Source organism: Patella vulgata, chromosome 9 (genome assembly GCF_932274485.2).
Source record: "Patella vulgata chromosome 9, xgPatVulg1.2, whole genome shotgun sequence".
In the NCBI taxonomy this organism is placed as follows: domain Eukaryota; kingdom Metazoa; phylum Mollusca; class Gastropoda; family Patellidae; genus Patella; species Patella vulgata.
The window spans coordinates 2,458,994-2,603,172 of NC_065887.2; the positions used below are offsets into that span (position 1 = coordinate 2,458,994).

The 144,179-nt window shown below is 35.9% G+C and overlaps 2 protein-coding genes and 2 long non-coding RNA genes across 5 annotated transcripts; 3 read left to right on the forward strand and 1 right to left on the reverse strand.

The window, feature by feature from the left end:
- Nucleotides 1-5,287: 5,287 nt before the first annotated feature.
- LOC126832493 (polypeptide N-acetylgalactosaminyltransferase 1) lies at nt 5,288-89,927 on the forward strand. Its single transcript, XM_056103359.1, has 12 exons — nt 5,288-5,442; nt 29,828-30,675; nt 44,785-44,945; nt 67,292-67,393; nt 76,156-76,265; nt 77,445-77,605; nt 79,571-79,688; nt 83,913-84,089; nt 84,932-85,075; nt 85,659-85,748; nt 86,351-86,479; nt 87,208-89,927. The coding sequence occupies exons 2-12, from the start codon at nt 29,999-30,001 to the stop codon at nt 87,352-87,354; spliced, it is 2,016 nt and encodes a 671-aa protein (XP_055959334.1). The 5' UTR covers nt 5,288-5,442; nt 29,828-29,998; the 3' UTR covers nt 87,355-89,927.
- Nucleotides 49,240-52,455, reverse strand: LOC126832183 (uncharacterized). Of its 2 annotated transcripts, XM_050562891.2 has the most exons (3): nt 51,832-52,455; nt 51,070-51,588; nt 49,240-50,862 (listed from the first exon to the last, which is right to left on the reverse strand). In XM_050562891.2, exons 1-3 carry the CDS (start codon nt 52,094-52,096, stop codon nt 49,856-49,858), a joined length of 1,791 nt encoding a protein of 596 aa, XP_050418848.1. In that variant the 5' UTR covers nt 52,097-52,455; the 3' UTR covers nt 49,240-49,855. The 2 variants fall into 2 exon arrangements, with proteins under 2 accessions (XP_050418848.1, XP_050418849.1); XM_050562892.2 differs by having other exon boundaries at nt 51,070-52,455.
- Nucleotides 89,928-104,713: 14,786 nt separating the features above from the next.
- LOC130014384 (uncharacterized) lies at nt 104,714-111,293 on the forward strand. Its single transcript, XR_008789382.1, has 5 exons — nt 104,714-105,268; nt 106,110-106,253; nt 107,012-107,101; nt 107,736-107,864; nt 108,567-111,293. It is a non-coding gene; the product is annotated as an uncharacterized LOC130014384 (long non-coding RNA).
- Nucleotides 111,294-123,263: 11,970 nt separating this feature from the next.
- On the forward strand, nt 123,264-127,547 carry LOC130014342 (uncharacterized). The gene is made up of 5 exons (XR_008789303.1): nt 123,264-124,202; nt 125,044-125,187; nt 125,946-126,035; nt 126,670-126,798; nt 127,500-127,547. It is a non-coding gene; the product is annotated as an uncharacterized LOC130014342 (long non-coding RNA).
- The last annotated feature ends 16,632 nt before the right edge of the window (nt 127,548-144,179 follow it).

Consider the following 144,179-nt stretch of genomic DNA (forward strand, 5'->3'; position numbering starts at 1 on the left):
ACACATAGTCATATTATCCGCCCTTGACAATTGTGCTGTTTTTATCGACCAATCAAAAAAATCCATAAAAAGAAAGCGAGTGGGCGAAGGGAAATAACTCGCATTTTGTTGAAACTGAGATCGCCGAATTGTTGTTGTAAACTTTGTTAAAATACTTTAGGACATCTTTTTGTGCGCATGCCACTGCTTTGATATTAAATTCCACGCGAACTTTCTCATAATCGAACGTACAAGCTGCTGTAATCTGTTTTTGATTGGTTCGTGGAAACAACCTACGTGGCCAATGAAATCATCAAGGGTAGATAATTTGTGAATACCCCATGAATGAGAATGGTTTTAGTTGGTCTGGAAATATTGAATAGGAGACGACGGTGCGACACCTAAGAATATCAAGAGTTATGCCCCCTTACATAACTATCCCGCTGTAATAAACTAAACCATTCCCCCTGTCTGTAGATGTAAATCGAACAAGCCTGTCTGGAAACGTGATGGATGTTCGCGGAAATGACCCGACCTAACGGGGTCTATCCCAGAAGCAATAGGGGATGGAACATTGCTCGGCTGGTCAGGTCGCGGTTGGATTAAGCGACAGGCCGGCGGCGGTGACTCGGCCGAAGTTTCCAAAATCACATATCTCTGTAGATGAGGTTGAGAGAACTTTCCTGACACGTGAGAACCAGTGTTGACGACGAAAATCACCTGGGATGTTCCAGCGCGTCCCGTTGTCTGTGGTGGTGGACCGGGTCTGCAGTTCGGTAGATAACACATCTCATCTCTCAACCCTCCGTGTTTCGAGATGAGAATTGTTCCTATTATCTTCAACGTAGCACCTCCCGGAGTGATTCACTCCCGCTAGTTTTAAACAAAATTGACAATATTTTTCATCAAAACAACGATTGATTATTGTTATTTATAATATTTCTACAACACCCAACTACAATTAAGCATATAATCCTACCTGAAACTGGTATAAATCGTCGTATTTAAAATCGAGGCGTTGAGCCGTTACTAAGGCCGCCATCTTTTTAAACAGCAGACGTTTAACGCTGTCATCATGAAGGCGGGGCTAAATAGAAGGCTTTTATAACAGCCAATCAAAAAGGCAATCGAAAGTGGAGAACATGTCAACACACAAAATGACATCCACATGTTATATCCGCGAATCATTTCAGAAAATAAAATTAAATTACGGCGATAATGTTGAATTAAAACCCGAACAAGAAATTAGTTTGGACCTGATAATAAATGGCAAGAAGGATGTTTTTGCTTTATTACCGACAGGATTTGGCAAATCATTGAATTATATATTAATTCCATTGATTTTAAATGAAGTAAAAGGGGCGTGTAGTGTCGGCGCATGTCTAAAGCACTCTAACTATGAATGGATTTAAATGGCGGTGTATGTTAGACAAAAACAACGCATCATTAATTCAAACGCGAATATTTGGAGTTAGGCGATAGTTGTGCCACTACATTGGCCTCTGTAAGTTTAATTAATCATAATAGCATAAACTTATCTTATTTTAAAGATGTTACATGCATTAATAAAGAAATTGAGTTTGCCACTTGGAACTAAAGGCATCCAATCGTAGCTAAAAACAAACACATCAGTATATCTCAACGTTTTTAGCTACATTCTCGTAGCTAGTAGTTCAAATGATACTAAAAACCGCGGTACCGTTAGACGATCTTGTTGACAAAACTAGAAATTCCAGTGTAAATCTGTAGTTATCTCCCTTTTATTAATAGCCATTGACAACAAGTATGTGATTTTATCATTGGAGATGCACGGGGGGCGGGGGGGGGGGTGACGTCCACTCGACACAAACTAGGTCATTTCGGGACTAAAACATGGTTCAATTTTATTTCAATAATTCGTAACGCGTAGGGGTCTTTAGCAGTGGGAGGAAACCGGAGGTTCGACAGGCGACTTTGTAACGTACAACCGGGAAATCGAAACCCAGTTGGCTCAATGACAGACAATATGGTAGAATTCGCATTATATTTTCCAGTGAATGAGAAGGTGAATTTTATTTATTTTATTAACAAATATATAGGCCTATCACTAGGCATTCTCGATCAGTTCGGTAATTGTCGGCGTATTTATAATATATTGATTCGCGATGGGTGCGTTGAGACAATATTGGGTGACATTTGGCCACAGATCACTATTAATTTCACCACTGACTTTAGCCCTAATCTTAATTCGTTTCTTTCACCACACCCCTCGCAGTATTTCATTTGATTAGACTTGATCCCACTCAAAGCGGGATTTCTAGGGCCATTGCTTCAGAAATATGCTCTATGTCAGGCTCTAACTTTTTCCCAAATCTTCGTGTAGTTGAACGCACCCGTCCGCCCTACATTTCAGCGGAACCAACCCCTTAACTCTCTTATCCTTCCGCCACAAAATCATGACAATTAACCAAAATCTAGCCGAAAATGTATTCAACCCTTTTTCCCTCAATTCCACGCCAAACAATCGCCATACAAAAGGGAGAAAAGGGAACAGAGTCTAGTCATTCGATTGGGCCAAAAACCGAGGCTCGTGAACACGTTGTTGGAATTCTTCACAATTGGAATTTGAAGTACAAGAAAGTCGTAGCACCACTGTATATGGACAAAAGACCCCCATGACATTGTATGACGTATATCCTTCGCCATTAGCCAAGTCGGAGAGAAAAGTAGGACGTTAAACTCCATTTCATTTCATTTCATTTCTTACTATGGGGTTGACTACGTTCCCGTATCGTGCAATTTAAATCAATTTACAGTGTAATGATTTTATTCACATTTCTCACCAGGAAACCCCCGGGATATTTTTATTCCCGACAAATCAAATATCAGATTTCAACAGTGTGAAATATATCCAGCATTCTAGTTATTTTCAGTCTCTATCGAATTATAATCGATTTTCTTAAACCTGCCTTCAGGGGTTTCTCGGCAGATTTAGTTGGTTGGATAAATGAAATTGATAGACTGTTTTATACACGTATACGAAATGAAATGAAATGAAATGGGGTTTAACGTCCTACTGTTTTGCTCCGAACTGGGCTAATGAAGACGGGCATACGCCATACAGTGTGCTATGAGGGAAATTTTGCCCGGACAGCGGCACTACGGCCTACTCTTATATCGAATTCCAACTGTCAAGGGATCTTTTACGTGCACGCCAATGTGTACATGGGACCTCGGTTTTTCGTCTCATCCGAATGACTAGACAGCTGTCCTTGTCAGGCCCTCCGTCCTGCATCACTGACAAGGGGGAAATATACACGTATACATGTTTTCGTTCAGAATAAATGGAAATGGGTTTAACGTCCTATTTTTCGTGGGGGCGAGTGGCGAATCTTTAGCGCTTGCACGTTGGATCATAAGGTTTATCTTGAGTCAACTGGCGTGGTTTCGATTCCCCGGTTGTACGTGACAATGAGTAGGGTCCTCTGTCCAACCTTATGGGTTTTCTCAGGGTCCTCCGGTTTCCTCCCACTGCTAAAGGCAACTACGCGCAAGCGAATTGTTGAAATATAATTGACCATATGTTAGTCCCGAAATGACCTAGTTGGTGTCGAATGGCCATTAAACCCCATTTCTCTCCCAATTTATCTGTATCAATCGGCCTACTTAAGACGGGTATGAAATGACTGGGCTAATGAAGACGAACATACATCATACAGTGTGTTATGAGAGAATTTTTTCCCGGCGTGACGGTCTACTCGATGTTCAACTGTTAGGGGATCTTTAAAGTACTGTAAACAGGACTTTGGTAGACACGGTTGATAGTTATAGGTTGTATCTGGACTCGGTAACATCCACCCCTTTGGTAACCCCCTCACACCCTATGTACTGACTAATGTTTGATATATGTGTTGATGTTTTGGGGTTTTGTAATCGGAGGCGTATGTCTGTCTTCATTGGGCCACTTATTTCAAGAAAAGCTAGACGTTTTTAAAACTCTATTTAATTATTTTTATTTGAAGTTTAATCCAGTGAAATTAATGGAACAGTAACAATACAGCCCCTAGCAAATTGAAAAAACGCATACCCAACAACATCATCATGACTGTCCCGACGTCATTGGCGTGGTGCATGTCATCTATACAATGATGATGATATGACATGGCACCAACTGGGAATACGCCATGCAGTGCTCTATTCGGGGACATTTTGTTTCCGCCTACTCAGTGGGTAAGACGCTTTCTCTATAGCTTGGAGGTCGCGTGTTCGATCCCTACATTGACCGAAAAGTTCATCGGAATTCTCTGACTTGGTTTCCCCTTGTCAGTGGTGCAGTACAAAGGGCCTCACGAGGACCGCTGTCTAGTCGTACGGATGGGACGAAAAATTGAGGACCCGTGTAGACTTTGGCGTGCACGTAAAAGATCCATTGGCAGTTGGAATTCGATATCAGAGGAAGCCATACTGCAGCTGCCCAAGCAAAATGTCTCTCATATGGCGTTTGCCCGTCTTCATTAGCTCAGTCGGAGCAGAACAGTCGGACGTTAAACCCCATTTCATTCCATATTCCAAGAGTACTGTTACGTGCACGTCAATGGGACCTCGGTTTTTCATCCCATCCAAACGACTGGACGCTGTCCCTAGCCCCGCCCGCCATCTTGAACCGCCGAAAAAGGGGAAACCACGTCGGAAATTCTAAAACGATACCTGTTTCAGATTGGAATTGGCTTGTTGGGAGCAGGGCTCTCACAAGCCTATGTGGCGCCCCAGGGCAAAAGTTTCAGCAACGCCCCATCCTTGCATACTGTAACTACTTTGTTCAGTGCCTGCACTGAGTTGACTTTTTATGACTTTAAAAAGACATTTTAAAAAATTCAATTTTTTATAAAGAATATTCTTTACAAAATGAATATTTCTGGTACGCTGTTAAATAATTTTACGTCCCTCAAGAAGTGTCGCCCCCAGGCATATGCCACCACCAGCCCCCATGTTGGGAGAACACTCTACTGTCATGACAAAATCTTATAATATAGTCGATTTTTGACCATTGAATAAAATCTAATTATTTTGTATAATTCCAATATATGGCTGACGGAGGCTGAATATTACAAATATTCAGATTCATATTTCACCTAAGATAAAATAGCCCTTGAATATAAAACCATATTCATTAAAATTAGAGACTCGTGTAATATTACCGATTAACCAGTCGCTTATTGATGAATTGATTTCTTGTAAATAGACAGAGTTGCAGTTGTAGTAGTCTAGGGTAACCAGACAGACTAGTTAACCGAATGAAGTAATTAACACCGAGTCATGAAACTGACTGTGTGTGAGAGTAGTTTAGCGCGAGCCGTCCACGAGATAACAGTGTGCGAGATAAAGATCTAACACGTTTACGGTTACTACTGAATCTGTTACCCTATGAATAACGGTACGTGATTTATATTCCACTAGGATTATACCAGTATACCACAGTTACAGGTAAGTGTATTACGTAATATTTACCTATATTCACGTGATTGATCTATAGAACTGAAAGGTGTGTGAGTCTTTGATGATGACAGCTCACCGCCAATTGAACACATATCAATATTTTTATATAAAGTGTTTTCTCAGTAGTTTTCATGTATTTGCATTATGACAGTCCAGTTTAAGACGGTTTATAAATTATTGTCCGATTTTTTAGTAGGCTTACAATATCTCATTTGATTAATTCGATTATAATTTTCCGATAATAAAATAACCATTTAAGACTAAGGTTTTTTAAAAAACTAACGTTTCTTGTTAAAGAACTCCAAACGAATCAACGATGACAGAAATGTTTAGGCTAAAACGGGATAGCCAACACACTTTGTACCGACAATGATGACAATGTGATGGGACTATTCAATTTCTCAAATATTATGTTATAAATAGCCAACTTAATTGTCTAGGATCAACTTGGCGATCGCAACTCTGGGATACATTTACCTGTATTCGGAACAATTGTGGCACAAAATTTGATTCCAATATTGTTATATTGTTGTTCAGTATTATTTTGTTGATCCCCGGGCGTACATCGCCTATTGATTCCTTTTAGTTTTATGAATAAATCAACAAACATGCCCGTCTTGGGTCGATCTGTCGTTCTATTTTTATAAAGGATTTACAGGAATGTTTGTGCACGTGTGTTAATTAGGTGTTAATTATGAAATGGACGTGTATGTGCATATCAAGTTGATTGATATCAGTGCTAGAAGACTAATGGAATGGTACCAGTAGTTAGTTATTAGCGGTGTGTTTGTTTATCGACTGGGATGTGATTGACATTGTATTACAGTGAGTGACATTTGTCTGACTTGGTTATAGTTTTACATGCTATAGTTAATGATACATTAAGGTGTAGTACATTATTATATTTTTGTAACAGTTATACATGCTACCTTGACATAATAAATCTGTCCAAATTGGTTCTAATTGTTTTTAAGGTAAAGAATTTGTTCAAGTGTAAAATGCCAATTCAATTTTAAAATATTAAAACACAATTTACATGGAAGACAATCACCAAGTTTATTTATTTCGCATTACGTTTCAACAAGTTCCTTTTATACTTCTCTGACCACCTGATATCACTTGTCAGTTATATCAGTCACTCATTGAATGATATATGAAGTTTTATTTTGGTATTTGAACAGTTCTACATGCTGTAATTAATGATATATGAAGTAAATACATTGTTTTATTTTGTAACAGTTCTACATGACATAGTTCATGATCAGGGGCGGATTGGCCGGTCGGACAAAAAATGAAAAAAATAATTTTGTCCAATTCGTCTAAAAAGCCTTTTTCTGCTGAACATTATGGGGGGGAGGATATTTAACCATGGAGCGATGATGATCATGTTGTATGTGGCCGGTGGTTTTAACGGGCTGCCACACCATCATTGGAATCTAGAATGGGCTGGTATAATAGAATTTCTGGGTCGGGTGTGCTGGGTGTGGGCCGGAATTCGGAATCCTGCAATGGGGATTCCGAATTTCATCCGAAAATTTCATCGGATTCACCTGACACTGTCGCCCGCAAATTTAATAACTATTAAGTCACCTGCACCCTGTTTGTGGGGATACGCTAGAAACGTCTGCCGGTGGTTCGTAACTCCCCAAAAAATTCAATTTTAAGGCCTCAGCAAAATTTGATGATAGCTGGTCTGTTGGCTGAATATGAGTGCGAAACGATTTCCTGAGGCTGGTGTTAAACATTCCTTGACATTTTTATTAACTCGTTATTTTGACCTAAATTAATCGATTTATGAGCTATATTATTTGACAGAGATTATAATCAGATATGCCACCAAATCGCATATTTGGGTTAATTTTTCCCGGGGGGAAAGTCCCCGGACCCCCCTTCCAGGCTCCACGGTGAGTAAAAGGGGCCGCTCCGACGCGGGAGCCCGGGCCGGTTCCTGGCCCCAATCCGCCCCTGTTCATGATACACATAGTTGCAGTACTTTGATAATATTTTGTAACAGTTCTACATGCTACCTGCACGCACAATAAATCTAAATTTATTCCTAATGCTTTTAATTTCATAATTATATACGGAAAAAAAAATGTAGGTAAAGAATTTGTTCAAATATAAGAATTTCAAGTTGATTTCAAGGCAAGCTTTTCTTACTCTTCTCAGACCACCTGGTACCACTTGTCAGTTATAGCAGTCACTCATTGAAATCCTTATTGAAATGAAATGGGATTTAACATCCTACTTTTTTTTACACTAACCCGGTCAGGCTATAATGAAGATAATCATGCATCTCGAACTGTGTGCTTTCAGCGAAATTTTCCTTGGGCAAGGGATCTTTTATGTGCACTCCATCGTGTACTAGAGACCTCAGTTTTTCCTGACCCTATGTTTTGTACAAGGGTTTTATTGAAATAATGTATATAGTTAATAATGGTACATGTATTTAAATTAAGGTTAGATAATAAAATAATTTAATGTTGATAAATTATTAGAGAATATACATTAATTACACGGTTTATTGTAAGGCCACACAATACAATGGTTAATCAATAGGATATTATTATCTATTGTTGATGATGGTCAGGGAGTATTGGCTGTTACATCTGTTGATGATGATGGTGGTCAGAGAGCATTGAGTGATGATGGTCAGAGAGCATTGACTGTTACATCCCAGGTAAAGATGAGTAGAGGATTTTAAAGCCAGAATGTAGATGACACAGCAAACACCTGTAACAAAATTATCTAGTTGGTTGGGGGAGATAGAAAACTGTCTAGTTGGTTGGGTGATATAGAAAACTGTCTAGTTGGTTGGGTCATGGGTGATATAGAAAACTGTCCAGTTAGCTTTCTGAAGTAGATTATAAGTTGATTTGGGTATGTGTTATCAATAATTAATAACACGTTTTAATGTGCAAAACAGGGTATGATTGCTCTCTGTAGCACACCTAAAAACACTTATCATATCTTTAACAAATTCACATACATGTAAATAACCATTTCTGTTGTACTTTCAAAATTTCTTTTCCTGTCTCAGTATAGTTCTCCAAAATCTAATGAACAAAATTGTGTCTTGCGTTGAACACTATTTGTTTGCCTCAATCCAAGAAACATCTAAAACATCTTGATATAGTGTAAAATATCATTCTTGATGAGCATTATAAATCAACAATAATTAACATACATGTACATACACCTATTAATCATATTGGGCTAAATTAGAGCCTCCATTTATGCCAAACGCATCTGACGCTAGAATCCACAACATAGGATGACTAGCCCAATGTTGATTGATGCACTTAAAATTTCTCTTCCCATAACATCATATACCATACCGATCTTTTAGACAGTATTTCTTTCTTCAGAGGGGATGACGGTGGCTAAGTTGGTAAGACACTGGCTCGCTAGCCTGGAGGTCGGGTGTTTGATCCCTGTATTGGCCGAGAGAGTTCATCCAGATTTTCCGGCGTGGTTCTCCCTTGTCAGTGATGCTGAACGGAGAGCCTGACAAGGACAACTGTCTAGTCGTTCGGATGGAACGAAAAACCGAGGCCCTGTGTACACATTGGCATGCAAGTAAAAGATCCCTTGACAGTTGGAATTCGATATAAGAGTAGGCTGTAGTACCGCTGTCTGGGCAAAATTTTCCTCATAGCACACTGTATAGCGTATGCCCATCTTCATTAGTCCAGTTCAGAGCAAAACAGTAGGACGTTAAACCCCATTTTATTTCATTTTCATTTCACTTCCTTTCTTCAGAGACTTTCGCATTAAAAGATGGAATAGCATATTTCCTGAAATTTCAGACATAATGCATCTTCTGCAGGAAGCCATCATCATAGTTGAATGATTTCATTTTAATTAGCGCTAATTATCTTACGATGTAATTATGGTAATAAAATACGAGACAGCAACGTGTTATTATACGCATAAAAATTGACACAAAGGATTCCAACTTTATCGAAATTAAAAATTATATCGTGAAGCGTGAAGTCAAGATAATATGTGTTAATAATATTCCTCGGATAAAATAATTCTTAAAAACGGTAATGCAGTAATTAAATAAAGTAAGATGCGATGGATTCTGTGAGCTTGTAATTTTAATTATTGAAGAATGAATCATCTGTTTATTTCATTCTCTCTTTAATTAGCGAGTTCAAGTCATTACTTCATTAATTACACTTGTTTTAGATATAATAAAATTATCTATTAATTATTGTAACCAATTAAACACAGTGTAAAATTTATCATATAAATACACAAAATATAACAAGTTGTACATGTACACACAGCAGGAGGTTGTACATTTACACATGCCAGGAGGTTGTACATTTACATACACCAGGAGGTTGTATATTTACATAAACCAAGTTGAACATTTACACTCGCCAGGAATTTGAAGTGCAAATATATCAAGTGAAAAATGTATTACTTATAAACAGTGTAATATTAGGCCTACATAAAAAAGAAACAATATACATGTATTGTGATATATGATCACTGTATGGTGATATAAGAACAATGTATGGTGATATATGAACAATGTATTGTGGTATATGAACAATGTATTGTGAAATATGAACAATGTATTGTGGTATATGCACAATGTATTGTGATATATGAACAATGTATTGTGATATATAAACAATATATTGTGATATATGAACAATGTATTGTGATATAAGAACAATGTATTGTAATATAAGAACAATGTGTTGTGAAATATGAACAATGTATTGTGATATATGAACAATGTATTGTGATATATGAACAATGTATTGTGATATAAGAACAATGTGTTGTGATATAAGAACAATGTGTTGTGATATAAGAACAATGTATTGTGATATATGAACAATGTAGGGTATGGAATGAGTTTATCTTTCAATAACATTGCTGATCCTTCTTAATGTTTTGCGTTATTTTTTTGTGGTTTTACAAACTGTATATTGTCTGGTATGAAACCTCTGTAAAATTATCTCCCACTTCCCTGTTAAAATAATAACCCATGACAAATTTCTTAAATATCCTTTTAATGTTTCTAGTTTACATGTTGAATAAAAAAAAAATTGAGAAAGAAAGAAAAGTGAGAGTTTTAAAAATAATTGAGGTTTAATTATATCAGGCTGCTAAACAAATAACAATAAAACATGATAAATTGCACAGAAAGATTTTCCCAGATTCGAATAAACGTAGGAAACAGATGATCACTGATAAAGAGTTTAACTTGGATGGCAGTAAATTACCCAGGGAATATGGAAATTTGTTATAATATTGTTATAATGGCCAAGACAAACAATAAATAATGGATTCAGTTGTCCGTCGTTCACTGAAACAATAAACTAAAAGTTGAACAGGATGATTTTTACTGGAATTATCAGACTGGTTAATACGATATGCAGAAGTGATGTCACAGGCAAATATATACATATGCATTTTGTATTATTATTATTATTATGTATCGAATTTCTATAGCGTTGCATTTATAACTGTGAGTTATTTCTAAATGGTTAACAAATATAGGTTTAACACATGTAGTTCTTATACTTTTATGAAGGGTCTTTTAACCCCAAATCTTATGAAGGATGAATAAACCTTCTCTTATATCAACGTAAAGTCTGTTTTTGTACTGCTGTTGAGCGGTGATTTTTAAATATCTATTAATGCCTACTCTATCTGTCGACATCATCGTTTGATCCAGCACAATCTGATTAAAATACAGATCTATATTTCGTTTTGTTTTCTTATACTTTCGATGTCCTCTACTACATGAAAATCTGACCAGTTGTAGTGGGAGGTTGCGTCAGAGGTTATACGAGCGGCTTTTAACCCTATGTTAGACATTTGATTAATCAATCAGAGTTGATGTTTCTAGTGGGTTACACACAGTTCCGTGCAGCTCTCACCAAAACCTCGACTTAACAGGCCGTTTTATTGGCTATCCCCTCACATCAATAAGAACGTGAGTTATATAACAACTTTTCCAGATCCTAGTGTAGTAAAGACAAGTAAAACAAAATTTTGAACTATAAAAAACGAAACGAAATAGGATCTGTGTTTTAACCAGATTTGATCCAACAGTTACACAGATCGACCAGCCTGTCGATGATCCAGCCCCTGCTACTCTTTTAAGGGATTGTATCTGGGGTATTTCCAGATCAATTACTTAATGCCATTAAAACAATTTTTCTGAAATCTAGATAAATTTACATCAGTATCAGCAAACATAGATGATTTAAGATGTATTATGTAAGAGCTAAATCTGCCTATTGCAGGGCGTTCATTTGACTTCATATCTTATATACACTATTAATTAGATATTTATTCACATGATCAACTCTCTAGAACATCTGATGATTGTGATTTTGAACAGATTGAAACACAATCACCATTTAATTATATTATTTGAAAGTGGATAATCAAGACTTTGTTTTTTATCGGTAGCAATAAAAATCAAGACTACAAATTGTATTTCGGTTAAGAATTTCTTGGTAACAAGTGTCTCTAAAATTTGTTTATCATGTATTCTATTCTTCTAACAGTGATGACTTTGCTGAGAATAAAGTAATTTGAATGATATTTTAGATATATTTATTACTGATTATCTATTTTTAAACTATTATAGCAATAACGGTCAGCTCTTTTTATCTAATTCTTACATTATGTTAAGCAGATTATAAAACTTCAGTTTCTAATCTTTTACACAAATAACAGATAAATTTGTTGAATTGTTGAATAACATTCTGTTATTCTGTTGACATTAATTGATAATGAAACAGATCTGTTAAAAATCTGTCCGTCTATATTGCAGTAACTCGGATAACCAATGTTGATTTTCATTTCTACTTGTTGATGTGGTTTCATTTGCCAAGTTAAAAGATAAAATCTTATAAAAATATTTTGATTTCCCCAGATTTTAGTTTCTAAGTTAAAAGATAAAATCTTGTAAATATATTTTGATGTCTCAGATTTTATGTTTTAAAATAAGCGAAATGAGCGAAAGATTTTTACACCTTGGTGAAAACATTTACCTGTCTGTTTAATCAGAGGTTTATAAATAATCCTAGTTACAGGGGTACATGTGGTGTATTTAAAGGAACTAAACCTCAAACTCAATATTTTCCATAATATTCAAAATTAAAAACACAATTAGAATTCAGTATTGGTTGTGTATGGTTTCGAGTGCCATGTGAACGAAGAAAAACATTTCCTACAAGACAATGGCATAATTATTAATGGCTGATTCATAAATGAAAATTAAAAATGATAATAAAAAAATCATAGAACGGACTAAGCAGGTAAAAAGGTTCAATTTCACCAAATATTATTGATTAGAAATGAAAATATTTTTTTTAAAAATAGAATATAAATCACTTTATATTATACATTCATGTTACATTAATATATGATTTTAGACCCATTGTTGTATTTACAGTAAATATCTTTCTTTACCTGACTGGGTTTTATATCTTACATCAGGTGAAAACATTAATTTTATGTTTAAATATCATTCTCAATTAAAGTCGCTGTTCAGACAATATCTAATCTTATCCACATTTTAAAACTTTAAAAAGTTTCGACCTGTTGTAAGTTTGGTACATTGTTTTTTATAATCCCTGCTAAAGTGTACATTTGAGAACTTTTAACATTTTTGATCCATTTGAAGTTTACATTGGTTTCTATTGTTTACATGCCACCACTAAAATTAAATAAATATTTAAAAAATAACAGAAATAAAAATGTTTGACAGAATGAACTACTTTACACAAATAAATTATCCCCCAGAAAGTAACAGGTATTATCCCCCAGAAAGCAACACATCTCAGGAATGAATGAAGGAAATGGGTTTTAACATCCTGATTGTCTGCAAAGGTCTCCTGTAACCCTCTCTCTCTCTCTCTCTCTCTCTCTCTCTGTGTCTCTCTCTGTGTCTCTCTCTCCTTCTCTCTCTCCTTCTCTCTCTCTCTCTCTCTCTCTCTCTGTGTGTCTCTCTGTCTCTCTCTCTGTCTCTCTCTGTGTCTGTCTCTCTCTCTCCTTCTCTCTCTCTCTCTCTGTGTCTCTCTCTCTGTCTCTCTCTCTGTCTCTCTCCCTGTCTCTCTGTCTCTCTCTCTGTCTCTCTCTCTCTCTCTCCTTCTCTGTCTCTCTCATACTTTATATAAAACTTCTCAGTACAATAACTGAAGATGAGAACAACCAAAACCAAAGTTTCATACCAGAAGAAAAACTCGAGAAATCTGCTGCGTACATATTTACATGTTTTTTGGTGAATTGTGTTGAAACACTTAGCTGATATTTTTGTGAATATGATCTGGTAGAATAAATGGTTATCTTAGCCAGAAGAAGTGAAACTCATTAACGTTTTTTTTATTTTCTTGTATCGAGTTCGAGAGACCGACCTTCTGAGAAAATGATGCTTTTAACAAAAACTGAGGTTGAAATAGCGATCAATGTTTCTGCTTTGTTTGCGGATTGTATTTTGAGAAGAAAAATATCGAAAATAATGTGCCTGTCATATTTAAGTGCGAGGAAGCGCTAATAAAAGAAAAACAACCAATTTTGATTTAAACCAATTTTTACACTCTTACAAAAATATTAGCCAAGTAAAATGTTGCATGTAATTGTATTGCATAGAACTGAGACGTGTATGTTCCAGTTCAATACTAATGTCATTGAAACAACTTATGTTAAATTTGATTGGATGAAAAATTGTGTTTAAAGTTTTACTGTTCTGCTCCGGCTGGGCTAATTAAGACTGGCATACACCATGCAGTGTGCTACATGTATAAGGGAAATTTTGCCCAGACAGTGGCGCTATGGCCTCCTACTTTTATATATCAAATTCCAACTTCTCTACCAATGTAAGCTAATGATAATGGCACTGTCAAATGAAATACATGTAAATTATTATTATTCAATAATGGTTAGCGTGCGCGCCCTGTATCATAAAGTCTGTCATTGAGTTGACTGGTGTGGTTTCGAATCCCCGGTTGTACGTGACAAGGAGTAGGGTCGCTTGTGCAACATCGTGGTTTTTCTCCGGGTCCTCCGGTTTCCTCCCACCGCTAAAGACCCCTACGCGCAAGCGAATTATTGAAATGACCTAGTTTGTGTCGAGTGGACGTTAAACCCCATTTCTCTCTCTCTCTATTATTCAAACCAAAGATCAATAAAAGTTTCTGTAATAATAACTTTCTACTCTTGATAGAATAGAATATATTTAATTCTGATTGACGATACACGTAAATGATGTTAAGGGAATTCTGATTTATAGATACATGTACGCGTAGATGTGAATATAAACAGTTATTTCACAGTGTTTAAACAAGCTGTCAACTGTTCTGCAAAATTCTCCCCTGAGGCAAGATCAATTCATTATTGAACTAAAGAAATAAGTTTAAATAAGTCGTCCTTCTCGTTTTTCGCCTCAATCATTAAATTGAAAACGAACCCCGATGCGTCTCCATTCATACCCTCTAAATAGATACATTCATGCAAATAGTTCACGAAGGAACGACAAAGGAAAAAAAACTCCAATCCTTGGTTAAAAACGTGAAAATACTTTCCCTTTGTTGCCTCGGTTACAGATTTGTTGTAAGTCGTTGAAGCACGATAAAAAGGGTTTATATGGCCCTGCACTTCTTCTGTGTTTGGGAAATATTGAAAATCGTTGATGCGTGAAATAGAGTGATTGTTCGGGAGTAAATAATTGTTTAGCACGTAGCATAATGGCCGTATTATCCTCTCACACCTGTCAGAGAAAATGCTACGGCTGTCGAGGACAAATGTTCTGTCTGCAGGCCGTCACATAAATGTCGAAATACGGAAACAAAGAAGGAAATTTTATGTCTAGATATTGCGTGCGAATGTTTCAATTTTTAATGATGGTTTGAATCGTATTTGGATAATAATTGCTGGTGATTTGGTGCAAGACCTTTTCACAAGGTTTGCCTCATCACATAAATGTTAAAATCGTCTTAGAGTCGAATAATTTGTCACAAAGGTCGAATGCAAATTTTTTTCAATCAATGATTTATTAATTTGCTTCAGAACAAATAGAATATTTATAAAAATTTGACGAGTATGAACAGATGTCATGTACAATAACATCAAATGATTTAAATATAAAAATTTTATGACACAAAATCATGGAAGAGCCTAAATACTCTCTCTCTCTCTCTCTCTCTCTCTCTCTCTCTCTCTCTCCCTTCTCTCTCCCTGTGTGTCTCTCTCTGGATGGTTATAATAAAGATTGGAATTGTACATGGTGAATTGATGACATCCCAGGTGGACCCAAATATGATGTACCATCCATTTTTCAAGCAATGTATTTTCATTTTCTCGGGCACAAACATCAGAAACCATATATCATAGAAACGTATATGTATAATTGTCAAAAATAAACAGCTTTGGGAAAACTCATTTTAGTTAATGTTCATGATTGATTCATTCTGAAAATTCAGGTGACAAAGAATATGTTCAGGTAAATAGCTTAAGCCCCACCCCCTGCCCCACCCCCTGCCCCACCCCCCTATTGTGTTCTCTTCATGTTCTACAATATCTTGTAGTTTTTTCAGACAAGTAATGTTACTGAGTACAATAAGGTTTTATAGTAGAACCATCCTGTTAATAATTTATGTTATTGTATAAAACAGCAGGATGAATGATGAACATCAGTCATTGTTCAAAACATTTAATTGATTCAAATTTCTATTCACATATTACTTTTAATATGATTTTTATCAAACAGAATTTCAGATTTTTTTTGTTTCCTATAGCAATAAGTCTCAATTCTATTTATGGGAGAGATACATGGGGAAGGGTGGGGTGGGGAGGTTATTGGTGTTCCTTGCCTTAAACCTTAACCATAAGACTATAGGACTCTTAACCATAACATTGGTCTCTTTGTATGTGCTATAAATCTGTTAAAACATATAGGACCCAGGGAACATTAGACCCTGACCCTTAGAAACTATAGGACGCTGAAAATACAGCAATATCATCAATTATTTCCAATATTTCAGATTTAATACTGTAAAAAAAAATTTTTTTTTTCAATAAATGTCTATAATTAAAAAGAAGCCAACTAGAATTGAAAAAAAAACAAAAAACATTATTGGTTTCAGTATTAATTCAGAATTTATCTAAAATAAATCTGTTAAATCTCCACTAACAAGCTGGAAAAGTTACTCGAAGTTAGGTTACAGATAGATCTCTACTGCTGTCGATGTAATCGGGATGCTGTTGACAGACTCTGTTACTGTGGTCATTATTATATAACACATAGTCATGCACCATTATTAAAATCACACCTTTTAACTCTTGTAAACAAAAAGGTGCCGGGGAGGGAGGGGGTGTCATTAAGTCAACTGGCATGGTTTCGATTCCCCGGTTGTATGTGACAAGGAGTAGGGTCGCCTGCCCAACCTCGTGGCTTTTCTCCTGGTCCTCCGGTTTCCTCCCACTGCTAAAGACCCCTACATGCAAGCGAATTTTTGAAATAAAATTGAACTATATGTTAGTCCCAAAATGACCTAGTTTGTGTCAAGTGGATGTTAAACCACATCTCTCTCTCTCTCTCTCTCTCTCTCTCTCTCTCACACTCTCTCTCTCTCAGTAAACAAAAGTGGGAGAAATGTATTTAAATATCTTAGTTAAATTGGTTGTTTAACAGTAATTATAAATGACTGTTGATGACAGTCCACAATCAACACCAGATAGTCGTAATCTGAAAAAGAAGGACCCTACATGTAAATTAAACCCCATCTCATTTCAATTCATTTCCTTATCTGAGTGGATTTTGCTCAAATCTGTTTTGTGTGCAGGATTGAGCAGAGAGTTTTTAATAGAAGGGAAATTTGTCGAGAAGATTAATAATGAAAGGGTGTCGTTTTTCACAGGGATAAAGTTTAAAGGGGTGAGAGACAAGGGCTTGTCAGAATCCAGATCGTACACAGATAGTCAAATAAATTGAACCAGACGACAATGGAAAGGATTTTTTAAGAGGCTCTGTGTCGCTTCCATTTTGTGTTCACAATAAAGAAATATTAGGGGTCATGTTTTTAAGGGGTTCAACTTTGACCCTAGTTGTCAGATTGATACAAGTCAGTTTAGTCAAGTATGTGTTGTATCAGCTGGTGTACATTTAAATGAAGAGTTTCGCAAGTCCGACAGATGGATGGAGGTACATGTATTATCATTAACGTAAATTTTAAATGGATGGATTTATTATCATTAACAGAAATTTTAAATGGATGGATTTATTATCATTAACGTAAATTTTAAATGGATGGATTTATTATCATTAACGGAAATTTTAAATGAATGGATTTATTATCATTAACGGAAATTTTAAATGAACTGTTGTTTTTGAGTGCTAAGGTGAGTTTAGAATACTTCCTTGGCTGTCTGTTAATCCAATCCTACACGATCAAAGTTTTGGTAAAAGTCAGAAGTATTATCTAATCAACTAGGTTTGAAAGGCTGTGTACCGGTACCTTTTATTTTCTCATATAAAAATCACTGCATGTTGTTTTTTTTAAACAATATTTACTCACAGAAACTGGATTGGAGAACAGGCAGAAGCATCTGCATTCCTGAGACAATTTCTAATTTTTATGATTTAATTTTAGGTAGAATACAGTCTACTCAAATTGATTATTTAAAGTAGCTAAGTCTCTAACTTAATATCATCCAAAGTCTTACAAGTTGAAAACACGAATTAATTGTCAATTCTAATCAACATTGATGATGTGATCTTACCAGGAAAAGGTAGGCTTCTGATATCCAATATTTAAGACAAAATAAACATTTTACCATTTTAAATTAAGAGTCAAAACGGAAACAATTGAATGTAAATCAGTTTATATACAATCAGATTACATTATTATATGCGCTGCGACCGATTTGGGTCAATTTCTAGGTCCCAAATATTAGCGATTTAGCTCCTTTAACATTCAACATCAATAGTAGATAATCTTCCATTTGGGATTAAATCAGATTTACAAGAGGCCCATCAAAATATTTTATCCAAAACTTATGGGTGGCACTGGCTTGTTAATATATATATTGTGTTCATGGGGCACCGAACCAGCTTGGATTTAAATTGATTTAAAAAGAAGTAGGGTCGCTTGTTCAACCGTGTGGGTTTTCTCCAGGTCCTCCGGTTTCCTCCCACTGTTAAAGACTCCTACGCGCAAGTGAATTATTGAAATAAAATTGAACTATATGTTAGTCTTGAAATGACCTGGTTAGTGTCAAGTGGATGTTAAAGCCTATTTCTCCGACAAAATAATAATAAAAAAAACTACATTAATTAAGAGTTTAATAAAGAGTTGGTCATTCTTGCTATAATAATTCAAAAATAGATGATAAAAAAAGAAAATATTGAAAATTTCAGCCAAATTACTTCATTCTGAGTCAAATTATCACTTTTTATTGTTTTGACAAGATGTGTGCATAGTGGAATTAGCGCACTGGTATATTTGGGACTTAGCCTCACTTTCCCATTTTTAGATTAAATTTTGAAATGGCAAACTGTTCTAATCTAGTTAATATTGCGAGTATCCGATGCCATCGAGAGTTGATTGTGATCTTGTTTTGTTAATAAATATGTAATTAATAGTTTAAATAACATTTCAGGCCTAAAAAAAAGACCTGCAATAGGCAGATTTAGCTCTTGCATAATGTATGTTTAAATTAATATGTGCTTTTTAGACCTATTTTTGTATATTTTGAAGATTTTTAAGAATAGAGCCGTACCCTCTTTAAAACATGTGCGACAGTTTTATACAAATGAAGCAATATTCCTGAAATAGAACATAATACAAATTATCAAATTCTTGATTTGTAAGCTTTTTATCAGGAAACGCAGAGGAAGGTGTTTTTCTTTTTTGAAAAAAAACCCAACTTCCTAGATATTTTAATAATAGCATATGTTAAACATTTAATTCGAGTTTTCACATGTGTAGAAATTATTTTGTTAGAACTACCATGTTTTCCTTCCGTATTACTTCCGCACGTGTTTCAAACGGTCAATTCTTCTGGAATAACTACCTCTCGCCCTTCGTATATAAACGTACCGCATGTGGTAACGCTTAAATTACGCCACATTTATATAATAACGTCTTTCCTCTAATTATTAAATAATAATTGGAAGAAAATGTCATTTTACCGAACATGAAATGTTTCTAGTTTCCAGACTTCCACTTTTATCTGCATTTGTTACAATTTATCAATTTATTTTCCACTTTTTATCAAAGGCTGAAATTTGATCAAAATGTCGAAAATAATTTCGAGAAAAATTGAAACAGATGTATATTTTTTTTTTCTGTTGATATTTACGAAGTTAAATTTAACTGATACTCGTGAATAACATTCTGTCGTGTCTACACCCAGCGTAAATTAAAAAAATATGTGACCCTGAAAATTTGTTTGTTGAATTGTTATCCGTGACATAAATTTGGTTATGGAAGCAGGTAAAATTTTAAAACCTGATAAATGAAATGAAATGAAATGGGGTTTAATGTCCTACTGTTCTGCTCCAACTTGGCTAACGAAGGGGGCATATGCTATACCGTATGCTATGAAGGAAATTTTGCCCGGGCAGCGGCACTATGGCCAACTCTTATATCGAATTCCAACTGCCAAGGGATCTTTTACATGCACGCCAATGTATACACATGTCCTCGTTTTTTTGTCCCATCTGAATGACTAGACAGATAAAGATATAGATGTACATGTATGTAGGAACTAAACAAATTTCAGGTTTTTGATATGACAGTTTTAATTAAAAGATCTGTTTGTGATGCCATAAGTTTTAAAATGGAAATGATGTGGGGTTTAACAGCCTACTTTTCTAGAATATTAAAGACACCCATGCCAGAAATTTTAGCCTGACCACCAATTCTTCGTCGATTCCAACTTTCAAGCCTCCTTTATGTGTACGTTAAACCCCAATTTTTAATCCCCTTCAAACAACTAGATACTATTACTTGTTGGGCTCTCTGACCTGCATCACTAACAAGGTCAACCAGAGGTACTTTCTCAATCTATATCAGGATCGAACCTGGTACCTTCTGGTAATTAGCGGAACCAGCACCTTATCCACTGAGCCATCGTGGCCCCTAATTTTAAAATATGTATATAAGTGTATTGGCTACAAAAGTTGTGAAAAAAAAAGACAGCGCCTTATATACATGTACTCACCGAGAAAAGCGATGCCTATGTTTTAAATATTTATTGAATGTATTGGCTACAAAAGTCGAGGAAAAAGGCCAGCATCTTACTCGCTGAGAAAAGTGGCTCCTAAGTTTTAGATATTTTTTTAAATCTTGGCTACAAAAGTCAAGCAAAAAAAAAGCCAGCACTTAATAATTACTCTCTGAAAAAATCGACTTCTAATTTTATTAATATTTATTAAAATGTATTGGCCACCAAAAAGTTGAGTAAAAAAAATCCAGTGCATTACTCACTGAGAAAAGTGGCTTTAATTTTAAATATTTATATAAAATGTATTGACTACAAAAGTCGAGAAAAAGAAAGATTTGTGATGTATAAATTACAGGAGAATGTTGATAAGTACGACCATTTGACAATAATGGCATAGATAAATAATGTTTTTATTTGTGAAAACTTTCTAATCAACTTCATGACATGTTGATTTATCAAGTTTTTTTCCGCATGGAGGTTATCACGTGGAAGCTGGGTTAGATTTTAATGAGGTATATTGCCGTGATATTTTACAGCACATCTGGTCTATTAAAGATTTGTAATTTATTTCGGGTGGAATTTAATTGATGTATATTAGCTGATAGAATGTTGGTACATGGTTAAAATAAAATGAAGGGTTTAACACCCAACTGATCAGCTCTGACTGGGATAATGAAGGCAGGCATACGCCATACAGTGTGCTATGAGGAATATTGTCCCCAGACAGCCTACTCTTATATCAAATTCCAACTGCCAAGGGATCTTTTACTTGCACGCTAATGTGTACATGGGATCTCAGTTTTTCATCTCATCCAAATGACTATACATCGTCCCTTGCCAGCCCCTCTATCCTGTATGGAAACTAAAACGTTAAACCCCATCCAAGCCTTATCAAGTAAACTTTGTTAAATGGCCAGCGAATATTTTTGTTCCAGTTTTAAATCTGAAAGCTTTTACAGAATTCTACTGTAGTATTTTAGTATAGAAGACCTTGAAACCAGATGTTTTTATCGTTAAGCCTGGAGAAGAGAAGGAGGAGGGGGGTAACACACAACTATAAATTCTGTTTCTCGTTACAAGAATTAATGATGATGATGTTTGTCTAATTAGTATTTTAAGGTGTTCCACATGTCGACTTCACACCCCTGGTAATACTCAGTCTGCTATCATCATTTATTTTATATCATTGCCAGTCTGCTTCCCCTTTAACCAGTTTAAATTCCATTAACACCTTCCTGTATACCTATAAGAGAGAGATAGAGAGAGAGAGTGGGGGAAAGAGAAAGTAAGAGAGAGAGAGAGAGAGGGGGAGAGAGAAAGAAAGGGAGGGGGAAAGAGAAAGAAAGGGAGGGAGAGAGAGAGAGAGGGGGGAGAGAGAAAGAAAGGGAGGGAGAGAGAGAGAGGGGTTCTAAGTCCATTCCACTGGACGCAAACTAGGTCAGAGAAAACCCACATGATTAAGTGGTTAGCGCTAAATGATAAGGTCAGCTCTATTTTTCTTCATAGGTCACGAGATGTAAACAGAGCTAGCCCTAATAGCAACCCTAACCCTAACTATGGACTTAGCCCAATGCTTACCCTAACCCTAACCTACAATCTCGCCAACAATCACGTGCCCTAACCTTATTTACAACTCCGCGACCATGACAAAAATTGAGCTGACCTTAACAAATAGATTTAGCCATGATTAGACAGTTGACCCTACTTCTTGTCATGTATGGGTGTGGAATCGAAACCCATTGCACTTGATTTAACGACGGATCGTATAATGTAAAGCATAGGCGATAAACCATTTGGACATACACCGCTCCTTTAAATTCGTTAATTGTCTAGTTTGAAACAAAAAACGTGTATTATTAATCATTTGACCAGTCAGACAGCTCTTACAAGAGATGATATATTACAGTTCGTTAGACGATGTATGTGTTGATGCAGGTACATGTTATTAATTATAGAGTGTGTGTGTGTGTGCATGCGTCTGTTTTATTTTAACCACAAACTCTGACCATAACACATGTCTGTTGACTTGTGAACTCACTAATGATATTAGCAGCTAATTTATTAACGGGTTGTAATGATGAATGGCCGCTAACTTCAGCCACAACCCCATTCACTTTACGCTTCATTTATCATTAACACTTCTGCTTCCAATTAATCATTAACGTCTGCTTTCATAACTACCTCCCCTTAAAAATACAGGTAACGGAAGTTTACTGAAATAATAAGGAGGTATTTGGAGGAGGAGCAGGGTAAATTAACTGACGATAATTGGGAATTCTCGTAAAAAAATCCACCAGATATATGTAACAGATGTGCAATAAAAGCAAGAGAGGGAAGGGGTTTCACATCTCATCAACACAAACTAGGTTATTTTGGGACTGACATATGGTAACTTGGAGATCGAGAGCATGCCTTGCCACTTGACTCAGTGACAGACCTTAAGATATATTAATACATGTAGCTACACTGACAAACTGTTGACGCCTGAATGACCGGCAAAAATTGGAAAGTGACAGATTTTAAAATTGCCAACCCCACACAGAAGACCAGCGGGACGTCACAGAGCAGTTCTGTGGTTGTGGAACTTGGGTACCGGTCATCAAATGAAAAAGATAAGGCTGTGGTTTTCAGTGGATGAAAACATTTTGATTATCAGAATTATATAAATTTACAATGTATGTATTTTCCAACCTTTCCTTTAAATGTTCAGAATACCTGAATGATCATCACATACTATTATGACACATTTTGATTGTAGACGACATGATTGCAATATAACATATTCTGTATGGTTTAGAAACTTTATTTCGTGTTACAATAACATGTATAAATAAAAGAGGGAGATGGACCGGTAATTAATCAATTAGTTAATCAATTAGTTAATCAATTAGTTAATTATCCACCATTAGACTTGTTTTCCTGTTTATAGTAATTTGATCTACTAGATGTATCAAACGTTATTTACATTCAATACAAACACAGCAATATAACTTGTCTTAATCTCATCTCATCTTCTCTTTCTATCAGACAATTTAATAAAATGGTTAATTTGCCTTCCAGACACCAGAGACCAGCATATGACTAATGTCTCATCAGCACAATACTTTGGTTACTTTGAGACTAACATATGGTTAATGTATCATCAACACAATACTGTGGTTATTTTGACCAGCTTCAATCCCCCTCCCTCCACCACTCCAACCTTTACCTCACATACCCATCCCACCACTACTTCCACTCCCACAATTGCGATCTCAACCATCTCCATCCCCCCCACCACCACCAGCCCCCTCATCCGTCTCCACCACCTTCCCACCGTCCCTTACTCCATCTACCACCCCAATGTTCCTACCTCCCCCACCCCGTTTACCAACCTTCCTCCACCCCCATCTGTCATCTCCATCTCCATCTCCACCCTATCCCACACCTCTTCCCCCCACCTCCATCTCCACCTCCCCCCCCCCCCCGCACCAACATCCCCCACAAAACCCACAACCACAACCAACACAACACAACCTCAACCTTTCTACACCAATATCATGTAACATCGCTACAGGAAGTAAACAACTTCACTGACTGAGTGATCGAATACAATATTCAAAACCACCAGAATAAAATTTCACAATAATCCTGTTTTTTTTATGAATTCCATTGGTGTGGATTACTAAGTATGTTCCGAGCGAATATATCTGAATATTGATGGGATGGAGAGATGCTTGGTTTCAATCCATCATATTAGACATGTAATTTGTTAAACATGAAGCTAGGAGAAAAACACACCAACATGTTGTATGTGGTCTTCACATCAATAATAAAATTTGATTCCTGCGATTCTCCTGCGATTCCAATCGCGATTCTATCTCTCATCTTAAAAGGAGAAAATGGATTTAATGTTCACTTAGAGCATCTATGACATCTTTGCAATTACTGTCCTGCGATTCCACACCGATTTTTATCTCTCTTCTTAAAAGGAGGAAAATGGGTTTAATGTTGATTTAGAGCATCCAGGACATTAAAACAGGATACATCTAGATAAATACACTTATAATTGGCTCTAATCTATGGCTTATATCAGTGAGAATTTTATTCTCTATTGTCATAAGGTATGTCATTGAGTCAACTGGCATGGTTTCAATTCCCCGGTTGTACATGTATGTGACAAGGAGTAGTGTTACCTGTCAAACCTTGTGGGTTTTCTCTGGGTCCTCTCACTGCTAAAGACCCCTACGTGCAAGCAAATTATTGAAATAAAATTTAACCATTTGTTAGTCCCAAAATGACCTAGTTTGTGTCAAGTGGAGGACCCAGAGAAAACTGACAGGTGACCCGACTCTTTGTCACATACAACACAACCGGGGAATCAAAATCACACCAGTTGATTCAATGACAGACCTTATGATACTGCACACACTTGCTATCCAACGGCCCCCCAAACAATTTAGAAGCAGCTATTTGTACTGCTGTAACACACTATAAGTTGAGTAGAACAAAACATCCATAAATTAAACATTTAAAACACTAAAAAGGTTTTGGACCACAGCAGCAGCTTTTTGTACTGATGTAATACAAGATAAGTTGAGTTCTGTTTTGTTTTTTGTTTTCTTGACAAGTTGAAGACTGAACAAGGTAATATGATATTTTGTAGATTTAAAGATAAAATCATCTCAGGTAAACAACTCGTTAGTTCAGTTGAGTGATGCTAATTAAAGGTGTTGATACTACGCTTATTTTACCTGCTGAAATATGAAAAAGAAATGAAAATAGAATATGGGGTTGACAAGTAAGATAAACTACTGCCTTTTTAAACTACAGTATTTTTATAAACCTTGAACCAGACAGCAAGACCTTGTTACTGTATAGGCTTACTATCATGTTTGAAACCAATTCTCTTTCACTCTTTTCTTTTGTCGGAAGGAAATATGTGGTGTCCTGTGTATTGATTGTATATCTGGGACACCAAGATTGTTCTCCCCTGTGGTGTCTGGAGTTTATATATACTTCCTAGCTACTGACAAGGGGGTGGGGGGGGAATTCCCTTTGACTTTCTTGGTATGAGTATATGAATTCCTGTCACACTTACAACTAATTAATGCCACTGATTGTCTTCTACAATTTTTTACAATATTCCATTGATCCACACTAAGTTGTACTCAGATTGATTATTTAACAAAACCAAACTGAAATATCAATACCGGTAATAGATAATCTCCCAGTTTGGTTTCAGTCGGATTAAAAAGGGAGTCTCATAAAAATTTACCTAACATTGATATTTTATTTTGCTCGATTGCTTTGTTTTCATCCTCTTTGTTTAAATCTTGAATAAAATTGAACCAGTTTTACTGATATTCGTTTTGGATATTAAACTTCTACATTATTGTAGTTTTACCAGGGATTTAAAATCCCCCAAATGACAATCAGTTCATTTAATTTTTTTTAATAGTAAAATACAAGGCATATAATTGGTAAAATACAAAGGGTAAAATACAAAGACGGTACTATTGGTAAAATAGAAAGGGTAAAATACAACAAGGGTATTATTGGTAAAATACAAGGGGTACTCTTGGTAAAATACAACAAGGGTACTATTGGTGAAATACAGAGGGGGTACTATTGGTAAAATAGAAAGGGTAAAATACAAGGGTATTATTGGTAAAATACAAGGGGTACTATTGGTGTATTACAGAGAGGGTACTATTGGTGAAATACAGAAGGGGTACTATTGGTAAAATAGAAAGGGGTAGTATTGGTAAAATAGAATGGGTAAATACAGTGGGGTATATACTATTGGTAAAATTATAAAGTGTACCATCACATGTACATAACCTGCAATATAAATTATATACCATGCTATAGTTATAGATACATTACTATAGACTATAAAGTGAAAGTTGGCATGTAAACTGTTTATAATTCTATCAACACTAACAGGTATTACAGCTGATCAGGATCACTGGTATAGGATTAGATATACTTTATACAGGTTTATGTCTGGCCACTAGTATAGGATTTAACAGGTATTAAATGATTTATAACACAGTGATGATGTAATTGCCAGGATTTAAACAGGTAAAGGTGTGTAGTATAAACTGTTACTGATGTAGTATGTAAGAGCTCAATCTGTCAATTGCAGGTCTTTCTTTTGGCTTCAAATGTTATATAAATTATTAATTAGACATTAATTAACTTATCCAGACCATAATCAACTCTCGATGCCATCTGATGGGTCTGATTTTCATTAGATTTGAACTATTATTTAGACATTTAGTGGTACTGACATGACAAGAACATAATCAACTGGATTACTTAGATATGGAGTTGATTAGACAATGTCCGCCATTTTTTTTAAATGTTAAAATCCTCGTAATATAAAACAAACAGTGCCTACAAAAAGATTTATAATTTGTAGGTAAATCTGTAGGGGTTGGGATAGCCTATAGTGGTCTTAAGAGTCACGCTTAGATCTCTAGCTGGCAGATCTCTAGCTTGTGAAGACAAGTAAAACGAAATTTTGAACTATAAAAAACAAAACAAAATAGGATCTGTGTTTTAATCAGATTTAAAATACAGATGTGACGTCATCCTTTGATGCTGGATTACCATTATTTCAAATAATCATACGGGCAATGTGTGCCAAGTGTAACTAGTTAAAATATTGAACCTGAGTGACGTACATGTATTTCATTGCAAAGCATGTGAAAGTGTCTGTATTTTAAGTTGTTTAATGGCCTCGATCTTAAGACATTGCGTAATATTTTGTAAAAACACTCGGGCCTCATGGCCCTCTTGTTGTTACAATATATTACTTGATGTCTTGCTCTTGACCATTAAGCAATACTGAACCTACATCTATCTGCGTAAAACTTGTACAGAAACAATGAAGGAAGCTTGAATTAACGTGCCTTGTTCAAATTTGATTTGTGTTTAATTCTCAACCGTTAGAATCTTGGATATCTATGTGCTATGAAGGAAATTTTGCCCGGACAGCGGCACTATGGCCTACTCTTATATCAAATTCCAACTCTCAAGGGATCTTTTACGTGTACATATGTACACGTAAAAGATCCCTTGGCAGTTGTACACGTAAAAGATCCCTTGGCAGTTGTACACATAAAAGATCCCTTGGCAGTTGGAATTCGATATAAGAGTAGGCCATAGTGCCACTGCCCGGGCAAAATTTCCCTCATAGGACATTGTATGGTGTATGCCCGTCTTTATTAATCCAGTTCGGTGCAGAACAGTAGGATGTTACACCCCCCCCCCCCCCACATTTCATTTCATTTCTTTTTCATTTCTGTTTTCTATGTCTTTTATGAAAAATTTGCAATTGAAACTACGAGTAAAATGTGTTTTTTTACGTTGGATTAAGACGTAAACCAGGTTTAATGAAGTAAATCAGTGTAATACGATTGTGTGAAATGACGCGTAAACGGTCGGATAAATTCGTTCAACTGTTTGATTTGATTTACATGCCTGGATGATCAAAGATATATTAGTATTAGTTCAGACTAGGTCTTCAGATCTTTTTTTACAATTTCTATTTTTGAAGGCGCTCTAAATCAAAAACTTGGTCGGCCTTTTATATCTTTTTCCAGGTATCTCAGTACAGTCATATTAAAATAACTATAGACTACTGTCAATTGATGGGGGGTTGGATGGCCGCGCGCGCTGTATCATACAGCCTGTCATTGAGTCACACTCAACTGGCGTGGTTTCGAATCCCTGGCTGTACGTGACAAGGAGTAGGGTCGCCTGTCCAACCTCGTGGGGTTTCTCCGGGTCCCCAGGTTTCCTCCCACTGCTAAAGACCCCTACGCGCAAGCGAATTATTGAAATAAAATTAAACCATATGTTAGTCCCGAAATGACCTAGTTTGTGTCGAGTGGAGGTTAAAACCCATTTTTTTCTCTCTCTCTCTCTCTCTCTCTCTCACTGTAATTGATGTAAAAACTGATTTGTTGTTGATTTCATTGGATTTTTTTAAGGCTTTATTTGATTGTGAGTTATATGATGATATGCATATTCCTGAAGCAATGACCCGAGAAATCCCTGTCTGGCCATTACTGGATTGGCTTCTGATACTTGAGCTTTTGCGGGAGTGTGTCTATTCTTCCCATTCAATCAAATCTATCCCAAGTACATCAATGTGACAGCCCTTCATTTAATCTGGGGTCTTCCCTAAAACTTTGGACAGTGATTTAAGGTATAAAAAACGGCGAAATTATTGTTCGTCTCCAAACAATATTGTTTACATTGTAACTGTTGATAGTCTCGTTTGTCATGCAATTAGTTTTTCTGCAATATTCTGCTATGCACTGGTTAATTGTGCATAATAAAATCGTGAGTCATGACGTAACATTGTGTAAACATATTTGGTCCAATTTGGAGTTCTGTTTTAAGTGTAATGCTTTTGTAGCGCAGTTAGCTACATGTACATGTATTGGTTGTTAATCAGACCATTGACCAGTCATAATTTGGAACAGAAATTTGCTTTGGTTAAAGCTGTGTTTAGTGGGATTAACTCTAATCAAACGAAACACTACGAGGTGTATGGATGATCTTGTGGTTTTGTTGTTCCACTGTTGACACATGTCAGCTAACAAATTAGTAAACAAGCCAACTTAATTATGTTTCTTTTGAGACACAATTTTATACATACAAAGCCCTGTCCCGTCACTTGTCAAAATAACAGATCATCCCAAATTTAATGCTTTATTTTCTGAAATCAAAGAGTTTTTAAATCCTTTCATAAATGTTTATTATATAATAATGCTCCAATGTTCAGATATATTTTTTATATTTTAGATTAATTTCCCTAGTCTACAATACTTGACATTTTATTATAATCACAGCTTTATTTCAAGAATTTGCTTGAATGTAGGGGTCTTCAGCAGTAGGGGAGGAAACCAGAAGACCCAGAGAAAACACTAAGTTTGGACAGACGACCCTATTCCTTGTTACATACAACCGGGACTTGAAACCCTGCCAGTTGACTCAATGACAGACTTTACGATCGAACACTCATGCATTAACCATTCAGCCACCCGACCCCCCTCACATGAACCCAGACACAATCAAATTGACTATGTTTTATTCATAGAGATATCTTGGGCTAAGATTATTCTGTAACATTTTTTAATTGAAATTCCCTTTTTTTTTCTTCCAGATTTTAAATAGAAGATGAAGATGACAAATAGAGACGGGTAAATATCGCACAGGAGGAGAAAAATATTAAGTCATTTATGAAATCGCTCAAGTCTACTTCTATGATTCTATGAAAATATTTGTGTCTGGATAATAATTATAGGCTACATGTAGTCTCTATCGATCAAGTTTGATGCCTAATCAATTCATACCATGGAGTTACAGCGTTTTACGGACGTTACGCAAACGAAGATATTTTCTTGCGTTGTTCAGCGTTTTTGTGGTCATGATCCAGTTACTTGATGTTGCGCCCCCTAGTGGAGAAAACTTTTACTTAACGCCAAACGGCAAAACTCAACGAGATTCGAAAGCAGCTTATTTGTATACATTCCCGTCCTGGTTGGATAATAAAGATTCAGCCAATCACCACAGTCGACACATTCAGGGATTTTACCGAGGAATTCTGGGAAAATTTGAATCTTACCTACCAGATAAAATGGAGTCTGTGAAAATAAATTTGAAACATAAAACAAATAAATTGTGCACAATGAATAATTGTATGGAGCATCATCAACTTTCAACCAATCACAAAACAGAAATAGATTTAAACGTAGCCAGTCAGATTGGTTCTGATAATTCTGTGTCTGAGGTAACTCCGCCTTCTGTGTATATTCCGTCACAGTTTTCACTAGTTCAAGATGGCGCCGCGGGCGGTGCTAGTTTCTACGAACGTTATTATCAGAATCACGCGAAATCCAAGACAGAGTTGAAACTGCTAGAGAATCATGGATTTTTACAGTTCTCGTACAATGTTACGGCCAGTGATCTCATCCCTATCAACAGACGTGTTGAAGATTCACGACCACACAGGTATGATTATTTTACGTTTTTATAGTCTCTGATCGCTATTCCAGTTTTTCGAACAATATTTAACTTTGCAGAGCTTATAATCCATTATATTTAAACATACATTATGCAAGAGCTAAATCTGCCAGTTGCAGGTCTTTCTTTAGGCCTGAAATGTTATCTAAACTAGACATTAATTAACTTATCCAGACCATAATCAACTCTCGATTTTAAGTACATGTAGATTAGAACAGTTTGGCCATTTAATGATTTAATTTAATTTAAAAATAGAGAAGCGAGGCAAAGACTCAAATGACCAGTACGTTCGTGGTGGAGTGTCATGTACATGTAGGCATGGCTGTTAGCAAAAGGGATATGTTAGGGTTGGGGTTAGGTATGGCTGTGGAACAGGGATATGCTAGGGTTGGAGTTTGGTATAGCTGTGAGAAAAAGGGATATGTTAGGGTTAGGGTTGGTTATAGTAGTCAACTTATGTTAAAGTTAGATATGGCTGTGGCTGTTAGAAAAAATAATGAAATCGGGAGACAGATTCTGAAATCATTCAAGAAAAAAATCTTTAGTGTTGTCCCATATTTTTATTTAATTAAAATAATTAATCATAAAAATGAAGTGCCTTTAAGCAAATAAAATAATTCTTTCTTTCTTTTTAGAAGTTCTACTTCAAATAAAATAATTCTTGATTTCTTTTTAGAAAAGCTACTTCAAATAAAAATTGTCTCAATCTGAAAACGGCAACATCTTGGTTCGGGTATTGACTGTCAATCAGTGGTGTGTGTTTATTCATGACTTATCAAAAATATCCCCACGATTCCATTCTTTATAGACGTATTATATTTTAAAAGCTGTTGAGGACTGTGTTGTCGTCTGAAGAAAGCGTTCTGTCAATCTTTCGTCATCGTAATACGCTCCAAGTCATTAGAAATTGATTTTCATTCTCGCACAAAGTAGCGAATTATATTTTGAGGAGATTTATTCTTGTCTTTTCGAACAGATGTCGGCTGTTCTGATAAAAATTGAAAAATTGATAATGCCATCAGAATTTCTTTGTCTGCAGCGTTATAAAGGAATAAAAAAAGAGGGAGATTATTTGAATACACGATCGGGTAATTGTATCGACCAATCGAATTGTGTAACACTTGTGTTTATTTAGGTGCTGTGTCTGTGGAATAATTATGCGATGAATAAAATTAATATTGATCAATACGAGTCAATTTCTTTCGCAATAGTTTTTTTTTTTTCATTGTTCCAGAATTGTCATGATAAGGCCGACAAGTTGTTGTGACGTTTTCATCCTTAGTTTTTATGGTCTTCTTGTATTTCAAGAATTTGTGACGTTACTAGCGATGTTTAGTTAATTTAATGATTTTCAGAAATTATTCCTTCAATAAAGCAACTGTTTTATTATTCAACTTTTAAATTCCTGTCTTGGATTTGAAAAAAGTTCATTGTAATTGTTGGAACTTTGTAACTACAAAAATTGTAAAATGGGGTTTAACGTCCTACTTTTATGCTCCAACTGGGTTAATAAAGACGGGCATACGCCATACAGTGTTCTATGAGGGACATTTTGCCCGGACAGCAGCATTTCAGCCTTCTCTTTATCAAATTTAAACTGCGAATTGTTTTTTTATGCTCAATAAAACTGAATCACTTTTAGAGACTGATATTTTTTTTTAGAGATCCAACTTCCAATATTACATGTATATTTTGCAAAGGATACAAATTCCTTCAGGTGATGATCAGCTGCTTTAACTCTGACTGCGTCTGCCAAGTGTTCTTTTATACTGAACAGACAGATATTCCTTTAAACATACATTATGCAAGAGCTAAATATGCCTATTACAGGTCTTTCTTTAGGCCTGAAATGTTATATAAACTATTAATTAGACATTTATTAACATGACAAGACCATAATCAACTCTTAATGCCATCTGATGGCTCCGATTTTAAGTAAATTAGAACGGTTTGGCCATTTAATGATTTAATTGAATTTAAAAATAGAGAAACGAGGCTAAGACTCAATTGACCAGTACGGTGGTTACAATCAATGCACACATCTTGTCAAATCTACAGCCACTGATAACTTCATTCAAAATAAAGTAATCTAAGTGAAATTTTCCATATATTCATTTTGCTTTATCGGATTTTGAAATATTATAGCGAGAAAAGCCTGCTCTTTATCTAAATCTTCTATAAAATAGTTAAACTTCTTGATATTATATTTTGCAAGAGTTTACCAATCTCTCAAATGATTATATCCGAGGCTGTAACGGTGGCCCTGAAAAAAAATTATAAAGAATAAATTTAGTACAGTATTGATTGATTTAGATCTGTGCCTTTTATCCCTTTCACTATTGAAAGCGACTTATGATTCATACGATTCATAGCCCCCCAACTCCTCACATCAAATATTACTATAGTCCTACTTGAATCATAAAGAAACAACGACGCAACACGGTTTACGCCACACATTATAACATAGTATCAATACCGTCCAATGAAATCGACAGTAATCTTGTAAAGATTAATACGCGTCAGTGATTGGTATTATATTAATCGTGCATCATGCGTTACTTGTATTGACGATGTGTACGGTATAAAAGGGTATTAAAGGTGTTTAGTTCATTCTTTCACAGTATTTTTTTATTGATTTTTATGACTCAAAGTAATTTATATTGTTGTAGATAGGAATATGATGGTATGTGTTTGAATGTGGTTGTGGTGTATATACATGTGTTGTACTGGACACAGCGGGAGAGGGGATATATACATGTGTTGTACTGGACACAGCAGGGAGGGGGAGGGGGGATATATACATGTGTTGTACTGGACACAGCGGGAAGGGGGAGGGGGGATATATACATGTGTTGTACTGGATACAGCGGGAAGGGGGAGGGGAGGGGGGATATATACATGTATATACATGTGTTGTACTGGACACAGCAGGGAGGGGGAGGGGGGATATATACATGTGTTGTACTGGACACAGCGGGAAGGGGGAGGGGGGATATATACATGTGTTGTACTGGATACAGCGAGAAGGGGGAGGGGGATATATACATGTATATACATGTGTTGTACTGGACACAGCGGGAAGGGGGAGGGGAGGGGGGATATATACATGTATATACATGTGTTGTACTGGACACAGCAGGGAGGGGGAGGGGGGATATATACATGTGTTGTACTGGACACAGCGGGAAGGGGGAGGGGGGATATATACATGTGTTGTACTGGATACAGCGGGAAGGGGGAGGGGAGGGGGGATATATACATGTATATACATGTGTTGTACTGGACACAGCGGGAAGGGGGAGGGGGGATATATACATGTGTTGTACTGGACACAGCGGGAAGGGGTAGGGGGGATATATACATGTGTTGTACTGGATACAGCGGGAAGGGGGAGGGGGATATATACATGTATATACATGTGTTGTACTGGACACAGCGGGAAGGGGGAGGGGAGGGGGGATATATATACATGTACATGTGTTGTACTGGATACAGAGGGAAGGGGGATATATACATGTATATACATGTGTTTTACAGGGGGGAGGGGGAGGGGGAATTATTACACTAATATTACATGTAAATGAGTTGTTATATTTCGTTTACAACTACATATACATATTACTCATGTATAAACACAGGAGCGGCAAAACAATTACACAAAGTTAAAAAGTTATAAATTTATAATAATCTGTTATAATTATGTACCTGATACATGTGTACATGTACATAGTAAGGGGGTGGGGGGGGAAGGGTAATAACACTTGTTATATTGTAAATTAAAATAAACTCCTATAAATATGTAATTGATACTCATATTGCTCACTCTGATTTCCATGTCTTTTCTGCCAGCTTTTCTGTTAATTTTGAACCAGGAATCGTTTCCATACACTAAATCATCACCTTGTTCTACTTGCCCTTGTGGCAATGCTCGTCATCAAAACATTAGAGCTTCTTCGATTTGAGAAAGATCGACATGAAAAATAAAACTTTAAGGAGCTAAATCGTTAAGAGAGAGAGAAATGGGGTTTAACGTCCACTCGACACAAACTAGGTCATTTCGGGACTAACATATGGTTTAATTTTATTTCAATAATTCGCTTGCGCGTAGGGGTCTTTAGCAGTGGGAGGAAACCGGAGGACCCGGAGAAAACCCACGAGGTTGGACAGGCGACCCTACTCCTTGCCACGTACAACCGGGGATTCGAAACCACGCCAGTTGACTCAATGACAGACTTTATGGTACAGCGCGCGCACGCTAACCATTCAGCCATCCAACCCCCAGCTAAATCGTTAATATTTGGAACCTAGAAATTGACACAAGTGAGTCGCAACACATATAATAATGTAATATGAATGCATATAAACTGATTTACATTCAATCGTTTCCGTTTTTACTCTAATTACTTATCAAACGAATGGCAAACCTCTTTCAAAATGGCTAGTTGGTCAAGAAAGTTCCTTCTGATTTTTCCAGCAAAGTTTCCCAGGCCCGGCAAGGCACAGTGTCTAGCCATTTGGGTGATATGAAAAACTCCTGGCTTGTATATTCAATCGTTAGCTGACTCTGACTTGGTTTTATTTTTAGCAGAGGATGTCGAAGGTTGTGAAATGTTTGAGTTCGATTCACCATATCTCTGAACGTATTTAAAGGTTTTGTGGTTTGATATTCCTTTTATTTTATTTTGTAAGGGATTTCTCACTCCCTGAAATGAAAATTAGATAATTTAATTAATTGATGTTGATTTTGATTTCTCAAATTATGAGCAATTCTTAAACATGTGAGTATAATCAAAAAAATTTTAATCTTTCCTCAAGCCTACAAAAAACCAATGAATTGTTATTAACAAAACTGCATCACAACATTCCTATCCTTTTGTTTGTGATGTGAATTCATTTGAATCATTATTTGACATTTCAAATTCATCATTGAGTTATGCGATTATGCGTCATGCAATTAAGAGATACTCCAGTTTCTAATTAGTCTAAGATAAATGCATTTATTCGATGTCACTGTCGTTCAAATTCAGATAAATTTGAAGATTTTCCTTAATAGAATATTAACCGTGGAAATAAATTATTAATGAAAGAGAATTAATTATCTTTTATCTGGTAGCAATGATGGAGAGAGGTAGATTTTTTTCCACTTGATTACAGTGAAATTGAAATTTATGGGTTTTTTAGGAAGCCAATTCAGAACATGAATTTGCGTGAAATTTAACGATAATATAATAAATGTTTGGCTGCCTATAAACAATGTTGAAACAGATGATTGTGAATCATGCCGATATCCCGTCAGTTTTTTGTATCGGCTAATTTTTAGAATGATCTATTTTTTTTTGTTATCTCTGTTTTCTGTGAATTAGCTCTGGTCTCTCACAATATGAACTTGATGTCAGAATAGGAATTTATTATTTCTAATGAATTTATATCATGTATTATGGGTGGGGTGGGGTGGGGGGTGATGGTTAGCACATGCGTGTTGTATCATAAGGTCTGTGATTGAGTCAACTGGTGTGGTTTCGATTCCCCAGTTGTACTTGACAAGGAGTAGGGTTCTCAGGATTCCTCCAACTGTTAAAGACCCCTATGCGCGCAAGCGAATTATTGAAATAAAATTCAACCATATGTTAGTCTCAAAATGACCTAGTTTGTGTCAAGTAGACGTTAAACCCTCTCTCTCTCTCTGTTTGGAATGACCGGGTTATGAAGGACTGTAACAGTACAATCTACCTGTACATGTACCTGTTGAACCAAGGTCATTAATCGTGATTATTGATAATTTCTCTTCACTTAATAATGATATATTTTAAACACGATAACACAATCTGATTCAACTTCTATTGATTATGTTTTTTTGTTAATGAACAGTTAAATCAACAAGTACTTGTAAATTATTTAATATTAATACATGAATATTTTATTATTTATTTGATCAACTCACCTGCAGAAAAACACCTGAATTAATCATAAAAAACAAAGGAAAGGAGTTTAATGTATCAATTTTAACTGTTGTTGCTAAGGAGAAGAATTTCTGCCTTCTCTGCATCAAATTCCAACTGTCAAGGATATAGGTGGACCTCAGTTCTTCGTATCATCTGAAAGATATTCCTTTATTGCACACACTGTTATCTGTGCATTGTGTACCGATAATTAGGGTCATTTAGGGATTACAAGATGATGCAGTTTACTGCCAAGCACACCTGGAAATAATGTCCAGTACAAATACACTGGTATCCCAGATACTCTGGTATCCCAAATACTCGTCAACACATTAAACTACTTCTCTGTATAAACTTCAATAATGTGTCAGAAACAACAACAACAAACAATAACCAACAAATAACAACCAACAACAACAATAACAACAATAAACAGCAACTAACAACAACAAACAACAACAATAACAACAAACAACAATAACCAACAAACAACAATAAACAACAGCAACTAACAACTCATGGTGCTCATACCACATTAAGATACGGTAATGATTATTGCCAGGCCTACTGCCAAGCTAGTTTCAACTTATTTTACTCTTAACTATCTGTGTTAAGAAATACCTTCATTCAATCTTGCGAGTTCATTAATTGAGATTTTTACAATTTTCCATTTGGTTAGTTTTTTCGATGGAATGACTTGAGGCAAGTGGACGCTTAGAATTTCTTCCAGTTGACCGAGCAGCAGCCGGTAATTAATGAATCAAATGGTGGCAGGCAGACGGTAATGGCAGATGTCTCGCTGATGATCTTTCAAGTTCCTGCTCATTAATCCAGGTTTAGGATAAAAAAAAGATGGCTACTCCCTATCACTCATTTCAGAGAGAAGAGAGAGAAAAAGAGAGATCCACTCAGGGCTAACCAGGTGATTTGGAACTGATGGTATATGTTTTCAATAAATCAATTGCATGCGGTAGTTTTTAGCAGTGGGAGGAAGCTGGAGAAAATCGAGGTTAAAATTATGTCACATATAAACACTGAATCAAAAGGTTTTACTGATCTACTCGTGCGAGCATTAGACCATTCAGGCATGTGAAAACTTGAGCCAAACCTATTAGTGTGCTTTAGACCACAAAGTTTGAGATTGAATCAATTATTTGGGGGTTAACCCTTCACTAAAAAAGATCTCTTTGCACAAGTGAATTATTGAAAAAAAGGTATATTGTGTGTTAGATCAGAGTGGATGCTAAACTCCATTTGTCCTCTATCTCTCTCTCTCAATAAGGGGGTTGGAACTCCGATTGGTTAGCATGTGCGCGATTGGTGCGCATGTGCATGCTGTATCATAAGGTCTGTCATTGAGTCAACTGGCGTGGTTTCGATTCCCCGGTTGTACATGGCAAGGATCAGGATCGCCTGTCCATCCTCGTGAGTGTCCCCCGGATTCCTCCCACTGCTAAAGACCCCTACGCGCAAGCAAATTATTGACATAAAATTATACCATATGTTAGCCCTGAAATGACCTGGTTTTTGTGTCCAGTGGACCTTAACACCCCTCTCTCTCTCTCTCTCTCTCTCTCTCTCGGGGCTTCCTGTTTAGTGAATCACCGCGACTCTCGATACTAAGAAAAATTATGTTGTAATTTTGTAGTATACCCTACTCCCTTTAACTACGATTCCCATATGCTCCAGTGCTGTTATTTCCGCTTAATTTAATTCTAGCACAATTTGTTCATTATAATAAAAAATCTCTCTCTCTCTCTCTCTCTCAATAAGAAGTTGAGACTAAAAATAGACAACTGATTGATTCATCAACTTAGCCCAAAAATTAAAAAATGAAACATTAATAGACCAATCGAAACCTCAAGTTAAAAGCTGATTCTCTGTTTACTTGTTTTGAAACTAAATCAGAAAATAAATTCTCTCATCATTAAGAAGCAGGGCAGATAGATTTGTATCTGAATCAAACATGGCATTAAGAACGGCCTACAGCTATTTAGATAAGGCGTTCTCTTCCCTGGGTTTCTTTTGGGATCCGTCTGCTCGAGGCCCTTCACTGAAACACGATAATTGTAACCTTGATAGAAAAATCATTCTTTCCTCTGTTTAGCTGTGGCAGTTTTATCTAATAATCATGGTTTAATTTTATCGAATAAACTTAAAACTAAAACACCCCAAGTCAACAAAGACTTCAGTTGATTTAATGAGTCATAGTAAAAGAGACTGGATGATTAGGGACTATAGATTGGATTAACATGTAATGAGAGATATAATTAGAGACGAGTGGGTTTGTATAGTAAAAGAGACTGGATCATTAGGGACTATAGATTGGATTAACATGTAACGAGATATATAATTAGAGACAATTGGGTTTGTATAGTAAAAGAGACTGGATCATTAGGGACTATAGATTGGATTAACATGTAACGAGATATATAATTAGAGACAATTGGGTTTGTATAGTAAAAGAGACTGGATCATCAGAGACTATAGATTGGATTAATATATAATGAGAGATATGATTAAGGACATGGGTTGGTATTGATGTTATTATTAATTACATCAGGTCAAGGAGAAACACCAGTTATTTCTACTGAAACTAAATTAATGACACAATGCCATCACCCGAGACAATTACAAAAGACAAGTGACGCTTGGTTGAACTTTTTAGCTTTCACATAATACACAACACAGGTCCTTTGGAACGAAATTAATATTCGAAGGGGTTCCAGGCAATGACATAAGGAACAAACAGCAGCAAATAAGTGGAGGGACTGATCAAAGTACCCCCACTCCGATCCCCCCCATTTCCCCCCCTTCACTTATAAAGATTGTATGCGCAAGCAGATTATTGAAATGTTAGTCCCTAAATGATGTAGTTTGAGTTTAGTCTCTCTCTCTCTCTCCCCCCTCTCGACTCTCTGTTGATTTTGTAACATGATATCTCCATGGAGATTTATATCACATGATTTTATTGGTTCTGAACATCAAGTGATTCTGATTCCTCTTGAGCTTGTCACTAATTCATTTTAAATGATGATTATTTAATTAGGTAATTTACGTAAAATAACTCCCTTGTTGATACGAACAATTCATCTGGGTCCATTCCAACCTTAATAACATGTTATTTAGGCCTTACAAAAAAATTACATTCAATTTATTTTTTTGAGTATTTTTTTGGGGGGCAGTATTCGATGATTAGAAAGCCATTTCCCTTGTTGGTTCACGTCAATATCTTGTCTTCTATCAAGTTTAATTTATTTTACAATTTGACAAAGTTACTACATTGTGCTTCCAGTTTGATTGATTTGCTATCAAACATAATTTTGATTCTTCATGGAAGTTGAACTTAGTTAGTTTCTGTTCAAATCTCCTATCATCATTTGGGGGATTTTGATTCCCTTATTGTGAAAGTTGCAGAATCTCTAAAACGAATTTTGGTTTGATCTTAAATGGTTCAATCCCATTCTGTATTTATATAGATAGAGAGAGAGAGAGAGAGAGAGAGAGAGAGAGAGAGAGATGTGGTTTAACATCCACTGGACACAAATTATTTCAATAATCCACTTGTGTGAAGGGGTCTTAAGAAGTGTGAGGAAACCAGAGGACCCGGAAAAAATCCATGAGGTTGGACAGGCGACCCTACTCCTTGTCACGTACTCGCGGGGAATCGAAACCACGCCACTTGATATATCAACCGGCACGCGTTAACCATTTGGCCATCCCCCCCCCCCCATCCACCAAAGACAATAATTAAATTGATAATGAAATGTTAAATAACGAATTTGATGTATTTAAACACCAGACAAAAGAATCAAGGTTTAACAAACAAACACTTGCAAACCATATTTGCATTGCTGCTATACATATACATTGCTGCTACATATATATACATTGCTGCTACAGGGGGTTGGATGGCCAAATGGTTATAAGCGTGTATCATAAGGCCTGTCATTGAGTCAACTGGTGTGGTTTCGATTCCCCAGTTGTACGTGACAAGGAGTAGAGTCGCCTAGTCCTCCGGTTTCCTCCCACTGCTAAAGACCCCTACGTGTAAGCAAATTATTGAAATAAAATTGAACCATATTAGTCCTGAAATCACCTTGTTTGTGTCAAGTGGAAATTAAACCCCATTTCTCTCTCTCTCTCTCTCCACTATACTACACATATAAATTAGAAAGAGAATTGTCAGATCGAAAGGAAATGGATCTGATTGAACACACACACCCCCCCCACCTTCCTTTACTTCCACAAATAATCGTGCTGTCAAAGTTTAATTAGAAGGCAAAATTAGATAAAGTAGAGTCGATTCTATTTTTAACATTCATTTTAAAAACATGTGTTGCGACCAGAATGTTTGTAATCTTGAGCGTTGTCGATGATAGCGTCTGATAAGGTTACCTGTTCAAGATAGAGTCTGATAAGGTTACCTGTTCAACATGTTTTAACGCTGATTGCATTTTTTAAAAAGGTAAATTTAGAAAACAAAATGCAGGTTTGAGAATTGTGTGAGGTTATTTAAGATAAGCGGTAGAAATGTTGTACGTTTCAGTTCGTTATTTCTTATCTTAATTCTCATCAACTGCGATAAATCCTCCTCCAATTTAGATAAAATCACGAGATATAGGTGCACTGGTTGCCGAGAATTTTTTAAACTGAGTTTACAAGTAGATTGTGTTTTCATCTGTCAACTTTAGTTTAAAGTTTCATGTTTAACTCGGGAGGGATGTAACATAATCTAACAGATGTTTGTAGTTTAACGGAACTACCTTAGAGTTTTACCTGTCACCGGTCTAGTTTCCTTAAATACTGGCCAGGTTTCCTCGTGTCAGTGTGAGAGAGAGAGAGAGAGAGATAGATAGAGAGAGAGAAATGGGGTTTAACATCCACTTGACACAAACTAGGTCATTTCGGGACTAACATATGGTTTAATTTTATTTCAATAATTCGCTTGCGCGTAGGGGTCTTTAGCAGTGGGAGGAAATCGAAGGACCCAGAGTAAACCCACGAGGTTGGACTCGTGTCAGTGATGTAGGAGTGAGGGCCTGGGTACAGTAAACTCTGGAGGGATGTGACGTAATCTAACAGATGTTTGTAGTTTAACGAAACTACCTTAGAATTTTACCGGTCACTGGTTTAGTTTCTTAAAATACTGGCCTGGTTTCCCCGTGTCAGTGGTGCAGGAGGAAGGACCTGGGTATGGTAAAGTGTCTAGTTGTTGCAATTGGACATAAAAACCTAAGGTCTCTTGTTTACTATTGGCACATTGTTAAAGATTACTTGATATTGGAATTGAGGTCTAGTGTCTGTGGGTTCACAGGTTTCCGCCTACATCATTCTACCATATGTTAGTTCCAAAATGACCTAGTTTGTGTTGAGTACATGTTACACTCTCTCTCTCTCTCTCTCTCTCCTTCCCTCTCTTTCCCAAGCAAATTATTGAAAAAATACATATCAGTCCCAAATGATCTGGTTAGTGTGGAATGGATGTTAGACCCCATTCCCCCTACATTTTGAGGTCTGTATGTTGCATGTTTGACCCCCCTCCCACCCAACCACATCAAATATGTCTGCCTTGTGGAATCTCAGATGGCACCTTTGAGATTAATCATCCCTATAACACATAGAAAACAACAATCACATATATTTTTCTTAAAACACAAAACGAGTTTCAAGGACAATTTCTCATCAGTAAAATGAAACCAATAATAGGAAGAATAAAAAACATCAACACGAATCTGTTCCTAAAACTCCTAATGTTTTAATTATCAATTTCTGTGGCCATTCACGATCAAATTAACCAAAGATTGAATTCTTAGCAAATCGTTTTTTTTTTTACGATTTTAATTAACTTTTAACACACAGAAGTGGAGAAGATAGGGAATGCGTGAAAGAAAAAAAATCTCTATTAATTAAAAATGGAGTCTTGAGCTCATTAATGGTTTATTTAGATTGCTCCATGGAGGGTTTGTCCGACTATGAGGCAAGTCTCAGAGCCGTCTGCTCCATTAATAACTCGTAGTTAAGTACTAAAACTATAAAGGCCGTGGTCTGGTCCTATAACTAATCTGGCGCATCGTAAGGCAAACACCTTCCACAGATAATAACACGCCTCAACGCATTGACACATCGACACCAGACCTCGGTTACCAGATCAAGTTTAACCAATGATTTAAACAGATTTGGAGCAAGATGGCTAACCAGGACTGCCAGATCTTATAGCAAGAAGGTGAACCAGAGCTGCCAGATTTATATTTTTTGTATCCTTGATAATTTGTTTAACAGGAAGTAGATCTGATGAACGTTTGGACCCTGGCAGACGACCGTGTAATGTTTTTTTTTAGTGGCTGACCAGACGAAAAGAGTTCTTGTTACAAGATACCAGATTGCTAGATATATGTTAATCTTGTTATAAAACTCCTCCATGCTGTTTCTTGAGTGAACAAAAAAATGAAATAAGCATGGATATTAATTTGATGAAGTCATCAACCAATATATAAAATCTCAAGCCTTCATATTCAACCAATTAATTATTTTAGTTTACAAATGATTTTAAGTTGCTGATCCCACTGATACATTTTTCGGACAACATACAATTTTTCACAATTTGATCCAAGGTAGGCCGAATGGTTAGCGTGCGCGCGCTGTATAATAAGGTCTGTCATTGAGTCAACTGGTGTGGTTTCAATTACCCTGTTGTACGTGACAAGGAGTAGGGTCTTCTGCCCAATTAACGTTGTGGGTTTTCTCCAGGTCCGCCGGTTTCCCCCCACTGCTAAAGACCTCTACGCACAAGCAAATTATTGAAATAAAATTGAAAAATATGTTAGTCCCAAAAAGACCTAGTTTATGTCGAGTGGACCTGTCTCTCTCTCTCTCTCATAGAAAAAAAAACAAATGTTACCTGTGTTAACCAATGAAAAGGCTGCATTCTTAAAATATTTAATTGAAGTTTTAAGTTTTCAGAATAAATTTCCAGGTATGGAACAGCTTTAGAAAAACTAGTGGAGAGACTGAGAAATCTCCCCCAATTCTGGCATCTTGCTGGTTAATATATATATATATATTTTAATACATTTGATAAAGTTTTAATATGATGCATATATACCCTATAACTTGTAATATCAATTTCATCTTTACGAAATTACATCGTGTAGTTTTCATATAGATTGTGAAATCATATTATAAACCAAACCCCACAACATATTAGTATTTAAAACTGATGAGTAATGGAGGAGCCATCTTTTTTATTTAACGACAAAAATGTAATATATCGGTTAATGAGTACTATAACCATGCGTTGTGGTTCTCACGCTGTCCGACCACAGGACTCTTGATTAGAAATGTCTTGGATTTGAATCCCAGAGAATCCAAGTCTTGTCATTTGGATGGGGACTAACTCTAACTAAGGTTCACTCATGTGTATATTATGATCGAACTCTTGCCAGTTGGAAATCCACTACAGACCAAAAGGAAATGCTGACATCTATGTAAAATTCTCCGGCCCCGTATTGCCAAACTATTTGTAATAACGAGACGTTGAACTCAATTCCTTTATTAATAGAACCAAAGAAAATAAAAATACCTTGTGTTTGTTTCAAGATGACCAAGACTTCATCCTTTAGGTAAAATGAAATGAAATAGGGTTTACAATACTATTTTTCTAAACCAAAATGAAATGAAATAGGGTTTAACGTCCTACTGTTCTGCTCCGACTGGGCTAATAAAGACATACAGTTTTGAATGAGGGAAATTTTACTTGGACAGCGGCACTTCGGTCTACTTTTATATCGAATCCCAACAGTCGAAAGGGCTCCCCAGTTCTTCAGGTGACTACAGTACTAAAAAACTTCTTTCCTAAATACAGTTATCACTGAAATACCCAGACAAAATATAATTATCACTGAAATACCCAGACAAAATGATGGAAATAGATGTCGATGATTTTAACATTTTGAACACAAGCACGGTAATAGTTTCCAGGTTTGACATTGTTTTAAACACCATAAGAGTAGCAGGTTCTCCGGAAGTGACATTCACTTGATTTCATCCAGACATTTTTAATGTTGGATATGTTCTCAAAATAATTAGTTAATTCTTTGACTTTTAAGTTGAATTTTTAAACCAAAAAAGTTGAAATTTTATTATTTTTATTTTTCAGTTGTCCGACCATTGATTCATCGACTCCATTTAATGACACGGTCAGTGTGGTGATAACAGTCCATAATGAGGCTAGATCCGTCCTGATTCGAACTTTGACCTCTATTCTACGACAAACTGATCTCAATTTACTCCGTCAAATTATAGTCGTCTTTGACAACGGTAAGTTTCATAATACAATTTTTGTTTGTGCCCATTGCCCCAAGGAAGTGAAAACGAAATCAAATGGGGTTTAGAGTCCTACATCTTCTGTACCAACCAGTCTAATGCCTTTATGTGGGAAATTTTTTCTCTTACGATTGTTATTTCATGTGCATGTCAACGTCTTCACAGGTTATGAAGTTTTTCATCCCATCTGAATGACTAGATGGTGTTCCTTCCTTGCTGTTTTCCCCTTGTCAGTGTTGCAGTACAGATGCCATTCATCGACACAGAAGTAGAAATTTACCTCGTAACACCATGCACGTCTTCATTAGAATGGGGGGTTGGGTGGTTTAAAACGTGCGCATAAAATCATAAGGTCTGTCATTGAGTCAAATGGCGTGGTTTCGATTCCCTGCTTGTACGTGACAAGCAGTGGGGACGCCTGTCCAAACTTGTGGGTTTTCTCAGGGTCTTCTGGTTTCCTCCCACTACTAAAAGACCACTAAGCACAAGCAAATTAAGGAAAATACATTAAACCATATGTTAGTCCTGAAATGACCTAGTTTGTGTTGAGTGGTCGTTAAACCCAATTTCTCTCTGTAATGGTTCAGTAAAGTCGGATGTTGAACATCATTTCATTTCATGTAAATGAAACACTTGACAGTTGGAATTCGAATAAGACTAGACACAAATGCTGCTTCCGGGCAAAATTCTCTCCCTTGCATTCTACACATAACCGTAGAACTAAAAACAACCATATGTTAGTCCCAAAAGGTATCATGTTGATGGACATTAACCATATGTTAGTCTCATAATAACCAAGGTATTGTGTTGATGAGACATTAACCATATGTTAGTCCCAAAATAACCAAAGGTATCATGTTGATGAGACATTAACTATATGTTAGGTATTGTCTTGGTGAGACATTATACCCCATTCCATTTTATATCCGAAAAGGAATGTATGAATATTTTACTAGGAGAAAACCTGTCAACGAACACTTCACAGAAACCTCATCACACCATCTCATCTCAACACATGTTAAATATTCATACACTTCACAGAAACCTCATCAATCATAGGCGCTTCCTGTAGATATATAATCTGGCAGGTGATCACCTTGACGACCACAGAAATCACCTCCTACAACAAATTTCAACTTGGATGGTTTTAATTTTCTAATCAAATATTTGTGTAATAGTAATTTTTGATAGCGATATTCGAGGGTTTCACAATTTCCTGTCTGTTTATTCTGTAAATCTGAAATAACTCTTTCTCAGTAGTCAATTGCCTGTATGGCTTCCAGGATTCATTATAAATACACTATATTTACCCTTCAATATTATCACTACGGCATGGACTGGGTGGGGGTATGGCCTAATGGTCTAGCGTGTCATGCTTCCATCTCTAGTTGGTTGGTCACTTCTGGCTTACGTTCGTGGTTTCGATCCCTGGTGTGAGCGTAAGGTGGCTTGGAGATAAGGGCACCTTCTCAGCCTTGTGGGTTTACTCCAGTTTCCTCCCACAGAAAAGACCCAAGCATGTGCACTACAATAATAAAAATAAAAATTAAGACAACATGTCTGCGATATCGCCGTCGGTAGAAGCAGACGTTAAACACCAAGATGGGAAGAGTGAATAACTTTTTCCTCAAGTCCAAACCCACACACAAATGACTCACCCCCCAAAAATATCCTGATTCATGCTTGTGGGAAGAGCGAATGACTCTTTTCCGACGCAATGCACAGGATGCAAGCTGATGTAACAGAAAGCCTTAATTCAGTAAAACCAGGAACAACTTTATAAATCTGAATATGATTTACTTTCACATCAACAACATTAAAATAATCCAACAACTAAAATGGCAAAAAAATACAATTTGGATTTTATGTTAAAATAAATATTCTAACATAATAAAACTTTAGCCTAATTATCAATTGGTTGTTTAAGACATTAATCGCCAAGAGTGCTGAAATGCAACACTAAAGATACAATAAAAGTTTTAAAAGGTTAAGGGCCGGTCACACAGGCTTCCGCGAGTTGATCACGAGTGTATCGCGAGGAAGAACTGTCAAACGCGAAGTAAGCGCGGTCACAAGTGAATGACACGTGAATGAAACGTGGTGGACTCGCGAATAACAAGTGCGCACACGCGCGAAAAATTTTACACGCGCACGGAGTCCGATTTTATTTTTGAGCAGCACAAAAATTAGGCGCAACGGCCACCGCGTGTCGCACACGTGGTGTAAACGCTGTACAAACGCGGGCCAAACGCGATAACACGTGGTACACTCGCGGATCACAAGTGGACGACAAGTGGTCACTCGCGGGCAAACGCAAAATTTCTTCGTGTGACTGCGTGTGTAGCACTTGTCATCCACTTGTGATCCGCGTGTCTACAGCGTTCCTACCACCTGTGATAGCGTGTGCTCCACGTGTAAAAGGCTTCCTCAGGGATTGTGTCACGAGTCATCCGCGGGCCATTCGCGTGTTTTCGCGTTGAATCGCGATTGAACCACGACTGATTCGCGTGTCGTCCACGACCCAATCTCGTTTGTACCACTAGTTATTTCTGCTATAAAAAGATCGCGTGTGGGCCATTTTTCATCAGTTGTGATCAAGACGTTGAAGAGGCAACATGGATCCGGCGCATCGTAATGCTTTGGTTATGCTGTTCCAGCAACATCAGAACCAGCTACTTCAGGTTCAGCAAGCCCTGGATGTCAGAAGAAGAGTGAGGAGAAGACAAAGAAGAGTCAGAGCCATATGGGTGCGCCAATGGATCAACCGCAGGCCACAGCTGGGGCTGTATGACAGGCTGATGGTGGAGCTGAGGAACGAGGACCCCCGTGCCTTCAAGAACTTTATGAGAATGCCTCCGGTGATGTATGATGAACTGGTGGAAAGGCTGACACCAACACTGACGAAGGAGACAACCAATTGGCGAGCTCCCTTGGACCCAGGCTTAAAGGTGGCCATCACCTTGAGGCACCTTGCATCAGGCTCGAAATACAGGGAGATGCAGTATGGCTGGCGTGTCCCACACAACACCATAAGCCTCATTGTTCGTGAAGTTTGTGAGGCAATCGTGCATGTATATCGTGAGGAGATGCTGTCACCTCCAGAAACCCCCGAACAGTGGCAACAAATTACAGACGATTGGCTGAACAGGTGGAATTTCCCTCACGTGATTGGAGCTATAGACGGCAAACACATAGCATGCAAGGCCCCTCCCAACTCTGGCTCTGAATTCTACAATTACAAGGGTTTTTTCAGCATTATTCTCTTGGCTGTGGTGACCAGTGATTACAAGTTCTTATGGGTGGACGTGAGTGGCAAGGGGGCCTCATCAGACGCGCATATCTACAATGCCAGTGAGTTTAAAGAAGGCTTACAGAACGGTGACATTCTTGGATTCCCTCAGCCTACTCCCCTCCCAGGGGACACAGAAGATCTACCTTACTTCCTGGTGGGTGACGATGCATTTGGATTGAGAAGCTTTATGATGAAGCCCTTTGGGAACAGACAGCTATCAAGAAAACAAAGAATCTTCAACTACAGATTGTCAAGAGCAAGACGGGTGGTGGAAAATGCCTTTGGCATTCTTGCCAACAGATTCCAGGTGTTACTAACAACAATGATGCACCAACCAGACACGGTTAGGCTCATTGTCAAGGCATGTGTGGTCCTCCACAACCTGATGCGCACGAGGTATCCTGTCATGCAAAACAGACTTGTTGACATTGAACGCCCTGATGGAGCCCTGGTGCCTGGTGAATGGCGTCGAGGAAAGAATCTGGATGACACAAGACCTGAGAACCTACCAGGAACCAACAGAGACTACAAATTGGCCAAGGCTCAGAGGAATCTCATAATGGAATGGTGTTCATCCCCTGCTGGGAGTGTTGCATGGCAAGACAACATGCTCCTTGACTAGTTCTTGTGGAAGTGACAGTGTGGACAAATGATAGTGTTTGGGGGCATTGTGGCAGTATGTGTTTGGGGGGGGGGGGGGCAGCATTTGTGGCAATAAAACTTTGATAAAACTATTATATAATAAAATAAATGAAAAAAATCCTGCAATAAAATAAAGTACATTTCAAATTTGAAAAAAATAAAAGTAAGCTTAGGACCTTTAGTCCTAAACTCACTTTTATTTCTTTTCATTTGAGATGTAATTTTATTTTATTGCAATAATTTTAAAATTTATTATTTTCAATGTATTGTTACATTTGTTGCCATTCAATAATATGGTTATAAAATAAAAATGAAAGATTATTGGAATAAAAATATTTGAAATGACAAAGAAAAGAAGTTACATAAAGTATTTATTCAACTTTTATTTTTGACATTTGAAATACATTTTTGTTGCAATATTCTCCCACTTTCATTTTATTATAATTACAACTTCTAAGTCACATGGTGCAAATACTATTTTCTGATTGACTGAGATGCAACATACAATCCAAGTTCATTGGGCGATGAACAAGGTTTTGCAAACGGACTACTTTTCTACGGAGTAATTTTACTAGTTTTGTTCGCTATAAATCGATAAAATCAAATGAAATTTGTTGAGTTGTAATTACAAGAAATGAAATTAAATTTGTCGAGTTTACGGCGTGCGTTATACAAATAAGTGCACTTTTCCCCGACGTTCATCACGCCGTAAACTCGACAAATTTTAATTTCATTTCTTAAACCATTTCACAAAGTTCAATTTATTCACGAAAAACAATTAGTAACAGTTCAACAATTTTATTATCACGTATCACGTGTATAACAAGTGAAATAAAAGAAAGTCACTGCTAGCAATCCATGCTATGGCAAAAACAAAATACAAAATACATCAGTTCAAGGAATGTCACTGTAGCACCATGCACCACATCCCAACACAACAAAATACAACTGTCAGTGTAACATGAAACCTTCATGCATCCTCATCCTCACTGTAACTGTCACGAGTTCCCTGAGTAGCCACAGACTGAGTGTCACTCTCAACTGCTGTTGGTTCCACGGCTGGTGGTGTTGACAAGGATGGTGGTGCACCCAAAGCTGCAGATGCCAGAATGGGAGGTCGGTGAGTTGCTGGTGACACTGTCGAGAATGGTGGGGTGTTCATACTGTCTTGTGAAACACGGCCGAAGTTGCTCTGCTCCATGTTGAACGACCAATCCCCACCTAGGGCAGTGCTCTGTGCTCTGGACATCGATTCTGAAGATGCTGTGTGTTGACGAGGAGTACTGAGGTTGGGTTGTTGAAGCTCTTGCTGCCCAGGGTACTGCTGCTGCTGTTGGTATCCTCCCCCTCCTCCCCCTACACCATGCTGCCAGGCATAATAGTTGGGCTGTGTCTGGAAGTACTGCTGATGCTGAGGGTACTGTTGATGGTACTGATGATACTGCCCAAAGGAGGCGGCTGTGCAAGTTGGAGGAGCCGAAGTGGAAGCTGAGGGTCTTTCAGATTGAGCCTTTATCTGTTTCAGTATATCCGATATGAGCTCTTTGACATTGTTGAAGTCTTGAAGACTGCAAGACCTGAGAGTCTGGGTGACATAGCTTATGAAGGGTTCACGCTGGCTCTTCTCCCTCTCCTTGTCCTCGAGCATTTTTTCCATCAGCTTTGCAAGGAGTGTTTGGTTGGTCTGAAGATTTTTACGAAGTTCGGGCATCCAGCTCTCCGCCTCGTCCTCCTTCCTCCTCCTCTTCCTGTGCTGGAAACTAGAGTTGACTGATCCGAGCTCTGCTGCCTCCCTCTCGAGGTCTTCGAGCACATTGCCTGACTGTCTCTCCGTCTCAGCTGGGTCATCCAAGGATAGCAGAGGGGGTCTTGCTGTGGACGTGGAGGCAGAACCAGCGGCAGAACCAGTAGTAGAGCCAGCAGCAGCAGTACGTCGGATCTGCATGACAGTGTCAGATTCTTCATCAGGTATGGCAGCTGAAAGAAGGTAAACGTTTGTTAAGTGTTTTGCATTCAAATTTTTCTGAACAATATTAAAGGACTGTTATTAGGGACAAGTGAATTTCTGAATAATCATTACACTAAATCGTAGTAATTATTATGTTTTAAATTTTAAAATTAAATGTACAAAAATGCTTTTGAAAAATGGAAATGTTTGAAATAATTATCAACATATGTACTGACCTTTGTAGAAGGAAATATTATTCAGCACCCACTTGTCCCTGTCGGTGAGAAGCTTGCGCTCCTGGCCACTGGCAACCTTGATCAGCCTGACGTACCAGTCCTTCAAGTTCTCCCACCAGTGCCCGAGGTAGTCAGTCGAGATACCAATTTCTTTTGCTTTAGCTTCCCAGGCTTCTGTCTTTTTCTTGTAGTCACGTTGACTGCGCATCCACAAGTAACTTCTGTCTCGCATCCACTCAACCAGATCCTGTTCTGTGTCAGGTGGCAACTTCCACTCCTTCTTGGGACCTCTTGGCTTTCTCGGCTTCTTGCCCTTGCCCTTGGCATGACCATCAGCCTCTTTCTGCTCCTCCACAGGCTCCTCTCGCACCAGAACTTCGGGTGTGGGGTCATGTGACGCAGGTGACGAAGGTGAGGCAGGGTTCTCCAGTGGCACAAGCTGTGGCTCAGCCTGAGTGGCGACGGGCATAGTGGCAGTGCTCTTAGAAGGACCACTCGTGCTGACTGGAGTGTTTGCAACTGTTGTACAAAATGAAAAGAGAAAATAAAGGTATTTTTAATAAATAGTAAGGAATGTTGAAAAACATACATATCAAATGAACACTTCAGCATAAATAAAATTGAAATAAATAAATTTGAATACTTTCTGACAGCCACGTAAACGAATATTTAAATAAAATAAATTTTGAACACGTCACGTTATACTAGTAACGAGTATTTCCAAATAAAAAATCAAAAACATGTTACATAAATTGTACTTACCATCAGGAAGAAGCTCGTCCTCTTCTCCACTGCCATTGGAACCAGGGACACCAGCAGCGGCAGCAGCAGCATGTACACGAGCCGTCACCTTTATGCCCATCTTCTTGGACTGCCTGTTCTTGCTGCCCTGGGGGGGCTCGGGGGTGCTGCTCTCCACCTCCTCGGTAGCAGTTTCAGGCTCCGAGACTTTTGCCTTCGGCCTGGGCCTTGCTTGCCTCTTCATCTTCTTGGGCGTGGAGTTGCCCTTCTTTGATTTCGGTGCCATGATTTTGATCTTTACTCTACGGAATATTGATCGATACTGATCCAGAACACCGGACGCGGCGGCTTTTATACACGCGGGCGGCAAGCGGAGCACAAGTGATCGGCACGTGATTCACACGCGGAGCACATGTGGAGCACAAGTGATACACACGCGCTGCGTGTGACCCCATTTTCTGACCACAAGCGCTCACACACGGAGGACTCGTGGTGGACACGCGATGCACACGCGCGCGTGTGGTCCACTTGTCATTCGCGTGTCCAGCATGTCTGAGACAAATTGGTTGATTTTCACCGCGTGTAGAAAAAATTTGCAAAATTTATAGCAAAATTACACGTGATCAACTCGCGGAAGCCTGTGTGACCGGCCCATAAAATACAATTTATAACACAGGAGAATATCAAAAATTATTTATTAAGAGGGCAATATGGGAGATTAGATAAAGAGTTGACAGTTCTTGCTATAATACCAGTAGTTTAAAAAAAATAACTGAATATGCTGAAAAATTCAGACAAATTACTGCACTCTGAACTGAGATATTAGCGATTGAATTTTAGGCATAGCCTCGATCATCATTACTAAAGTTGGTAGAATAAAAAACATAGTCTCAATTATCTCTTTTTACATTTAATTATCCTTCACAAAGCGATAGCATCAAGAGTTGATTATAGTCTGGATAAGTTAATTAATGTCTAATTAATAATTTAATAACATTTCAGGCCTAAAGAAAGATCTGCAATTGGCAGATTTAGCTCTTGAATAATGTATGTATGTTTAATAAAATATTACATGAAAACACATCCAACAAACAGAATATTGAAATGTTTGGTTTTACCAGTATATTATTGTTCCTCCCACTTTCTTCTCATGTGGAAATGGAAATCTATGTTGAGTATCGGAAGCCGATATCATTAATTAAATGTCTGAAATCAATCAGTAATTAAAATATTACTAATTAAACTCATCAATTATTTCGTCACTAATTAAATAAACCTGTCTTTAATATGCTTCTCATATTTTATGCTTTTGAAATTCGAGCTGAAATGTACGGAGGTAAACGTCATCTTTTTTTGACGAGACAGTAATTAGTTCAATTATTTTAAATTTATTCTCGAGTCACAACAACCTGGTAACTACAAGGTCCTGGGTCCAATCAAGATATTGGCAGAGAAAGTTTCTTAGTTTCTTTCGGCATTGTTTCCCACTAGTCAGTGGTGCAGTATGGCAAGGAATATAGTTGTTCGGGTAGGATGATAAACTGAGGTCCCTAAAAGGTACATAAAACACCTTTGACAGGTTGAAAAGCTTGTGTTGTCTACAGCCTGATTTGAGTAGACAAATAGGATGTTCAACTTCATTTCATTTCCTCTCGAAACATTAAATATGTTTAGTAGCGTTGATAAATTTAAAACTAGGAGGGAAAATATGACTAGACAGGAAGTTTACCAGGGGAACGTTTTATAGGGTCGAATATCTCCAGGGGGAACTTTTTCTGTGGGAGTCTGGAAGGGGAGGTGAACATTCCTGTCACTCCTGCTGACATGTTATAATCCCTGTGATTGTAGTAATTAACAATATCATTGGTTACACTAGATGTAATCGTGGCAACTTATATCAATTATAAACATTGTACATTGTATATCATGACCTTGTGTATATCAATTATAAACCTTTAATAATAATACAGATTATAATATTTCATGACATTGTATATCAATTATATATCGTGTCTCATGCTCTTATGATTCAAGTGTGGTTAATTGGACAATAAACCCGCTCTAAATACGAAACCGGAAGTGTTTATCTCCTAATTATGACATATCAATTATAAACCGTTAATACAGACTATGACATATTATGACATTAGTATATAGATTATAAACTGTTAATACAGACTATGTCATATTGTGACATTGTATATAGATTATAAACCATTAATACAGACTGTAATATTTCTGTAAGTACGTTAGTTTTTAGATTCACTAAAAGAGAAAATATCATAAAAGAAATATGATCTAAAGGATGATGGGATAAGTGCCGATTTTAAGTGCTTGCCAGAAAGCGTAAAATAGTAACATATTCTGTTTGTCATAATTTGTTATTGTTGAACGATATCCAATCCTGGTAGAAAAACAGTGTATGATATAGGTAATGGTTTACAGCATATAACGGAGATATGATAAACAATAAACAACTCAGGCTGCATGTTACAAATCTCATCTTTTTCATGTCTAGGTAGAAAATAAAACAAACTCTAGATGAGCTGCAGTTTGTTGGAAATATTATAACTGATATAAAATGTTGTTTAACGTCCTACTGTTCTTCATGAGTATATGCCATACAGTGTGCTATGATAGAATTTTACACGGACAAACTGTAACCCAGGTATCATTTAATCTTGTGTATCTAGCACTAATTTCTTTCACATAAGTTTGATATCAAATCTTTGTTTAAAAATTCATAAAAATTATTTAAAATCACCCAAAATCATCTAATTTGTACTTGTGTCCAGTTTAAAGCTGACTGATTAATTTTGATAATGAGAGTCCAATTTAAAAGTATTTAATTTTCTGACCACTGTTCAAAAATTAATCATTATACATCAATAATCAGTTGGGTTGTTTATTTTTGAACAGTGATCGAGAAATTAAATACTTTTAAATTTGACTCTCATTATCAAAATTAATCAGTCAGCTTTAAACTGGACACAAGTACAAATTAGATGATTTTGGGTGATTTGAAATGATTTTTACATATTTTTAAACAAAGATTTGATATTAAATGAATGTGAAAGAAATTAGTGCTAAATACACAAGATTAAATGATACCTAGGTTACAGTTATAGCTTACTTATATTTTGAATTCAAAATAAGCAAGATCTCAAGTATTTAGTCCCGGTTAGTGCGACAGCGCCACTTTAACTTCTGAAAGACTGTAAACACCTCTTTACCTTTAATTAGATTTACCTTTAAACATCCGATCAGACACTTTTTACCTGTAGACATTAAATTTAATTAATGGAAAATAAATATTTGTTAAACATGAAATAGAAAGCTCTACAAAAAAAAAACCCAGCTTCAAAATAAAACATAAGATTAAAACATGTCTGAAAATACTCACCTGAAAATTTTAAAATTAATTAATGAAAAATAAAATATTTGTTAAACAAAACTTCAAAATAAAACAAATATTTACTTTGAAAACCAAAATAGTAATTTCACAAAATAAGACTTGAATAAGAACAACCTTTGAAAGATAAATACAAACTCTTATTACGCTTTCAATAAATAACATCCTTTATTTTCAAGTTTTCCAATTTCTTTCACAATAAATATTTTTCTGTTCAAACTGTCAGCAAATTTTTTTTTGCTAAACAGAAGAAAAAAATAAACTAAATAAATTGGATGAAAAACAAAATATTTAGATAAAGGTGGAGGCAAGGATAAAGTCTCTCTAATTGGATTCAGGAAAATATCCCTGCGATGCTAAGATGTAGCAATTTATTTACAAGTAAATGTTTAGACTAGGTATACACCCCAGGATGCGTAACGTTAGACGTGTCACGCGTATATATACTTATGTACAGGTATGCCAACCCCCGTTCACTTTATAAACAAAACCCATCTTGAAATTAGAATTTTTAATGGAAATTTTTTTTAAGATGTCAGAAATTTTGTGTAATTCTTTTATGATAGAAAATGTTTTGGTAAATAGATAGTTTGAAAGAAATGAAATGGAATTGATTTAATGTTATACTTTTCTTTACCGACTGGGCTTAAGGAAGGCGATAGTTTTAAAAAAATATATAGGTAATTGAGATAGTTTTTTAAGGTGTACACAGGTAATTAGTGACATCATACAGGTGGGGAATTAAATCAAACATATACCTGTAATTAAATGAGCTAAACCTCTAACCCAATATTATCTATGATATAAAAAATTAAAGACACAATTTAGAATTCAATATGACCCATTTCCATCCAAATTGATGTTGTTATGTTGCCTTGAGAATAAGGGATCCTAATATCCAATATTTAAGACACAATGAACAAACAATTCATTTATTCTATGGTTTCAGGCGTCATTTGTAATGAGCGCAGGAAAAACATTTTATACAAGTCAATGCGAAAGTGATTAGTAATGGCTGATTCACAAACAACAAAATAATAATAATGTGCATAGGGTATGCATACAGGATCACTTTTTAGAACATTTTGAACCAATTTTTAAAAAGTTAAGATAATCTTTCAATTTGATGTTCTTTATTTTTTATGAATCTGATATTTTTTCATTCTCTTTTCTCGAACAACTTTTTTTGATTATTATGTAAAGTTTTTGTGGTATTTTTGCCTGGTTTCCTGTGGTTTTAATGTGTTCGGTTTAAATCCATTTTGTGTATAAATGGTAATTGTTTTACATTTCTCAGAAGAAGAAATTTCTACAACTTTTTGCCTTAAAATATTTAAAGAATTTCAACTGTTGATGAATACACATGTGCATGTGAAGAGATGTTTTCCTGTATGCGATGATCGCCACACCATTTTTTGGGAGAAAACCAGACAGTTTTAAACAACATGTGTTGAAACTAGAATTGTGGATCAATCTAGTAGAAATAGCCATATCACACAATAGTTATAGGATTTACATTGGCTTCCAGTGAAAAGCAGAATTAAATTCAAACGTCTGTGCTATCTGTGTGTAACTTACAAATGTCAGAAAGGTGAAGCACTGGCCTACCGGTACTCAAGGCTTGTTTCACAGAATTCATTGGTTCCAAAATGATGTATATTATGCCTTTGGATTCCCAGTTTCTCATAGACTGTACCAAATCTATGGAATTCATTACCCTTGAGCATAAATAATTCACAATCTCATGGCTGTTTCAAGAAGCAGTTAAAGACTAGTCTATTTTCGACTACTTATTAAAGTTGCTAATTCAATATCATCAAAAATCTTCAAAATTAAAAACACGAATTATTTGTCAATTCAAATCAACATTGGTCTTGTGATCTTACAGGGAAAAGATGAGCTTCTGATATCCAATATTTAAAACAAAATAAACATTTTACCATTGGTACATGAATTGTGTACCATAATGCGTTTCAGCGCCATTTGGAACAAGGGACTCAAAGAACTGGGCTAGACATATTCCAGAAGTCATGTCAAATGGTGATGCTATATTCTTATCTGGAGAAAATGCGCAATAAATACCATCGGTGTAGACTGGAAAAACCAGACGCTAAAGATTGCCATTCACATGAGACTTCTGGCGTATTTTGCCGAACATAACTGATTAGAAATTACAGTAAAAACAGAAACGATTGAATGTAAATCAGTTTATATACATTCATGTTACGTTATTATATGTGTTGCGACCCATTTTTGTCAATTTCTAGGTCCCAAATATTAGCGATTTAGCTCCTTTAACATAAACTGTGTTTTTATCTTGTGATTAGTGGCAAACTAAATTTCCCTAATTATTAATGACCAAACGATTAAATTAATAATCATTTGAATTTAGAAAATATTTTATTTGTGCTTTGCTTTTACGGATAAATATTATTATACGATACAAGAATGGATCCAGGAATTTCGGGACCGTTGTTAAATTTTTGGTCCAAACCGAAAAAAAAACCTCCAAATCTTAAATCTTATATTAAACAATAAAAAAAACATGACAAAAACTCCATTTACCCAATCTGACAGGTGTTTATTCAATAGTGTGTTATATTTAAATTGATTTATTTTTAAATGTATCCAATGTAGATGATTGTTATTTTATCTGATCACTGCCTTTTAATCAATCAGTTCACATTTGTAGAAATAAAACCCCTTTTTTTAAAATAGAAATTTGAATTTTCCTATCCTTAAGTTCCTAAAAAATATTCTCTGCACTTTTCAACAGCAACTCCTTAAGTTTCTGTAGATTTAAGTGAGTTTGGGAGAAAAAAAAAATGAAAAGCTGCTGAAAAATGCATGCACATGTAGGATTTGGAACAGACACTGGTCGCATGCTACCAGACGTCATTGACAGATGGCGCTGTCTTCAATTAGTAGTCGTCACCTGTAATAATAAAGGGTTCTATTACTGTCGAGGATTTTAAACATCAAAAATTCAGAACTAACAGTGATTCCAACCTTTCGGTGTTTGGTTTAACGTGAGGTGACTTAAAAACACTCCATGATTTGTCGAAAAATATTTTGAATGATTTTTTTTCGTTTTGGTGAATGTAAACAGCTGTCTCATTGGTTGAGTAATTTATGGGAAATTTTCAGTCCGTTATTGCATTTTGTGTCATTTGGTTTTTGGATTTTAAGTATCAGTATAAATTACTTTAATATAAAAATTGTATATTATTTAGGACGTTGCCTTGGTTATAATTTCTTACATCATAGGTAGCTATTTTATTTTATTAACGGTGTGGTACCCCCTTATTGGTGGTGCAGGACTGAGGACCTGACAAGAGACAATGTATAGTCGTTTGGATGGGACAAAAACTAAGGTCACCTGTACACATTGCCATGGACGTAAAAGAACCCTTGACAGAATACGATATGAGAGTAGGCTATAGTGCCGCTGTCCAGGCAAAATCACCCTCATAGCACACTTCATATCGTACATGTATGCCCGTCCTCATAAGCCCAGTCAGAGCAGAACAGTAGGACGTTAAACCACATTTCTTTTCATTTTATTTATTATCACGTGATGAAGGAAATTAAGGTGAGGGACATCATGTGGCAGTGAGTTCCATTGATTTGAAAATTTCGCAGCATTTGGTATCTCCTACAAACCGTATAAGTGCTGTGTACACTATTTTGATAGGCCTCTTTTAATCCAATTGAATTGCAAGCCGCAAGATTTTTTTTTTGTTGATTTTTTTAATGAAATGTAAAATGACGAATTTTAGTTGACCAAACTATGAAAGAAATTAAGACATTGTCCCAAACCCAAAAATATGCAGTCGAACTCCTTGACTTTAAAGGCTTAAAACTTGTCAAACCCCATTTCATTTCATTATCATTTATAATTTGTCAAACCCTATTTCATTTTACAACTTTAAAGGGTTCAAACTTGTCAAACCCCTTTTCATTTTGCAACTTGTCAAACACCTTTTCATTCTGCAACTTTAAAGGCTTAAAACTTGTCAAACCCCTTTTCATTTTACAATTTTAAAGGGTTAAAACTTGTCAAACCCAATTTCATTTTACAACTTTAAAGGGTTTAAAACTTGTCAAACCACAATTCATTTTACAACATAAAGGGTTAAGACTTGTCAAAGGGGAGATAAGCAAAATAAGATAATGGTTAAATATTGTCAAACATGGAACCAAATAAATAAATAATTTAAACCTGAAAAGATGTTTTATATTAAATGAGACGACATCTGTGTAAAATATGAAACGGATATTCTTATCATCTCATCCTAGTCAACGTTAATTTGACGAAAGTACTATTACAGATAAACACCAGATGAAGACGAGTTACTGCCGTATGTTCGCAACAAAAAACACACACACACCCTATCAAAGTCGTATCATCGTTAAAGTTAATTTGATGATGGTACAAAGCGCCCTCTAGAGGAGGAGTTTTGTTACGTTAGGAACCGATCTGTTTGGACAGGTGGGTATGATGGGATAGGTCACATGGTTTTTTGTTTTTTTATGTAATTAGATCTGGTTGGTTAATTTATGCTAGGGCTATGATGATTGTTTTGGAATGGCAGATGGAGAGTGAAAAACATAGAATCGGAGGAAGTTGTGCAGATGCGATAGAGAGGGGTAGATGAATGAATCAGGAAAAATAAGATGAATGTAGGATAGAGAGAATGGTGGGGGAATGAATAAAATTATAAATGAAATTGACACAGGATAGAGAGAAGAGAGAGGGATGAGATAAGATATAAAGGAGAAATGGATGTTAGATAGAGAAAAAGATAAATGAATATAAGAATATGATAGAATAGAATAGAGAAAAGAGTAGATGAATTAAAAGGAAAAATGAAATGTAGGATAGAGAGAGAAAGGTGGGTGAATTGAAGGAGAAATAAAATGGAATATCATGTTTTCAACAGGAAGAGCCAGTTGTACATATACAAGCTCTCAGGAATGAAATTAAATGTCCTTTAACTTACTACAGAGTGCTATATGATGAGGGCAATTTTGTCCTGGACAGTGGCATTATAGCCTACAACTATATCAAATTCCAACTGCCAACTAAACTTATCTTAATATGAAGTCATGTTTACTAAAACACTTATATGCCATGGTCATTCAGATTATTCCTTTATCAAAATCATTTTTTCATTCGTTGCACCTGTTCGTGATTAATAGCAACATGTCAAATAACAGATGAAATATTATTTTGAAAATATTTATAAATAATTTCATCAGATTACCTCAAGTTTTTCTAAGGAGAACTTTCTTTTTACTCAACAACTGGAAATGGATATACCAATACCGTGTTTACTCAGTTGTTTGGATGGGACAAAAATAAATGAGGTCCACATAAAATTGATAATAGACATAATTCGGTTAACAATGATAAGACAGAAACACTGCTGTCCAAATAAAATTCATACATGTGTACTCCTGCAAATTGTACAAAATATCCACACATGTTAGTCTAAAAATGACAAAGATAATTTGTTCATACACCAGTAAAAGAAAAATATGAACGATTTATATGTTTGTCAGTAAGCTGCTTTATTTCCCATGTCTATAAAAATCAATTTAAAATAGAAATGATGAACGGCCATGTTGTAATGAGTGTAAAATAAATAGAGTTAAAACATTAATCAATACAAGTTATAGATTGATTGATTGATTGATTGATTATATAACATAATGGTTGATCAATCAATTTACTTGTTTAAACACTGATTAACATCTAATTCCTTAATTATACAGACAGAGAGAGAAAGGGAGAGAGAGAAAGAGAGAGAGAGAAAGAGAGAGAGAGGTAGAGAGGTTGTATTCCTTTCTTGATTTTAGGTCTCAAGGCCCGATTTATACTCTGCTAAAGGACAAACCTGAGATTTTTTATTTCCAGGTTGGGTTGTAAGATTTTCTGTGTAGGATAAAACACCAGGGGAAAGACAGACTGAAGAAAATAACCCAAGAATAAAAGAAAAACCGAGGTCAGCAGGCCAAGGTTTTTCTTTCAAGGGTTTTTTTCTGAAGTCTTTCTTCCCCAAACATAACCAAAGTCGAGGACTTTATCTTGCTTATAAACCATCTATGTTTACATGTACGTAAAATGAGAATATCCCAGAATTCCAGTAAGAAAAACCTTATGTCATGCTTTCTTATAGAAAAAAAAACCCTACCCTGGAAGAATAACCCAGAACAGGTTTAAAAAAAAACTTTCAGACGAAAACCCCCAAATTCCCATGTATCTATTCAAAGCCGCTCCAGACTTTCAGGACACAAGTTATTCCGGGCATAGAATATACCCCAAAGATCAAAGAGATTTAGCATTATAGGTCTATAAGTAAAAATAAAATCAACTCGATATTTGAGACGGTGAAAAGTTTTTCAGATGATAGTTATCACATCAAATGCAGATGGGGGGGTTGGATGGCTGAATGGTTAGCGTGAGCGCGCTGTATCATAAAGTCTGTCATTGAGTCGACTGGCGTGGTTTCAAATCCACGGTTGTACGTGACAAGGGGTAGGGTCGCCTGTCCAACCTCGTGGGTTTTCTCCGGGTCCTCCGGTTTCCTCCCACTGCTAAAAACCCCTATGCGCAAGCGAATTATTGAAATAAAATCAAACCATATGGTAGTCCCGAAATGACCTAGTTTGTGTCGAGTGGACTTAAACCCCATTTCTCTCTCTCTCTCAAATGCAGATTTTCTCACAAATTCGATCCTTCAATGTGTTACAAAAAAGATATTAATTCCAGCTTAAATTAAATTTGTGAAGCAGAATTATGGCAAAACTAAACTGTTAATGATCTAAGTTTCCTGCCTTTTTGTGACCATGCTTCAGGTGTGAGTTACTGATGCTTGATCGGTGGTTATTTAAGCCTTTTAAAAACCATGTTCATGGTGTAAAATATTTCTTTCTGTTTTAAGTATGCCTATTTTCAAATAGATTCATCAAATTATCAAAATCTTATAAAAATATACAAACAAAAATATTACAAATGTACAAAAATATTACAAATATACAGAAATATCACAATATACAAAAATATTACATATATACAAAAATATTGAAAATATGCAAATAAAAATATTAGGAATAGAAATATTACAAATAGAAGTATTATAAATATAACAAATAGAAATATTACGAATAGAAATATTACAAATAGAAATATTACAAACAGAAATATTACAAATAGAAATATTACAAATAGAAATATTACAAATAGAAATATTACAAACAGAAATATTACAAATAGAAATATTACAAATAGAAATATTACAAATATACAAATTCAAAGCAAAAATATGAGCATTATTTTAATAAACATGTTATATAAAATAGAGATATTGCTGTTTGTATAGGCCTATCCGCCTGCTTCTTGTACTGTACTTGATGACTAAACTGTGAATTTTAATCGTGTGTTGTCAGCGGCAGGCTATCGTTTTTTCCTGGATTTTTGGGATCAGAAAAGGGGTGTTTCTGTTATACATGGAGTTTTATCGTAATTGTTAAATATACAACATTACAGAATTATTCTACAACAAATTACAACCAATCAGTATCTTAATTACTCTACATTTTTGTGAAAATTAACAAAAACATTCTACGTAAAAAATAATTGGAAAAAAATCTTAATTGAATAGCACACAGAACTGAACTGAACTGAGCTGGTAATTCTTCATACTTAACAGATTTAATTTCATTTTGTCCAGAAAAAACAAACAGAATTGATTAAATGTCCATTTTTTAAAAAAAAAAGCACCAAAATGAACTCGTAACTTAAAATGTTCTGCATGTTTCTGAATCAAAAATTACATGTCGTAATAGTTGAAATAATTTTTTTTTATTAATCAGATATTTTTTTCTTTCTTTGATGCCGATTTTGAGATTAAATTAACTCAAAAAAATAAACAAAACAGATTGATCAAACCAGATATCTGGTACGATACCATCTAAAATACAAAAGTCTTGAACATCAAGAGATCTATTTAAGCGGCATTTGCAATAAACTAATTTGCACAAAAACATAATTACTATTTTGATTTAAAGTGATCTGTTGAGGATTCTCCCAACTTTATCAATTAAAAGATCTATTCAATATAACCAAATTGTTCCTTTTTAAAGATATCTGGTTAGATTGTGACTAAAGCAGGAAGTCTGGTACATCCAGAGCATATGATAATCATGAATCGAAAGTAACCAGATCCCTTGTTTATCCAGATGGCTGGGTGATAAAGGTTATAGACACATTATCCAGTAATATTATCCATGTAAAAACAGCTGAGGGGGTTTATTTAGGAGGTGAGGGAATATTTTGATGTTTGATAAACTAAACACTATTGAAAACAAATCATGTGATAGACAGATGGTAGGAGGAATAAAATCTTCAAACTAGGTGTATGTATGATAGACAGGGAGAAGGAGGAATAAAATCTAGTGAGATGAATAAAATCGTGTAATAGACAAATAATAGGAGGAATAAAACCCACAGACTTTGGTGCATGTATGATTGACATATAGTAGGAGAAATAAAATCTGCAAGATAGATAGATGGTAGGAGGAATAAAATTGACAAGATAGATAGATGGTAGGAGGAATAAAATCTTCAAGATAGACAGATGGTAGGAGTAAAATCTGCAAGATAGATAGATGGTAGGAGGAATAAAATCTTGTAATAGACAAAAGATAGGAGGAATAAAACCCAAAGGCTTTGTGTATTTATGATAGACAGATAGTAGGAGAATATACATGGTAGTCAGATAGGAGGAGTAACTCATTTCTTTGTCTATACCAATGTTGTAAACCTCTAAAATTGACAGATGGTCAAAAGAAAAAAAGTGAAATCTATATCTATTTACAAGATGTACTTAGATCTCTCAATATCAATTTTTTCTTCGTAAACTAAACTTGTTTTATTTTGTGATTGTGGAGTGAAGGACATATAAGACGTGGGGTGGGGGGTATATCTAAACCAGCAGATAGAGCTAACTGGCAGGGTTACCTTAACAGAGTAAAAACAATGTAGTATTATTTAAGAACAAAGTTTCTCCATAAAGTTATTTCAGTGCAACTTTTATCTATTATTTTCGTAAAATTCTGATATATTTACATTTCTATGTAAACTTGTTTTCAGAGCTGGTCCTAAGACCAAAAAAAAAAGGGTTCTGTTTTCTGTAACTGATGGAAAATGGGGTAGGGTCGGTGGTAAACGCAGAGAAAGATGACATTTATATTCATTTATAACAACAAATAATATGATATTTTCAATTCATGGTATCTTTGTGAATACTGAATGGAATTGAACCATTTTTGGTCTGATATTCGTTTTAGAGATTCAATGTTCACAATATAGTTGTCTTCAAGTGATTCTGTAGTGCTAAAATGGTGCATCATGACTTTAAACATACATTAAATCTATTGCAGGTCTTTTGTTAGGACTTAAATGTCGGATGGCTGCGATATAAGTAGATTTAAATGTGTTCTGTGGTTGATGTGGTTACCGTAAAAATAGATAATCGAGTCTTTTTTATAATAACATTGGTAGTAATAGTTTAGGCTAGACTATAATTGTATTGCCGATATCTAGGCTCAGAGTGAAATAATTTGACTGAAATTTTCAGCATATTCTCTTTTCATTATCTATTTTTAACTATTATAGAAAGAACTGTCAGTTCTTTATCTAATCTTACCTAATGCTACTTTAAGTTGAAGATATCTTGTACATGACCATTCTGAATATCAGTTGAAATTGTGTGGCTGAATAGCCTGAACATAGGTATGTCATGGAGTCAAGTGGCGTGGTTTCAATTCAACCCTCTTATTGTTGTCTCTCGCTGTCTCTGTAATAATATACTATTTAGTACAGTTGTTACTGCATTATCAAATCCAACTGGAAGTTTTAGTGGTGTTAAAGAAAAAAAACACCTAACATATTTTATATCCACATGGCTGAAGAGGATGGAATACTTATGTTATTTTTGAGAGTAATATTCTATGGTCACATGTTCAATGATAGGTGGGAGAATTTTTACCCGGACAGCTGAGTTTCCACCTTCTCATCCTCAAATTGGAACTGTCAGGGATTTTTACATACACAGATGGACTTCTGTTGTCCCATCCTAAAAACTAGGGCAATTTTCCTTGGCAGCCCCTGACAAAAGGTAACCTGGACATTTGTTATGGAGTCTGTAGTTACACCCCTTGATAGTGGTGCATTATGGATGACCTTGCAAGGAACAGCGGTGCACTCGCAGTTGACCCGGCGTAGCACAGATATAACCACGACCTGGAAGCAGTATAACTCCAAAACTGGAAGTGATTGACCTTCATCACCAGGACTATGTTACTCCCCGATCCGCCTCGGGACAGCCCTACTGTTGCTGCCAACCCTGAACCGACAGACAAACAAACGACAATCACAAATATTATAAGTATAGATTATATTAACGAACTTCGTTGAAGGAAGATCAAAGAAACAAAAAGGAAGTAAAAAAAATCTCACGCACGTGATAATTGTAAAATAAAACGGAGCCAACAAGCGTGTCGTTTCTCCTTCCTGGTTTGTTATTCACATGATGATGTCACAGCGCTTAGGGGTGTCTCATTATTTCGAAAATTTGACCTTGTCAGACCAATTTGTCGCTATTTAACCCAGCGCAACCAATTAATAGTTTCGGTTGGACGAGTAGTCGGGAAGCCTCATACAGACATCTGCTTGAAGACCGAGGTTGAGTGTTTGTGCTCCAGGGGGTCCCTTGCTGTCAATTTCAGAAATATAATTATGCCCAATTTGTCGAGAACGGATCGAAGTATGGCCTCGGGGTCGCTTCCTGACATTGACATGTCAATCAAAAGGTTTTTTTGTAACCAAATTCTTAAAATAATAATTTGACTTCGCTCTGATAATATTGGATTTAGCAAGAAACTGCACATCACTAATTGAGCTCCGGAGCAGGTCAGGGGTTTGTTCCGAACTTCTGAACAAGATTTTTTTGTTTTTTAATTGTTATGACTTAATCTTAAGATCTTCACAAAGACTTGTTTTTTTTGTTTTTTTCGTGCAAGTTTGTTAATTTCGACCTTAATGTAATTTTTTTTCTTTACGCTAATGTTATTAATCTGATAATTTTTAATTTAGTAAAAAAAAATTAGATTTTCTTTGAAGCAGCTGTGTTAATTTAATTCCAATATTTGAAAATTTCATAATTTAGACGTTGGATCTGGGTTTATTATTAAATTGAAACTGACATTGCTGTGCAAGTAATTTACTTTGTAATTTTGTAATTTTATTTTTTGTTAATTGTTTTAGCAGTGTAGTGCAGAATCTAATTTTCACGGTAATAATGATAATAAATTAACATAACGATAAGATGGGTGTTGCTGTTTTCTCAGGGGTTCCACACATACGTTCTACTTTTCTGCACGAACGTGCTGGGTTCATGAGATGCTATTTGTCATGCAGTGCGGGGGGGGGGGGGGGGGGGGGTTAGTGAAATCATTGAGGCAAGTGGCCTAGTTTTGATTCCCTCTCTTCCTCCCTCTGTAATTCATCGAAAGGAAACTATTGATTACTCTGTCCAAAATTTTGAAATAAACAATTGCATTTGAGATCATTTATTTCTAATGTTTCATCATCAGCGCCTTCATCATTGAACTACACAGGAATGTGTGCAGGAAAATGTTCGGGTGGGGGGGGCTGTATAGTCTCTCTCTCTCTCTCTCTCTCTCTCTCTCTCTCTCCCCTCAGTGTGCTTTAAGAGAAGTTTTAACCTGTCCATGGGACCATATTTTTGTTTCATCCCATCAAAATAAACAGACTCTCTTCTGCCACTTATGACAAGAAGAGGAATAAGCCTGCTGGAAAAATCCCAAAGAACTATCTCCGTCAACACTGAGATTGAACCCAGATCTTCCTGGCACTCCCAACTTCAATGTCCCTGGCAATTTTAAATAAATGAATAATTTATTTTTATATATTTACTTAAAGGGGGCCACAGTGGTCATTTTCAATAATTTATTTATTTGTTTGTATTTTTTATTTAACAGAAACAGATACAAGTTATGTTGAAGATTATTTTAACGACAACAACATCTTCCTATTTCTTCACACAACACAACGAGAAGGTCTGGTACGATCAAGACTATTAGGTAGGTTGGTTTTATTGTCCATTTGATTCTGTGTACAACAAAGGGATGGCAGTGAGAAATTACGGCTCTCTCAAACCCTCTGACCTTTACATGACTCCTGTAACAGGGTAAAAAGTGTGATAATTTGTAAAATAAGGTACAGTGTAGAAAAAGCCCTTGAAATCTATAAATCAAAGAAGACAATTAAGGCAAACCCTAGAATCCAAACAAATTTGTTGCACTGCACACTTAAACATCAACATATGTTAGTCCCAAAATAACTAGAGTATTGTGTTGACAAAACGTTAAACCTCATTCTGTTTTTAACAAATGACCCGGACATAATTCGTAACAATTAACTGGACAGTTACAGAATATAAAACGTTTTCTTAAAAGCATTGTAAGTTTTTAAATTCCAGTAGAAAAAAAGGCGATCATCTAGCTATGAATCATAACAGCTCTTTATCTTGGACGGCACGTTTAATATGAACGAGTCTGTTTAAACGAGTAAATTCCGTGTGATAGTCACGTCTGCTTCATTGATAGTAAATATTGGATGATTTAACGAACGTTCAATATTGTCCTATAGATCAGTTAAAATCGTCGTCAATTGATTTCCATTCTAGTACCATTTATAATCATTCTTTTTATCTGTCATTATCGTAAATTTACACAATATTATTTATTCCTTTCTTTATTGACCTGATAAAACATATGTTAATCTGAATTGTCCAAACGGCTTAAAGCAGGAGTCTTCATACATTTGGGGAGCGAGTGGATTAGTGATCTAAAGGGGGGTTTATGTCAACCCTACAACTGAGAGCAATGGACGTTTCGGCAACTAGGAACAACTGACTTTAACTGAATTCAACCCAAGTGTTTCTTATAACTACCAGTAGTTCCAGTCAGTTGAATGAAAGAAATGGAGTTTAACGTCCTACTGTTCTGCTCCGAACTGGGCTAATGAAGATGGGCATACGCTATACAGTGTACAGTGTACTATGAGGGAAATTTTACCCGGACAGCGGCACTACAGCCTACTCTTATATCGAATTCCAACTGTCAAGGAATCTTTTACGTACACGGTACCTCGGTTTTTCGTTCCATCCAAATGACTAGACAGCTGTCGGTGTTGGGCCCTCCATCCTCCATCACTCACAAGGGGGAATCACGCCGAAAAATCTGGATGGACTTTCTTGGACAATACAGGGATTGAACACCCGACCTCCTTGCTAGCGAGCCAGCATCTTACCCATTTAGCCACCGTGCCCCGGTCAGTGGAAGGCAGTTGCCTATGTTTTCAACATGTTGCCGTCAACATGAGCCTACTTACAACTGGTGTCAGTTCGTTTCCATGGAAATAACATCATGAGATGAGAGACATGTGTCATGTGACTTTATGAATAGGCAAATTGGAAGCTCCAAATTCGGTTGCTCTCAATTGCCCTCTTTACTTAGCTGCTTTGATCGTCGTAAGCACGTCTTGCAACTGGTTGAAGGTAGTTGCTCCAAGTTGCAACGTTGACATAAGCCCTGCTTTACATGTGTGCATTAGATTATAGCGTTGTGTCATTGAGCCAAGTGGTGTGGTTTTGATTCCCAGCTTGTACGTGATACGGAGTAAGGTCGCCTGTCGAATATCTGGATCCTCCATCTTTCTGCTTCTATGTGCAAAGTGGGTTGGGTTACCGAATGGTTAATGCAGAAGATCTGTTAGGTTGCATGGTTTGGATTCCCTGTTTGTAGGTGACAATAAGTATAGTCTCCTGTTTAACTTCGTGGGTTTTCTCTGGGACCACTGGTTTCCTCCCACTGCTAAATAGAATTGAACTATATGTTAATCTTGAAATGACCTAGTTTGTGTTGTGTGGACATTAAACCCCATTTTTCCCTCTCTCTCTCTCTACTTTCATTTTATTACATATTCTATTCCCAACAAACACATTTTGATTTGAAAGTCTTATAAGGTACATGTATGTTAAATGTGATATTATTCAAATGTAATTATGTTTATTTTTTTGTGGTAAAGCCTCTTTCAGAGAATGTTTTCATGATAGAATGTAAATATCACGTACTATGGCGCCATGAAATAACCAAGAGAATATAAGACAATTATCTGACAATTAAGAATTCTATCAATATGAAAGTGTCTTGTTAAGTTTATTTTGGTGGGATTACGACCTATGGATTATTTTATGGGGAATTCTTCCTACCTATCACTGAGCAGGGCCCTTGAGAGGAAAAAGCCCATACCCCCCCCCCCCACCCCCGCAACTCCTTTCCAACACTTGTCATATCTAGATGATTCAATTACACTATATATGTTCTGAGGAATCCAAAATATTTTTAAAAGGAATAAAAAATTCATGCATAATTTTAACTGCCCATTTCAATTTTGAACTTTGGTATTCATGGTCCCCATAGATTCTTATGGGCCTTGGGGCGGCACACCGGATGGACCCCTCACTCATGAGGCCTGTCACTGAGATCCACTTAGACTCTTACCTACGATTCTTTGGATTCTTCAACCTGTTAACTGTAGTCTTGGACAAGATTGCCAATGATGAAATTTACGAGAATAATCATGAAATATTTATTCAGATTCAAGACATTATTCCCGTTAAAACAAATCAACATCAAAAACATTTAATGACAAGAAAACACCACCATTTAAATACGGCTTTAGGTGATTCTGTAATGGCGCCATGAATCGCCATTGGCGCCAGGATTCTCAATTGGCACCATCAATGATTATGACTATATAAAATAATACCATGAAGATATTGATACAAGATGTACAGAAATCAGGAACATTTATTGATCTGCATGACAAGTTGTCGTAAATCATATCTGACAATCTATCAATGATTCTATGGCCGTTATCCTTAAGTGATGAATGTAGATATGTTCTATAATGTGATAGATAATATCTATGGTAATTTGCCGATTCCGTGGAATGCTCATCTATTTTAATTTGCCGATTCCCTCGAATGCTTATGTTCAGAATAATTCACTTAAAGGTAGGGGTCTTTAGCTGGTGGGGGGGGGGGGCACTGAGAGGTTGGACAGACGACCCAACTCTTTGTCATGTACAAATGGGGAACTGAAGGACAAGGGAGTTATTTTACCTAAATTACCTAATTAAATAATCATCATTTGAAATGAATTAGCGACAAGCTCAAGAGGAATCAAGAGGAGAGAGCGCCAGCATATGGTTAGATAATTTTATTTTGCTTTTGTGGGTAGGGATCTTCAGCAGTGTGATGAAACCGGTTGACCCAGACAAAACTCCCGATCAGATTGAACACATGACCCTACTCGTTCTCTCCTAAATCCTGGGAATCGAAACCATGCTACACAGACCTTATGCTCTAGAACTCGTGTGTTAAACCGTTTGACCACCCAAAACGTATATGAAGAATGGGGTATTTTATGATCTATCTGTACGGGGGGGGGGGGAATGGTCGAATGGTTAGCGCATGCGTTGAATCATAAGGTCTGTCGTTGAGTCAACTGGTGTGGTTTCGATTCCCCGGTTGTACGTGATAAGGAGTAAGATTGCCTGTCTAACCTTGTGGGTTTTCTCTTGGTCCTCTGGTTTCCACCCACTGCTTAAGACCCGTACGTGCAAGCGAATTATTGAAATAAAATTGAACCATATACGTCAGCCCTCTCTCTATCTCTCTGTCTCTCTCTCCCTGAACAAACAGGTTCTACTAATCATGGACAAGACCATGATTCTTTTGTCAGTAGGATACAAAGTATCACAAAACATAATCGACAAGGGTTGAAATCAAGGCTCTACATGGCGACTAAAACACTCGCCATGGCGACCAAATATATTTTCTGGCTAGTTAAAATTTTCACTTGAGTCGCCAGCTGGCGACTGTAAGTTTTTTTTTTCTCGTTTTAAAATAATTACAAAGTTTTTTTTAAAAAATTGAATTTGTTTACTCAGCGCTTCGTAAAACCGGAACTTACTAGGGGGAATAACTCCAATTTAACGACAATATTTACGACATTCATATATTTTCTTACCATGTCCCAAAAATCGTTCTAACTTCTAACTTACGGCAGTGTATACAAAATGTCCGACTACGCATGTTGTTGACCCATTTTTCTAACCCATAGATTAAAGTTATTCCCTATATATTAATAAAATGAATAAAAACAAAATCTTTTAAGCTCTTTCTTTAAAAAAAAGGAAGATTCCTCTCAGACACAGATTAAAAAAAACAACGCATAATATCTAGTAGTGATTTACGTTACAGACTACAGTTAATAGCATTGTAATTTCTGGCTACTAAAATGTTGGTGCTGGCTAGTAAATTTTTAGCATTTAGTAGCCAGTGAAGACTAAATTTTCCATGCCCATATTGACCCTTGGAAATGAAATGAAATGAAATGGAGTTTAACGTCCTACTGTTCTGCTCCTAACCTGGGCTAATGAAGACGGGCATGCGCCATACAGTGTGCTATGAGGGAAATTTTGCCCGGACAGCGGCACTACGGCCTACTCTTATATCAAATTCCAACTGCCAAGGGATCTTTTACGTGCACGCCAATGTGTACACGGGACCTCGGTTTTTCGTCCCATCCGAACGACTAGACAGCTTTCCTTGTCAGCCTTCCATCCTGCATCACTGACAAGGGAGAACCACGCCGGAAAATCTGGATGAACTTTCTCGGCCAATGCAGGGATCGAACACCCGACCTCCAGGCTAGCGAGCTAGAGTCTTACCCACTTAGCCACGTGATCCCCATATTGACCCTTGGTTGAAATGCTATAGACATGCACATTTTACACTATAATATCATGCATTGAAAATTGTCTAGCAGCAACTCATAGCAGATTCAAAACATAATAGACAAGGGAAGAAATGCCATAGATATGCACATTGAAAATTCTCCAGCAGAATTTCTTGAGAATCCCATGTGTGTCATCATCCTTCATCAGTAACAAAGAAAAAAAACTGACGCAGATGTTATTTTGATTGGACGGAATATGACACTAGTTGATCTGGGTGTCTGTCATTGTCCGTTTCGTTTGGTTCGGTAAACACGAGGACATCAGCTGCATGATTTCAAACTTTCTCATTTTAATGAAGAAAAAATCTGCACTTAGTGATGTTTGATTGTGCAGAAATGTCGGGGTTTCTTGCGAGTAGAAGAATGTCTGATGCTGGTTTATTGATGGTATTGAACTGTGAACGAACGAATAGAGGTCTCTGTTCGGGAGTTATGGCCAGTTATTGACCAGTTTCATGTCATTCGTCTTTATTCTATAGAAATCACAGACACTTCACCGCTCTCGTTATAGCCAATTTCATTCATCGACCACGGCGTCTTTATTGATAAAATTCCATCATGTAGTAGGGCTTTAACGACCAAATGCGTTTTTCAGTTAATGAGTGCTCTCGTTTATCGAGCGATGTTTATACGATAAAATTCTGCTAAATCTCTCGTGACATTTTTGACAGGCAACTGACCGAATGAGAATATTGATCGATGGTGAGCTGTCAGAACACATTTGTCTCCGTCTTGTAAATTGACTCGTTACCCGAACCAGCGACAAATGGCCGGGAGCTTTTCGTTATTGACAGCTCATGTAAGACATGTCACGGCGACATCCCGGGGATTAGGCAAGGCTTACGTTATCAAATAAGATAGTAGACTTAATGCGGGAGATGGCCGGGAATTCGCGGAATTAATACGCCTTGTCTTCTAATAACACCAAAAGCTTTTTCCGTAGATTAGACGTAAAAATCGTATAATTCTTGACACGATGAATTGATACTGAATAAAAAAGAAAAGGAGCTTTAGAAACCATGGTTTGGTAAAAAAAAAAAGGGTTTTATACGACGTGAGATTGATATTCTTGTAGAGAAAAGTAACGAATCAGTTTCAAGCCAATATTTATCTTCTGCACCAGATTACTCTCTACGAAGATTGGTTTTATACACGTAAATATTCTCATGAAAGATAATTCTTTCTTTTTTATTTATCCCACTCCGTCCATAATTGAAATGGAATATTGCACGATGTTGTTGGAATGTTGTCCCCTAATAAAAAATGGTTTTAGCATGATAGTTCTAGGTTTAAATACTTCAACAATAAGATCTGAGATGGTGCCATTACTGTGACAGCCCAGTCCACCCACGCCGACCGACCGCATCTCTATAAGCCAAGGGTTTGGATGGCTGAATGGTTAGCTCATGCTCGTTGTATTATAAGGTCTGTCATTGAGTCAACTGGCGTGGTTTCGATTCCCTGGTTGTTCATGACAAGGAGTAGGGTCGCCTGTCCAACCTCGTGGGTTTCCTCTCACTGCTAAAGACCCCTATGCGCAAGCGAATATTTAAATAAATTGAACTGTATGTTAGTCCTGAAATGACCTAGTTTGTGTCAAGAGGAACTTAAACCCGCCCTCTCTCTCTCTCTCTCTCTCTCTCTCCCTCTCTCTCTCTCTCTCTCTCTGATCAATTAGCCTAATTATAAATGATTAAGGTGTGAACTCAATAAATTCTTGACATTTTTAAATGTTTTACGGTAATATGTTACAAAATATAAAAAAAAAACCTAGAAATGTTCAACCTTATCCATATTAGGATTTATAAAACATCATGAGTAGTATTTGAAATAGGCAGTTTTTGAAGCGGACGTTATCTAAGTGTCAAGCTACCAGTAGATTTATGAGGATATAAGAGCCAAATATGTCTATTGCAGGTCTTTCTTTAGGTCTTAAATGTTATCTAAATTATTAATTAGACATTAATTAACATATCAAAGCCATAATCAACTCTCGATGCAATTGTTAGCTTGCAATATTTAGTGGATTTGAATACATTTTGTGATGGATGATTTGACGTAAAAAAAGATAATCAATAATTGTTTATTATCATACCAACTGTAGTAATGACAATCAAGGCTAAACTCAAATTGAATCGCTAATATCTAGGTTCAGAGTAAATCAATTTGACTGAAATTTTTCGCAAATTCTCTTTTCATTATCAGTTAAAGTGAGAACTGCCAACTCTTTATGTTATCTTACCTATTTCCCCTTTAATAAAGTAATTAATTTGAGATATAATTTGAGTTAATCCTACAGTCAATAAAACTGAGAAAAATAAAATCAGCCGTCTTCTTCAGAAACCAAAATATATTTTTATCAAATTAATGTGGTTGAACATTTATTTATGTTCACTCTTTATTTGTCATGTAATTTAATTTCTGTGCAGGGGGGGGGGGGAGGAGGGGGCCCTCGTGAATCTTAAATACCCCCTAAGATCTAACTCCCTCTCCGCCAATCAGAATAATCAAAATCCACTCCTGATTCCAGGTATAATGAAAAAGAGAGAGAGAGAGCAGTAAAATAAAAAATTTCCAAGAAACCAAAACAAACGTTAAATCATCTAAACGTGGTTGCAGGATTTGTCAGGGTTTTTTTGGGTGAAGAGGTTGTGTTAAATTGGTTCCATCGCAGAAACTTAACGGTTAAATGGTTAACAACCTCTGCGGTTTCTGCCCGCAACTCAAACTGATTGCTGTAATTATGTTTGTTTCATTTTGAACACCGCTGTAAGGGAATGATTTCTAGATTCTCGTATTTCACGCCAACATGGTCAATTTTCACAGATGTGTGAAGTAAATTTTTGTGTAATGTATTTTGAACATGATAGAAATAGTAACAAATCTCGACCATGATTTTATCACGGAGCAAAATCACAAACATCAGTTTAATGGCTTCATTTGTTATCGATTCGATCCGTATAATGATAGAGATATATTTGATTTAGCAACATTTTATATGTTTGATCAAATTATTTGAGGTTCCATTTCGCTCTGCTTCAGGTGTGTTATGTGGTTGAATGTTCATACGGTCTGCCAAATGTTCATATGGTCTGCCAAGTGTTCATATGGTCTGTTAACATTGTTCATCTCCAGTTTACTGGAACGTCTGTGGGTTTTCCAGGCTTCTTATGACTTATGAACCCCCAGTAAATTGGAATTAAATGAGGTTTGACGTCCTACTGTTCTGCTCCGCCTGGGTTAATGAAGACAGAAATTTTGACAGGACAGTAGAACTACGACCCACTCTTATAACGAGCTCCGTCAAGGGTTCTTTTATGTGCACACCAATGTGTACACAGGACCTTGTTTGTTTGTCACAAGGGTGAACCACACCGTAAAATCCTGATGAACTTTCTTGGCTAACACCGAGACTGCCAGGCTAGCGAAGAACATCTTATTCACTGAGCCACCATGGCTCTCCATCTTTACTAAATGGGTTGTTAAATTTAGTCCATTTGTAAGAGATTCAAACCTGACGAGACGAGGGATTATATCTTCCAAGGAGTTATGATAACTTAATTAATCCTTAATAAGTATCTTTGATGTCAGTTTTGTATTATTATTGTTCTTTTTGTTACTCCTTTGATGGTTTCAGACCGGTTATTATTTTTGCTACCTTGTTGTATATAATTTGATTTCTTGCTATTATTCTGTCATTACTTACATGTACTTGAGAACGACAAGAGGAACTTGTTGAAACGTAGTGTGAAATAAACTCAGTAATTGTTTTCCATATAAATTGTGTTTTAATATTGTAATGTCTGGTAAATGCTCACTGAATAAACTAAGTATGTAACTTATACCCCTTTGGACTTCTCAGGCAACTTAGCTGCTGTGGAGAAATGTTTCATTGACTGACAATCCATCGTTAACTGTGTTTAGGAATTGGGCGATATTAATGAACTTATAAACATTTATCTTGTGTTTTTCAGGTGCTGCTCAGGCTGAAGGATCTGTATTAATTTTTCTTGATTCACACTGTGAATGTAATATCAACTGGTTAGAGCCATTACTGCTAGCTATTGCTCATAACAGAAACAAGGTACGTCACTCTTATTCTCTCGTCACAGGTTTAATGTCCTACTGTTCTGCACCGACTGGGCTAATAAAGACGGACATATGCCATACAGGAAGCTAAGGGGGGTGGGGATTTCGGCTGGACAGCAGCGCAACGGCCTACTCTTATATTGAATTCCAACTGTCAAGGGTTCTTTTATGTGCACACGAATGTGTACATGAGACCTTGTTGGTTTTGTTTTTTTGTCCCATCTGAACAACTAGACACTGTTGTTGTCCTGCACCAATGACAATGGGAAACTGCATCTCTTGTCACAGGATTAGACTAGTCGATGGTCACTCTTGTTTGTCACGTCATTTAATGAATTTCCCAACATTCAGCATCCTCTACAGACGATATAAACAAACCAGTGCCACCTATAAGTGTTGGGTAAAATTATTTGATGAGCCTCTTTTTAATCTGAATGAATCTCAACAGATGTTTTTATTTCGTTTTCTTAAAGGGGTATTAGATAAGATTAGATAAAGAACTGGCAGTTCTCGCTATAATAGTTAAAGAAGAGATAATTTCAGTCAAATTGCTCCACTCTGAACCAAGATATTAGCCATTCCATTTTAGGTTAGCCTTGATAATAAACAAAGCCTGGATTATCCATTTTTAGGTTAAATCACCCATCACAAATTTAGCTCTTGCATAATGTATGTTTAATTAAATGTAAAATAATCAATACAAGCTCATACTTAGCGTGGATAATAAGCTGTGAAAATTTAGGTACCGGTATTGTAGAATTGGAATCAGCAATTTCGGTTTTGGTTGTTAGTTAACATATCTGATTTGTCGAAAATGCATCATCTAGGAGAAGTCAGTATCATATTGTTATCGGTATTTGTTCGATAATTGGACATTTATACCGATGTTTTGACATTTATACCAATGTTTTGACTGATAAAGAAATACTGAGGTGACTGAATTTGATGTTTGGTTGTCAGAGTAAATGTCCTCCAGGAAACAAATGTATTGCTAACTCAGCATAATCAGCCATGAAGTTTTATGAAAAGGACACCAAGCATTCGACCGATTTTCGGGTTACACAAAATCCCTATTCCCAATCACCGATTTATAATCTGAATTGTAAGGGTGAATCGTGCTTTTTGTGGTTAAATACTGACCAATCAAAATATAAAAGTTATTTGTATATTTCAGATCGTTAGTCCATATATAGATACAATCAGACCAGACACGTTTCAATATGTGCAGGCTCCTGCTAATTTACAGGGTGGTTTTAACTGGCATCTTGACTTCGTGTGGCAGGCGATACCTTATCATAAATATACACAACGATTATCATCAAATCAACCAATCAGGTAACAGCTTAGTTAACTTACAGCAAATTAGGTAATAGCTTGCAAATGCCCTACGGGATTTCAACCAATCGGATAACAGCTGACTTGTCTTACAGCAAATCAAATGACATGTAATTTAACCGTTTGTAGTCCAACGTTTCTATAATAATCGAGCTGTATGAATATAGTCATAAAGTGTTAATTGTTTCAGTGCCATACAGCGTACTATGGGGGGAATTCTGCCCGGACAATGGCACTTAGGCCTACTCATATATCGAATTCTAACTACCATGAATCTTTTACGTGCACGCCAAATAGATTTAATAGTTAAAATGAAATGGAGTTTCATGTCCTAGGCCTACTATTCTGCACTAAACGGTCTAATGGAGACAGGCAGACGGTATGTAGAAATGTTACCCAGACAGCATTGTTTCCACCTTCTGTAAATCAGTGTCTTTGTTTTTGTGTCCCATCCGAGTGGCTAGACACACTTTTCTTGTATAGGAACCAGGTGTGTACTGGACAGATAGTTAACCTGGGTAATATTAAAATAAAATATGTATTTTATCCTGCTATAATTTCATGAAAGGATTCTAACAATTATAATACGTGTGTTTATGAGTTCAACTGACTAAAACTTGACCGATATCATAATGATGACCGGGGGGGTTGGATGGCCGAATGGTTAGCACGTGCGTGCTGTATCATAAAGTCTGTCATTGAGTCAACTGGCGTGGTTTCGAATCCCCGGTTATATGTGACCGATTCCCCTCATTATATAAAATGTAGGGATTTAGTGAAGTGGAACATTTTATTTTCTAATGTTTTATTGTTTAAATGGGGACACCGTGGGATTAAAGTCATTAACACTTAACCTAATATAATATTAAATATAAAAGAATAAAGTTAGTCAAGTTATTTCTTTAAAAAATACATTCACTGCAAGTGGAAATGAATAATAGCACCATTTAAATCTGGATAAAACATGCAGTGCAACCATTTTATGTAACCAATTGGTTACGCAATGATCATCTGGCGTAACCTAAGAAAATGGTTACGCAGAGCATAAACCCGCAACCATTTTTCTGGTTACGCCAAAATTTGAAATTTCGTGGCCTGCTGTTCAACCTTGTGGGTTTTCTCTGGGTCCTCTGGCCTCCCGCTGCTAAATACCCCTACGTGCATGCAAATTATTGATATAAAATTGAAACATATGTTAGTCCCGAAATGACCTAGTTTGTGTCGAGTGGATGTTAAACCCAATTTTTCTCTCTCCCTCTCTCAGTGTTGCAGGGCTGAGGACCTGTCAAGCAACAGTGTCTAGTCCTTCATATCAGTTAAAAAATACCTGAGATCCCATGTACACATTGGAGTGCATGTCACTGTAACACAGGTATCATTTAATCTTGTGTATCTAGCACTAATTTCTTTCAAAATTGTTTAATATCAAATTTAATATGGAAGATTTAATAAAGAGCTGACAGTTTTCACTATAAAAGATAATGTAATGGGAATGTTCTGAAAATTTCAGTCAAATTACTTCAGTCTAAGCCAAGAAATACTAAGAAAAACCTTGTAGTTTTGATTGTCATTGTTGCCCTTGTGACAGAATAACAAAAAGTCTTGATTATCCATTTTGTCGTTTTATCATCAATGGCTGTTGATCGGTAGATTGGATTCAATTCTAATGCAAACCCAGAGCATCCGATGGCATCAAGAGTTAATTATTGACTTTTCATGTTAATAAATGTCTAATTAATAGTTTATATAACATTTCAGGCCTAAAGAAAGACCTGTAATAATAGGTAGATATAATAGCTCTTGCATAATGTATGTTTAATATGATAACCGGGTTACAGTGTAAGAGATCTGTTGATAGTTGGAATTCTTTCATAGCACGTACAGTGTATGGTGTATACCCGTCTTCATTAACTTAGTTGAAGCACAACAGTAAGACGTTAATTGAATATATTTGTATCTTTCTAGAACTCCTACTATAAGTGGTGGACTATTTGCTGTTGATCGAGATTATTTCTTTCGTCTTGGTTCCTATGACGATAAAATGGACATCTGGGGTGGAGAAAACATCGAACTTTCATTTAGAGTGAGTTTAAATCTTTTTTTTATTTATATAAATTGATCTATTACGTGTGTTACTGCTCATTCTGGTACTTAAAGTTGCTGATCGAGGGGAGGTGGCCATTAACATGTGTGTTAGATTATAAGGTCTGTCATCGAGTCAAGTGATTTGTATGTGACAAGGAGTAGGGTCACCTATCCATCCTCGTGGGTTTTTTTTCAGGTCCTCGAATTTCCTCCAACATCTAATTATATAAAGACTCCTACGCGCAAGCAAATTATTGAAATGAAATTGAACCATATGTTAGTCCTGAAAGAAATAGTTTCTGTCAAGTGGATGTTTAACCCCATTTCTCTCCATCTCTTTAATGTCGCTAAGAGATTTTGAGCTTCTTCAAAACTGTAATATTTTGTAAGTTGAATTTCTAAAACAGAGGCGTGCTAGGACCTTTGAAAGGTGGGGTGGTTCTCCCTTGTCAGTGATGGAGAACGGAGGGCCTGACAAGGACAGCTGTCTAGTCCTTCGGATGAGATAAAAAACGAAGGTCCCGTGTATATATTGGAATGCACAAAAAAGATCCCTTGGCAGTTGGAATTCGATATAAGTGTAGGCGATAGTGCCGCTGCCCGGGCAAAATTTCCCTCATAGCACACTGTATGGCGTATGCCCGTCTTCATTAGCCCAGTATAGGAGCAGAAAAGTAGGACATTAAACCCCATTTCATTTCATTTCATTTTGAAAGGTGGGAGTGGAAGGCAGCAGGACATGTGTTGTTCTGTAGCACATTCTAGAATCGATTTGATGTTTAAAATATGTAATACCCAGGTCGTGGACCCTCTTAGCGGTAACAATTTTTATCCGATTTTGATGAAACTTAAAATATATCTTTATGTCCTGAATATCTTGTTTCCTTTTGTTATGTTATTAAAGCATGTCAGACGGTAACATCCTAGATAGATTATTCTCTGTCCATCTCTTGGAAAGTATTATTGCATAGCAAGAGCTTGGGTTTTTTTCTTTATGATTGAGTTATATTGTTACATATAGCTTACAGAGCTACATGTACATGTTTTTAATGAACTAACCAAATACATGTAGTGATAAGTAAATATTAACTGACATATGATCTGACCAGATTATACTAATATAATTATAGACTATTTTAGACCAAATACATGTAGCGATCAGTCAATATCTACTGACATACGATCTAACCAGTTTATACAAATATCATACGATGTTACACATGTAGAGATAAGTAAACATCTACTCCGATATGATCTAATCAGATTATTCAAATATGATCACATGACGGTAAAGTATACCATCAGATGATACAATCATGTGACGACGTGAACCTTGAACATTATAACAAACAGTTGACACACCTACCAGAATATATCTTATTTTAACTGGATCTTTGTTAATCAACGGATGTTTTCTACAATCGATTTATTATTCTGATTTCCTGGGATTTTAAGATGGCTTCTAAATATACCTGTTCTATTTGTTTAAATAACTTTACTAAACCCAAGCTACTGCCATGTTGTCATACGTTTTGCCAGCAATGTATAGGTGACTACATCAAGGCACAGGCTCATTTAAACAAGTTTAACTGTCCTATCTGTAGACAAGAAACCACAGTACCATCAGGCAGTGCCAGTCAGTTTGTCAACAACTTTTATCTAGAAGATGACGATGATGATAAACAGTATTGTACAAAACACAGGACGAAAGAAATAGAAGTTTATTGTCGAAATTGTTGCAAACCATGCTGTTCCGTTTGTGTTATGGTGGATCATGAAAATCATACGAAAGCTGATTTAGATGAAGTAGACCAGGAGATGAGAGAAATTGTCATAAAACTGAAATCTGAATCAGAAAAGAAGATAAAACAGTTACAGAAACATTCTGACTTTCTAAAGACCAAAATATCTGACATGAACAACTCGTGTAAGACAGCTTGTGATCAAGTTCAGAAACAAATAGACAATATTTGTGAAAAAGTCAGGAAGATTGGAGGAACAATTAAAGGTGACATCAATAAAATTGGTGAAAATGAAAACAGTAAACTAACCAAACTAGTAGAAGATGATGACAAGATGACATCTAAAATGAAAGAATGGTGTGAATATGCTGATCGTATATTACAACATAAATCTATAATTACAGCTGTAGATAAAGATGGATTAAAAGATGTTCAAACCAAAACAGATTACAACATATCAACAAATTTACAGAAACTTGAAGTCAGACGTCCATGTTATTCTATGGTGGAGGTTGATGTAGTCAGTTTAAAACAACTATTAGGTGAAGTACAAACACCAACAACATTTACCAGTAGTTTTAGTTTGAACCAGGTGAAGTCAGATATGGTGTACTATAGTGATGTTGTAATAATACAAGGATTACCATGGTGTGTATATGTTAGACATGATACATCAGAATTATATATTGGCCTGGTATTGAAGGCAGTAGAAGATAACACTATTAAAGCTCTTACAGTTAGTTTTACAGTGAAACTGTTAAATATCAATGATGAGAGTAAATCACTAGTTAGACAAGTTACACGTACATTTAAACCTTGTGATTTTATATATGGTGTATTATGTACAGGCTGGGATAAACTACAAGATATAAACAATGGTTTTATTGATGACAACAAGATATTTACTGTACAAACTACTGTTAATATAACTGATGTAGAACGATAGTGAAGACATATAATAATCAATAACAGTTATAGTTATATAATAAACATTAGCCTACATTCATAAACAATAATAGGATAAACTACAGAATGTCAACAAACAGATTTGTTTTACTATAGATGTTATTGTAAATGTAACTGAAAATGGATCAATTCAGTTGATCTGATAGATACGTTTGTTGTTTGAGATATCTGTATATATGTCTCATGTCTTGTGTGTGGTGTGGTTCATGCTATTACACATAGAACAAATGCCTCCTCTAAATTTTAGTAATTAGTGTGCACACAAATCAGATGGTGTGCAAATGTCATTTTTTGGCAACAATATGTCAGCAAGATATTTATAACTATGTGGAATTTTTATATGATGCAACGGTATATGTTCTGTGCGGCCTTAATATTTTGTGCTTTGTTCAAAACGTGTTTCCACAGCAACAAGGGAATAATGCACAAGACTATAAGTGTCGTGCACAAGGTGAGATAGACAATTTAATACCACTTTTCATCAAGTGAAATTAGTAAAATATGCATTATACAAGAGCTTCATATGCCTATTGCAGTTAATCATTGAAAATCGAGGACAAAATAAGTGATGATAACTTTGATTAACACTTCTTCGACTTGTGATTATAAAGGCTTATAAACTGCAAACTTTCTAAAATACAAACCGAAATCAGAGAAAACTGGATACCAGCCACAATTAATCGATCACCAGAAGCGTGAACTGGTTTCCTGTCTCAATGAAGCTGAGGGCCAACAAGTACGGAAGTTTCAACTATGGTGCTTATACATGTACGTACATTGAGTGACATTGATTTTTACAAGCACACATATTAAGAGTTATGCCCCTTTTTGCTGAAACCTGTATGTACTGCATGTAGTGCTTGTCAGCACAACATATTTTTCTGAAACCTTCAGGAAGCTGTTATAGTGGTAAGATGAGAAATTAATATTTCATTTCGTCAAAGTCAGATTAATAAGGGGAGTTATGCCCCTTGTTTGCTTCTAATGATTGTCAGCAATAATATACAGTCCAGACTTTTCATCAGAGTTTTCTGACACTTTGTATTATGATAAATTGATTCCTAGTTATTGTCCTCTATATCAGATTAATATCTATAGAGTTATGCCCCTTGTTTGCTGAAAGCTGCCCACAAGGCTTGAAATACTTGTCAGCAGGATATGTGGTGTGAAGTGTTCAGACCATTACAGGAAGATTCAGGACGAACTTTATCAATATTTAGGATTCCATTTTTGGCACAATTTTATTCTCAAATTACGAGACCCGACAGAGACATATTTAAACATGCTGATAAATATCAATATGTCATAACTTATTCAGGATTCCATTTTTGCACAATTTTATTCTCAAATTACGAGACCTGGTAGAGCCATATTTGAGAATTCTGAATGTTGATAAATATCAATTCATCATACCCTTGTAAATATTAAATTGAACTGAGTTATTTTTATACTGTTTTGACAAAATGCAAATGGCACATCGGAACTGTACTAATCCTAATTGATTTTACTTTCAGGCTTGGATGTGTGGAGGTCTGTTGGAGATTTTACCCTGTTCGAGAGTAGGTCACGTGTTCCGCAGCGTTCTGCCACACAGCTTCCCTGATGGGGGACGACAGACGGTTGCTAGAAATCTACGACGTGTAGCAGAAGTATGGATGGATGATTACAAAAATATATTTTATTCTTCTCTGGTAAATATCTCACCTTCTATAAACACTCCCTGGTAATAAACTGGTTAATATTTCACCTTCTATAAATACCCCCTGGTAAAACTGATTAATATTTCACTTTCTATAAATACTCACTGGTAATAAAATGGTTAATATTTCACTGTCTATAAATACAACCTGGTAATTAACTGATTAATATTTCACTTTCTATAAATACAACCTGGTAATTAACTGGTAAATATTTCACTTTCTATGAGCTATTTGACTTGTTAGAATATATTTCCCAGAAATGAAGTATTTATCATCCAGTTACAGATTGCTGTAATGAGTGATTTGATTTGGGGCAAAGGGAAGATAACTATTGGCTCTGGCTCGTAAAATAGTTTATTATATAAGTGTTCAAAGACTTATATGCCTTATTGAGCCACCGTGACTCAGTGAATAAGACGTTGGAATGCTAACATGGAGGTTCTGTTTTTGATCAGTAGTGTTGCCCCAAAAAGTTCATCAGGATGATCAGTCGTGGTGCAGGACAGAGGGGGACAACATATTGTCATTAAGATGAAACGAAAAACAGAGGTCGGGTGTGCACATTGGCGTGCATGTCAAAGTATACTAGGCAGTTGGGATTTGATCGTAGAGTAGACTATAGCGTCGCTGTCCGGGCAAAATTTCCCTCATAGCACCCTATATGGCGCATCCCCTTCTTCATTAGCTCAGTCAGAGCGAACAGTAGGACGTTAAACCCTATTTTATTTCATTTTATAACTGGATGACTTGTATATTATATTTGATACAGGTTGTGCCAGGGATGTTTATAGATGGATATCAAAATCGCTTATTGATTGATTTTTGTTTTGCAGAATATAGATGAAGTAGAAGTAGGTGATATACAAGAAAGACAGACTTTACGTACCAGATTAAAATGTAAAAGTTTTAAATGGTATTTACAGAATGTTATACCAGAGTTACCTGTCCCTGACCAATCAGATCTCGCATTCGGAGAGGTAGGTTATGTTCTTGTTGTCATAGTTACTGGAGCCATGTTACATCACGAACAAGAAGGTCCCAGGTTAGATCTCGTACCATTTGAGATTTTCCAGTGGGGTTTCATCTAGTCACTAGAGCTAGATGAGTGTCTGTTCATTTGGATGGGATAAAAGCAAAAACAAGGTCCTAGGGCCTGGCAAGGGACAACTAATAGTCATTTTTTATGGGACGAAAAGCTGAGGACCCGTGTACACATTTGTGTGCACGTTAAAGAACCCTTGACAGTTGGAATTCGATATAAAAGTAGGCTATAGCGCCGCTGTCATAGCAAAATTGACCCCATAGCACGCTGTATAGCATACGCTTGTCTTCAGTAGCCCAGTCGGAGTAGAACATCAAACCCCCATTTCATTTCATTTCACTCTGCATGGCATCTTTATTAACCTAGTTAGTGTTATAAATTAGGATTTAAAAGATGTAGACCATTGCCAGCACAGTAAGGACGATTGATAGCACATTGTAGACCATTGGCAGCCCATAGTACACCATTGACAGCACATTTTAGACTGTTCATTAATACTTATTTCCTGTTTTTTGTAGTTTCGTCATCAGTTGTCTTTACAGTGCCTTACTGTCCAAGCAAATGGAAGAATAATTCTCTCAGCTTGTCAAGGACAGAAAAATACTCAGGTAAATTTGGATTTCGGCAGGTGTAAACATTTTCTTTCTTAATTTATTTTAGTCGACTTTAATGTTTTACCCCAGCCTCAGGTCTGTAATAAGAATGACCCCCCTCCCGCAAAATATTACATTCTCAGAGTTATTCTAAAAGCATGGCATTTAAAAAAATATCCTCCTATTGCTATCAAGCACAATGATAAGGATAAGGGGATACTTGTCGAAACGTGGTGCTTTTAGAATAAAACCAGTGATTTTTTCCCATAAAATATGAGTTATGTGAATGGTTATATCCAGAATCCCATTCATAGGACAGTGTGTAGTTGTTTGGACAGAAAACCAAGATCTGAATTAGATTCCCCTTATAACACACTGCATGGTGTTTATGTCCGTCTTAATTATCCCTCATAGCACACTGTATGGTGTACACCTGTCTCCATTAGCACACTGTATGATGTATACCTGTCTCCATTAGCCCAGTATAGGTGCAGAACAGTAGAATGTTAAACCCCATTTCATTTAGTTTCATTTCACACTATAGGAATCGTAATTTATATTTTCACATTAAACATGTATCTTCCCTGTATAATTCCTGTAATACTTTTGTTATTCAGGTTTTTAGTTTGACTTCTCATGGCAACCTTCACCTATATAACAGTAGTGATGACAACAATAGTTGCATCCGGACAGACGATAAGAAATTATATCTAGGTGCATGTGGTCACCATATATGGAAATTACAGGTATGCAAGAGTTTTATGATTTAGGGGTAACCATGTAGATCACTGATTTCTCATTTGAGACACCTATATAAGTACTCTCCAGTTGAATGCCCGAGATTTTTCAAGTTCTATTTTCAATGGTCAATGATAAGGGTTGCCTAGTTATTTGGAATGAGACGAAAAATGTGCGTGAACAAAAACATTTCATTGATAGTTTCTCCAAAAAAATGCGGGAGCCACAGTGGCCCTGTGAGTAAAACGCTGGCCCACTAGTCGGGGGGTGGGGGGGGGTCTCAAGGGTTTGCTCAAGGCGTTGGCCAAGGATGGAGGACTTGACATTGTCCTGCAGGAAAAAGACCACTTGACTGTTGAAAGGTGATCTAAAAGTAGGCTGGAGCGCCGCTCTCTGGGCAAAATTTCGCTCATACCATACGACATGGTATTGCCCTGTCTTCATTAGACAAATCCGAGCAGAACAGAAGGAAATTAAACACCATTTGTTTTTATTTCAGTATACTTAGATACATATCATCAATAGAGATATAAAAGTCGTATTTAATTTTGTCATTCCCTTATTTTAAATGAAATGAAATGAAATGGAGTTTAACGTCCTACTGTTCGCTTATTTTAAAAGTCAAATAGTACAATTATTTTTGCACGGTCGTAAAAACTGTGTTGAACTTTTAAATGTGAGATAGTTATCTTGTAAATTCAGTTATTTTAGAAGTTATTAAAATTATTTTTTACAGGGTCAGCAAATTCAGCAAACGGGAAGTGAATTATGTCTTGGAAGTGAAGATCATGAAATTCCTTTACTTTTAACATGTGACGCTCGACCTGAATCAACATGGGATGTGACTTATAAATTTCATCATAAAAGAAACATTGGTAGATGATGAAAGAAATATTTATAGATGGTTCAAAGCAATAATGTATTAATGATCTCATATGATACATAGTCAAGTTTTAAAACGATGAACAGTGTGACTACGTGGGTTCCCCCATTTGGCAAAAGTATTTACCACTAACAATTCAATGGGGACCCATAGCATGACATGTTCTAGACATTTGACGCCAAGTATAAGATACATAACACTTGTCCTAATATTCAGCGCAAGTTTTAAGACATTACCCAGTGAAATTGTGATGGCACATTCATCAATCCAAACGTCACGATACATGTTATTGAAGATCGGCTTTCTATTTTTGTTGTGATATTTCAATATAATAAACAAACTGAAGTTGAAGTGCTAACCGATTAGTATGATGTAAAACTATAGTACCAGTATTATTTTTAAGAAACATGGTGATTTGATTTGTTAAGAATTTGTTCTCTGATAATAAGATATAGAGAAATAAATTGTCATGGTTACTATTCAAAGAGTGATCATCATTACCATTATCGTTCTCAGACAGAATTATCTTCGTCATCATCACCATATTACTTCATCATTACATCATCATCATCATCATTTTCATCATCGTTAATCATCATCGTTAATCATCATAATTATGTTTCCAAGACATCATTTTTCCAGGGAATCATTGTTATCTATAGTCCATCGTGAATTTAGAATAGAATGTTCGGTTCGTTTCAAATGAATAAAATATTGTTTCAATTAAAATTAAAATCAATCAGGAATCATTATCAAGGTTTATGGTTTTATTATCAAAATCAGCATCAATCATCGATATTATTTCCCTGCATCATTGTCACAATCCCTTATATCTTTATCATTATCATCTGCGTTTATAATCCATCTTGAAAATCATCATCATGAATGTTTCTATATATCAGCATCACCATTAATTATCATTTCCCTGAGGACATCATTGTCACAATCCCAGACATATCATCACCATCATCATCATCATAACTATTATTGTCATCATTTTTTGCCATGTGTCATTATCATCTATTGTTTTACCGTTTCATTTTGTTATCACCCCCTTACATTAAGCACATTTTTACCCTTTCATTTGTTGGTGAATATTATCTCCCCTTTCCGTCCTAAGATTAATCAATATATTTTACTATTTGTCTTTCCTATCTCTCTTTTCCATCATGGTCTTGATTTTCTTTTACAGTAGTTGTAGGTTGCATTTTCATTCACACTCTCCATTGTAAACATGTAGTCCTTCTAATCTCCTCTAATTATCCATGTTCATTTTCATCCTTTTCAGATTCCATTTTCATTTTTCCCATTCATCCATTTTCATTCCATAATTCCATAACTCTTCATTATTCCACCTTTTTATGTGCCAATTATTCCTGTTCATTTCCCACTTCCACTTTCCTCATTCATTCCACTTATTTTCATTTTTCCCTCCCCAATCCGTTTCTCTCATTGTATCGCTTGTCTCATCAAATCATTCCCTTTCATCTGCCCCATTATTCGTTTCATATTCCCGTTTTCAACCCCCAACAATTCATTACAAACCAACCCCCCTCCCCAACACACACATAAACACCCTTTCATCTTCATCACAACCCCCACCCCCTCCCCAACACACACACACCCTTTCATCTCCCTTTCATTTTCCCCATGTTATCCCTCCGTTACACCATGGTATTTAACATTGAAGCAATAAATTCATGAACAGGGTAATATAATTTACTTTTTATAAGAAAAAGAAAGTTCTTTCATATTTTTATAACTTGATGTGTTTATTGTTTATTTATATAATTATTACTGTCATATCAGCATAATTTATTGTATAATATTGTCTGTTCTATATTATTGTCTTTGTTTTTAACTTGTTGTTGTCGACCATAGGTCATCGTATCCCATTCTTTATCAGTCTTTATTAAAATCACTTCAGATCAGGGTAGGGTCTGGGGCATTCACTATTCAAGCTGTCCTAAGACAGGTGTCAATTAACCACAGAACAACGTTCGGATACAAGAAGACCACAGTGGCTTCACTATAATCATTGCTGGATTATTTATAAAAAATTCTATATTTGTAACAACGTTTCGAAGATTATTCTCTCGTCTTTATCTAGCAAATAATAATATATTATATAATTTGAACAAGCTAAATAATTATTGTGCACTGAATAATGTTTATGAATTAACAATGTGTTAATAAAGCAGCAATTGTTATTACATAAATAGTTTCTATTGTGTTACTGTTCAATTACCAAATGCCACTCAAAACAATACTTCAACTTTCATGTTTAGGAATATTATACCCCTGTTTCATCAGCCCCCACCCTCCCCTCGTCTGCCCCATCTGGATGAGTCCCAAACAATATATAACATAAACATCTAATATATCATATATCCAAAACATCTATAGAAACCAGGAAAGTAATTCTGTTTTATGTATTTTGTAAATATTATTTGTATTAAAATGACTTGGTCAGTTTGTTGTTGTGTATTTTGGATTGTATATGTATATATTACTGGAGTTATTATAATATTATTCATATATGACAATATAATTGTAAACTCATGAATAAAAACATTTACAGAGTATCAATTACTTAACTTTAATTCTATACAGTGTGGACCCACAGTAATACGTTTTGTAAAGAATGTTTTATCCTCTTATCGTTATCAAGTTCAATGTAATAAGTCAATATATACTCTTCAAAAAATGTAGGGGATATTGAAATGAAAATACCTATGCAGGTTGTGATATGATAAATAATCATGCATGGACACTTGACATGCTTTGAGAGTATGTTCACAGATGAAGAACCACTGAGATGCACGTGGACGGGGTTCATTGTCAAATTTGACACTCCAAGGAAGGGTTGACGACAACTGCCGCCTGCTGGTTTATCCTATCCATGTTTGCTATCCGGTTCTTGCATAAGATTTACTGTTTAGCGTATCTTTGCTGTAGTGTGTTACGTATAATTTGCAATGAGACGTCTTCAACATGATGAATTCCTACGTTCTATTGGCATGCTTCAAATGGGTTCTACACAGCGAGCAATAGCCATAATGCTTAATGTGTCGGTAAGGTTCGGTTACGTGCAATCCTGTTCATTCGGATAAACACATATTCGTTTCAATGTTTTCATCTTATAAATCACCAAAAATTCGAGATCTCACTAAAAATTCAAGTTTTATTATCTTTCGACATCTTTCAACAATAAGCATAACATATTTCAAACAATAAACATAACGTCTGTCTACAATAAGCATAACATCTTTCAACATCTTAACGAGTGAATCAGTAAATGAGTAAGTGAATGAGGTAGTGAGGTAGTGAGATTCGCTGCAAAATATAACAATTAAAAACAATTAAGTATTATAAATTACAAGGATTTTCATATATTATTAATAGTAGTTATCTCCCTTGAAAACAATGTTTTGTCTTGCATTCCACAGCAAAAGGGACCTGCCGGGGTCAGAGGTTAAATAACTGAGATTAGAAAGCCGAGATTAAATAGCTGAACTTTCCAACAACTTGTTATTTTACAGTTTTTCTACAAAACTTTACCTTAATTCTAAAAAAGAATGGTCTACATAATAAACAGTCAAAAACTCACATTTAATTGGTGACTTTTCTGAACTTAAAACATATTCATATTCATCTTTTTCAACAATTTTCAACAAGGGCTTTCAACAAGGGCTTTCAACAGTGCTGGTGCCTTGATTTCCCAAAAAAATTCAACATGGCTATGTTGCTAAGCAACCTGACAGAGCTTCGGTTCTAGCCCACCAACACATTAATTACTACTTTGTTACATTGCTCAAAATAAAAAAGTGGTCATCATGCATACTGGAGACAACATTCCGCCCCCCCCCCCATGAAGGGTCTCTTTTAAGACAGCTTCATCACCTAATATAATATATCAAATTAAATCTTTCTAACAGATCTTTCAAACTAATTATTTCAAACACATATCAAAGTAATGTTTCGAACAAATCTTTCTAACCATGTATTTTTAAAAACACATCTTATAAAATAATCTTTTGAACAAATCTTCAAACACATCTTATAAAGTAATCTTTCAAACAAATCTTTCAAACTTTCAACATTCAAATCTTTCAAACTTTCAACATTCTAATTCAACAATTTTTTTATTTTTTTTTATTTTTTATTTTTTTTATTTTTACAAATCAGAGTTATGGGCTTCTAAAAAACACAGCCTGGTTATCGGTCTCTTAAAAATGCCATTTTTTGTCTGTTTTGTAACGAAGGTATGTACTCCTTCGGCCATCGCTTCCAATAATGCTCCGAAAGTAATTGAGCCTGTCTCCATCGCTTTTTATGAAATCGATCTGACTGACTTACTATTCCAGGAGGAATATTTAAAGAAGGTCTTATGTTTAGAAAATGATTTGGGGTTAGGGGTTCACAGTCATAAGGCGTCATTGGGTTCTTTGTTAAAGGTCGATTGTTTGCGATGTATTCCGCTTCAGTGAATACAGTCTGTAAAATTTCATCTGTTACTGATTCCTTTAAGACAGTTTTTAAACTCCTTTTTACCACTTTTACCAAGCTCTCCCATACTCCTGACGTATGAGGAGCTAAAGGCGTATGGAAAATCCATTTTACACCGCGTTTACTTAAGTCTCTTTCTACATAAATCACGCAATTCCTTATCGGCACCAACAAAATTAGATCCATTGTCGGTCCTTAGTTCCTTTACATGTCCTCTTCGATTCAAAAATCTAATTAAAGTCAGGATGAAATCGTCCGTTTCAAGCGAACGAGCTACTTCTAAATGCACTGCCCGTGAGTTCATACACGTGAACAATACACCCCAACGTTTCTCCATTACTCGTCCTCGTCCACGTTTTACTAGGATCGGTCCGAATAAGTCTGCTCCGGTATACGTAAAACAGGGTTCAAAGGGCGTTAATCTCGAACTAGGTAATTCACACATTTGTTGTCTCAGTGTAGGAGATAAATGTTTCTTACAAACTATACACGAGCCGACAGTCTCTGATACAGCTGCCCTACCTCCCACAATCCAAAATTCATCACGAATAATTGATAGCGTTTCTTCGCGGGGACAATGTCCATTGGTTTCATGTATATGTCGAATAATCATTTTTGTCAAATGATTTTTTCTTGGAATAATCATTGGATGCATAGCACTTAGAGAAATGGGCGCTTTTGAAATGCGCCCACCAACACAAATTACATTATCTCTTAACACAGGTTTTAGACTAATAATAGAACTAGAAGACTTAACAGAAGTATTACTTTTTAACGCTTTCATATCTTCGCCAAAACATTCGTTTTGAACCAAGCCTATAATTTTTCGTTTGGCTAATTCTATTTCTTTTAAAGACAAAGTTTTATTCATTTTTGATCGTTCAACGTTCGTCAATCCAATCCAATCGACAAATTTAATCAGCCAAGCAAAGGCACGCAAACATTTTGTCCAATTTGAATATTTCTGAATTACATACATGTATAATAATGATGATTCAGAATCGATGTTTGTAAAATTCACTTCCTTTTTAATTTCTAACTTGTCTAAAGGAATGTCCTGAAGTTGGGAATGTGTCCATTCACTTTCCGGTTTTCGTAAGAATTCCGGTCCAGATAACCATCTGTTATGAATATTTAACTGTTCTGGATTCATTCCTCTACTGACATCATCAGCGGGGTTTTCAGTACCCGGACAATATTTCCATTGATCAGTTATAGTTGATTCGTGTATTTCAGTTACTCTGTTAGCTACAAAAGTTTTAAATCTTCGGTTGGTATTATTTATGTAATTTAGAACGATCATAGATTCCGTCCAAAATGTTATGGATTCAAATTTTAATTCAAGTTCATTCACAATAAATGTGTTCATTCTGGTAGCAAGTACTGCTGCCTGTAGTTCTAAGCGTGGTATACTAACAACTTTTAATGGTGCATTACGTGATTTTCCAATGATAAATCTACATTCTATTTCGCCATTGTCATATTGGATACGTAAAAAGGACACCGATCCATATGCAAATTCTGAACTATCTGAAAAATGATGTAACTGTATAGTACAATTAGAATGTTCAATATTACTAAAATAGCACCTTTGAATTTTTACATGTTCTATTTTGTATAAATTTTTCTTCCACTTTAACCATCTGTCCAGTAATTGTCCTTCTAAAGGTTTGTCCCACTTCCACTGTTTCCTCCACAGTTCCTGCATTATCAATTTTGCCGGTAGCAGTACTGGCGCAATTATACTCAGTGGGTCAAAAACGCTACAAATCGTAGATAGAACCCCACGCATCGTATTAGGTTTTTGTAGATCGACAACGTCGAACCCCAGAGTGTCGTTTTCTACATTCCATTGAATTCCCAAAGCTTTTGTTTTCGATAATTCCTCAAAGTCTAAATCAATGTTTTTTTCTGCTAGTTTTTCTGCAGGAAATGTTGACAATACTTCTTTGCTATTACTGTTGAACTTTATTAGGTTAAAACCACCCTTTTCACATAAATCACTTAAATTGTGTCCTAATTATATCGCTATGCCTACAGTTGGCACCGATGTCAACAAGTCGTCAACATAAAAATCTTTACCTACAGTTTTTATAGTCAGTTCATTATAAAGTTTTTTGTTGTCTGAAGCTGTTTTTCTTAGTGCTGACGTTGCAATACAGGGCGAGTCAGTAGCCCCAAAAATGTGTCTGCAAAATGCGTATTCTGAGGGCTTTAAGTTTATGTCATCAGAGTCCCACCAAAGGAATCTCAGGGAGTCTTGATCTTGTTCGCGAACCTTGATCTGATGAAACATTCCCTGTATATCAGCCGATAGAGCGATTTTTTTTTGCCTAAATCTAAGAATAACGCCCACAAGATTATTTGTTCTATCTGGTCCTGGAAGTAAATTCTTGTTTAAAGAAGTTCCCTGATATTGTGCAGCAGCGTCGAACACAATACGCAATTTCCCTGGTTTCTTAGGATTCACAACACCAAAATGAGGTAGATACCAAGTTCTGTCTGACGTGGACAAAACTTCAGATTCACTTAATTTTCTTGCATGTTCTTCGAAAATACTATCATTCATATTATCAAAGTATGTTTTTCTGTAATCAGAATCGTGTTCGAATCTTCGTTTTAAAGATGCTAGTCTATGTTCAGCTTGTGGTTTATTGTTTGGCAGTTTTCCATTGTCATTTTTCCACAATAAACCAGTTTCATAGTGTCCATCAGACAATACTGTAGTTTTTTCCATAATGTCTATGGCACGTTTATCTTCTATAGATAGGGATTTATCAGAGACATTTGATCTATTAATTCCTGAGTCTTCAATTTTCCAGAACTTCTTAACCATGTCATTTAAATCATAGTCATGATTGTAGTCAATATAATTCACATTAACTTCTTTGTTCATTACAGGTTCACCGAGCGTTCCAGTAATGACCCAGCCTAATGGTCCTAGAATCCCATGCAAGGGTTTGTCGGAATTTGGAGATTTGCGAAATTCATATATGTCGTGTACCCCATCAACATTCTTTCCGATTAAAATTGATATTTCTTTTATGTCCACATCTGGTAATTTAATATCAGCCAAGTGTTCATAGTCTTGTAAATTTATGTCGTGCGGGAGGTATTTTTCACATATATTGAAACTATCCGAAATAATAGCTTCCACACCATACAGTTTCGAATCATTAGAAACAGATTGAATGCCAAAGTTAACAATTTCGTATTCTTGGGTCTCGCTACCAATGATGGTATTTATGGACACTAATTCTTTTCTACCCTTTAGTTTCATATGTCGAGCCATATCTCGCCCAATAATCGACCCTCGACTAGCATTGTCTATTAACCCGTATGTTGTTATTATATTCCCATCGGGAGAGACAAGCGCTACAGCTGATACGTGCAATAATACAGCTTTTTTTAATGGATGTACGAATGTGGCATAGTTCGACTTGGTTTCAGGTTTCTGTTTTTCAAATGTTTGATTATATTGTTCTCGCACTCCCCTGTCATTATGAAGCAAAGGATGATGTTTTCTTTCTGTTGTACAAGTGCAATAGTTTTGAAATGTACAAGCAGTTCTAAAATGTCCTGCCAAAAGACACGCATGACACAACCTTTCTTTTTTCACAAAGTCCCATCTATTTTGTATGTCCAAGTCCTGAAATTTTCCTCATTGTGGTACTAAATGATTATTACCACAACAATATGGACATTTGAGTTTTGTTTTCGAGCTATCATTTTGTGTTCTATTTGGAACATATGTGGATTTGTCTCTTTGAGTACTGCTACTAGTGTTTGTCAAAAAAGTAGAAATTTGTTTCTCTCTGTTTGGTTTATAACTATAACCAGTATATTGTTTTTGTCTTTCAGGTTTTCTCTCCACGGTACTTTGTAACGAAACAGCAGAAAATAAAGGATCATTTTTAATTTTGGCCTGTTTCTTCACAAATTCACAAAGATTTCTTAATTTCGGAGTCGCATTGTTCATTCGCAGATTATAGGAATTATCACCCCACTTATTGATTAGGTAAGAAGGTAATCTGGCGATTATTAATTTCATATTTGACATGGTACTTGCCTCTTGTTCATATTCACCAGTTAATCTATTTGTTGCTGATTCAAGTGTTTCAGCGAAATTTTGTAGTCCAGTAAAATCTGTGTTGGCTAATTTGGGGCCGTTTATTATATTCTTCAAGCATGCCGCAGCTACCTTAGCAGGGTGTCCATATCTCTCATAAAGAACAGAAATTACTTTGTCATACGGACAACCAGAAACACGTTTCAACACTTCGACTACTTCACCTTCTATAAACTTATTTAGGAATTCTACCTTTTGACTTTCGGCAAGCAGACCATCTTCAAGGTGAGTCCTAACACGTTCCCGGAAGATGGGGTAATCTGCTGGATCGCCACAGAATTTAACAGGTCTCATTGCGTGTAACAAGGTTAATTTCATCATGACAGCTTGCGAATTGTTTTCTACGTTTCGCTCTATCTTTGGTTCTTTTGTATTCACATCAACAAAAGGATTTGAACTGATTTTAAAATTCACAAAGGGACTGGGAGTGAATTCATTGTTTATAAAAGGGTTCGTATTCATTCTAATTTTACTCCTTGCTGGGTCGCCATGTGTAATGGGATTGGGAGTAAAGTCATTATTTGTAAATGGGTTTGTATTCATTTTACTGGTTTCTAGTTCTGGGGTAAAGTCAGAATTTACCCATTCTTCTGTCTTTCTGATTTGGTCTATGGGATTTGGACTAGCAGGCAAGCGTTCATCTCTTGAACTTATATCACTTTTTGAACACACGTCTAGTTCTTGCATTTCTAATTCAGCTAGACGCGTTTGGTATTTTATTTCGCGTAATCGTCTTTCATTTTCTAACTTTCTAAGTTCTAAATCATGTTCCTTCTTGACATGTTGCAGTTCTAATTCGAATAAGGAAGCTTCTTCTGTTTGTCTTAACATTAACTTCCTTAATTCAATTTCTTTCAACTTTCTTTCTGTGTGACGGGAACTATGTCTACTGCTTTCGCCGTCTTTCGTTAATAATGGCTCTTAGGATGACATTTTAACGAACAGTAGAGTCAATTAAATCGAATTGTAAGGTTCGGTTACGTGCAATCCTGTTCATTCGGATAAACACATATCGTTTCAATGTTTTCATCTTATAAATCACCAAAAATTCGAGATCTCACTAAAAATTCAAGTTTTATTATCTTTCGGCATCTTTCAACAATAAGCATAACATCTTTCAAACAATAAACATAACGTCTTTCTACAATAAGCATAACATCTTTCAACATCTTAACGAGTGAATCAGTAAATGAGTAAGTGAATGAGGTAGTGAGGTAGTGAGATTCGCTGCAAAATATAACAATTAAAAACAATTAAGTATTATAAATTACAAGGATTTTCATATATTATTAATAGTAGTTATCTCCCTTGAAAACAATGTTTTGTCTTGCATTCCACAGCAAAAGGGACCTGCCGGGGTCAGAGGTTAAATAACTGAGATTAGATAGCCGAGATTAAATAGCTGCACTTTCCAACAACTTGTTATTTTACAGTTTTTCTACAAAACTTTACCTTAATTCTAAAAAAGAATGGTCTACATAATAAACAGTAAAAAACTCACATTTAATTGGTGACTTTTCTGAACTTAAAACATATTCATATTCATCTTTTTCAACAATTTTCAACAAGGGCTTTCAACAGTGCTGGTGCCTTGATTTCCACAAAAAATTCAACATGGCTATGTTGCTAAGCAACCTGACAGAGCTTCGGTTCTAGCCCACCAACACATTAATTACTACTTTGTTACACTGCTTAAAATAAAAAAGTGGTCATCATGCATAATGGAGACAACAGTGTCAAAGTCTGTGATCAGCAGACTGTGGACCTGGTACCAACAAACACACAATGCTGATGATAGACCTCGTTCAGGTCGTCCTAGAGCCACTACACAAGCCCATGATCGACACATTCGTACACGGGTCCTGCGAAATCGAGGACAAACGGCCAATCAGCTTTCTGTAAACTTGTACCAAGTTACAGGAATTCGAGTTACAGTCCAAACGATTAGAAATCGACTACATGCAGCCCATTTGCATGCGCGACGACCGCTTGTTGTGCCTTCATTAACTCGTCAGCACATGGCAAACAGGGGTCAATGGTGAAGGCAGCATAGAAATTGGGTTTATCGTCGATGGGCGCGTGTAATGTTCTCAGATGAGTCCAGATTTACTCTTGATTTCACCGATAGGCGTGCTGGCGTTTGGAGGCGTGTAAATGAGCGTCATGCTAACGTTAACGCCAGACAGCATGACAGATTCGGGCGTAGGTCTGTTATTGTGTGGGGAGGAGCAGAACGGACTTGCATATTATTCAAGGAAGGGTCACTGGTGTGTTCTACCGTGACCACATCCTGGCACCGCTAGTTCTGCCCTTTGCTCAACGTGCAGGCCGACGTTTCATCTTTCAAGATGATAGTGCCAGAGCCCACCGCGCTCGTGTCGTGAATGACTACCCCCAGCGTCACCATATTGTCCATATTGTTATGTAATTTATCTAGATCTACTCCATTATGGTAGAATTAATTGTTTTTATTATATATTAATAAAATATTTTAATTTTGTTACATATCGTTCTACCCCATATCCCCCATCCCCACCCCAGTTGACCTCGCGTATTTGTAGGGTTCTCCCTCGGAGACGATTTTAAAAATTTTGGGGTTTTTGGTCATTGCTAAGAGCAAATCCTTGTGAATGAGAGGATCCGAAATGGGAATCAATAGGGCAGAATCTCGAGATCTGCTTGTCAATTCCGCCTGTTTTGTGAGAGTTTGTAGAGTCTGTTACCTGACGCACTAGTGGTACTACTAACTGGGCGGTTCACTATAACCGAAGATATGATAATGATGAAATAGTATACAATCACGGCGTAGTGGAGGAAGAATGAAGCTATAATGGAATCGAGCGCAATAGACGCGAAAGAAATTTCAGATGGCAACGTATATATGTATTTGTGATTTTAATTGATGGGAGCAAAGTCTTGTGAACGAGAGAATAAGAAATGGGACATAATCTGCCTTTTTTGTGATAGTTCACAGAACATTTCTACAGTCTGTCGCCCCACGACCCACTCACTAGTAAGTGCTGCTACTAACTGGGCGAATCACTATAACCGTGAATATGATAGTAATGAGAGGGTATAAGACCACAGATTAGGAGTGGAAGAATTATGATATAAATCCGCTGCTGGTTGTGCACCCTTTTTGCCGAAACTTGTCCACAAGTCGTACCAGAAATGTCATTCAATATTCAAGGAAGGTTTTGTGTTTGGACCTTATTTAATCTCCCTGAACAAGAAAATATTTTCCAAAATTCAACCAGAAATTCCAATCACTATTCAAGTTGCCCTAATTTGAGTGTCAGTTAATCACAGAAACAAGATTTGGAAACATGTAGGGTTGGAATTAAGATATCAATGGCTTCACTATAATCATATATACATACGTGTAACATGTGATATGTTTATGCTATATTAGGGTTGGGACTCATCCAGATGGGTGAGGATCGGGGGGGGGGGGATTTGTCTGATAATATGGTACATGAGTGCAGACTGAATACCTTGTTGTAAAATAATTGATGGTGGTAGTTGGCTAACTCTCAACACCCAGTCCTTCATGACAGTTGAAGGCCATATATAATAAAACGTATGTAACCAGGTTAATCCATCATTGAACTTCTTTAAGTGTGACTTAGTAAATTGAACAGTAATACACTATAAACTATAAATACTAACGGTTATCATTTGCTCGACATCAGTACCATAGTTGAAACGTTTTAACGATGATGCTCTCGTATTTATCGCGCAATGGTCCAGGATTATTGACCAAACGTTGCATGTTAATAAACCAGTATTTTTTATTACGTAAATAGATTTTAATGTGGAATCCAGCAATATATATAACTAATGTTATTATAATATTATTAATATATGACAATATAATAACAACATTCACAGAGTATCAATTACTTAACTTGATACGTACAATGTAAACACACACATGTATAATAATATTGTCCTCACAAATCCGTTGGTAAGACATTTTTTTTAGAATGGGATATCAATCACTGGTTTTATTCTAACAGATCAACAAGTAACATCTTATCTTTATCAAGTACACTGTGAAATGAAATGGGATTTGACGTCCTGCTGTTCTACTCCAACTAGACGACAAACACTATTAAACTTGGGGTCAATATAACCAGACACATGCATAATAATGTTGTCCTCACAAATCAGTTGGTAAGACATTTTCTAACATGAGATATGAATCATTGGTTTTATTCTAATAGATCAACAAGTATCCTGTTATTGTTATCAAGTACACTGTGAAATGAAATGGGATTTAACGTCCTACTGTTCTGCCCCGACTGGGCTAATCAAGACGGCAAACACTAGTAAACTTGAGGTCAATATATATATATATGTATGATATCCATAATGAGGCCATTTACAGAGATATAACATTAAAAAGTAAACAAATGCCGCTTAACGATCATGATTTTCAAGCCCTGACCCTTCCACTGTTGGATCTAATAGGTAATGGACCCGCCACTGATCGCGCAGTGTATATCTAAATGTGAGGATCATTATCACCGTTTTAACCTCAGTCCACTCTAATCCTATACATGTATACATTTAAATGTGGGTATCATTACTATCGTGTTGGCCTCAGTCCACGCTAATCCTATACACCTAAATGTGGGGATCATAACCGCCGTTGTGGCCTCATTCCACATCTAACCCTATACATGTATACATCTAAATGTGAGGATCATTACTATAGTTTTAACCTCACTCCAGTCTAATCCTATATATGTATACATCTAAATGAGTAGAAATATTGTCCTACAACTTCTGGTTATATAAAATCAAAAATAGCGCTTCAAATTTAATTTGTAAATAATAACGCTGTAAAATAACCAAATTAATTACACTGGAAGCTGTATAAGGATGAATTAAAGACGAGATAGAGAGAGAGAAAGAGAGAGAGAGGGAGAGAGAGAGAGAGAGAGAGAGAGAGGGTAACGTTCACTCGACACAAACAAGTCATTTCTGGACTAACATATGTTTTAATTTTATTTCAATAATTCGCTTGCGCGTAGGGGTCTTTAGCAGTGGGAGGAAACCAGACGACCCGGAAGAAACCCATGCGGTTGGAAGCATACAAACACAAACAGCACGTTGCATACAAAGACAAACAACACGTTGCATACAAACACAAATGAAATGAAATGCAGTTTTATGTCCTACTGTTCTGCTCCAAACTGGGCTAATGACGACGGATATAGGACATACAGTGTGCTATGAGGAAAATTTTACCCGGAAAGTGGCACTACGGCCTACTCTTATATCGACTTTCAACTGTCAAGGGTTCTTTTACGTGCGCGCCCACGTGTACACGGGACATCGGGTTTTCGTCCCATCCGAACGACTAGACAGCTGTCTTTGTCAGGCCCTCCGTCCTGAATCACCGACAAAGTAGAACCACGACAAAAACAAAAAACACGTTGAATATGTTAATGTTGCTGAGGCCGAGGGGTCTTACACCATTAATCATATTAGAGTATGGTTTTAGAAGCCTTCTTTGTGTTATTCTCAAGGGTGGGATTAAGATTACATGCGGCCTCTTGCTGAACATCTAACAGGACCATTCGACCAACAGTTAACAGTGGTCATATTTCACCAGGGTCAGATTAAGGTAACATGACATCTATTTCAATATGGATAGATAGATTTATTTGACACACAGATGTCATGTAACCTTGGTGAAATATGACCACTGTTAACTGTTATATTACACTGTTATACTGTTACATTCTTATATCATATAAATAACATGTCAACAAATTGCTTTTGGAACCAATTTTGGGGCCCCTTTAATAATGAAGGCCCCTTGATGCATTTCAGTTAGCCCCCCATCCCCACCCTACCGCGCTTGTACCTGACAATGAGTAGGGTCGCTTGTCCTACGTCGTGGGGTTTCTCCTGTACCTCCCATTGCTAAAGACCCTTACGAGCAAGCGCATTATTGAAATAAAATTTTTAAACCATCTCTCCACCGCTTTCTTTCTCTCTCTCTCTGTCTCTATCTCTCTCTCTAGTTTGTGTCGAGTGGACGTTAAACCCCCATCTCTCCACTCTCTTTTGTAAGTTAATGATTGAGTCAACAGACCAAATACATGGGGATAAGTAAACATTAACTGACATATGATCTAATCGGATTATCCAGATATTATCACGTGATGATCAAGTACACAATCATATATGAGTTCACACACCCAACAGAATATATTTTATTTTAACTGGATCTTTGGTTAATCAACGGATGTTTTGTACAACTGATTTATTATAACGGTAATTATTTATTATTCTGATTTCCTGGGATTTTAACATGGCGTCTAAATATACCTGTTCTATTTGTTTAAATAACTTTACTAAACCTAAATTACTGCCATGTTACCACACCTTCTGTGAAGAATGTATAGATGATCTTATTAAGGCTCATGCTCATTTCAACAAGTTTAACTGTCCTGTCTGTAGACAAGAAACCACAGTACCATCAGGCGGTGCCAGTCAGTTTGTCAACAACTTTTATCTAGAAGATGACGATGATGATAAACAGTATTGTACAAAACACAGGACGAAAGAAATAGAAGTTTATTGTCGAAATTGTTGCAAACCATGCTGTTCCGTTTGTGTTATGGTGGATCATGAAAATCATACGAAAGCTGATTTAGATGAAGTAGACCAGGAAATGAGAGAAATTGTCATAAAACTGAAATCTGAATCAGAAAAGAAGATAAAACAGTTACAGAAACATTCTGACTTTCTAAAGACCAAAATATCTGACATGAACAACTCGTGTAAGATAGCTTGTGATCAAGTTCAGAAACAAATAGACAATATTTGCGAAAAAGCCAAAAAGATGGGCGGAACAATTAAAGATGACATCAATAAAATTGGTGAAGATGAAAACAGTAAACTAACCAAACTAGTAGAAGATGATGACAAGATGACATCTAAAATGAAAGAATGGTGTGAATATGCTGATCGTATATTACAACATAAATCTATAATTACAGCTGTAGATAAAGATGGATTAACAGATGTTCAAACCAAAACAGATTACAACATATCAACAAATTTACAGAAACTTGAAGTCAGACATCCATGTTATTCTATGGTGGAGGTTGATGTAGTCAGTTTAAAACAACTACTGGGTGAAGTACAAGTACAAACACCAACAACATTTACCAGTAGTTTTAGTTTGAACCAGGTGAAGTCAGATATGGTGTACTATAGTGATGTTGTAATGATACAAGGATTACCATGGTGTGTACGTGTTAGACATGATACATCAGAATTATATATTTACCCGGTATTGAAGAAAGTAGAAGATAAAACTATTAAAGCTTTTACAGCTAGTTATACAGTGAAACTGTTAAATATCAATGATGAGAGTAAATCACTAGTTGAACAAGCTATAGATACATGTAAACCTGGTGGTTATAATATATTTCCTAGTGTTTATATAAACCTAGATGAACTACAAGATATAAACAATGGTTTTATTGGTGACAACAAGATATTTACTGTACAAACTACTGTTAATATAACTGATGTAGAACGATAGTGAAGACATATAATAAACAATAACAGTTATAGTTATATAATAAACATTAGCCTACATTCATAAACAATAATAGGATAAACTACAGAATGTCAACAAACAGATTTGTTTTACTATAGATGTTATTGTAAATGTAACTGAAAATGGATCAATTCAGTTGATCTGATAGATACGTTTGTTGTTTGAGATATCTGTATATATGTCTCATGTCTTGTGTGTGGTGTGGTTCATGCTATTACACATAGAACAAATGCCTCCTCTAAATTTTAGTAATTAGTGTGCACACAAATCAGATGGTGTGCAAATGTCATTTTTTTGGCAACAATATGTCAGCAAGATATTTATAACTATGTGGAATTTTTATATGATGCAACGATATATGTTCTGTGCGGCCTTAATATTTTGTGCTTTGTTCAAAACGTGTTTCCACAGCAACAAGGGAATAATGCACAAGACTATAAGTGTCGTGCACAAGGTGAGATAGACAATTTAATACCACTTTTCATCGAGTGAAATTAGTAAAATATGCATTATACAAGAGCTTCATATGCCTATTGCAGTTAATCATTGAAAATCGAGGACAAAATAAGTGATGATAACTTTGATTAACACTTCTTCGACTTGTGATTATAAAGGCTTATAAACTGCAAACTTTCTAAAATACAAACCGAAATCAGAGAAAACTGGATACCAGCCACAATTAATCGATCACCAGAAGCGTGAACTGGTTTCCTGTCTCATTGAAGCTGCGGGCCAACAAGTACGGAAGTTTGAACTATGGTGCTTATACGTACATTGAGTGACATTGATTTTTACAAGCACACATATTAAGAGTTATGCCCCTTTTTGCTGAAACCTGTATGTACTGCATGTAGTGCTTGTCAGCACAACATATTTTTCTGAAACCTTCAGGAAGCTGTTATAGTGGTAAGATGAGAAATTAATATTTCATTTCGTCAAAGTCAGATTAATAAGGGGAGTTATGCCCCTTGTTTGCTTCTAATGATTGTCAGCAATAATATACAGTCCAGACTTTTCATCAGAGTTTTCTGACACTTTGTATTATGATAAATTGATTCCTAGTTATTGTCCTCTATATCAGATTAATATCTATAGAGTTATGCCCCTTGTTTGCTGAAAGCTACCCACAAGGCTTGAAATACTTGTCAGCAGGATATGTGGTGTGAAGTGTTCAGACCATTACAGGAAGATTCAGGACGAACTTTATCAATATTTAGGATTCCATTTTTGGCACAATTTTATTCTCAAATTACGAGACCCGACAGAGACATATTTAAACATGCTGATAAATATCAATATGTCATAACTTATTCAGGATTCCATTTTTGCACAATTTTATTCTCAAATTACGAGACCTGGTAGAGCCATATTTGAGAATTCTGAATGTTGATAAATATCAATTCATCATACCCTTGTAAATATTAAATTGAACTGAGTTATTTTTATACTGTTTTGACAAAATGCAAATGGCACATCGGAACTGTACTAATCCTAATTGATTTTACTTTCAGGCTTGGATGTGTGGAGGTCTGTTGGAGATTTTACCCTGTTCGAGAGTAGGTCACGTGTTCCGCAGCGTTCTACCACACAGCTTCCCTGATGGGGGACGACAGACGGTTGCTAGAAATCTACGACGTGTAGCAGAAGTATGGATGGATGATTACAAAAATATATTTTATTCTTCTTTGGTAAATATCTCACCTTCTATAAACACTCCCTGGTAATAAACTGGTTAATATTTCACCTTCTATAAATACCCCCTGGTAAAACTGATTAATATTTCACTTTCTATAAATACTCACTGGTAATGAAATGGTTAATATTTCACTGTCTATAAATACAACCTGGTAATTAACTGATTAATATTTCACTTTTTATAAATACAACCTGGTAATTAACTGGTAAATATTTCACTTTCTATGAGCTATTTGACTTGTTAGAATATATTTCCCAGAAATGAAGTATTTATCATCCAGTTACAGATTGCTGTAATGAGTGATTTGATTTGGGGCAAAGGGAAGATAACTATTGGCTCTGGCGCGTAAAATAGTTTATTATATAAGTGTTCAAAGACTAATATGCCTTATTGAGCCACCGTGACTCAGTGAATAAGACGTTGGAATGCTAACATGGAGGTTCTGTTTTTGATCAGTAGTGTTGCCCCAAAAAGTTCATCAGGATGATCAGTCGTGGTGCAGGACAGAGGGGGACAACATATTGTCATTAAGATGAAACGAAAAACAGAGGTCGGGTGTGCACATTGGCGTGCATGTCAAAGAATACTAGGCAGTTGGGATTTGATCGTAGAGTAGACTATAGCGTCGCTGTCCGGGCAAAATTTCCCTCATAGCACCCTATATGGCGCATCCCCTTCTTCATTAGCTCAGTCAGAGCGAACAGTAGGACGTTAAACCCTATTTTATTTCATTTTATAACTGGATGACTTGTATATTATATTTGATACAGGTTGTGCCAGGGATGTTTATAGATGGATATCAAAATCGCTTATTGATTGATTTTGTTTTGCAGAATATAGATGAAGTAGAAGTAGGTGATATACAAGAAAGACAGACTTTACGTACCAGATTAAAATGTAAAAGATTTAAATGGTATTTACAGAATGTTATACCAGAGTTACCTGTCCCTGACCAATCAGATCTGGCATTCGGAGAGGTAGGTTATGTTCTTGTTGTCATAGTTACTGGAGCCATGTTACATCACGAACAAGAAGGTCCCAGGTTAGATCTCGTACCATTTGAGATTTTCCAGTGGGGTTTCCCCTAGTCGCTAGTGCTAGATGAGTGTCTGTTCATTTGGATGGGATAAAAGCAAAAACAAGGTCCTAGGGCCTGGCAAGGGACAACTAATAGTCATTTTTTATAGGACGAAAAGCTGAGGACCAGTATACACATTTGTGTGCACGTTAAAGAACCCTTGACAGTTGGAATTCGATATAAAAGTAGGCTATAGCGCCGCTGTCAGAGCAAAATTGACCCCATAGCACGCTGTATAGCATACGCTTTTCTTCAGTAGCCCAGTCGGAGTAGAACATCAAACCCCCATTTCATTTCATTTCACACTGCATGGCATCTTTATTAACCTAGTTAGTGTTGTAAATTAGGATTTAAAAGATGTAGACCATTGCCAGCACAGTATTGACGATTGATAGCACATTGTAGACCATTGGCAGCCCATAGTACACCATTGACAGCACATTTTAGACCGTTGGCAGCACATAGCAGACCATTGACAGCACAGTAAGGACCATTGACAGCACATTGACAGCACATTGTAGACCATTGACAGCACAGTTAAGACACCCTGAGGCAGGTATAAATCAGAATTAGATTGTCACGCGGCTGGGCAAGTAAAATTTCGCACTGTATGGCATATCCTCTTCTTCATTAATACTTATTTCCTGTTTTTTGTAGTTTCGTCATCAGTTGTCTTTACAGTGCCTTACTGTCCAAGCAAATGGAAGAATAATTCTCTCAGCTTGTCAAGGACAGAAAAATACTCAGGTAAATTTGGATTTCGGCAGGTTTAAACATTTTCTTTCTTAATTTATTTTAGTCGACTTTAATGTTTTACCCCAGCCTCAGGTCTGTAATAAGAATGACCCCCCTCCCGCAAAATATTACATTCTCAGAGTTATTCTAAAAGCATGGCATTTCAAAAAATATCCTCCTATTGCTATCAAGCACAATGATAAGGATAAGGGGATACTTGTCGAAACGTGGTGCTTTTAGAATAAAACCAGTGATTTTTTCCCATAAAATATGAGTTATGTGAATGGTTATATCTAGAATCCCATTCATAGGACAGTGTGTAGTTGTTTGTACAGAAAACCAAGATCTGAATTAGATTCCCCTTATAACACACTGCATGGTGTTTATGTCCGTCTTAATTATCCCTCATAGCACACTGTATGGTGTATACCTGTCTCCTTTAGCACACTGTATGGTGTATACCTGTCTCCATTAGCACACTGTATGATGTATACCTGTCTCCATTAGCCCAGTATAGGTGCAGAACAGTAGAATGTTAAACCCCATTTCATTTAGTTTCATTTCACACTATATGAATCGTAATTTATATTTTCACATTAAACATGTATCTTACCTGTATAATTCCTGTAATACTTTTGTTATTCAGGTTTTTAGTTTGACTTCTCATGGCAACCTTCACCTATATAACAGTAGTGATGACAACAATAGTTGCATCCGGACAGACGATAAGAAATTATATCTAGGTGCATGTGGTCACCATATATGGAAATTACAGGTATGCAAGAGTTTTATGATTTAGGGGTAACCATGTAGATCACTGATTTCTCATTTGAGACACCTATATAAGTACTCTCCAGTTGAATGCCCGAGATTTTTCAAGTTCTATTTTCAATGGTCAATGAGACGAAAAATGTGCGTGAACAAAAACATTTCATTGATAGTTTCTCCAAAATAATTCGGGAGCCACAGTGGCCCTGTGAGTAAAACGCTGGCCCACTAGTCGGGGGTGGGGGGATGGGTCTCAAGGATTTGCTCAAGGCGTTGGCCAAGGATGGAGGACTTGACATTGTCCTGCAGGAAAAAGACCACTTGACTGTTGAAAGGTGATCTAAAAGTAGGCTGGAGCGCCGCTCTCTGGGCAAAATTTCGCTCATACCATACGACATGGTATTGCCATGTCTTCATTAGACAAATCCGAGCAGAACAGAAGGAAATTAAACACCATTTGTTTTTATTTCAGTATACTTAGATACATATCGTCAATAGAGATATAAAAGTCGTATTTAATTTTGTCATTCCCTTATTTTAAATGAAATGAAATGAAATGGAGTTTAACGTCCTACTGTTCGCTTATTTTAAAAGTCAAATAGTACAATTATTTTTGCACGGTCTTAAAAACTGTGTTGAACTTTTAAATGTGAGATAGTTATCTTGTAAATTCAGTTATTTTAGAAGTTATAAAAATTATTTTTTACAGGGTCAGCAAATTCAGCAAACGGGAAGTGAATTATGTCTTGGAAGTGAAGATCATGAAATTCCTTTACTTTTAACATGTGACGCTCGACCTGAATCAACATGGGATGTGACTTATAAATTTCATCATAAAAGAAACATTGGTAGATGATGAAAGAAATATTTATAGATGGTTCAAAGGAATAATGTATTAATGATCTCATATGAGACATAGTCAAGTTTTAAAACGATGAACAGTGTGACTACGTGGGTTCCCCCATTTGGCAAAAGAATTTACCACTAACAATTCAATGGGGACCCATAGCATGACATGTTCTAGACATTTGACGCCAAGTATAAGATACATAACATTTGTCCTAATATTCAGCGCAAGTTTTAAGACATTACCCAGTGAAATTGTGATGGCACATTCATCAATCCAAACGTCACGATACATGTTATTGAAGATCGGCTTTCTATTTTTGTTGTGATATTTCAATATAATAAACAAACTGAAGTTGAAGTGCTAACCGATTAGTATGATGTAAAACTATAGTACCAGTATTATTTTTAAGAAACATGGTGATTTGATTTGTTAAGAATTTGTTCTCTGATAATAAGATATAGAGAAATAAATTGTCATGGTTACTATTCAAAGAGTGATCATCATTACCATTATCGTTCTCAGACAGAATTATCTTCGTCATCATCACCATATTACTTCATCATTACATCATCATCATCATCATTTTCATCATCGTTAATCATCATCGTTAATCATCATAATTATGTTTCCAAGACATCATTTTTCCTGGGATTCATCGTTATCAATAGTCCATCGTGAATTTAGAATAGAATGTTCGGTTCGTTTCAAATGAATAAAATATTGTTTCAATTAAAATTAAAATCAATCAGGAATCATTATCAAGGTTTATGGTTTTATTATCAAAATCAGCATCAATCATCGATATTATTTCCCTGCATCATTGTCACAATCCCTTATATCTTTATCATTATCATCTGCGTTTATAATCCATCTTGAAAATCATCATCATGAATGTTTCTATATATCAGCATCACCATTAATTATCATTTCCCTGAGGACATCATTGTCACAATCCCAGACATATCATCACCATCATCATCATCATAACTATTATTGTCATCATTTTTTGCCATGTGTCATTATCATCTATTGTTTTACCGTTTCATTTTGTTATCACCCCCTTACATTAAGCACATTTTTACCCTTTCATTTGTTGGTGAATATTATCTCCCCTTTCCGTCCTAAGATTAATCAATATATTTTACTATTTGTCTTTCCTATCTCTCTTTTCCATCATGGTCTTGATTTTCTTTTACAGTAGTTGTAGGTTGCATTTTCATTCACACTCTCCATTGTAAACATGTAGTCCTTCTAATCTCCTCTAATTATCCATGTTCATTTTCATCCTTTTCAGATTCCATTTTCATTTTTCCCATTCATCCATTTTCATTCCATAATTCCATAACTCTTCATTATTCCACCTTTTTATGTGCCAATTATTCCTGTTCATTTCCCACTTCCACTTTCCTCATTCATTCCACTCATTTTCATTTTTCCCTCCCCAATCCGTTTCTCGCATTGTATCGCTTGTCTCATCAAATCATTCCCTTTCATCTGCCCCATTATTCGTTTCATATTCCCGTTTTCAACCCCCAACAATTCATTACAAACCAACCCCCCTCCCCAACACACACACACACATAAACACCCTTTCATCTTCATCACAACCCCCACCCCCTCCCCAACACACACACACCCTTTCATCTCCCTTTCATTTTCCCCATGTTATCCCTCCGTTACACCATGGTATTTAACATTGAAGCAATAAATTCATGAACAGGGTAATATAATTTACTTTTTATAAGAAAAAGAAAGTTCTTTCATATTTTTATAACTTGATGTGTTTATTGTTTATTTATATAATTATTACTGTCATATCAGCATAATTTATTGTATAATATTGTCTGTTCTATATTATTGTCTTTGTTTTTAAATTGTTGTTGTCGACCATAGGTCATCGTATCCCATTCTTTATCAGTCTTTATTAAAATCACTTCAGATCAGGGTAGGGTCTGGGGCATTCACTATTCAAGCTGTCCTAAGACAGGTGTCAATTAACCACAGAACAACGTTCGGATACAAGAAGACCACAGTGGCTTCACTATAATCATTGCTGGATTATTTATAAAAAATTCTATATTTGTAACAACGTTTCGAAGATTATTCTCTCGTCTTTATCTAGCAAATAATAATATATTATATAATTTGAACAAGCTAAATAATTATTGTGCACTGAATAATGTTTATGAATTAACAATGTGTTAATAAAGCAGCAATTGTTATTACATAAATAGTTTATATTGTGTTACTGTTCAATTACCAAATGCCACTCAAAACAATACTTCAACTTTCATGTTTAGGAATATTATACCCCTGTTTCATCAGCCCCCACCCTCCCCTCGCCTGCCCCATCTGGATGAGTCCCAAACAATATATAACATAAACATCTAATATATCATATATCCAAAACATCTATAGAAACCAGGAAAGTAATTCTGTTTTATGTATTTTGTAAATATTATTTGTATTAAAATGACTTGGTCAGTTTGTTGTTGTGTATTTTGGATTGTATATGTATATATTACTGGAGTTATTATAATATTATTCATATATGACAATATAATTGTAAACTCATGAATAAAAACATTTACAGAGTATCAATTACTTAACTTTAATTCTATACAGTGTGGACCCACAGTAATACGTTTTGTAAAGAATGTTTTATCCTCTTATCGTTATCAAGTTCAATGTAATAAGTCAATATATACTCTTCAAAAAATGTAGGGGATATTGAAATGAAAATACCTATGCAGGTTGTGATATGATAAATAATCATGCATGGACACTTGACATGCTTTGAGAGTATGTTCACAGATGAAGAACCACTGAGATGCACGTGGACGGGGTTCATTGTCAAATTTGACACTCCAAGGAAGGGTTGACGACAACTGCCGCCTGCTGGTTTATCCTATCCATGTTTGCTATCCGGTTCTTGCATAAGATTTACTGTTTAGCGTATCTTTGCTGTAGTGTGTTACGTATAATTTGCAATGAGACGTCTTCAACATGATGAATTCCTACGTTCTATTGGCATGCTTCAAATGGGTTCTACACAGCGAGCAATAGCCATAATGCTTAATGTGTCTGTAAGGTTCGGTTACGTGCAATCCTGTTCATTCGGATAAACACATATTCGTTTCAATGTTTTCATCTTACAAATCACCAAAAATTCGAGATCTCACTAAAAATTCAAGTTTCATTATCTTTCGACATCTTTCAACAATAAGCATAACATATTTCAAACAATAAACATAACGTCTTTCTACAATAAGCATAACATCTTTCAACATCTTAACGAGTGAATCAGTAAATGAGTAAGTGAATGAGGTAGTGAGGTAGTGAGATTCGCTGCAAAATATAACAATTAAAAACAATTAAGTATTATAAATTACAAGGATTTTCATATATTATTAATAGTAGTTATCTCCCTTGAAAACAATGTTTTGTCTTGCATTCCACAGCAAAAGGGACCTGCCGGGGTCAGAGGTTAAATAACTGAGATTAGATAGCCGAGATTAAATAGCTGAACTTTCCAACAACTTGTTATTTTACAGTTTTTCTACAAAACTTTACCTTAATTCTAAAAAAGAATGGTCTACATAATAAACAGTCAAAAACTCACATTTAATTGGTGACTTTTCTGAACTTAAAACATATTCATATTCATCTTTTTCAACAATTTTCAACAAGGGCTTTCAACAAGGGCTTTCAACAGTGCTGGTGCCTTGATTTCCAAAAAAAATTCAACATGGCTATGTTGCTAAGCAACCTGACAGAGCTTCGGTTCTAGCCCACCAACACATTAATTACTACTTTGTTACATTGCTCAAAATAAAAAAGTGGTCATCATGCATAATGGAGACAACATTCCGCCCCCCCCCCCCCATGAAGGGTCTCTCTTAAGACAGCTTCATCACCTAATATAATATATCAAATTAAATCTTTCTAACAGATCTTTCAAACTAATTATTTCAAACACATATCAAAGTAATGTTTCGAACAAATCTTTCTAACCATGTATTTTTAAAAACACATCTTATAAAATAATCTTTTGAACAAATCTTCAAACACATCTTATAAAGTAATCTTTCAAACAAATCTTTCAAACTTTCAACATTCTAATTCAACAATTTTTTTTTTTTTTTTTTTTTTTTACAAATTAGGGTTATGGGCTTCTAAAAAACACAGCCTGGTTATCGGTCTCTTAAAAATGCCATTTTTTGTCTGTTTTGTAACGAAGGTATGTACTCCTTCGGCCATCGCTTCCAATAATGCTCCGAAAGTAATTGAGCCTGTCTCCATCGCTTTTTATGAAATCGATCTGACTGACTTACTATTCCAGGAGGAATATTTAAAGAAGGTCTTATGTTTAGAAAATGATTTGGGGTTAGGGGTTCACAGTCATAAGGCGTCATTGGGTTCTTTGTTAAAGGTCGATTGTTTGCGATGTATTCCGCTTCAGTGAATACAGTCTGTAAAATTTCATCTGTTACTGGTTCCTTTAAGACAGTTTTAAAACTCCTTTTTACCACTTTTACCAAGCTCTCCCATACTCCTGACGTATGAGGAGCTAAAAGCGTATGGAAAATCCATTTTACACCGCGTTTACTTAAGTCTCTTTCAATCTGTTAATTTTTCAAATTTCTACATAAATCACGCAATTCCTTATCGGCACCAACAAAATTAGATCCATTGTCGGTCCTTAGTTCCTTTACATGTCCTCTTCGATTCAAAAATCTAATTAAAGTCAGGATGAAATCGTCCGTTTCAAGCGAACGAGCTACTTCTAAATGCACTGCCCGTGAGTTCATACACGTGAACAATACACCCCAACGTTTCTCCATTACTCGTCCTCGTCCACGTTTTACTAGGATCGGTCCGAATAAGTCTGCTCCGGTATACGTAAAACAGGGTTCAAAGGGCGTTAATCTCGAACTAGGTAATTCACACATTTGTTGTCTCAGTGTAGGAGATAAATGTTTCTTACAAACTATACACGAGCCGACAGTCTCTGATACAGCTGCCCTACCTCCCACAATCCAAAATTCTTCACGAATAATTGATAGCGTTTCTTCGCGGGGACAATGTCCATTGGTTTCATGTATATGTCGAATAATCATTTTTGTCAAATTATTTTTTCTTGGAATAATCATTGGATGCATAGCACTTAGAGAAATGGGCGCTTTTGAAATGCGTCCACCAACACAAATTACATTATCTCTTAACACAGGTTTTAGACTAATAATAGAACTAGAAGACTTAACAGAAGTATTACTTTTTAACGCTTTCATATCTTCGCCAAAACATTCGTTTTGAACCAAGCCTATAATTTTTCGTTTGGCTAATTCTATTTCTTTTAAAGACAAAGTTTTATTCATTTTTGATCGTTCAACGTTCGTCAATCCAATCCAATCGACAAATTTAATCAGCCAAGCAAAGGCACGCAAACATTTTGTCCAATTTGAATATTTCTGAATTACATACATGTATAATAATGATGATTCAGAATCGATGTTTGTAAAATTCACTTCCTTTTTAATTTCTAACTTGTCTAAAGGAATGTCCTGAAGTTGGGAATGTGTCCATTCACTTTCCGGTTTTCTTAAGAATTCCGGTCCAGATAACCATCTGTTATGAATATTTAACTGTTCTGGATTCATTCCTCTACTGACATCATCAGCGGGGTTTTCAGTACCCGGACAATATTTCCATTGATCAGTTATAGTTGATTCGTGTATTTCAGTTACTCTGTTAGCTACAAAAGTTTTAAATCTTCGGTTGGTATTATTTATGTAATTTAGAACGATCATAGAATCCGTCCAAAATGTTATGGATTCAAATTTTAATTCAAGTTCATTCACAATAAATGTGTTCATTCTGGTAGCAAGTACTGCTGCCTGTAGTTCTAAGCGTGGTATACTAACAACTTTTAATGGTGCATTACGTGATTTTCCAATGATAAATCTACATTCTATTTCGCCATTGTCATATTGGATACGTAAAAAGGACACCGATCCATATGCAAATTCTGAACTATCTGAAAAATGATGTAACTGTAAAGTACAATTAGAAAGTTCAATATTACTAAAATAGCACCTTTGAATTTTTACATGTTCTATTTTGTATAAATTGTTCTTCCACTTTAACCATCTGTCCAGTAATTGTCCTTCTAAAGGTTTGTCCCACTTCCACTGTTTCCTCCACAGTTCCTGCATTATCAATTTTGCCGGTAGCAGTACTGGCGCAATTATACTCAGTGGGTCAAAAACGCTACAAATCGTAGATAGAACCCCACGCATCGTATTAGGTTTTTGTAGAACGACAACGTCGAACCCCAGAGTGTCGTTTTCTACATTCCATTGAATTCCCAAAGCTTTTGTTTTCGATAATTCCTCAAAGTCTAAATCAATGTTTTTTTCTGCTAGTTTTTCTGCAGGAAATGTTGACAATACTTCTTTGCTATTACTGTTGAACTTTATTAGGTTAAAACCACCTTTTTCACATAAATCACTTAAATTGTGTCCTAATTCTATCGCTATGCCTACAGTTGGCACCGATGTCAACAAGTCGTCAACATAAAAATCTTTACCTACAGTTTTTATAGTCAGTTCATTATAAAGTTTTTTGTTGTCTGAAGCTGTTTTTCTTAGTGCTGACGTTGCAATACAGGGCGAGTCAGTAGCCCCAAAAATGTGTCTGCAAAATGCGTATTCTGAGGGCTTTAAGTTTATGTCATCAGAGTCCCACCAAAGGAATCTCAGGGAGTCTTGATCTTGTTCGCGAACCTTGATCTGATGAAACATTCCCTGTATATCAGCCGATAGAGCGATATTTTTTTGCCTAAATCTAAGAATAACGCCCACAAGATTATTTGTTCTATCTGGTCCTGGAAGTAAATTCTTGTTTAAAGAAGTTCCCTGATATTGTGCAGCAGCGTCGAACACAATACGCAATTTCCCTGGTTTCTTAGGATTCACAACACCAAAATGAGGTAGATACCAAGTTCTGTCTGACGTGGACAAAACTTCAGATTCACTTAATTTTCTTGCATGTTCTTCGAAAATACTATCATTCATATTATCAAAGTATGTTTTTCTGTAATCAGAATCGTGTTCGAATCTTCATTTTAAAGATGCTAGTCTATGTTCAGCTTGTGGTTTATTGTTTGGCAGTTTTCCATTGTCATTTTTCCACAATAAACCAGTTTCATAGTGTCCATCAGACAATACTGTAGTTTTTTCCATAATGTCTATGGCACGTTTATCTTCTATAGATAGGGATTTATCAGAGACATTTGATCTATTAATTCCTGAGTCTTCAATTTTCCAGAACTTCTTAACCATGTCATTTAAATCATAGTCATGATTGTAGTCAATATAATTCACATTAACTTCTTTGTTCATTACAGGTTCACCGAGCGTTCCAGTAATGACCCAGCCTAGTGGTCCTAGAATCCCATGCAAGGGTTTGTCGGAATTTGGAGATTTGCGAAATTCATATATGTCGTGTACCCCATCAACATCCTTTCCGATTAAAATTGATATTTCTTTTATGTCCACATCTGGTAATTTAATATCAGCCAAGTGTTCATAGTCTTGTAAATTTATGTCGTGCGGGAGGTATTTTTCACATATATTGAAACTATCCGAAATAATAGCTTCCACACCATACAGTTTCGAATCATTAGAAACAGATTGAATGCCAAAGTTAACAATTTCGTATTCTTGTGTCTCGCTACCAATGATGGTATTTATCGACACTAATTCTTTTCTACCCTTTAGTTTCATATGTCGAGCCATATCTCGCCCAATAATCGACCCTCGACTAGCATTGTCTATTAACCCGTAATAGGTGAGTCCTAACACGTTCCCGGAAGATGGGGTAATCTGCTGGATCGCCACAGAATTTAACAGGTCTCATTGCGTGTAACAAGGTTAATTTCATCATGACAGCTTGCGAATTGTTTTCTACGTTTCGCTCTATCTTTGGTTCTTTTGTATTCACATCAACAAAAGGATTTGAACTGATTTTAAAATTCACAAAGGGACTGGGAGTGAATTCATTGTTTATAAAAGGGTTCGTATTCATTCTAATTTTACTCCTTGCTGGGTCGCCATGTGTAATGGGATTGGGAGTAAAGTCATTATTTGTAAATGGGTTTGTATTCATTTTACTGGTTTCTAGTTCTTGGGTAAAGTCAGAATTCACCCATTCTTCTGTCTTTCTGATTTGGTCTATGGGATTTGGACTAGCAGGCAAGCGTTCATCTCTTGAACTTATATCACTTTTTGAACACACGTCTAGTTCTTGCATTTCTAATTCAGCTAGACGCGTTTGGTATTTTATTTCGCGTAATCGTCTTTCATTTTCTAACTTTCTAAGTTCTAAATCATGTTCCTTCTTGACATGTTGCAGTTCTAATTCGAATAAGGAAGCTTCTTCTGTTTGTCTTAACATTAACTTCCTTAATTCAATTTCTTTCAACTTTCTTTCTGTGTGACGGGAACTATGTCTACTGCTTTCGCCGTCTTTCGGTAATAATGGCTCTTAGGATGACATTTTAACGAACAGTAGAGTCAATTAAATCGAATTGTAAGGTTCGGTTACGTGCAATCCTGTTCATTCGGATAAACACATATTCGTTTCAATGTTTTCATCTTATAAATCACCAAAAATTCGAGATCTCACTAATTGTTTTTATTATATATTAATAAAATATTTTAATTTTGTTACATATCGTTCTACCCCATATCCCCCATCCCCACCCCAGTTGACCTCGCGTATTTGTAGGGTTCTCCCTCGGAGACGATTTTAAAAATTTTGGGGTTTTTGGTCATTGTTAAGAGCAAATCCTTGTGAATGAGAGGATCCGAAATGGGAATCAATAGGGCAGAATCTCGAGATCTGCTTGTCAATTCCGCCTGTTTTGTGAGAGTTTGTAGAGTCTGTTACCTGACGCACTAGTGGTACTACTAACTGGGCGGTTCACTATAACCGTAGATATGATAATGATGAAATAGTATACAATCACGGCGTAGTGGAGGAAGAATGAAGCTATAATGGAATCGAGCGCAATAGACGCGAAAGAAATTTCAGATGGCAACGTATATATGTATTTGTGATTTTAATTGATGGGAGCAAAGTCTTGTGAACGAGAGAATAAGAAATGGGACATAATCTGCCTTTTTTGTGATAGTTCACAGAACATTTCTACAGTCTGTCGCCCCACGACCCACTCACTAGTAAGTGCTGCTACTAACTGGGCGAATCACTATAACCGTGAATATGATAGTAATGAGAGGGTATAAGACCACAGATTAGGAGTGGAAGAATTATGATATAAATCCGCTGCTGGTTGTGCACCCTTTTTGCCGAAACTTGTCCACAAGTCGTACCAGAAATGTCATTCAATATTCAAGGAAGGTTTTGTGTTTGGACCTTATTTAATCTCCCTGAACAAGAAAATATTTTCCAAAATTCAACCAGAAATTCCAATCACTATTCAAGTTGCCCTAATTTGAGTGTCAGTTAATCACAGAAACAAGATTTGGAAACATGTAGGGTTGGAATTAAGATATCAATGGCTTCACTATAATCATATATACATACGTGTAACATGTGATATGTTTATGCTATATTAGGGTTGGGACTCATCCAGATGGGTGAGGATCGGGGGGGGGGGATTCGTCTGATAATATGGTACATGAGTGCAGACTGAATACCTTGTTGTAAAATAATTGATGGTGGTAGTTGGCTAACTCTCAACACCCAGTCCTTCATGACAGTTGAAGGCCATATATAATAAAACGTATGTAACCAGGTTAATCCATCATTGAACTTCTTTAAGTGTGACTTAGTAAATTGAACAGTAATACACTATAAACTATAAATACTAACGGTTATCATTTGCTCGACATCAGTACCATAGTTGAAACGTTTTAACGATGATGCTCTCGTATTTATCGCGCAATGGTCCAGGATTATTGACCAAACGTTGCATGTTAATAAACCAGTATTTTTTATTACGTAAATAGATTTTAATGTGGAATCCAGCAATATATATAACTAATGTTATTATAATATTATTAATATATGACAATATAATAACAACATTCACAGAGTATCAATTACTTAACTTGATACGTACAATGTAAACACACACATGTATAATAATATTGTCCTCCCAAATCCGTTGGTAAGACATTTTTTTTAGAATGGGATATCAATCACTGGTTTTATTCTAACAGATCAACAAGTAACATCTTATCTTTATCAAGTACACTGTGAAATGAAATGGGATTTGACGTCCTGCTGTTCTACTCCAACTAGACGACAAACACTATTAAACTTGGGGTCAATATAACCAGACACATGCATAATAATGTTGTCCTCACAAATCAGTTGGTAAGACATTTTCTAACATGAGATATGAATCATTGGTTTTATTCTAATAGATCAACAAGTATCCTGTTATTGTTATCAAGTACACTGTGAAATGAAATGGGGTTTAACGTCCTACTGTTCTGCCCCGACTGGGCTAATCAAGACGGCAAACACTAGTAAACTTGAGGTCAATATATATATATATGTATGATATCCATAATGAGGCCATTTACAGAGATATAACATTAAAAAGTAAACAAATGCCGCTTAACGATCATGATTTTCAAGCCCTGACCCTTCCACTGTTGGATCTAATAGGTAATGGACCCGCCACTGATCGCGCAGTGTATATCTAAATGTGAGGATCATTATCACCGTTTTAACCTCAGTCCACTCTAATCCTATACATGTATACATTTAAATGTGGGTATCATTACTATCGTGTTGGCCTCAGTCAACGCTAATCCTATACACCTAAATGTGGGGATCATAACCGCCGTTGTGGCCCCATTCCACATCTAACCCTATACATGTATACATCTAAATGTGAGGATCATTACTATAGTTTTAACCTCACTCCAGTCTAATCCTATATATGTATACATCTAAATGAGTAGAAATATTGTCCTACAACTTCTGGTTATATAAAATCAAAAATAGCGCTTCAAATTTAATTTGTAAATAATAACGCTGTAAAATAACCAAACTAATTACACTGGAAGCTGTATAAGGATGAATTAAAGACGAGATAGAGAGAGAGAAAGAGAGAGAGAGGGAGAGAGAGAGAGAGAGGGGTAACGTCCACTCGACACAAACTAGGTCATTTCTGGAATAACATATGTTTTAATTTAATTTCAATAATTCGCTTGCGCGTAGGGGTCTTTAGCAGTGGGAGGAAACCAGACGACCCGGAAGAAACCCATGCGGTTGGAAGCATACAAACACAAACAGCACGTTGCATACAAAGACAAACAACACGTTGCATACAAACACAAATGAAATGAAATGCAGTTTTATGTCCTACTGTTCTGCTCCAAACTGGGCTAATGACGACGGATATAGGACATACAGTGTGCTATGAGGGAAATTTTACCCGGAAAGTGGCACTACGGCCTACTCTTATATCGACTTTCAACTGTCAAGGGTTCTTTTACGTGCGCGCCCAAGTGTACACGGGACATCGGGTTTTCGTCCCATCCGAACGACTAGACAGCTGTCTTTGTCAGGCCCTCCGTCCTGAATCACCGACAAAGTAGAACCACGACAAAAACAAAAAACACGTTGAATATGTTAATGTTGCTGAGGCCGAGGGGTTTTACACCATTAATCATATTAGAGTATGGTTTTAGAAGCCTTCTTTGTGTTATTCTCAAGGGTGGGATTAAGATTACATGCGGCCTCTTGCTGAACATCTAACAGGACCATTCGACCAACAGTTAACAGTGGTCATATTTCACCAGGGTCAGATTAAGGTAACATGACATCTATTTCAATATGGATAGATAGATTTATTTGACACACAGATGTCATGTAACCTTGGTGAAATATGACCACTGTTAACTGTTATATTACACTGTTATACTGTTACATTCTTATATCATATAAATAACATGTCAACAAATTGCTTTTGGAACCAATTTTGGGGCCCCTTTAATAATGAAGGCCCCTTGATGCATTTCAGTTAGCCCCCCATCCCCACCCTACCGCGCTTGTACCTGACAATGAGTAGGGTCGCTTGTCCTACGTCGTGGGGTTTCTCCTGTACCTCCCATTGCTAAAGACCCTTACGAGCAAGCGCATTATTGAAATAAAATTTTTAAACCATCTCTCCACCGCTTTCTTTCTCTCTCTCTCTGTTTCTATCTCTCTCTCTAGTTTGTGTCGAGTGGACGTTAAACCCCATCTCTCCACTCTCTTTTGTAAGTTAATGATTGAGTCAACAGACCAAATACATGGGGATAAGTAAACATTAACTGACATATGATCTAATCGGATTATCCAGATATTATCACGTGATGATCAAGTACACAATCATATATGAGTTCACACACCCAACAGAATATATTTTATTTTAACTGGATCTTTGGTTAATCAACGGATGTTTTGTACAACTGATTTATTATAACGGTAATTATTTATTATTCTGATTTCCTGGGATTTTAACATGGCGTCTAAATATACCTGTTCTATTTGTTTAAATAACTTTACTAAACCTAAATTACTGCCATGTTACCACACCTTCTGTGAAGAATGTATAGATGATCTTATTAAGGCTCATGCTCATTTCAACAAGTTTAACTGTCCTGTCTGTAGACAAGAAACCACAGTACCATCAGGCGGTGCCAGTCAGTTTGTCAACAACTTTTATCTAGAAGATGACGATGATGATAAACAGTATTGTACAAAACACAGGACGAAAGAAATAGAAGTTTATTGTCGAAATTGTTGCAAACCATGCTGTTCTGTTTGTGTTATGGTGGATCATGAAAATCATACGAAAGCTGATTTAGATGAAGTAGACCAGGAAATGAGAGAAATTGTCATAAAACTGAAATCTGAATCAGAAAAGAAGATAAAACAGTTACAGAAACATTCTGACTTTCTAAAGACCAAAATATCTGACATGAACAACTCGTGTAAGATAGCTTGTGATCAAGTTCAGAAACAAATAGACAATATTTGCGAAAAAGCCAAAAAGATGGGCGGAACAATTAAAGATGACATCAATAAAATTGGTGAAGATGAAAACAGTAAACTAACCAAACTAGTAGAAGATGATGACAAGATGACATCTAAAATGAAAGAATGGTGTGAATATGCTGATCGTATATTACAACATAAATCTATAATTACAGCTGTAGATAAAGATGGATTAACAGATGTTCAAACCAAAACAGATTACAACATATCAACAAATTTACAGAAACTTGAAGTCAGACATCCATGTTATTCTATGGTGGAGGTTGATGTAGTCAGTTTAAAACAACTACTGGGTGAAGTACAAGTACAAACACCAACAACATTTACCAGTAGTTTTAGTTTGAACCAGGTGAAGTCAGATATGGTGTGCTATAGTGATGTTGTAATGATACAAGGATTACCATGGTGTGTACGTGTTAGACATGATACATCAGAATTATATATTTACCCGGTATTGAAGAAAGTAGAAGATAAAACTATTAAAGCTTTTACAGCTAGTTATACAGTGAAACTGTTAAATATCAATGATGAGAGTAAATCACTAGTTGAACAAGCTATAGATACATGTAAACCTGGTGGTTATAATATATTTCCTAGTGTTTATATAAACCTAGATGAACTACAAGATATAAACAATGGTTTTATTGGTGACAACAAGATATTTACTGTACAAACTACTGTTAATATAACTGATGTAGAACGATAGTGAAGACATATAATAAACAATAACAGTTATAGTTATATAATAAACATTAGCCTACATTCATAAACAATAATAGGATAAACTACAGAATGTCAACAAACAGATTTGTTTTACTATAGATGTTATTGTAAATGTAACTGAAAATGGATCAATTCAGTTGATCTGATAGATACGTTTGTTGTTTGAGATATCTGTATATATGTCTCATGTCTTGTGTGTGGTGTGGTTCATGCTATTACACATAGAACAAATGCCTCCTCTAAATTTTAGTAATTAGTGTGCACACAAATCAGATGGTGTGCAAATGTCATTTTTTTGGCAACAATATGTCAGCAAGATATTTATAACTATGTGGAATTTTTATATGATGCAACGATATATGTTCTGTGCGGCCTTAATATTTTGTGCTTTGTTCAAAACGTGTTTCCACAGCAACAAGGGAATAATGCACAAGACTATAAGTGTCGTGCACAAGGTGAGATAGACAATTTAATACCACTTTTCATCGAGTGAAATTAGTAAAATATGCATTATACAAGAGCTTCATATGCCTATTGCAGTTAATCATTGAAAATCGAGGACAAAATAAGTGATGATAACTTTGATTAACACTTCTTCGACTTGTGATTATAAAGGCTTATAAACTGCAAACTTTCTAAAATACAAACCGAAATCAGAGAAAACTGGATACCAGCCACAATTAATCGATCACCAGAAGCGTGAACTGGTTTCCTGTCTCATTGAAACTGCGGGCCAACAAGTACGGAAGTTTGAACTATGGTGCTTATACGTACATTGAGTGACATTGATTTTTACAAGCACACATATTAAGAGTTATGCCCCTTTTTGCTGAAACCTGTATGTACTGCATGTAGTGCTTGTCAGCACAACATATTTTTCTGAAACCTTCAGGAAGCTGTTATAGTGGTAAGATGAGAAATTAATATTTCATTTCGTCAAAGTCAGATTAATAAGGGGAGTTATGCCCCTTGTTTGCTTCTAATGATTGTCAGCAATAATATACAGTCCAGACTTTTCATCAGAGTTTTCTGACACTTTGTATTATGATAAATTGATTCCTAGTTATTGTCCTCTATATCAGATTAATATCTATAGAGTTATGCCCCTTGTTTGCTGAAAGCTGCCCACAAGGCTTGAAATACTTGTCAGCAGGATATGTGGTGTGAAGTGTTCAGACCATTACAGGAAGATTCAGGACGAACTTTATCAATATTTAGGATTCCATTTTTGGCACAATTTTATTCTCAAATTACGAGACCCGACAGAGACATATTTAAACATGCTGATAAATATCAATATGTCATAACTTATTCAGGATTCCATTTTTGCACAATTTTATTCTCAAATTACGAGACCTGGTAGAGCCATATTTGAGAATTCTGAATGTTGATAAATATCAATTCATCATACCCTTGTAAATATTAAATTGAACTGAGTTATTTTTATACTGTTTTGACAAAATGCAAATGGCACATCGGAACTGTACTAATCCTAATTGATTTTACTTTCAGGCTTGGATGTGTGGAGGTCTGTTGGAGATTTTACCCTGTTCGAGAGTAGGTCACGTGTTCCGCAGCGTTCTACCACACAGCTTCCCTGATGGGGGACGACAGACGGTTGCTAGAAATCTACGACGTGTAGCAGAAGTATGGATGGATGATTACAAAAATATATTTTATTCTTCTTTGGTAAATATCTCACCTTCTATAAACACTCCCTGGTAATAAACTGGTTAATATTTCACCTTCTATAAATACCCCCTGGTAAAACTGATTAATATTTCACTTTCTATAAATACTCACTGGTAATGAAATGGTTAATATTTCACTGTCTATAAATACAACCTGGTAATTAACTGATTAATATTTCACTTTTTATAAATACAACCTGGTAATTAACTGGTAAATATTTCACTTTCTATGAGCTATTTGACTTGTTAGAATATATTTCCCAGAAATGAAGTATTTATCATCCAGTTACAGATTGCTGTAATGAGTGATTTGATTTGGGGCAAAGGGAAGATAACTATTGGCTCTGGCGCGTAAAATAGTTTATTATATAAGTGTTCAAAGACTAATATGCCTTATTGAGCCACCGTGACTCAGTGAATAAGACGTTGGAATGCTAACATGGAGGTTCTGTTTTTGATCAGTAGTGTTGCCCCAAAAAGTTCATCAGGATGATCAGTCGTGGTGCAGGACAGAGGGGGACAACATATTGTCATTAAGATGAAACGAAAAACAGAGGTCGGGTGTGCACATTGGCGTGCATGTCAAAGAATACTAGGCAGTTGGGATTTGATCGTAGAGTAGACTATAGCGTCGCTGTCCGGGGAAAATTTCCCTCATAGCACCCTATATGGCGCATCCCCTTCTTCATTAGCTCAGTCAGAGCGAACAGTAGGACGTTAAACCCTATTTTATTTCATTTTATAACTGGATGACTTGTATATTATATTTGATACAGGTTGTGCCAGGGATGTTTATAGATGGATATCAAAATCGCTTATTGATTGATTTTGTTTTGCAGAATATAGATGAAGTAGAAGTAGGTGATATACAAGAAAGACAGACTTTACGTACCAGATTAAAATGTAAAAGTTTTAAATGGTATTTACAGAATGTTATACCAGAGTTACCTGTCCCTGACCAATCAGATCTGGCATTCGGAGAGGTAGGTTATGTTCTTGTTGTCATAGTTACTGGAGCCATGTTACATCACGAACAAGAAGGTCCCAGGTTAGATCTCGTACCATTTGAGATTTTCCAGTGGGGTTTCCCCTAGTCGCTAGTGCTAGATGAGTGTCTGTTCATTTGGATGGGATAAAAGCAAAAACAAGGTCCTAGGGCCTGGCAAGGGACAACTAATAGTCATTTTTTATAGGACGAAAAGCTGAGGACCAGTATACACATTTGTGTGCACGTTAAAGAACCCTTGACAGTTGGAATTCGATATAAAAGTAGGCTATAGCGCCGCTGTCAGAGCAAAATTGACCCCATAGCACGCTGTATAGCATACGCTTTTCTTCAGTAGCCCAGTCGGAGTAGAACATCAAACCCCCATTTCATTTCATTTCACACTGCATGGCATCTTTATTAACCTAGTTAGTGTTGTAAATTAGGATTTAAAAGATGTAGACCATTGCCAGCACAGTAAGGACGATTGATAGCACATTGTAGACCATTGGCAGCCCATAGTACACCATTGACAGCACATTTTAGACCGTTGGCAGCACATAGCAGACCATTGACAGCACAGTAAGGACCATTGACAGCACATTGACAGCACATTGTAGACCATTGACAGCACAGTTAAGACACCCTGAGGCAGGTATAAATCAGAATTAGATTGTCACGCGGCTGGGCAAGTAAAATTTCGCACTGTATGGCATATCCTCTTCTTCATTAATACTTATTTCCTGTTTTTTGTAGTTTCGTCATCAGTTGTCTTTACAGTGCCTTACTGTCCAAGCAAATGGAAGAATAATTCTCTCAGCTTGTCAAGGACAGAAAAATACTCAGGTAAATTTGGATTTCGGCAGGTTTAAACATTTTCTTTCTTAATTTATTTTAGTCGACTTTAATGTTTTACCCCAGCCTCAGGTCTGTAATAAGAATGACCCCCCTCCCGCAAAATATTACATTCTCAGAGTTATTCTAAAAGCATGGCATTTCAAAAAATATCCTCCTATTGCTATCAAGCACAATGATAAGGATAAGGGGATACTTGTCGAAACGTGGTGCTTTTAGAATAAAACCAGTGATTTTTTCCCATAAAATATGAGTTATGTGAATGGTTATATCTAGAATCCCATTCATAGGACAGTGTGTAGTTGTTTGTACAGAAAACCAAGATCTGAATTAGATTCCCCTTATAACACACTGCATGGTGTTTATGTCCGTCTTAATTATCCCTCATAGCACACTGTATGGTGTATACCTGTCTCCTTTAGCACACTGTATGGTGTATACCTGTCTCCATTAGCACACTGTATGATGTATACCTGTCTCCATTAGCCCAGTATAGGTGCAGAACAGTAGAATGTTAAACCCCATTTCATTTAGTTTCATTTCACACTATATGAATCGTAATTTATATTTTCACATTAAACATGTATCTTACCTGTATAATTCCTGTAATACTTTTGTTATTCAGGTTTTTAGTTTGACTTCTCATGGCAACCTTCACCTATATAACAGTAGTGATGACAACAATAGTTGCATCCGGACAGACGATAAGAAATTATATCTAGGTGCATGTGGTCACCATATATGGAAATTACAGGTATGCAAGAGTTTTATGATTTAGGGGTAACCATGTAGATCACTGATTTCTCATTTGAGACACCTATATAAGTACTCTCCAGTTGAATGCCCGAGATTTTTCAAGTTCTATTTTCAATGGTCAATGAGACGAAAAATGTGCGTGAACAAAAACATTTCATTGATAGTTTCTCCAAAATAATTCGGGAGCCACAGTGGCCCTGTGAGTAAAACGCTGGCCCACTAGTCGGGGGTGGGGGGATGGGTCTCAAGGGTTTGCTCAAGGCGTTGGCCAAGGATGGAGGACTTGACATTGTCCTGCAGGAAAAAGACCACTTGACTGTTGAAAGGTGATCTAAAAGTAGGCTGGAGCGCCGCTCTCTGGGCAAAATTTCGCTCATACCATACGACATGGTATTGCCCTGTCTTCATTAGACAAATCCGAGCAGAACAGAAGGAAATTAAACACCATTTGTTTTTATTACAGTATACTTAGATACATATCGTCAATAGAGATATAAAAGTCGTATTTAATTTTGTCATTCCCTTATTTTAAATGAAATGAAATGAAATGGAGTTTAACGTCCTACTGTTCGCTTATTTTAAAAGTCAAATAGTACAATTATTTTTGCATGGTCTTAAAAACTGTGTTGCATTTTTAATGTGAGATAGTTATCTTGTAAATTCAGTTATTTTAGAAGTTATAAAAATTATTTTTTACAGGGTCAGCAAATTCAGCAAACGGGAAGTGAATTATGTCTTGGAAGTGAAAATCATGAAATTCCTTTAACATGTGACGCTCGACCTGAATCAACATGGGATGTGACTTATAAATTTCATCATAAAAGAAACATTGGTAGATGATGAAAGAAATATTTATAGATGGTTCAAAGCAATAATGTATTAATGATCTCATATGATACATAGTCAAGTTTTAAAACGATGAACAGTGTGACTACGTGGGTTCCCCCATTTGGCAAAAGTATTTACCACTAACAATTCAATGGGGACCCATAGCATGACATGTTCTAGACATTTGACGCCAAGTATAATATACATAACACTTGTAATAATATTCAGCGCAAGTTTTAAGACATTACCCAGTGAAATTGTGATGGCACATTCATCAATCCAAACGTCACGATACATGTTATTGAAGATCGGCTTTCTATTTATTGTTGTGATATTTCAATATAATAAACAAACTGAAGTTGAAGTGCTAACCGATTAGTATGATGTAAAACTATAGTACCAGTATTATTTTTAAGAAACATGGTGATTTGATTTGTTAAGAATTTGTTCTCTGATAATAAGATATAGAGAAATAAATTGTCATGGTTACTATTCAAAGAGTGATCATCATTACCATTATCGTTCTCAGACAGAATTATCTTCGTCATCATCACCATATTACTTCATCATTACATCATCATCATCATCATTTTCATCATCGTTAATCATCATCGTTAATCATCATTGTTAATCATCATAATTATGTTTCCAAGACATCATTTTTCCTGGGATTCATCGTTATCAATAGTCCATCGTGAATTTAGAATAGAATGTTCGGTTCGTTTCAAATGAATAAAATATTGTTTCAATTAAAATTAAAATCAATCAGGAATCATTATCAAGGTTTATGGTTTTATTATCAAAATCAGCATCAATCATCAATATTATTTCCCTGCATCATTGTCACAATCCCTTATATCTTTATCATTATCATCTGCGTTTATAATCCATCTTGAAAATCATCATCATGAATGTTTCTATATATCAGCATCGCCATAAATTATCATTTCCCTGAGGACACCATTGTCACAATCCCAGACATATCATCACCATCATCATCATCATAACTATTATTGTCATCATTTTTTGCCATGTGTCATTATCATCTATTGTTTTACCGTTTCATTTTGTTATCACCCCCTTACATTAAGCACATTTTTACCCTTTCATTTGTTGGTGAATATTATCTCCCCTTTCCGTCCTAAGATTAATCAATATATTTTACTATTTGTCTTTCCTATCTCTCTTTTTCATCATGTTCATGATTTTCTTTTACAGTAGTTGTAGGTTTCTTTTTCATTCACACTCCCCATTGTAAACATGTAGTCCTTCTAATCTCCTCCAATTATACATGTTCATTTTCATCCTTTTCAGATTCCATTTTCATTTTTCCCATTCATCCATTTTCATTCCATAATTCCATAACTCTTCATTATTCCACCTTTTTATGTGCCAATTATTTCCCATTTTCACTTTTCTCATTCATTCCACTCATATTCATTTTCGCCAATCCGTTTCTGTCATTGTATCGCTTCTCTTATTAAATCATTCCCTTTCATCTCCCCCATTATTCGTTTCATATTCCCGTTTTCAACCCCCAACAATTCATTACAAACCAATCCCCCTCCCCAACACACACGCACACACACACAAACACCCTTTCATCTTCCCTCCCTCTTTATCCTTTTCATTTTTCCCCTATTAAACCCCCAACAATTCATCACAAACCAATCCCCATCCACAACACACACACACCCTTTCATCTCCCTTTCATTTTCCCCATGTTATTCCTCCGTTACATCATGGTATTTAACATAGAAGCAATAAATTCATGAAACAGGGTAATATAATTTACTTTTTATAAGAAAAAGAAAGTTCTTTCATATTTTTATAACTTGATGTGTTTGTTGTTTATTTATATAACTATTACTGTCATATCAGCATAATTTATTGTATAATATTATCTGTTCTATATTATTGTCTTTGTTTTTAACTTGTTGTTGTCGACCATAGGTCATCGTATCTCATTCTTTATCAGTTTTTTATTAAAATCACTTAGATCAGGGTTGAGTCTGGGGCATTCACTATTCATGCTGTCATAAGATAGGTGTCAATTAACTACAGAACAAGGTTTGGATACAAGACGACCACAGAGGCTTCACGATAATCATTGCTAGAGTACACATTAAAATCTATATTTGTAATAACAATTACTGGTTTATTAACATGCAACATTTCGAAGATTATTCTCTCGTCTTTATCTAGCAAATAATAATATATTATATAATTTGAACAAGCTAAATAATTATTGCACACTGAATAATGTTTATAATTAACAATGGGTTAATAAACCAGCAATTGTTATTACATAAATTGTTTCTATTGTGTTACTGTCCATTTACCAAATGCCACTCAAAACAATATTTCAACTTTCATGTTTAGCAATGTACGCCAATTACCACTATCAATTAGGAATATTATAGCCCTGTACCATCAGCCCCCACCCTCTCCATGCCTCCCCCATCTGAATACGCCCACACAAAATATAACATAAACATGTAATATATCATATATCCAAAACATCTATAGAAACCAGGAAAGTAATTCTGTTTTATGTATTTTGTAAATATTATTTGTATTTAAATGACTTGGTCAGTTTGTTGTTGTGTATTTTGGATTGTATATGTATATATTACTGGAGTTATTATAATATTATTCATATGACAATATAATTGTAAACTCATGAATAAAAACATTTACAGAGTATCAATTACTTAAACATGCATTATGCAAGAGCAAAATCTGCTTATCACAAGTATTTCTTTAGGCCTGAAATGTTATCTAAATTATCAATTAGACATTAATTAACTTATCCAGACCATAATAAACTCTCGATGTCAAGGCTAGCCTTCGATGTTGGCTGGATTAGATTCCTATATGCCGCTAACGGCCGTTGATAATTAAATAAAAAAAAGTGGATAATCGAGACTTGCTGTTTATATTAATGATTTAAGTAATGATGACCGAGACTATGCCAAAATTTCACACGCTTCTTTCTCGGCTCATAGTGGATCAATTTGACTGAAATTTTCAGCAAATTATCTTTACACTATCTAGTTTTTAACTATTATAGCGAGAACTGCCATCTCGTTATTTTATCTCCCATAATGTATCTTTAACTTTAATACTATACAATGTTGACCCACAGTAAGACGTTTTCTAGAGAATGGTTTATCCTCTTATCGTTATCAAGTACAATGTAATAAGTCAATATATACTCTTCAAAAAAAGTAGGGGATATTGAAATGTAAATACCTATGCAGGTTGTGATATGATAAATAGTCATGGACACTTGACATGCTTTGAGAGTATGTTCACAGATGAAGAACCACTGAGGAAGGGTTGACGACAACTGCCGCGTGCTGGTTTATCCTATCCATGTTTGCTTTCCTATCGGTTCTTGCATAAGATTTACTGTATAGCGTATCTTTGCTTTAGTGTGTTACGTTTAATTTGATCGACAGACGTGTTCGTCGACGTCAACGGCAACCGACAACACTGCAAGAATTGGCCGTGGCACTGCAAGAGGTGTGGGTCAGATTGCCCAAAATCGTGATTGGACGGTTGATTAGGAGCATGCCACGACGAATTGCTGAATGTCTGAGGATTGGTGGAGCAATTACTCATTAATAAGATAAAAATCAAAAACGTCCATTTTCACTTTTGACGGTCTATCTCTTTTCGAGTGAAATGGGGCCGTCAGATAAGCCGCCCATATGAACTGTTTATGTTCATGTGTACGCAATTGGCCTGTTATTAACATATACTGGTTACCTCTAATAAAAACAGCAGTGCATTGTCGCGGTTTTGTATTGTTTCTGAATATCCCCTACTTTTTTTGAAGAGTATATAAGCAAATACCAGTGTCGATAAGGCGGAGCAATTACTCATTATTAAGACAAAAATCAAAAACGTCCATTTTCACTTTTGACAGTGTATCTCTTTGCGAGTGAATTGGGGCCGTCAGATAAGCCGCCCATATGAACTGTTTATGTTCATGTGTAGGCAATTGGCCTGTTATTATATACACTGGTTTCCGCAGTTTTGTATTGTTTCTGAATATCCCCTACTTTATTTGAAGAGTATTTTTCATATGAATCACTGGTTTTATTCTACTAGAACATGTTTCAATAAGTATCATCTTATCGCTATAAGGGTCAATATAATAAACTTTATATATCTTATCCATAATGAAACCTCGTACAGAGATAACTACTAATTACAGTAAAAGGTAAAAATGACGCTTAAAGATATTAGTTTTCAAGCCCTGGCCTATCCACTGTTTCATCTAAAAAGTGTTATATAATGCTGAGACGAAAAACTGAGGTCCTGAGTATATATTGGAATGCACGTAAAAGATCCCATGGCAGTTGGAATTCGATATAAGAGTAGGCGATAGTGCCGCTGCCCGGGCAAAATTTCCCTCGTAGCACACTGTATGTCGTATGCCCGTCTTCATTAGCCCAGTAGGACGTTAAACCCATTTCATTTCATGAAAAATTTCGTCGGGATTTTCCAGCGTGGTTTCCCCTTGTCAGTGCTGCACACTCGACGCGATTTCCCTTTACAAAGATCTTCTATACTCGATGGGATTTCCCTTTACACGGACGTTCTATATCTGACACCCTTTCCCTTTACAACGACGTTCTACACATGGAGGGCTCCAAGACAGTGGCGTCCCACCCATTGGGTGAGAGTGTCAAAATTGTAGGGAACCCGTACCTCCAAGGGGTGAGAGTGGTCAAATGATAGGACTCCGTACCTCCAAGGTGCCTCCACCAAATTTATACAAAAAACTTATATATTAATTAACAGTAATGGTCCAAAATTATGTTAACAAGTGAATTTAACGAATGAGTATCAACGAATTCAGGGCCCCAAAAAGGTGGTTCCTAGTTCATGTACATTTATTTTATCCAATTGTTGATACTGCATAACACAATTGTTGATACTACAGAACACACTTGTTGATACTACATAACACAATAGTTGATGCTACATTACACAATTGAAAATAAGATTTGATGGACGAAAGATGGTATCTGATGTTTTATATCTAGCGAATCTCTTGATGCTATTAGACGAGGAATTAGGCGGTTGCGTATTTAAACACCGTACTGGATGTTTTAGAACTTTTGATTTCTGCTCGGGTAATGTATCCAATGCGTTAATTGAAAGTAGTTGGTGTATTGTGATAACAGAAATTGACAATTTATAAAATTGAGGTTATATAGAGAATCTCCTACCAGTCTTTTTTGATATCAAAAAATATCAACACAAGTTGATAAAGTAACAAAAAACTAGGCTCTGCCGAGTTTTTTTTTACTTTATCAACGAGTGTTGATATTTTTTGATATCAAAAGAGACGAGTAGGAGATTTTATTTATCACCCAATCCTTTCTTACATGCACAAATAGATAAATATAATTCTTTGCTGTAGATTTGACTTTTACTGAACATTACGGCGTAGTGATACATCATTTTTTGACAGCAATTCAACCATTGCAAAGTCCTTTATATTGACCCAGTGTTTCCATCAAGATCAATTGAATAACAATAGTTCATTTTTAATAAAAAAAAAGTTACTTTTAATAAGAAATGAACTGTTCTTTGAAAATAAAAAAAACAGTAGTTCCTTTTCAACTGACCAATCAAATTCATGTAAAGCGATATGTCCTAAGGAGATATCGCAGTAGATTATGAAATATATCACACAAGCGATATCTACTGTAGAATGTATTATTGGGTGATAAAAATAGATTATAGACGATGTTAGACCAAATAAATGTAGCGATAAGTAAACATCAACTGACATATGATCTAATAGGGTTATACTAATAGTATCACATGACACCTATGTACACAAACAGTATATACACGTGATGCGTACTCCTCTTCGGCTCAATAAAATTGTACTTTGCAAATCGGCGATGATTAGTACATTTGCAGCATAACACCTTCTAAAATATATCGTATTATAACTGGATCTTTGGTAACGTGTTTAATCAAATGATGTTTTCTGTGTGGATATATATAGAATAACTGCAGTTTTTAATCATTCTGATTGCATGGGATTTGAAGATGGCTTCTATATATACCTGTTCTATTTGTTTAAATAACTTTACTAAACCCAAGCTACTGCCATGTTGTCATACGTTTTGTCAACAATGTATAGATGGATACATCAAGGCTCAGGCTCATTTCAACAAGTTTAACTGCCCTGTCTGTAGACAAAAAACAGCAGTACCATCAGGCGGTGCCAGTCAGTTTGTCACCAACTTTTATCTAGAAGACGACGATGATGATAAACAGTACTGTACAAAACACAAGAAGAAAGAAATAGAAGTTTATTGTCGAGATTGTAACAAACCATGCTGTTCTGTTTGTGTTATGGTGGATCATACAGGGCATGTATTAGCGGATATAGATGACATTGATATGGAGATGAGAGAAATTGTCATGAAACTAAAAACTGAATCAGAAAAGAAGATAAAACAGTTAGAAGAACATTCTGACTTTGTGAAGATCAAAATATCTGACATGGACAACTCATGTAAGACAGCTTGTGATAGAGTTGATAAACAAATAGACAATATTTGTGAAAAAGTCAGAAAGATTGGAGGAACAATTAAAGATGACATCAATAAAATTGGTGAAGATGAAAACAGTAAACTAACCAAACTAGTAGAAGATGATGACAAGATGACATCTAAAATGAAAGAATGGTGTGAATATGCTGATCGTATATTACAACATAAATCCATAATTACAGCTGTAGATAAACATGGATTAACAGATGTTCAATCCCAAACAGATTACAACATATCAACAAATTTACATAAACCTGTAATCAGACATCCATGTTATTCTATGGTGGAGGTCGATGTAGACTGTTTAAAACAACTACTGGGTGAAGTACAAACACCAACAACATTTACCAGTAGTTTTAGTTTGAATCAGGCGAAGAGAGGCGAGGTGTACAATAGTGATGATGTAATAATACAAGGATTACCATGGTGTGTACGTGTTAGACATGGTAGATCAAGATTATTTATTGACCTGAGATTGAAGAAAGTAGAAGATAACACTATTAAAGCTGTTAAAGCTATTTATACAGTAAAACTGTTAAATATCAATGATGAGAGTAAATCACTAGTTAAACAAGGTACAAATACATTTAAACCTGGTGATAGTACAGGTGCTGTAGATATAGACACGGATAAACTTGGTGATTTTACTGACAATAACCAGATACTTACAGTACAAGTTACTGTAAATATAACTGGTATGACACGACATTGAAGACATACAATAAACAATAACAGTATAGTTTTATAATAATAAACACTAACATTATAGTTATATGAAAATTAACAATAACAGTATAGTTATATAATAATAAACAATAACAGTGTCATCTAAGAAACGGTAGCCTATGTCATTAAATATAACAGGATGAACTACTGTATATGTAACTGACTTGGTCTGATATAAACATTTGTTCTTTAAAGATATCGATGTATTGTGTTATGTGTTATGTCTGTAGGTTTGTCCTCATGTGTAACAGAACAAATGTATTCTCTAAATTTAGTAATTAGGGTGCATGAAAATTATGTAGTGTGCACACAAATTATGTAGTGTACAAATTTTATTTTATTGCAACAATATGTGGGCAAGATATTTGCAACTATGCGGAACTTTTTATATGATATTTGTTCTGTGAGGCCAAAATTTTGTGTGCTTTGTTCAAAATGTGTTTCCACTACTAATTATTGATTTCCTATTTATAGACAAGGCATATCTCACGTAGACAAATTGAAATCATTGATAAGTTGATACATAAAATCAGCTATAATTTCATAAACATTTAATTCTGGGTTAAATAAAAAATAACATTGCTACATATTTCATTTTGTGCACATGACCAAGGATCGAGTGCCCTGGAAGAAATCTGGAAGATAAGAAAACCCATGGAAATCAGTAACCAAAACAAAAATGGTGGACAAAAATTTGATGAAAATATTCGCAAATGATTAAATACATTTTTCTGAAAAATTGAATATGTAAATTTGTTTAAAAAACCAAATAATGCTCAGTAATTAACATAACATTAAATTTAGATAAGAGGTGTTTAAAATTTAACTGTAGGATATATGTATAATACCTTTATTGTTATGGTTGACCTGTAGGTTAAAAATTTAATAGATAAGGTTAATTTAACCGTAACGAATTGTTGAAGTGGGGTATTGATTTAAAGTGGGCCTTGTAGGGAATAGGTTTATAAATTATAGGGATATAAGAAATAATAGTGGAACGGGTAGGGGACAAAATTAAGAAATAATGGTGTCTCCAGATCAAAGTAGAAAGACGACATAGCTAGGAAATGAAGTTTGTGAGTGATTTACTCATAGTTTTCATGCTTGGTTGGCCTCTTTTCTGCTGAGATTTGTTATTTTTGTGTTTATTCTGACCATCTATGTATTTAGCTAAGTAAAGCTAACTTTGCGACTTATGATGTAAGCCAAGTAAAATGTGTAATTTAACTTTTGAATATAAGGTTAAATTATGGTAAGAACGGCTAGCGTAAAAAAAAACCTTGGTTAAGTCTAGGGATGCAGGCAGAGTTTTCCAGGAAAAATTAAAATTAATGACTGATTGAATTTACGAGATTACCATAAGTCAATAAATGCGAGTTTAATTAGAGGTTAAGGTGTGAAAAAGGCATATTTGCGAAAAGTGGATAAAGATATACCGTAGATATTATCCGTATATGATTTTATGTAATTTTCTGTCATTAAAGTTTGCTTTAAAAACGTAATATAAACGTTAAATATTTCTTTACTAAATGTTATTGTTTGGGTATGTTAATGTTATTAAATGTGTAACTGGAATAATGTCACGCTGTGATAACTGGGTGTTAAATTTGACGTGTGCGAGTCACGTGATGCGTTAATAGATATGATATAGTTATTAATGATTAAAAGTTATGTATATGTTTACAGAACAATATAGACTGGTGTTCCGAGGGAATGAAGTACACCCATTTGCTTGGGACATAGATCTAAATAAATTATACAATGATATTGTCATAAGTGAGAGCTTCGTCTGTTTCAATTTCAGTCTGAAATGAAATGTTTCTTTAACACTGGCTAATGTTTATAAAAAAAATTACAAACTGGTTAGTGCGTGCGCGTTGTTTCATAAGGTCTGTCATTGAGTCAACTGGCGTGGTTTCGATTCCCCGGTTTTACGTGACAAGGAGTAGGGTCGCCTGTCCAATCTCGTGGGTTTTCTCCGGTTCCTCCGTATTCCTCCCACTGCTAAAGACCCTACGCACAAGAGAATTGTTGAAATAAAATGGACCATATTTTAGTTCCGAAATGAATTAATTTGTTTCGAGTGCTCTCTCTCTCTCTCTCTCTCTCTCCCTCTGTATTTTTTTAAGAGTCCGGATAAAGGATTGATCTGTCGATGACTATTCTCTTGTCATATATACGATGCTTGCCGAGGTGTCTGTCAGTGTTAGTATTTTAGGAGTTTATGTATCTACAATGTTATGCTTGAAAGTTGTGAATGTATTATCTTCTGTGTCAATTGTATCATTTCACTGCATGAGCAGTACAGCTGTTGTGTCTTATTGTGTGTACCGTCTTAATTTTACAATAACACTATATCGTCGCGTTCCATTCGACAGTTAGTTTCAAAAGCACATCTGGGTTTTCCCCCAAGGAGTTTCCGGCCTCAAAACTAAACACAATTACACCACTTTCCATCATAAAACTATATGTAATTAGTTATGTGTTTTTCTGTATACAACTGAACTAGCCTGATTTTCTAAAACCCAAGTAAATCATTTTGTATGAGTTTCTTTGTAAGAGAGCCAGGGTGGTCAAGGGAAAAGGGCTCTCTAACCAGAAAGTCTACGGGAGCCATGGTCGACGAGGGACTCACTAACTATGAAGAAGGGGGTTCGATCCCGGTGTTGAATGAAAAGTTCAACCAGTTAGGGCGTTAAACTTATTTCATTTCATTTCATTTCTGTTTCTAAGCCAATGATAGCTATGCTGTACAAGTATAACAATATTTTCTAAACAGATCGGAATGAAACTTAAATAGTCTTAGCAATGGACGGGCATAATCTAATTAAATTATAAAATTAAACATTATGTATGGCAGATTATTATAAAACTCAGAAAGAGACTGTCAACATACTATTCAAACATTTATCAAATTTCCGACTTATCTTCACATGGTTTTCAATTTCATTTGGTTGAATTCTAGAATAACCGACAAACTGAATTCCAAAATAGCGGATTTTTAATTAATCTTCATTTTCTTCCGTTTTATTAATTCTAATATGTTTTATCAGAGTGACCCAGATGGTATGAATTAAAAACGGAAATCAAAATACATTCCATAATGGCGATTGTTTTCCATGTGGAAATATATCTAACTAGAAGAATGCCCGGCTTCGCTCGGGGGTCATAACCCCGAAACCGGAAAATAAATTGTTTATTGGAATTTCAATGAAACGGAAAGGTTATGAATTATCTGAGAAGAGGGTTTATTTTCGCGTGGATCATGATGGGTATAAATAAAATTTGCAGAATCAGATATTTTGATGTCAGTGAACCCATTTGTTTCTGGGACACCAATTTCACACAAAATCTTATTTTCTATCCACAGTGACCTTCACTATAATAATCTATCTGCATAAAATGTTTATGAAAATACATATTAAAACAACATTTAAATATGGTCTAAATATTTCTAAAAATAAATTGCTTATTGGAATTTTCCATTAAACGTAATCTTTCTTGTTGCCATAAAATACTCGATCAATATACCGCCATCTAGAAAGCTCCGGGGATGACTCCCCCGGCCTGTTGTCCTGCAAAATATGTTCCCGACGTTCCCCGAGGCCCACCAATTTCATCGGTAGAAGATGATCGAGTCAACAATTGTCCAGTGGGGCATATATGGCATATAAAAAAACTAGACACCATCTGAGGTATAAAATTCACTGAAGTACAGCTATTTGCTATTGACGTGTCTCTTGAACGACATTAGCCCATTATCTGTGGATTGTTAAATAATTATCCATGCTCTTTGATAAATGATTAAGATAGGTTCTAGTTTTTTTTTTTTATCCAAATTCAAATGGAATCTTCAAGGTTGGAATTTTGATCTACACTATAATAAAGCAGCATGGCCTTGTACTTTGGAATATACGTTTGTTACAGTCATATAATATAGGGTGACCCACCATAAATAAATATCTCCAAATATCTCGACAATTACGCCACAACATTTATATATATGCCAAGCCTCAAATCAGTTTCACACAATTATAGTCACTAAATAAACGATCATGTTGTACTTAATAAGCTATGACCATTAATCATCTATAAATAATAGACTGAAAACTGGTTCCAAGTGTCGTCCATAACATCCATACACTTTTGAGTAAAAGATAGATTACGTGCCCTTGTTTTGAAATTAATCTCGCTTAACCAGTCTATCGACCATTCTACGTCTGATTGACAAGTTGGGGATAATCAAGACTACTTTTTTACGAAACATAACAGAAAGCTAGAACAAGAAATTGAATTTAGAAATAAGCACTCTAGCCAACTCAACAATTGGTTTAAGAAACTTGTAAAAGTAAAATAAAACTACTGCTAGTATCATGTTCCTGCTAACGAAAGTGATTCAGGGATATTATTTGTACTAAACCAAAAGATGCTGCTCTTAACTGTACAGTTAATGATAAAGCAATTTAAAAAAATAAAACAAACGTAATTTCTAAAGCTGCTGTAATAACCAAGAAGCTAAATTTTACTGCTATTCAAACTAGTCAACAATAGATTTTTTTACGGCTGTAATACTAATAGTTGATATATTTGTAGAGAATTGCACGTGCCATGGCTATTTATCGACTCAAAGAGAGTGCGGGGTAGTCAGAAATCAGTTCGAGACACGCAACTGAAGCGTGCACATTTAGCCGTGTCGAGACCAACTTTCTGTAGAGTGCACGGGTCACCCTACATATAATGATTATTTATTATTCGCATACGTCATCGTAAAGTCTTTAATCCAGCCTCCCACTAGTTGTACACCCACTAAAAATCATGCTCGGTAAATCTTGTCTAACATTATTGTCCGCCGTTTTGCATTGAACTAAGTCCGAGTTTTCAACACGTGTATTGTTATGAAAATCTAGGTTAAGAAAGTCTACAAGGGCCTAAAATTATGTATATCTCTTCAACTATTTTGTTATAATTGGTTTGAAAGAAAGAAACCAATTTAAAAGCAAAAATTTGAAATAGGGAGAGAGAGAGAGAGAAATGGGGTTTAACGTCCACTCGACACAAACTAGGTCATTTCGGGACTAACATATGGTTTAATTTTATTTCAATAATTCGCTTGCGCGTAGGGGTCTTTAGCAGTGGGAGGAAACCGGAGGACCCGGAGAAAACCCACGAGGTTGGACAGGCGACCCTACTCGTTGCCACGTACAACCGGGGATTCGAAACCACGCCAGTCAACTCAATGACAGACTTTATGATACAGCGCGCGCACGCTAACCATTCAGCCATCCAACCCCCCTGAAATAGGAGTAAATTGACAATTTTATTTCCCCTCGACAAGTAGTCTACAAGTACAACAACTGATACTTTTAGAATAGCATACTGTATGACACACCTGATTTAGATTCAATCGTTTCTGTTTTACTGTAATACGCCAGAAGTCTCAATCGAATGGCAATCTCTAGCGTCTAGTTATTCCAGGCTACCTCGATAGTATCTATTGCGCATGCCCTCCAGATAAGGATATAGTTCTTCGAGTGCCTTGTTACAAATGGCGCTGAAAAACATTTTTTGTACACGATTCGTGTACCAACGGTAAAATGTTTATTTTGTCATAAATATTGGAAAAATCTTATGGATGCTCTACAGGCAAAAGTTATTATACTATTGACTTTAGATTTATAAACAGAGTTTATGTCTTGAGACAACAAGTATAGATTTTCAATGAATTTTGATAACTTGAACAGCTAAATCCCTGATATTAAATGTTTCGTATACCAAACGTTGGCATTGGGCAGAACTAAAAGCCAAACAATTTTTTAATAATTACTTAATGAGTTGTTACTCTTAGTCAGAATAGAAAAACTATAGGACAACTCTTCGTGACTACTCAGACGACTTAGCTGCTGTGGGCGTATGTTTCGTTACCTGGCAACCTATCTTTTTAAGCTTGTGGCACATTTTATATGTGTATGGGGGACATGTCAAATGCATCTATATCGACTATTTGCCGGGAAGTTAATGTCATTGATCTATTTATAACTATGCAGCCGGCCAATTTATGACGTAATTCGCATACCAAAATTGTTTTTATGACGTTAGAGAGCATCGTAGTCTCAGTTTACCAGTCACAATGTGCTTAGACTCGTACTTGACTTGTTCTTACGTAAGAACGATCTTGAGAATTTTCTAGAGACGGTATTTTATAAAGTTTCTTACGTAAGCAAAAATGAAGCATGACTTTGTGCTTACTTCTAAGAATTTTCTAGGAACCGGGCCCAGAAGCCCACCTTTTCCCGGTGAGATCCAAATATCTGTGTTGATTGAATTAGACAAAGGAGTCATTTTTATGTGGGGAAGAGCCACTCGAATTCTAAATATTGTTGAATCATTTATGGAATATAAATTAAGTTACTTGTGATTCTGCACGTGGCTTTATTTCGACAAAGAACCATAGATATATTTTTTTCTTTAAAATTTAAGGAGACAGAATGGTACAGCCTTTGGTGAGTTAACGAAAGAACAATAATTGTTTTTCTATAGTTGCTAAAATGGGTATTGTGTTGGACCTTTAAAAATAAGAATGGTGGTTTGTGTACTAGCACAGTTTCTTTAAAACATAAACAATAATAAAAATTAACAAGCGGTTGCCATGCAAGATACGTTCACATTTTGTAAATTACATTTACATTTTAATTATTGCACTAACGCGAATGTAATTTGTTTTGTTGGATATACATTTCAAGCCAACGACTTCTAACTTCAGAAAACTTGAAATTGGCTGTAAGTCTGTATGATAATTAGTCCAACCCAGATTACATATTGACCGTCGGTGTTATCTATAATGAAGACATTTACAGGGATATAACAATATAAAGTTAAATGTCCCTTCAAACGCTGACCCTTCCACTAATGGGTGCTAAATAATATTTGATCTAAGCGGTTAGGACCCTCTGGTTCAATCACCGCTTTGACTGAGACAGTTCATTGGGATTTTCCAGCGTGGTTCCCCTAGTTAGTGGTGCAGGACAGAGGGCCTGACAAGGGACAGGGTATAATCGTTTTGGTGGAGTCAGAAACCGAGGTCCCGTGTACATATTGTCCTTCTCGTAAAGGAACCCTTGGCAGTTGGAAGTTGGAATTCGATGCAAGCAAAGAGAGGGTATTGTTTCTGTGTTTTTATTATTTTTTTGTGTGTGGAATTTAGTAATTTCGTGCAGCAAAAACTGTACACGGAGCAAACATTTTGCAAACGTTGATGTAGTTGGCCACCGTGCGACTATTTATTAAATATAAATAGGGTCATTTTTGACGAACAGGTAGCTTTTTTTCCGGATGGGACAAAAATAATCTCAGATTGCCCTATCTCGGTTATTTCTCAACGCATCATCTTCGGGATTTCATTTTTAGATTCTTTGGACGAATCCCAGATTGGCTCGAACTGACGTTTTTTTTTTTGGGGGGGGGGGGTTAAAATTCACTCATTAATATTATCTTTTTTTTCGACCTTCAAGATGGCATATCTCCGTCACTATTTGAGGTATCACGTTGAAACTTGGTAGGAATAAGGACCACATCGATGCCTTTCAAATGGCATATTAAAATATTTTGTGACAGCTTCTCTCAATTTTTAAAATAGATAAATAAATCATGGTGTAACTTGAATGTTGATATAACAAGGCGTGACGTGACCTGACGTGGCATAACGAAACACGTCAGTACTCCTTGGAGTTCTTATTAAAGTTCAATCTGGTCAAATCAATGTTTTCTCTTTTGTAGGGCTGGGGTTATCTTTTTTAAGTTGCACTTTCATTTTTTATTTTTTGTTTATGATTGAGTTTTATTCTTATATAGAAAGACGACATGAGTGAACAGACCAAATACATGGTGGTTAGAAGTAGTAAACATGATCTAACATATTATTTAACTGATATCATATCTTATTATTCAAATATTATCACACGTTGATAAAGTATACAATCATGTGATGACGTGAACCGTGAACATTGTAATATACCATTCACACACCTTCCAGAATATATCATATTTTAACTGGATCTTTTGTTAATCAACGGATGTTTTCTACAACTGATATAACGGCAATTATTTATTATTCTGATTTCCTGGGATTTTACGATGGCTTCTAAATATACCTGTTCTATTTGTTTAAATAACTTTACCAAACCCAAGCTACTGCCATGTTATCATACGTTTTGTCAGCAATGTATAGGTGACTACATCAACGCACAGGCTCATTTCAACAAGTTTATCTGCCCTATTTGTCGACTGGAAACCGCGGTACCATCAGGCGGTGCCAGTCAGTTTGTCAACAACTTTTATCTAGAAGACGATGATGGTGATAAACAGTATTGTACAAAACACAAGACGAAAGAAGTACAAGTTTATTGTCGAGATTGTCGGAACCCATGCTGTTCTCTTTGTGTTATGGTGGATCATAAAGACCACACATTGACTGATTTAGATGAAGTAGACCAGGAATTGAGAGAATATTTCATGAAACTAAAAACTAAATCAGAAACGAAGATAAAACTGTTACAAGAACATTCTGACTTTCTGAAGAGCAAAATATCTGACATGAACAACTCGTGTAAGACATCTTGTGATAAAGTTGATAAACAAATACATAAAATTTGTGAAAAAGCCAGGAAGATTGGAGGAACAATTAAAGATGACATCAATAAAATTGGTGAAGATGAAAACAGTAAACTCACCAAACTAGTAGAAGATGATGACAAGATGACATCTGAAATGAAAAAATGGTGTGAATATGCTGATCGTATATTACAACATAGATCTATAATTACAGCTGTAGATCAAGATGAATTAAAGGATGTACAAACCAAAACAGATTTCAACATATCAACAAATTTACAGAAACCTGTAGTCAGACCTCCATATTACTCTATGGTGGAGGTTGATGTAGACTGTTTGAAACGGCTATTAGGTGAAATACAAACACCAACAACATTTACCAGTAGTTTTAGTTTGAATCAGGTGAAGCCAGGTGAGTGGTACTATAGTGATGATGTAAAAATACAAGGATTATCATGGTGTGTAGGTGTTGTACGTGGTATATCATTACGTATTTACCTGGTATTGAAGGAAGTAGAAGATAAAACTGTTAAAGCTGTTACATTTAGTTCTACAGTAAAACTGTTAAATATCAATGATGAGAGTAAACCACTAGTTAGTCACGATATAAGCACATTGAAACCTGGTC

What these genes read in the sequence shown, in the direction of transcription:
- LOC126832183 (XM_050562891.2), bottom strand. Translation starts at nt 52,096, where the DNA reads ATGGCACCGAAATCAAAGAAGGGCAACTCCACGCCCAAGAAGATGAAG. An exon ending in GGACGAGCTTCTTCCTGATG is followed by an intron (nt 51,589 to 51,831) that starts GTAAGTACAATT and finishes TTTGTACAACAG; the next exon opens with TTGCAAACACTCCAGTCAGC. An exon ending in TAATATTTCCTTCTACAAAG is followed by an intron (nt 50,863 to 51,069) that starts GTCAGTACATAT and finishes ACCTTCTTTCAG; the next exon opens with CTGCCATACCTGATGAAGAA.
- LOC126832493 (XM_056103359.1), top strand. Translation starts at nt 29,999, where the DNA reads ATGCCTAATCAATTCATACCATGGAGTTACAGCGTTTTACGGACGTTA. An exon ending in ACATCGAACTTTCATTTAGA is followed by an intron (nt 79,689 to 83,912) that starts GTGAGTTTAAAT and finishes TTTTACTTTCAG; the next exon opens with GCTTGGATGTGTGGAGGTCT. An exon ending in ACCATATATGGAAATTACAG is followed by an intron (nt 86,480 to 87,207) that starts GTATGCAAGAGT and finishes TATTTTTTACAG; the next exon opens with GGTCAGCAAATTCAGCAAAC.